This window comes from Myxocyprinus asiaticus, chromosome 14 (genome assembly GCF_019703515.2).
Source record: "Myxocyprinus asiaticus isolate MX2 ecotype Aquarium Trade chromosome 14, UBuf_Myxa_2, whole genome shotgun sequence".
Lineage (NCBI taxonomy): Eukaryota > Metazoa > Chordata > Actinopteri > Cypriniformes > Catostomidae > Myxocyprinus > Myxocyprinus asiaticus.
In genome coordinates this window covers 23,926,794-24,030,922 of record NC_059357.1, presented here as the reverse complement: position 1 = coordinate 24,030,922, position 104,129 = coordinate 23,926,794, and the positions used below count along the sequence as shown (strand labels likewise).

The following is a 104,129-nucleotide window of genomic DNA, read 5'->3' as shown; positions in this document are numbered from 1 at the left end:
GACATTTTCAACCTTTCCCTCTCTTTGTCTGTAGTCCCCACATGCTTTAAAACATCCACCATTGTGCCTGTTCCAAAGCAATCAAAAATAACTTGCTTAAATGACTGGCGTCCTGTTGCTCTGACCCCCATCATCAGCAAATGCTTTGAGAGACTAATCAGAGATTACATTTGCTCTGTGCTGCCTCTCTCTCTAGACCCATTGCAGTTTGCTTACCACAACAACTGCTCCACTGATGATGCCATTGCATCTACAATACACACTGCTCTCTCCCACCTGGAAATAAAGAACACTTATGTGAGAATGTTGTTTGTAGACTACAGCTCAGCATTCAACACCATAGTGCCCTCCAAGCTAGATGAGAAACTCTGGGCTATGGGCTTAAACAGCTCGCTGTGCAGCTGGATCCTGGACTTCCTGTCAAGCAGACGCCAGGTGGTTAGAATAGGCAGCAACATCTCCTCATCACTGACCCTCAACACTGGAGCCCCACAGGGCTGTGTTCTCAGCCCACTCTTGTATTCCTTGTACACACATGACTGTGTGGCAACACATAGCTCCAATGCCGTCATTAAGTTTGCCGATGACACGACGGTGGTAGGTCTGATCACTGACAATGATGAAACAGCCTACAGAGAGGAGGTGCACACTCTGACACACTGGTGTCAGGAGCACAACCTCTCCCTCAACGTCAGTAAGACAAAGGAGCTTGTGGTGGACTTCAGAAGAAAAGACAGAGAACACAGTCCCATCACCATCAATGGAGCACCAGTGGAGAGAGTCAGCAGCTTCAAGTTCCTGGGTGTCCACATCAATGAGGAACTCACATGGTCTATCCACACTGAAGTTGTTGTGAAGAAGGCTCATAAGCGCCTCTTCTTCCTGAGACGGCTGAGGAAGTTTGGAATGAACCGCCACATCCTCACACGGTTCTACACCTGCACTGTAGAGAGCATCCTGACTGGCTGCATCTCCGCCTGGTACGGCAATAGCACAGCCCACAACCGCAAAGCACTGCAAAGGGTGGTGCGAACTGCCAGACACATCATTGGAGGTGAGCTTCCCTCCCTCCAGGAAATATATACCAGGCGGTGTGTGAAAAAAGCTCAGAGGATCATCAGAGACTCCAGCCACCCGAGCCATGGGCTGTTCTCACTGCTACCATCAGGCAGACGGTATCGCAGCATCAGGACCTGCACCAGCCGACTCCATGATAGCTTCTTCCCCCAAGCAATCAGACTTTTGAACTCTTGATCTCCCACGATCAAAATACATCAGCACTGCACTTTATTACTCTTACATCTCACACCGGACTGTGATAAATTATATTATTATTATATTACATTCTCTCTTAACAACTTACTATCAACTGACAGCCTGAATGTCAATACAGTACAATACTGTACATTCTATATATACTTTTTTTTTTAATTGAATAATGTGTATATATATTGTGTGTATTGTATACTGTACAGTGTATGTTATTATTTGTATATTGTTGTGTGTAAATATGTGTATATTAGACTTTAAATTGTGCTGTGTTAATTTGATGTTATTGTAAATTGGTATATGTCTCATCACTGTCACGACTGCTATGTTGATCGGAACTGCACCCAAGAATTTCACACACCATTGCACTTGTGTATATGGCTGTGTGACAATAAAAGTGATTTGATTTGAATCGCGCATGCAAATAACGTCACAAGAACAATGGTCGATAATAGATGATGTCACTACGAGGGCTACTTCTGTGAGTCGGAATGCAAAAGAGGAAAAGTCTCCTCAGGTGTGCCATTCCTCTTTAAGAGTTCTCATCTAGAAAGTACCAGAACTGTAGGTAGTAAAGGGCCTAAAGCTTCACCAATCAGAGAACTGCAGCCAATCAAGCCCGCGAAATAATCCTCGGAGCAACTGACCACTCCAGTGCACTGTGACTGACGCAATCGAATCAGTGTCTCTTCACTCTTAACTACTTATTTGTTCATATCGGATCTAAAATCAATGGTTTAATATATTCACATCTTTTTTTTTATTCAATGACATAATTATCAATGCTTCATGAGATTGTAGTCTGTGCCCTCATGAAAGACAGCAAGTACACAGCCTTGTGCCTTTAACTTTTTGTCAGATTTTCAAATACTTTTTTTACCTCAAAACAAAGTTTGTTGTGTTGTGATTTACCGTGGAGCTGGTTGGTTTGGTTCATGGCTTACAACTCTTTTATGAAGGATTTTATGAGGAAAAATTAATGGTAAAAATACTTCTAGAACCAAGACGGCTGAATGAGTGGGCAGGCACTGTTGCACTCTATACCAGAGAGAAAAATCAGGATACAAATTGCTTTTCTTTCTTACAGGTGAGAAATTGATGTATAAAAATGTAACCTAAAAGAAAAGTAACAAGGGATAATCTGGTAATTAATTAAGACTTAGTAAGGTAATGTTGTGCATCCTCCCAATGAAGGTCAACATCCACTGCAGTGGTTTTATTGGATTTATAGTCAACAGGTTATCAACACTTATTTGAACATCTTTAGCAGTAAAAGTAACAGACCATTACAAATAGTCATTATAAATGGTGCGGACTTCTATTAACATATTATAATAATGATTACTGCTGACATACTGTATCCTTTACTGTTCATCTCCTATCAACATAGCTAATTCTTGCAAGCACATTCTTTTGGTTCATAGGTGGGGCACAGCAAACTCATCAAAATGTCTGGGCCTTTTATCTTGTGTTGCTCATCTCCTTTAATTCAACAGATGTGTCAACCTCTTTCTGTACACAGTCTAATAATGCACTGCTCTCATCCTCCATCACCACTGCTTTCCACGATTCCAGATGCAGCCTTTCATTCTTCTCAGTTACCTGGGGAGGAGGAGGAACTGTAGCCACCAGAGCAGGGGGCAGATGTTTGAACTCCTCCTCATTTATATCATAGTCCTTCATTTTATGATCAATCACCCACCAGCGCCCTGCAAAGCCCACATCCAGCATGCGTTTGGGCAGCTCTGCCCAGGGCACAGAGATCGCTGAACAACACGCCTCATACAGGCTGGAGTCAGGGTGGTAGTCAGTGTAATAAGTCAAAGAGGCAATGCCAAGACTGGCATAGCGCAGCCGGCCCTCATTTCGCAGTTTCACCAGTCTTTGGACGTGGGCATCTGAGGTGCCGCTGCGTATCCATGGTGACAGGAGAGCCAGGCGGTTGGAAGTTTCTAGTAGGCTTGTTTCAAAGGTGCTATCGTCAGGGTTGGTGTAATAACAGGCATACATTCCTCCCAGCAGTCCGAGATAGACTGAGGCCTTGAGGGGTCGCTCCCGTGCCCCCAAAACAGCCTCGCGACAAGCCTCCTTATAATCACCTAGAAGACTACGGCACCATGCACCTGAACATAGTGACCACAATAACATATCTTTATTAATGTTCAGCAGTAACAATTTTCCCATTGACCACTAAGTAAACGAATTAAAAACTATATACTACAGACTACGAATCAGAAGCATTTATGAGTGCCAGTATAACACAACTTGAAAAGCTAAACAAATAACAAGAAATGCAATTTGTGTAGTTACGTATACATGGATACATTATGAGCCAGCATTCAACATCCAAACTCTAAAACAAAATGTACACTATCATTAATTCTCTGCTTATTTTAGACGCACATGGACAAAACATACACCGTGGCTTATTCTTACCTGCACGACTGTTAAGTAATCTTTGCCATCTTGTGCCCTTGGTTATCAACGTAACAGCTGCCGTTGAGCACCATCTCTTCAGCAGCCACGAGGCGGCCATGTTAGCAAATGATCGAAATCAAGAAATGTGATAGTTCACAGTTCACGCTTGACGTATCACAGGAAGAACTTTGAGCGAATGAACAGTTTCCGTGCTTGAATCAACTTAACAACGTCGGATAATGAAACTGATGCTCCACGATGGAGTGAGGTTCGGAACGTGACATGTTATTGTTCCGGTAGGGAAACAGCATATTGCCTTTCCCCGTTCCACTCTACATTATTATTATTATTATTATTATTATTATTATTATTATTATTATTATTATTATTGATTTAGCAAGAAACATACAGACATATAACAACGTACTGAGGGATACGAAACCGATATTCACATTTTGAATACAAATATTAGTGACAAAGAATCTTTTTTCTTCAGCAATTTACACATTTTCTTTGTCATCCAGCGTAAAAAAAATAAATTAAACAAATAACTTTTTTTTTCTGGTCAATGCATTCACTGTCATTTTTTCTTCAAATCTATACAAAATAACTTAAAACAGGGCTTAATAGACCAGCATAAATTGCGTAAGAGCCATTAATTTATTTCAAGAGTTACTGATAATTCCCTATAGAAATATGTAAATTAATATACAATATAATATATGTATATATTTTTTTAATTAATCAGGATTTTTAAAAATTTTTTTTATTAAAGTATATGGTGCCAGCTGATATTCATAGGGCTGGCTTTGTTTAATCAGATTTTTTAACTGTTCTAGAATTCATGTGAGCTATTACAATAGTCTACTTATATATATATATATGTATGTATGTATGTATGCCTGTCTGTGTGTGTGTGTGTGTGTGTGTGTGTGTGTGTAATGTTCTAAACCTGGTTAAAAACCCCAAAACGGCTTGCATTCTTTACCAGAACATGGGAAGAAAACATGGAATTGTTAGAGAATATGTGTCTAGACCTTTGAGAAGCTTCAAATGTCAGCGTATAGGACATGTGGCAGCAGTTTGCAAGGGAAAAATGAGATGTGTAAAAAAAAGGGGAGCATGAGTATAAGTGTCCTGAAACGGATACTTTAAAATGTTGTAATTGTGAGGGGAGTCATGTGATTCCATGCGGGGTTCAGACATGTGAGCGGCGAGCTCTGAGCACTTTGCTGGTTTTAATACTTTTTATGTCATGGACGAGTGGGATTCGATACACCCTGATCCTTGGCTGCTCTGGGAGGACAGTGTGTTGGGGAGTTCGGAGTCCTCGGGCTCTGGAGACATTGGAGGGCACTTGCATGCTCAGGCTGGTGCCCCTGGTGGGGCCGCGGACCAGGGAGCCGGTTTGGATGGAGAGGTGGGGTAGATCTGACGGGGGTTGTTGAGCTTGTCGGTGCGATGTTTGGGTGTGGTTGGTGCTTTGATGTATCTCTTTTGCGGGGTCCTGAGTTCCAACAAATGTTGGGGGCTGGGATTAATGTTCGTGTGGAGACCAGCTGGTTGTGCGGTGTGCCTCATTTGCCAGGGGATCCGGTGTGCGAGAGCTCGTGGAGTTAGAGGGGAATGCTGGGGGTGCCGGGGCAGAGCTGGAGCGCCGGGTGTTGTCTGGTGGCCTCGGGGAATTGACCCGGTTGAAATGCAGATGTAGTGCTGTTTTGTCTTGGAGGGTGGAGTTTTGGCTATTCGGGTGAGTGACAGGTGAGACAGTCATACTTTGAGTCAGGGGACAAAGCAGGAAAACTTCTGGCTAGATATATAAAACAGAGAGAGTCTTTTCTACCATTTCCTCAGTGAAATCTGCTGGTGGTGAAATATATATCTCAGCCATTGATATTAATAATGCTTTTAAAGGATTCTATTTTGATCTCTATAGTTCCACATCTTTGTCTACTGATGAAGATATTAGAAACTTTGTGGAACCATTAGAACTCACTAAACTGACGAATGAGCAAAAAAATTCTCTTGATTCTGAGATAACCTTGGAGGAGCTTGGCGAGGTAATTAAGGCCTTGCCTACAGGCAAGGCTCCGGGTCCAGATGGCTTTGCCGCTCCATTTTTTTAGATCTTATGCTACAGAATTGGCTCCACTTTTGCTAGAAGTTTATACGGAATCATTAAAGAATGGAAAACTTCCACCAACCATGACGCAAGCCCGGATCAGTCTGATTCTTAAAAAGGACAAAGATCCAAGCGTGTGTAAGACTTACCGTCAAATTTCCCTGATCCAGCTAGACGTTAAAATATTGTCAAAAATTTTGGCAAACCGATTAAGTAAAGTTATGACATCTCTTATACATATAGATCAGGTGGGGTTTATTCGGGGCCATAGCTCTTCTGATAACATTAGACGTTTCATCAATATCATGTGGTCAGTGGCGAATGGTCAGACTCCGGTTGCTGCCATCTCACTTGATGCCGAAAAGGCATTTGATATGGTAGAATGGGATTATCTTTTTAAGATTTTGGAAATGTATGGGTTTGGGAATACATTTATTGGATGGATTAAGTTACTTTAAAGACACCTGGTAGCGGTGGTACAAACAAATTGATTAATTTCAGATTATTTTAATGTGGAAAGGGGCACCCGGCAGGGTTGCCCTCTTTCCCCATTATTGTTCTGTCTTGCCCTGGAACCATTAGCAACAGTGATAAGAAAGGAGGATGATTTTCCAGGGGAGATGGCAGGAGGTGTGGCACATAAGCTTTTGCTTTACGCAGATTATATTTTATTATTCGTCTCTGAACCTAATAGATCTATGCCTTGCCTCCACAGAATTGTTAATTCCTTTTCTAAATTCTCAGGATACAGAGTTAATTGGTCTAAATCCGAAGCTTTGGCTCTGACAGTGTATTGCCCGGTAACGGCTTTTCAGCCGGGCGCCTTTTAGTGGCCCAAACTGGGCATTAAGTATTTGGGTATTTTATTCCTAGCAAATTTGTGTGATTTAGTTAGAGTTAATTTTAACCCTTTAATAAAACATTTTTTGAGTAATGTGGGCAGGTGGGCTTCATTACATTTATCTATGGGAAGGGTATTGTTATTAAAATGAATTGTATTCCAAAATTCAACTACCTGCTACAGTCTCTCCCTATAGATGTCCCCCTCTCTTATTTCAAGCAATTTGATAGCATAGGGAAGTCCTTCATATGGAATGGTAAACGTCCCAGATTACATTTCAGTAAGCTGCATGGGCCAATTGACAAAGGTGGGCTAGGCCTAAGCAAGAATTTGTTTTATTATTATACGTTTGGTCTCAGACATTTGGCTCATTGGTCGCTTCCACCTGAGAGAGAGCCCCTCCCCGGTTTTGTATTGAACAGGAAGTTCTTGCCCCTATTTCGCCATTGCAAAGCCTTTCTATCAAACTAACCGGAGAAGTTACACCCCGTTATCTCGCATTTGCTCTCGGAATGGACAAAAGTGTCCAGAGTGTTTAATTCGGACATTTATTTAAATGTTGCCTCAAGCATATGGCTGAACCCAAAATTATGTATTAATAAGTCCCCTTTCTGCTGGTCAGAGTGGACTGTGAGGGGGGTTACTACATTCGGTGACCTATATGAGAGCAGAGTGTTGAGATCCTTTGAAAATTTGGTTCAACATTTTGGGATTCCCAGATCTCAGTTTTTTAGGTATTTACAGCTGCACCACCTGCTCTGTACTATTTTTGGGAGTAGCATACACCCCCCTAAAGCGGCAGACACTCTGGGAGTGGTGATTACTGCTTTTAAAAAAGGTCATGAGGCATCAGTGTATTTACTCCCTGCTAATTCAGAGTCTGGGGGATGGAGCTTTAACATCTATCAAGAGATTATGGGAGAAAGATTTAAACTTGGTATTGGAGGAAGGAGACATAAAATTGGAGACATAAAAAATGTCAAGTCTGCATCTAGAGATGCAAGGGTGTACCTTATGCAATTCAAGATTTTACATCAGTTCTATTGGACCCCCTCTAGACTGTATAGGCTTGGTCTTAAAGACACACCCACCTGCTGGTGATGCCAATCAGAGGATGGAGACACAACCCATGTCTTTTGGTGGTGTGTTAAGATCCAAGAATTTTGGTTGAAGGTTCAGAGTTTTGTGTGTGACGTATTGGGCACTCTGGTTTCATTTTGCCCCAGACTCTGTATTTGGGGTGATGGGGCGGTCATCGATGTAGAGAACAGACACATAAAGAGTTGGGTCCTAACCAGTGTTATGATCGCCAGACAGATAGTTTTAAGGGGATGGAGGTCGGCTGGAGCACCCCCATTTCAGGAGTGGTGCTCGGAGATGGGGAGGGTGGCGGCTTTTGAAGAAGGGTCATCTAGAAGACTGGGGAAACTGGACTCATTTGTGGGGAAATGGGTCAGATATCTGGTGTTTTTGGAGGACTCTCGGGGAGAGGCAGTGGAGAGAGAGGTGTAGGTGTTAATATGTGTGATTATTATATATATATTTTTTTTAAATTATTTTATTTATTTATTTATTTTGTGTGTGTGTATCTATAATCATCTATGACCACTGGGATGTTGTTGAGGGCCAGGTTGGGGAGGGGGAGGGGGAGGGGTAATAGTGGGGGTTAAATATTGATTCTGTGTATATATGTTTTGTTTTTCTGTGTTTAATATATGAATCAATAAAAAACTGTTAATCAGAAAATGTTGTAATTGTGGAGGTTCTCACAGTGTAGCATATGGAGGGTGTGAGGTGCAAATAAAAGCCAGAGAAGTTCAAAGATATTAAGTGACTTATGCGGAAGCAGTAAAGGCTTGTGGGAATAGGGAAAGCAGAGAAAAGGAGATGGTATATAAGAATAAACCATTAGAATCACTGACCATAGAGACAGAAAATCAAATGAAGGAAAATTGTAATCACCAATGTTCACTAAAAGAGAAATCATTGGTAATGACAAAAATAACTTTTTGGCATTTATTGTCAAGGTTATCAATGTTACAGCAATGCTGTCAAGCAAATCAGCAAAGATTAAAACAATTTTGGAAGCTGCATCTGAATTTTTTGGAATTTCAGCCAACATTATATACTTACTCGATCAACTTAGCATGAAACCTATCAGTTTTCTGACTAGCTTGATGGTAATTAGTGTATTGCAATGGAATGCAAAGTCTGATAGCGAATGGTCAAGAGTTCAAGAAATATGTATTAGAGTTAGATCATAAGCCAATTATAGTATGCATACAAGAATCTTAGTTGAAGCCAAACCTGCAATTTATTTTGCCAGGCTATAACTCTGTACGAAAGGATAGATTGGGAACACATGGTGGAGGAGTAGTTACATTTATACGAGAATTCAGAAATTCCTGAATTTAAAGAAGCAGAATGTGTTATGGTAGAAATGTATTATCAAGGGGGATCACTTATTGTATATAATTTTTATAATGCATGTTCAAAAATTACACAATGTTTGCTTGAGAATTTTGGAGGGAATAAGGGAAAAAAGGAGTTATGGTGCGGAGATTTTAATGCACACATGTGGTTATGGGGTAGTACAGAAATAGATTCCGATGGGGAAATAGTTGAACAGTTCATTGAAGATAGGTCTTTAGTTTGCTTAAATACAGGGCAAGGCACTAGATTTAACGTAATGAGGAATACAACATCATGTATAGATTTGACATTAAGCTCAACTGAAATGGCTGAGATATGTGAATGGAATGTGGTTAGTGATACAACCTTTGGAAGTAATCATTTTCCAATAGTATGTGAACTAAATATTAATAGCTGTAAAATGGGGCATTACCTACAAAGAAAATGGATGTATGATAAAGAGGACTGGTCTTCATTTAATAATTACTGTGAGATAAATAGAGATACAGTGATAAAAGACCACGTGGAAACCTTCTGCAGATCTCTTTTCTAATATGATATTAGAAGCAGCAACATTATATATACGAAGAACAGCAGGTCAGAAATTGAGGAAAATGCCATGGTGGACAGAAGAGTGTAACAGAGCTATTAGAGAAAGGAAAACAGCATTTAAACAACTCAGGAAAAATTTAAACATGAATAATTTGTGAATTTCCCTTAAAAGACTTTAATTGTGAGGTCACGTGACGCCACGCAAGAGGCAGACATGTGAGCAACATGCTCTGCGCACTTTGCTAAATTATTTATTATTTTCATGTTATAATCTGGTGAAATTTGTTACACCCAGTTACACATTTGCTCTTTGAGGCAAAACATGGCAAAGAAGTCAAAATCCTCAGGCTCTGGCGACATTAAAAGACATTTACGTGTTCAGGATGAAAGCCCCGACAGACCTACAGACCGGGGACTCGATTTAGATGGCGCGGTGGGAGAGGTGATCCAGCGTCAGTTGTCCAACACGTCGGTGATGTTGATGAAGGTTCTTGCTGACTTGGAGGATCTCGCTGTAATACGTCAATCGATTATGGCGATGGAAATAAAATTCTCTGAGATAGTTACAAGAGTGACTGATGTTGAGAGACGAATCGATTTTCTGGAATCTTCGTAGAGGGAATTAACCGCTAATCCGCCTGCGACCAAAGTTGATTTGGAACATCTCCTTGAAAAGCTTGAAGATCTTGAGAATAGAAGCCGCAGGAATAATGTTCGAATTGTTGGAATTCCTGAGCATGAGGAGGGCAGAGATCTGGTGAAATTCCTAGACAAGCTTTTCCCGAGTCTGCTCGAAATAACAGGCCACAAGTTGGAAATCGAGCGAGCTCACAAAGTCCTGGCTCACAGATTTGCTGAGGGAGACAGGCCCCGATTGATTCTGGCCAGATTTCTGAGATTATCCGATAAAGATCTGGTGTTGAGCCAGGCGAGGAGCAAAGGGAAGCTTTCTTGGAAGAACCATAATATTTTCTTGTTCCCGGACTTTGAGAGTTCGACAAGAGAGAAACGCGATCAGTTCAAGGAATGTAAGAAACTCTTACATCGGGGAAAGATCACTTTTGCTCTGATGTTTCCGGCCAAACTGAGAATAGAAACGAAGGACGGTCGCAAAGTATTTACATGTCCCAATCAGGCAATGTCTTTTATTGAATCAATGGGTGAGTAAACTGCGTTGGCTCCTGGAGCTTGTTTTGTGAATAACACTTTTCCTTAAAGAAACTTTTGCATTGATGAAAGATTATATTGCATTGAAGTTCCCGGCCAGTTTGAGAGTGGACACTACGGATGACCGCAAAATATCTACATGCTCACACAAAGGATGTCTTTTATAAAGTTGACGGATTGTGTAAGTCATGGTATATACATTTATGCGGCCTCCGAGTGAATTGACTTGACCATCCAAGGAACCGGGATGCCGGTTTTGTTTCTTTTTGTATTGGTTCCGCCTAGCGGCTGGAGCTTGTTCTATTGAATAACACTCCTTTGGATCATCTGTGGATTAATCTGTTCGTTCTTCATGCTTATTCCTCCTGCTGGCTGTAGTTTGTTTTGTTGAGTATTTTTACGGGACATTGGAATGATCACGTCATCCGCTGAACTCATAACAGCTGGCTCACTGAACATTCGTTTGTCTGTCCGAGGAATCTGAACGGTTTTATATCAGCTGGAATTTGTTTTGTGGAAAATCACACCTTTGAGACAACTCTGTGAATGAATCAACACGTCCTTTGTGTTCATTCTTCCTATTTGCTGGGGTTTATTTTACAAAGTATTTTCTGTTATGTAATTTTGCCTCACAAATTTGTGAGGCAAAATTGAGCAATCTGATGGCAAAGTTGTCGTGGGGGCTCGAGGGCATTCATGGACCTTTTGAGTTTAGAGGGATTGTCGCTGGGTGGCGCTGTCATGCGCGGGGCTAATGCACACGTTTTTCTTTTTTCTTTTTGTTTTTTTCGGGGGGAATTTCAGGGTTTGATTATTTCACTAATGGGGAATGTGGTCTGAATAATTTTGTTTTTGACGCAATTTATTTTTTCTACTATATCAAAATGTCAGATGTTAATATGAGTGGATTGTCTCTCTCCACGTGGAATGTAAATGGGTTGGGGCACCCCATAAAAAGAAGGAAAGTTATTACTTTTCTTAAACGTAAGAAATATGATATGGTGTTTCTTCAAGAAACACATCTCTCCCCACAGGAAGCTGAAAAAATTGGGAAGATATGGGGTGGACATTTTTTAGTGCTGGCTCAAGAAAGAGCAAGGGAGTCATTATATTGGTAAATAAACATTTACAATTCAAATGTCTCAAACAGACTAAAGATAAATTAGGGAGAGTCATTATTGTTTTAGCTGAAATTCAAGGGCAAAGGTTGATTTACGCACCTAACACTGATGATCAGGGCTTTTTTATAGATCTTGAAGGGATGCTGCAAGCCACTGGCACCACTCATGATATAATATTGGGAGGAGACTTTAATCTTTTGATGGACTCAGTCCTTGATCACAGTGAAGCAAAAGTGTGTAAACCCCCTAGAGCAACATTGATGCTTCACAGGATGTGTAAAAATCTTGGTCTTACGGATATTTGGAGACTTTTGAACCCATCTGGTAGGGACATAAGATTTATTCTAGAATAGATTTTTTTTAATATATCCAAATCCCTCATTTCATCTGTTGTGGATTGCTCAATTGGAAATATCTTAGTCTCAGATCATGCCCTGGTGAGTTTAGAGGTGTTGCCATATACAGAGAAAAAGAAATCATATAGTTGGTGCCTTAATGTGTCCCTTTTGCAAAATCCTGATTTCCAACAAATGTTAAAGACTGAAATCAATGTTTATATGGAGACCAACTGGTCCTCAGTATCCTCTGTGGGTGTGGTTTGGGAGGCAAGGAAGGAAATGTGAGGGGATTGTGAGGGGGGTTAATACACTCGGTGATCTTTATGAGAGTGGTGTGATGAGATCCTTTGAAAATTTGGTTCAGTATTTTGGGATCCCCAGATCTCAGTTTTTTAGGTATCTTCAGCTACGACACTTGCTCTGTACTATTTTTGGGAAAAGCATACACACCCCTAGAATGGCAGATTTAGACCTGGAATTGGAGGAGGGAGAATGGGCTAGGATTTTAAAAAACATAAAAACTGCATCTAGAGGTGCAAGGGTGCGCCTTGTACAATTCAAGATTTTACATCGGTTCTATTGGACCCCCCTCTAAATTGTATTGGCTTGGTCTTAAAGACACACCCACCTGCTGGAGATGCCAATCAGAGTATGGAGATTTAACCCATGTCTTTTGGGGGTGTGTGGAAATTCAAAAGTTTTGGTTAAAGGTGCAGAGTCTGGTATGCGAGATGTTAAGTATTCAGGTATTATTCTGCCCCAGACTCTGTATCTTGGGTGATGGGGCAGTCATTGACATTGTAAGTAGACACATAAAGAACTGGGTCTTAACCAGTGTCATGATTGCCAGGCAGATCATTTTGAGGGGCTGGAGGTTGGCTGGAGCACCCTCCTTTCAGGAGTGGTGCTCGGAGATGGGAAGGGTGGCGGCCTTTGAGGAAGTTACTTTCAGAGGAACGAGGAGGTATAAAGTGTTCGTGGAGAAATGGGGCAGGTATTTGTGGATGTGTGATTATTGTTGTTGTTTTTTTAAATTTTTTTATTTTATTTGTATATTTATTTATTTTTTATGTGTGTGCATATGTGTCTATGTCATTTAAGACCACTGTTGTGTCATTGGGGTTAGGGTGGGATTGAGCATCAAGACTAGGAATAGAAAGAAAAATGTATAATTGGTTACTTCAGTTTTTATTTGATAGAACATTTCTGGTACAGGTAGGTTCATGTTTATCATCTAATTTCTTTGCTGAAAATGGTATTCCACAAGGTAGTGTCATTAGTCCATTGCTTTTCAACATTATGGTTAATGATATATTTGCAAACTTTGGTCCAGGTATAGGGTGTGCTTTATATGCAGATGACAGTGCTATACGGAAGAGAGGCCGAAACATTTTGAAACACGGAGACACAGCAGAAGGGAAGGAGAGCACAGGGAAGCAGGTTTTCCTGGCTCAGGTAAGACTTTCACAAACTCATCAGCTTCATAGGCATGTAGTTACTTAAACACATCAGCTTCACAAACATAATGGATTAAACGCAACAGCTTCAGGAGCACTGTGGCGTGGTGGCGTGGCTGCTTATATGCTGCTCTCCCCACTCTCACTGGAATTAGAAACAGGTGTTAAACATAATCTAGCTCAGGTGCAAGCGCCCTTACTGCTTTCTCTCTCTCTCTCTGGACAGACGCTTGACCACGCCCCCGCTGCCACACATTTCTCATGTGAATTTAAGTTTGCAGACAGCCATTAAAAAGGTGGAACAATGGTCAATAGATTGGAGATTTAAAATGTCAACAAGCAAAGCATGTTGCAAGCACTATACCCGGAAAAAAGAAATCCCCAATAATTTAGAATTATGGAAAATCAATAGAATATGTGAAAGTATTTAAGTATTTAGGTAAGTGGTTTGATAGCTGTCATATACATATAGATGAAATGGATAAGAAATGTCTGAGAATTGTAAATGTGATGCGAACAATAGCGGGGAAAGAATGGGGAGCAGAAAGAACATCATTGTTGATGATATATCAAGCCATGATTAGGTCTGTGCTTGATTATGGATGCATGATTTATGGTGCTGCTTCAATAATGTTGTTAAATCAGTTAGATAAAATACAGTACAGAGCTCTCAGAATATGTCTAGGAGCAGTTAAGTCGACACCGGTTAGTGCTCTGTTAGTTGAGGCAAATGAAAGGCCAATGACTTTATGCAGAATAAAATTGTTGTTGGTATATTGGGCAACCTTGAAGAGTCATACTGGAAGCCATATTGCTTCTGATGTTTAAAATAACTGTTGGGAGTATATAAATAAGAAAGGAAGGGGTTTTGGGTGGATTATAAATGATGTGGCAGAAAAGTAACAAATTGTAGACAGAATATTTAATGTGTCACCTGGATGGAGTAAAGTTCCATCATGGATATTCCCTGACGTAGAAATAGATTTGGAGATACTAGATTAGAGAAGAGAATGGGAAGAAATAGGACAAATTAAATATAATGTAAATAAGCATATCAAGGAAAGATTTTATACAAGAGCTCAAATATATACAGATGGTTCAAGAGACCCAACTAGGGATTACAGGAGTGGGAGTATATATTCCAGGTCTTGATATAACTATATCAAAGAGACTAACATCAGAGTTGTCAGTATATGCTGTAGAAATGGTTGCTATTATTATAGGATTAATGTGGGTAGAGGAGTTAAGACCAGACAGAGTGGTGGTGTGTTCTGATTCTGCATCTGTTTTAAAAACACTTACTACCTGGCAGTCATCAAGGGAAGATCTGATGAGTGAAATATTTACATTGCTGTGGCAAATATATAAGAAAGGTGGAAGCAGGATTCTGTTGGGTACCAGCGCATTTAGGGATATCTGGTAACGAAGTGGCAGATGAGCTAACTAAAAATGCTTTAAAAACAAAAGAAGTGGATGTTAGCGTTCCTTTGGGTAAAGGTGATATTAAATCCGTTATAAGGAAAAATATTGTTAAAGAATGGCAAGAGGTTTGGAATAATGATTGTAAGGGTAGAAATTTATATAAGATCAAAATAATGGTAGATAGTAAAAGGAATATTTGTGGAAGAAATAGGAAAGAAGAGGTTATAATAACTAGGTTAAGACTTGGGCATTCAGGTTTGAATTCATCACTTTATATAACTGGAGTACATGAAAAGGTTTTATGTGAGTATTGTGGAGGAAAAGAAACAGTTGAGCATGTAATATTTGAATGTAGTAGGAATGAAGAGGAGAGAAGAGAGTTAATATTATATTTAAATAAAAAAGGTCGAAAAGATCAGGATTTGGAATTTTCATTGGGTTGGGAGTATAACAGCGATCAAGTAGGGTACAGGATTTTGATGCAGTACTTAAATAGTACTGGTTTGAATAAAATAATTTAATAAACATTAGATTAATGATGCTATTCCACACTTTTAGGATCATGAGGGGTTCTGTGTGGAGTATGGAGGAGCTGAACACGCAGCGCCATCTGATTCATGGGGTCTTGATTGAACTAGAGTGGGGACAAAGCATCTATGTTTTTATATATATAAGGGAGTTGTGTACGAAAGCAGGGAGAGAAGGAAAACGAAAGAATGGAAGGTTAAGGAAAAGATGAACTAAATAAATCATGATTGCATTACAGTTCAGTAGGTGGCGATATGCACATAGACTGTGAATCGCCAAAAAATAAAAGAAGAAGAAGAAAACATGGAATTTTGGTTCCGGTTTTGGTCCGCTCACGTGACCTTGTTTTGACGCGCCGGAACCGTGCAGGTGACGTGGAATATGGAGAAGATAGCGAGAAATCCGTGTGTGATAAGACGGTATCGAATCTGTTCTAATTGTAATCGGATCCGTAGAGGAGTTTAGAAGCCCTGTTCGTCAAAAGGATCCAGTTAAAATATAAAGTTGTTTTTGTACCCGATAGCTTGAAACAAGCCTGATTATTGAAGTTGTCAGAGGAGTCAGCGTTGGTATACTTGTACAGGATTACCGTACTGTAGCAGCCAGGTGAGTCAGTCTGTTTGCAATCTGTTGAAAAGTGTCGTCTTTTTTTTATTTATTTCGAGGTTCAGAGAAATAATACAGCCTTTTGCGAACGATCTAGCCAAAGATTATCTGATTGTCTTGAGACGGATGATATGAGAGTCTTGGTGCTCTCGACACTCATATATCCCCTTATATTTTGTATCATTTTTCCCTCACAGGTGGAATTCTTATGAGAACTTCGTAAGTTCTCCTGCGATTTCCAGTCCAGTCATGGCTAGTCAAGATGATTTAAAATTTCAGGGTAAGTTTAGTTTGTATGCCTCTAATATGTGCTGTCTTGTAATTGTCTGTCAACCACGTGCCTGTCTCATTAATTTAATCTCCATTCTGCACCTCTCCAGAGTTTGAGGAGGCCACAGATCTACTGTCCTCAAATCCTGGAGCCTCGACCCTCAGCGCCTCCAGCCCTAGTGTAACTGCTTCCTCTGGAGACGTCAAACTTGATCTATCAGATGATGAGGACAATCAGCAGGAGAGCTCAGAGGTGAGTTGCAAAAAAAAAAAAAAAAAAAAAATTGGGAATGTAGCTGCATGCCTCTCACTTTCAAAACAGTTCTGTGGTAGACAGTCAGTATTTTGTTCATTATCCCCACAGTTGCTTGGAGGTGAAAAACAAACCAGTGGTTTTTGGACGTTCGAATACTACCAGTCGTTCTTCAACGTAGATACATTGCAGGTATGGAAGATGCCGGTTGAGAAATATTTTACTTGTTTTTCTTATTTTAGGTGTGTAGCTGTGTGGTCATCTTACCCAAAATTGCAGTCGAAAACTTTTTTGTCTCACTTATTCAGTGTGTTTAGAATGATACTTTTTAGTATTTTTATATTAAGAAGCGTTTAATGTTTGTAGTCGACCCCACTATTCGACTAGTCAATGCTAGACGACTAGTCCATTAGTCGGCCACTGTAGCACATCCCTTGAACTAATCCAGAGTCAGAAAATTTCTGTGTGCTTTTAGTTCGATACAAAGCATGTCTGATTTGGCCTTTACACATCAGTAAGTCTTACTACTATTTTGATTCATTTGTGTAGGGACAATACAAAAAACTTTTCAGAAAATACTGAAAAAGATGCATTGCACATAGAGATAATAGCACATGCTAGTTTGCATCTCAGGTCCCTAGTAAGGCTTTTCCTAAAATAAAAACTAAACATAATTATAAACTAAACTTTATGAGAAGAGAAATAAAAAAGAATACAAAATAACTACTAAAGTTAAGGTTGCTCCCAACCCTGGTAACATATAATGAAAAGAATTAGGCATAAGATTTATTTAACATTCTGAATAACTAATATTTTTGAAGGAGATCCTGGTTGCGTGGTCATTTACCTACTTGGATATTAATTATTATTTTAAGTCATTGACATCAACAACTGAAGTGCTGCACTTCATATTTGTGCTGTGTTTTAATTTAGGTGCTTGATAGGATAAAAGGCTCAGTTATGCCTTTGCCTGGACGAAATTTTGTCAAACACCACATTCGAAGTAACCCTGATTTATACGGTACTGTACTTTATTATTCTTAAACAAGAACTTTTCAAAGCATAGTCAAACCACGTCTAAATATTTTAATGCTTTGTTGGATCATGTATAGTAATGCTTCTTGTTCTTACCCTTCTGTCAGGTCCATTTTGGATCTGTGTGACTTTAGTGTTCTCAGTGGCGATCAGTGGAAACCTCTCCACCTTTCTGAGTAAGATGGGAGACCCAGAGTATCACTACAGGCCTCAGTTCCACAGAGGTGCGATGGCAGTTATGCCATGTGAAGATTAATTCACTTACACAGGGTTACCACCATCATGGAAAACTTGGAAATATAAGGGAATATTTAAAATTGTGAGTTCCAGGTCTGGAAAAGTCATGGAATTTAATAAGACTTTTCTAAACAGGATATAATTTTTTCTAGTTATGCTCCGCTCTAAAATATTTTATTGGCTAGAAATTGCTTCGTGTGAGCGCGATACCTATACAATTTTAAAGAGCATATCCCGCAATCAGTATTGACTAGAAAAGTCATGGAAATTCATTGGTCAAAAAGTGGGAACCTTGCTTATAGTGCTTGTGTATAAGTTAAAAAAAAAAGTTTTTTGTAGTGGTACTGTTTCTGTCAATTACTCATGACTATTCTAACTAAATGATTTGTTCTGTTTTAGTCTCAATTGCAGCAGTTGCTGTGTTCCTCTATGCATGGCTGGTACCTCTAGGAGTTTGGGGTTTCCTAACATGGCGTCAGAGTGTTGAGAGACAGACCAGTGGTTATACCTTTTTAGAGACTGTGTGTGTCTACGGTTACTCTCTCTTCATATATATCCCTACTACGGTGAGTCTGTGATAATGTTCAAAAACACATTTTCAGACTTCAGCAGCTTAAGACCAATAAGTCATACTCTGGTTCTGTTTTAAGATATTATGGACCATTCCCTTTGACTGGCTTCAGTGGCTATTGATTGTCATTGCTATGGTTATCTCTGGTTCGGTGTTGGTCATCACTTTCTGGCCGACTGTTCGTGATGACACAAAATTAACGGCTTTTGTTACCATGGCAGTTATAGTGTCGCTTCATGCCCTTCTGGCAGTCGGCTGTAAGGTGAGAGAAACTCTTTAAATCCTTTTTATTGTTTTTAAAAGAATATTCTGGTTTTAAAGGGATAGTTCATGCAAAAATAAAAATTCTCTCATCATTTACTCACCCTCATGCCATTCCAGATGTGTATGACTTTCCTTCTGCAGAAAACAAAGATTTTTAGATGAATATCTCAGCTCTGTAGGTCCATACAATCCAAGTGAATAGTGACCAAAATTTAGAAGCTCCAAAAAAGCATATAAAGTAATCCATAATACTCCAGTGGTTTAATCTGTCTTCAGAAGCAATCCAATCAGTTTTAGGTGAGAACAGACCATAATATAAAATTTAAAAAAAATCACTATTAATCTTGGCATCAACAGTCTCCTTGGTGATCATGATTTATACATTCTAGCGTCAGCGCTCTGCGCATGCGTCAAGCACTAGAAAGTGTAATCAAGCTTGAAATCATGATCCTGTCTAGAGGCTGCAATGGCAAGATGTACAGCGAAAAAGGAGTTACATTTTGGTCTGTTCACACCCACAATCAGATCGCTTCAGAAGACATGGATTAAATCACTGGAGTCTTATGGACTACTTTTATGCTGCCTTTATGTGCTTTTTGGAGTTTGTTTTCTATGTTTTGGTCACCATTTATTTGCATTGTATGGACCTACAGAGCTGAAATATTCTTCTAAAAATCATTTTTGTGTTTGCAGAAGAAAGTCACACATCTGGGATGGCATGAGGGTGAGTAAATGATGAGAATTTTAATTATTAGGTGAATCTATCGGCAACATCTAGCATGCTGTTAATAATCAAAGAAATGAATTTTGACTCATCCCACAGTATGTGAAAAATGATTGGGAAATTCATTTGTAGTAAGTCCCTGTGAAGTTGTTAAAATTGTCATTTTAAAGGTGGGGCTACTTTTCTGGATCGATGGACTTCTGGTTACGCATTACTGATATAATTCTTGTGGGTCGAGATTATTCAGAATTTATAGTGCTTTACGGATGGTTAGTCACGCCCCCTTCCATGTTGGTTCCTTGTATCCTCATATCCTCTCATTCTGACTCTACATGCTGTTTTTCAAGAACATCACACCATCCATTGAGACAGACATCTGTTTGTGAAAGACATTCAGCATCAGTAATTAATAAATTTCCCTCTCTTGTTTTAGCTCTACTTCTTCCAAACGGCAACACAGACAGGATCATCATCACACTCTGTACATCAGACTACTTCAGCATCTAATCACACAGCACTTAACATGGCAAAACCTCACTGACCAACCAAATGGGAGCTTAGTCCTTGGATTCAGTGGACATGGAATGACATAGAAATGTATAGTAATAACTGAGCAATGAAGGAGTTCTTCTGACTAGTGTACTTACAAATAGATCTACAGTGTTTCCATAATAGAAATAACCTCTCTCAGATCACAAGAAGTAATGACTTAAGCTTTGATTTTGACTTGAGTTTGTAAGGTTTTCCTAATACACAGAATGACTCGCCTGATATTGGTTTCCTGAAGTGTTATGGTCACTTGTGTTCAGTTGTTACGTTTAAGCATAAATTTGATAGTGTTTTGCCTACTTTTGTAATTCCTTTTACTTGGTTGCAAGAAATCAAAAACTGAATCGATTGAAAGAGTGATCTGACATTACTTTGAATTGGTATGCGATGCAAAGTTTGCCTTATAACCCCTGACAGCTCTGCTTTCTTTCCTTTTAAAGGGTGCTACTCTCTTATTGTTCTGTAAATTGTGAGAGGAAGTACCTGGATTAAGTAATTATTTATTTTTCCTTTTCTGACAAGTTTTCTGTTTTGATGACACTGTGTATTAAAGTTATTCTTGTCAGGGTAAACCTTGTCATTTTGAATTTGGTTGGTATTGTGATCTCAACATGTATTTAAGAGCGCAAAGAAGAATGCTTTGCCATACTACGCACACTCACTGAACACTTGAAACGCTATTCTAATACTGGGTAGGGCCTCCCCTCTCAAAACAGCCTCAATTCTTTGTGGCATGGATTCCACAAGATCTTGTAAACATTCCTTTGAGAATCTGGTCCATGTCAACATGATTGCATTAAGCAATTTCTACAGATTTATCAGCTGCACATTCATGCTGCGAATCTCCCATTCTACCACATCCCAAATGTGTTCTATTTGATTCAGATCTTGTGACTGGGAAAGCCACTGAAAAACAAGTAAGTCATGTTCATGAAACCAGTTTGAGATTACTTTTGCTTTGTGACATGGTGCATTATCATGCTGGAAGTAGCCATTAGAAGATGGTAAATTGTGGCCAAGAAGGGGTGCACATGGTCAGCAACAACACTCAAATAGGCTGTGGCATTCAAGCAACAATTGATTGGTATTAACGGGCTCAAAGTGTGCCAGGAAAACCTTCCCCATACCATTACACCACTGCCACCAGCCAGGACTGTTGACACAAGGCAGTTTGGGTCCATGGATTCATGCTGTTGGTGCCAAATTCTGACCCTGCCATCTGTGTGCCTCAACAGAAATTGAGATTCATCAGACCAGGATAAATTTTTTCCAGTCTTAAACAGTCCAGTTTTGGTGAGCCTGTGCCCACTGCACCCTCAATTTTCTGTTCTTGGATGACAAAAGTGAAACCCAACGTGGTCTGTTGTTGTAGCTCATCTGCCTCAAGGTTCGACATGTTGTGCATACTGAGATGCTTTTCTGCTCACTACAATTGTACAGAGGGGTTATCTGAGTTACCGTAGCCTTTCTGTCAGCTCAAACCAGTCTGGCCATTTTCCATTGACATCTCTTATCAACAAGGCATTTCCGTCTGCAGAACGGTCACGCACTGGATGTTTTTTGTTTTTGGCACCATTTTAAGTACACTAGAGACTGTTGTGTGTGAAAATTCTAGGAGATCAGCAGTTAGAGAAATACTCAAGCCAGCCTGTCTGGCACAAACAATCATGTAACGGTCAAAATCACTGATATCAAATGTTTTCCCCATTCTAATGGTTGATGTGAACAATATCTGAAGCTCATGACCCATATCTACATGATTTTATGCATTGCACTGCTGCCACATGATTGGCTGATTAGATAATCACATGAATATGTAGGTGTACAGGTGTTCCTAATAAAGTGCTCAGTGAGTGTCTATAAAGGAATGGTTCACCAAAAAACTCTGTCACTCTCACTGCACTGATCCATACCTGTATGACTTTTTCACACAAGGAGACATTTTGAAAAATGGCCTATATGGACAACTTTTGAGAGTAACTTGTCACTGTCTTACTGTAAAGAAACATTTCTCCTTTTGTGTTCCACAGAGGATATAAAGTAATGTGGTTGCCAAACAACATGGGGTGAGTAAATAATGACAAGAGTTTTCATTTCTGGGTATTCCATTAAGATATTTTGCTTCATTTGGAAGCAGACAATAATAAATCTTAAGCCATGTACCCGTTTATGCGTTACCCAAAAATTCAACAACAAATGCTGATTACATATGACAAAACCATAAAGTTCTGTTTTTACCTCTACTTATTTTTGCACCATATTGGGTTTGCAAAGGACTATGCAAGAACACACACACACACACACACACACACACACACACACACACACACACACACACATAATAAAAAAAAAAAAAAATACAAATAAAAATAGAATGCTACTGCAAGTAGCCACACTTTTTAGGACTTCTCCATCAACATTTAATTAGCTGCTTTTTTGTCAAAAAAAAAAAAAAAATAATAATTCTACAAACTACCAGGCATGGCTGTTTTATCTCATGATCTCATGAAAGTTGCTAAATCAAACCCAAATTAACTGAAAATGTGAGACTGGAAGCAATGCTTACAACTTAAAAGTCTTTGCAGTGGGTTTCACGTCCACAGTGTATGAAGTAAAGGAGGGAGAGTGAGAGTAAGGAAACGACGAGGACAGTTATAGCTAGTCAGGAAATTAAATCTCCTCTTAAATCCCCCAACAAGTCTCACAACACACAGAAGTTGACAAGAAAGGGTTTGGGGATGTAAACTAGGATACTGCTTTTCCAAAACAGCATTCCTGCTGCAGTGGCCATGTGTCCACAGACCTCACCGTTTATATCATTCGTCCTTCTGTCATCCTCCCTCCAATGCTGAGTGTCCTTCCCAGCCTTCCGTGGTCCTCCTTGGCAGGTAGCAGTGGGTTTGGGGCTGATCTTATTTTTTACTTTGCATCCTTATAAACTGGCTGACTAAATTCATTTGTCAATTATAAGAGAGTCAGATTTGCGTGATGTTGGGGTAGGTAATTGACAGAAGTGGTCTTGATAAACCATGCTCCGGATTCACCTCAGGGAACACCAAGTCGACACAGTCTGGGACTGCACTACTTTAAAACGCAATCAATGAACACAGTGATATATGGAACGAGAAGTAAGATGATCTCTATCTATGCTATGGTGTCTACAGGCAGGTTCCACCAGAGATCTGCGAGCATCTATAGCATGTGTCCATCTCTTCTGGTGAGCGATGGGAGGTTACAAACATCTAGGTGAGTCAAGGTGGCTGTCTAAAGCCCATGCTGAACGAATAGAGATGCAATGGCTTGTCGATGTCATGGGAAACTTAAAAGCCGACAGCAAAGTGTAGTTTCAATGGAGCAGAACGGATTCAGAGTTTTAGAACAGTGACAAGATCCTGCAATAGATCTTGAATTAATGTCCACAGTCAATGACAGCATTTGTGTGCCTTAAAAAAAGGTGGGAATTTGACAAGGAACGTGTGTACATCTGTAAAGCATTTGTATATAAAAAAGAATATTGTCCCATTGTCAGCGACCAATCTTCCAGCCGAGTCCTGTTCCATTGGGTTTTGAGTCTCTGTTTTGTGCTTTTTCAGCATGCTTACAAACAAGTGCTGCTGCCAAGTGGCTGGTTGTGGAGCAGGTGCTGTGTGTTATTGTGGGGGAAGAGTTAAGAGTGACACACCTCAAACTTGTTGACTGGCTAAATGTCTGTGCATACGCTGACGTTATACGGTCGCAGGACGGATATGTATGAATAAAACACCAGTGAGAGAAAGAGATAGAATGTAGAATATATATTCGTATACATGTATATCTATATACTGTATGTATAGAGAGAGTATAAAGTGATGATCAGAGACTGGTGCGCTTGTTTTGGTATTCTGAATTTGGCTGCGGTCGGTTTGGAGAGGGGGGGTTAGGGGTGAGGGGCTGGACATGCAGAGGCCGTCCATTGGCCTTAGCTCCCATAGTGCATGGTGTTGCTGGGGATGGCCATAGGAGATGCCATGGAGATAGCAGGGCCACCCATGGTGAACTGGTTGGTGACGGGGTAATGTGGATTGCTGCTGCTGGGACCCTGTTGGGCAGTTGTGGCCCCTGAGAAGAGAGCAACAGTAGGGAGCATTAAATCTTTTGAATTTATGAATGTTTGGTGTACAAGAAGTTAAACGATCATTTAGCACACACTTCCAGTATACTGTCAAGGCTTATTCACAAAAGCAAATTTTTAGTGCAAAATGAAACTATGCATCCATATGGACCTCTTCAAAGTTTTTTTTTTTTTTTTTTTTTTTAAAAGGTTTCTGTTGCCATATGAGAGTTTCTTCAACTTCTTGCATCATGTCCTAGGGGTTGATTTTATGAAAACAAACCAATTTAAACTTCTTTTTTGTTATATGAAGGTCACAAAACGTACTATTTTTGGTACTTTTAAAATGTCTTATGCACAATCTTTACTGGTTCAGCCTTTTCAAAGACCCAGACTTTCATAATAAATATTTATACAAAAATAAATATTAAATGAGTGAAATTACTACATGAGAGTAAAATAATACTGTGAAAATTACCACTGACCCATAGTTCGTCAATTCCACAGCAAACAATTTTGCCTCCTAAATTTATTCAAAAGTTAGTATACTTATTAACTAAGTCGACAAAAATGTCAGTGAAGAGCATGCTTGAGATGAAATACAAGACATGTCAGAGTATTTTTATTAGCCGTCATTTCCAAACAGCTGTAGTTTTGCAAAATAATGCAAAAAGTGTGAAAATATTTAATTGTATTTAGGATAAATAAGAATTTAAAAAAGAGTCAGCTGTTTTATTTAAAAACAAAGTCATCTCTGCCACAGAATTCTAATAAACAATACAGAAATGTGGCAGAAATTTCACTGTGGTGGTAATTTTCATAACTTCAGAAAAAATTACATATTACATAATCTCCACAGTGCTGAAAGTGCACAAAGTTAAAGAAACATTTATACACACATATATACACTATACACATATTTTAGAGCTGTCAAAGTTAACATGCAATTAAAAGTTTAATTTTAATTTGCGGTTAATGCATTTACCATTAATAAAGGATAAACCAGGGCGGAACCTTTGATGTGTCCACCTGGAGTCATTACACTGATGCACACACCACAAACACACACACATCAGCTGTGTCAGGGATCAAATGATGGGGAAAGGACCTCTTAACACTTTGCTGTACAAAACAAGCCCAGATGGGACAGAAATTAAGTTTTAATTTTTGGTTAAAATGTAAGTCTTTGCAGCCTCTGCAAGGCACACTTTATTTACCACAGAAGCACATCAAATCTTAACTACCATGAAAATGCATTTTCATGTGGAGTTCAAAGTGGCGCTTGAACTAGCATTGACGTGAATCGTGAATGTGGCTGCACGATGTAGCAAATCATATAGCCACATTCTGCCGGCCAAGTAATATTGTGGAGAATGAAAGTCTATAGTAACTCCGATAACCGCTCTGTACAATTGTAGTGATCAGAATAGCATCTCAGAATGCTATTCTGAGATGCGGATTGGCGCTCTTTTGGTGGCACGAGGGGGACCTACAAAATATTATGCAGGTGGTCTTAATGTGGCTGATGTACCTATATCATGCTATCACGCTATTTTCCTTCAATTGATCCATTCCTGGACAGTAACAACATATCCGTTACATTTTAGAGATGGGTGATTTTTTTTCCATTAAACCAAGTGAATTCCAGGATTATGTTTTGTTCTTGTTCAGGTATGAAAACTACATAAGTGCAGTATGTGCAGAGAGACTCACCCTGGACAATTCCTGTGCTCATAATTGAGCCCATTCTGGAGTGAGTGTGGTTCACAATCCCAGTGTTCACTGAAAAAAAGACAAGAAAAACAAAAATTCAATTATCAACAGCAAACATAATGTGAATCTGATAAAAAGGTGTCAGGCTGTAATGTAAAACTCTAGCAATGTTTAGAAAACCCCTCTGAATTTATAATTAAATATACTTGGTCCAATAGTTTTTTTCGAAGAGATCTTAACCATGGATTTGACCACGACTTCTTAAATGAATCCTACCAGAGCTGATTTCACTCTGCATGTGTATGTGTACGTGTGAGTGTGTGTGTAAATATCCATACGTGCATGCATGTCTGTACCAAGGGGGATGAGATTGTTGTGGGACACTGCTGACCCACTGCCACCAATGACAGTGCTGAGGTCATAGGCTGCAGGCATCCCTGAAGAGAGAGGAAAAATATGAGTGACAGCACAGTAATACACAAAAGCATCTCTGTAGAAATGTAATGTTGTATGGGAGGGTTCCCTTTCGATTCAGTTCACTCGACATTGCCGTAAGCACTATGGGGAGTGTCCTTCTTACACGACCTTGTTGAAACCCTTATACAGTCACGCCAATCCTCTGACTGGCAATGGTGTATGAGCCCCGCCCCTTTAGGCGCATATTAGGCCTATATAAGCGGGCGCTCGGTCACCATTTCTTCAGAATTTTCTGCCTTCAAGACTGCGATCTTTATCTTGGAACCCTTTCTGCTTCGCCGTCGATATACACTTACAGCAGACAGAACTTCTCAGCGAGACGCGGACAGGATGACTCGTTGCCTTCCGCTCCCCTGTATGTTCCGGTGAAGTGTTATCCACATCACCGCCAAACACACTCTCGATGAACAGATTCGTCGCTTCAGACGCTCGTCGTTTATCAATGCTGCGCTTAAGCTGAGATTTCTACCTGCTTCCCACAGCGCTACAGCTGGAGTTACTGTATCTTTACACACACACAATATTGTCTAAAAGAGATGCTTGCGTGATACGTGTCTTTCTAAAGATGTCGTTTTGCAAGTGTTTTCTATGCGAATGGTACATCCCCGCCGCCTGATGAGCACGAGAGCTGTGTTCGCTGTCTGGACCGTGCCCACGCACGAGCAACTCTCATGGAGACAGACTGCCCTCACTGCGAAGGCATGAATCTCTGGACGTTGCGCTCTAGGACTGACCTTGTTCTGAGGGAAGGTCCAGTCTCTCGTGCCCTCCCATCCACCTCTTCTGTGTTAAGTCCCGAAGGACCACATGAGGAGGCATGGCAGGGCAGTGAGGTTGAGCTGGAAGTCTTAGAGGAGGATCTTGTGCCGGCGCAAGCTCTGCGAGCCTCCCAAACATCCGGTCTAACGTCCTCAACTGTGAAATATGTGCATGATGAGCTCCGGCCCTCAAATAGAGTGCATGGCCTCATTACGTTTGGCGGCTCTGACGATGGGGATGATGCTGTGTCACTCGCAGCTTCAGGCGAGTGGTTCATTGGGAATGTTGCTGCCTCTTTCCCCAACGAGGGTGAACAGCGTGCAGACGCTACAGACAAGGAGCTTCTTCGCGTCCTCATGAGGGCAGATGAAGAGCCCGTCTTGAATGGTCCCCTCCAGAAGAGCTAGAAAAGTCTTGCCTGGATGAATGGTTTTTGCAAACCGGACATCATCAACAGACCGCGGTCCAGAGGAGCACAACATTCTTCCCTGAGGTCCATGTGGCGCTCAGAAAGACATGGTGTGCGCCTTACTCTTCGTGCAGTCAGGTCGGAGGTGCTGCTGTCCTCCCTAAAGTGGACCACGCTGATGAAAAAGGCTATTCAAAATTCCCCCTGTAGAACATGCGGTTGCAGCTCACCTCTGTCATAATACTGCAATGGGATGGAAATCCCACCCCGCCCACCCTTCCAAGATGTGTCGACTGACGTCCACACTGGCTGGAAGAGCTTATACATCAGCAGGCCAAGCTGGTTCAGCACTCCACAACGTGTCGGTGCTCCAGGTTTTTCAAGTTAAGATTCTTCAACAAATGAATGAGCAAGGCTCCGATCCAGAGCTGTTCAAAGAGCTACGCTCCTCTACAGATTTGACACTGCGAGCTACTGCTCAGGCCAATGGCAAAGCGATGAGCAACCTGGTGGTTTTGGATTGGTATATTTGGCTAACTCTCACGGAGATGCACAGAGAAAACTGCTCTCCTTGACATCCCGGTGTCACCTGACGGTTTCTTTGCCAACACCGTAGAAAGCTTTTCAGAGTGCTTCATCACGGCGCAAAAGCAATCTCAAGCGTTAAAACACTTTCAACCAAAGAGAAATAGCACTTCCCATTTCCCGGCACGCTCCCGATCTAATTCTGGTCAGTGCCCGGCAAAGAATTCATTTCTTGCTGCCCCAGCGCAGCCGAAAGCTACTTGTGAGCCACCAGTTGAGCCATCAGTGAAGCCACACAAGCCGAGGCCCACGTGTAAGCACCTGCCACCTCAGTGCGAAAACGGCAACGAATAAATGCCGGCCGGGCAACAGAAACATTACTGACACGCCCAGCCCTGTGAAGAGGAGCCCAGAGCTCGCTGTTATTCATGGCTCAGAGCCGAAGAAGGCTCTATTAGATTTCTCCCCTCTTCCCTATTACTGTTCATCGGGAACAGGACATTGTTCAAAATGTTGCTTCTGTGTGTAATACTCAAACAGAGATTGTTCTCGCAAGAGAGACAAAAACGCCTGTTGTAAAAACACGGGACATTCAGGGGGCCTGGGTAGCTCAGCAAGTAAAGACACTGACTAACACACTTGGAGTCGCAAGTTCGAATCCAGGGCGTGTTGAGTGATTCCAGTCAGGCTTCCTAAGCAACCAATTTGCCCGGTTGCTAGGGTGGGTAGGATCACGTTGGGCTAACCTCCTCTTAGTCACTATAATGTGGTTCTCACTCTCGGTGGGGCACGTGGTGTGTTGTGCGTGGATGCTGTGGAGAACAGCGTGAAGCCTCCACACGCACTAGCGGTAATGCGCTCGACAAGCCACGTGATAAGATGTGAGGATTGACAGTCTCCGACGCGGAGGCAACTGAGATTCGTCCTTCGCCACCCGGATTGAGGCAAGTCACTACGCCACAATGAGGACTTAGAGCGCATTTGGAATTGGGCATTCCAAATTGGGGAGAAAAGGGGAGAAAATCAAAAAACATGGGACATTCACACATTCTCAAGAAAAAGGGCCATTTTCACTTCATGTATCATGCACCCCACATTATGCTCAACCGCTTGCCTATGGTGAGCGGCACTTTATCACCTATAGCAAGCGAATCAATAAGCCTGCTGTCCCGCTGTGTGGACGCGTGGTGAGCCCTAACGGGTGTGTCAGACTGTTGCTAAAACAATAGAGCACGGTTATACGATTCAGTTTGTAGGCAGCCACTTCCCTTCACCAGCGTTTTGCAATCTGTGGTCCGACCACAGGATGTGTTGAGTGCAGATTCAGTCTCCTTGCAAAAAAACATGACAGAGACTGTCCCAGACTGTGACACACACCGCGGATTTTACAGCTGTTATTTTCTCATTCCGAAGAAAGCCAGAAGGCTTCGGCCCATTCTAGATCTGAGACAACTGAATCGCGTGCTCGCAAAGTGCCCATTCATAATGTTAACTCGGAAACAGACCTTATCGCACAACTGTCCTCAGGACTGGTTTGAGTCAATAGATCTGAAGGACGTGTATTTTCATGTACCAATTGCACCGCGTCAAGCGTTTTTTGAGATTCATGTTTGAGAGAACTGCGTATCAAGGTATGCAGGTATGCGTTTCCCCAGTGCGCCTCCATTCTGTCATCAGCAAAGTCCGAGGAGACATGGAATCAATTCTGTTAATTGCGCCTAAATTGCCCAATCAGTCCTGGTTTCCGGAGATGATAGAAATACTAGATGGCCCTACATGGGAAATACCGCTGAGGAGAGACCTTCTCTCTCAAGCACAAGGCACGATTTGGCATCCCCAGCCAGAGCTGTGGAACCTATACGTGTGGCCTCTGAATGGAGCACGTCAGACGAGCTAGAATTGCCTCAGCCTGTCATGAACACTGGAGGCTGGCTTGTAATTAAAACGACAATAAACCTATAAAAGGCTATTTTTTAAATATTTTTCTTTGTAGCTAAAAGGTTTTTATCAATGCCCTTCAGGGCTCAGGTGGTTCGTTTGCAAGCCTTTTTTCCACCATTTAATTCAGAAGAGCAATCTATGCATGTTACGCCCGTTGAGGGCATTGCTTGCATGTTTTGAGCACACCCGTCAGCTTAGGCTGTCGGATCAGCTCTTTATTTGTTATGGAGGATGCACAAAAGGAATGTCCATCTCCAAACAAAGGAACTATCACTGGATCGTTGATGTGATCACCTTCGCTTACGAATCACAGAGTGCGAATTGCCCTTTTGGTATCAAAGCGCATTCAACCAGAGGCATGGCCTCTTCATGGGCATGCACAAACGATGTGTCCTTACAGGACATGTTTGGCAGCAGGACGGAGATTTTATAACCTGGATTTGGTGTTCATCTCCTCAAGTCCTCGCTGTATAGAGTGCTTACATTCAAGCGGGTGAGCCCAAGCCCTTATTATGTGTGGGCTACAGACTATAAATCAACACAGCCTCCTGATTACATGCTGTTGAACTGCCTGTTGCCCATACAAACTTGTGCCCCTTTTTAAGTATGGGCTTCCCTGTCATTTTACACAACCGCCTGCATACAGACAGTTGTAAATTTCCCATAAAGTCACAAGTACTTTCATTGTAATAAAACTTCCTTCCCGACTGGGCTCATGAAGGTGTTAATTCATACTATATGACTATATAGTTCATATATCCATTCTAAGTGCTCCCCTCCTGGCTCACCATGAGGGTTATTCACTTGCTGTATACTCATGTCGGTCGCCGTCATGCTATTTCAATAAGTACTCCCATAAGAAATAAAAACCTACTTTTCCAATCATATTGTGAGAGGGTTAATAAACCATACTGTGTATGTCTATATGGTTCATATAGATTCCAGACTGCGTTCATTTCCATCTGGCATCCGCCATATGGGACTATTCATATACACTTTAAAGAGCACCTATTATGGTTTTTAAACGTGTCTAATTTTGTTTTAAAGGTCTCATACAATTGATTTACATGCATCCAAGGTCAAAAAACACTTTAATTTGCTCAATTTAAATTGCAGCATTACCTTTTTTCCCCAGTGTCAAAAACAACTTGTTCAATGATCCATTCTAAAGGATTCATTCTAAACTCCTCCTTTCAGAGAGCCTACTCTGCTCTGATTGGTCAGATGTCCAGTCTGTTGTGATTGGTCTACCGCTTTGTGTAGTTTGAGGGTGGGTCAAAGCTGTTCGCGAGCAGCCAATGAAGACCAGAGGCGGGTTTTTTGTTACCAAATTACGTAGGTTAGTACAGGAAGTAAGTCTGGAATTACAAACGACTAGTTTCAGATGTTCAGAATCGGTTCTTTCTTTTGGGAGTCAATAACTCCATTTGTCATGCACTTTGATTTTTGATACTTTGCAGACTTATTTACATTCACAAACAGCTATATAACACACTACATGAAAGGTAATATTTGAAAAACCATAATAGGTGCTCTTCAATATGACTTAAGTCGTTGGCCTGTGACTCCTTTATAATATCTCTATTTAGTGTTTTAACTCTGGGAGTGTAATGTCATGTAGTGTGGCGTGATGGGATTCCATTCCCCACAGTGTTATTATAGTTTTGGATTTTTTCTTTAGCTTTTATTTCTATTTTATATTCAATCTGTCATTACAATTTAGTTTAGTATTCGATAGTTCTCACAGTTTGTTTGTTAGTTTTAGTTTTTTCAGTATTTTGTAGTTTAAGTTTAGTTAGTTTTTATTTTAGTTTTAGTATTTTTTTATGGCTGCCAAAGCTGAATGTTTACTGGTGTAATTTAAAATGTCTAACATCATTTCATTTCTCACGGCAGTCTTGTGTTACATCTATCTAGTGGTATTTTCATGTTTAATGTGGATTGTAAATGTTGCAAAATTTATAATATAGGGCAAATATGGGCAAAGTGACAAAAGACATTTAAGCTTGATCCACATTGTACCCATATGTATTTCAATAATTATTATAAATCATTACTAAACTAATCTTTGTGGCGTGAACAATTTATGGTATCGTTCACCCAAAAATTTTAATTCTCATTTACTCACCCTCATTTCTATCCCAGATATTTCTCTCTTCTGCAAAGCACAAAGGCAGCATAAGTCATTCATAAGACTCCAGTGGTTAAATCAATGTTTTTAGAAGCAATGTGATAGGTGTGGGTGAGAAAGATCAAAATTTAACTCCCCTTTTACTGTAATTCTTGACATCAGCAATCTCCTTGGCAATCATGATTTCAAGCTTGAAATCATGATCGTTCCTGTAGACTGCAATTGCTAGATGTACAGTGAAAAATGAGTTATATTTTGGTCTGTTCTCACCCAAAACAGATTAGATCACTTCAGAAGACATGGATTAAACCACTAGAGTCTAAAGGGTTACTTTTATACTGCCTTTGCGCTTTTTAGAGCTTCAAGGTTTCAGACCCCATTCACTTGCATTGTATGTACCTACAGAGCTGAAATATTCTTCTAAAAATCTTAATTTGTGTTCTGCAGAAGAAAGAAAGTCAAACACATCTGGGATGGCATGAGGGCAAGTAAATGATGAGAGAATTTAAATTTTTGGGTCAACTATCCCTTTTTTGAGGTTTAAAATTGATGATTGGTGTGGCAGAACTCATTTCATGACCACTGGTGGGAAAAGCAATGGTAAAGAAAATGACAGAAATTTGAGGTAAATCTAGTTAAGCTTATAAACAAGTAAAAGTTAACTTAATGTTATGATGTGAAAGTGTAGAAGAAAATATAAAAATTAATTTCAGATATATATATTTTCTAGAGAATAATTTTTCCTCTGTCCCACTTTACCAGTAGGCCCTGCTACTTAAACACGTCTTGGAAAAGAGGATCTTCAAAGGTTTCAATTTCCAGTACTGAATATTTCTTAATTTTTGCTTTTAACTAAGGTAGAAGACATCCTAAGCTTTCTTCAAAAGGTATAATGTTAGGTTGTGTTGTTTTGATCATAATTCAAGTGTCAAGAATAAATTCGAGATCAATTTTATTTTAGTTAGTTTTGGAGTTATGAAAAATTATTTTAGTTGGTTTTAGTTAACTATAATAACACTGGTTCCCCATAGTGCTTACAGCAATGTCGAGTGAACTGAATCGATAGGGAACGTCTCCGGTTACACATGTAACCTTGGTTCCCTGAGATGCAGGGAACGAGACATTGCCAAAGCTGGCCGAACTACTACTTCAGAGTTTCATAATCAAGTGACTCACTCTTGTCCCTCAGTCAGAAAATTCTGAAGAAATGGTGACTGAGTGCCCGCTAATACAGGCCTAATACATGCCTAAAGGGGAGGGGCTCAGACACCATTGCCAATCAGAGGACTGGCGTGGTTGTATAAGGGTTTCAACAAGGTCGTGTAAGAAGGACACTCCCAATAGTGCTTATGGCAATGTCTCGTTCCCTTCATCTCAGGGAACCGAGGTTACATGTGTAACCGGAGATGTTTTCAGCTGATGTTGTATTGGAGGGTTTTCAGCTAACTGACCCATCATAAAATATTGTATACACTGGTAATGAATCATTCTAATCAAGATGAGACATTTATGTCAGACCCTTACGGACACAGTTGTTTTACATGTATGTTCATGCTGTATTTGAAGGTCTTTGTGATGTACATGTGTGACAGACATGCCTTGGCTCATGCTGTAAGTACCCCCAGTATTCCACATGTTCTCGGAGGGGGAGGAATAGTGTGAACCTGGAGGAGGGGCCGGTGTTGTGCCTGTGTACCTGCATAGCATCAGCAACACATCCCGCATGATTCACATTGCTTAAAAATGGAATCTAATTCTTTGTGTGCAAAGCAATTCGTTCACTTACCGGAAGAAGGGGTTCTTGAGATCAAGTAGATTACTGGACTTGGAGCCTGTCTGGTCTACTTGAGCAACAACACTAATGTCATAGCTTTGTCTGTGAGAGGAAGTGAAAAATGAAAAACTTTTAACTAAGAAGTAAAAAAAGGAAACCAGTAACTTGAGGGTAGGCAGAAAGTGTTCTCACCTCTTGTTGGCGATTAGAAGTGCGGTGCCTGACATGGTATCACCTGCCTTGGCAAAGAGAGGTGACTGCAGTAGACAGCGCACCTGGTACCAGTGAGTGAGGGGTTCTGTGGGAGCAGTAGAGAGCCACACAGTCACCCTGTGGTGAGAGAGACAGGAGAAAAGCATTATTAATTACAATATTCAAGCCATTACAAAACATTATATTTAATGTTGGGGAACAAAAGTAATGTTACCACACATCAAAATAGATTCAAGTTTTGCTACAGACAAAATGATACAAAATGGTACAGAGGCAGTGAAATGTTTTGTCTAACCCCCCTTATATTTATATTAGGGCTGGGAAGTTTAATTCATGAGTTAATAGTTGACTCTTTAAAGCGTTAAAAAATAATTTACCAATAATACAGTATCCATTTATTTTTTTCACTTTCTGAAACTTCACTAATGATTTTGCCCACTTCCTGTGGCTAAAACTGGTATATATAAATTTCCAGGAGGTACACGCTCGACTTAACTGCACATTCAAGCACAGAAACTGATTGTGATCAGATCATCACCGATCCTCCACCTGGTCGTCTAATGGTTAGATGGAGACCTGGAGAGGCCTTCAAGCCACAGTGTCTTGCACCCATTGTGAAATTTGTTGGAGGATCGTTGATGATCTGGGGGTGCTTTAGCAAGGCTGGAATCGGACAGATTCGTCTTTGTGAAGGATGCACGAATCAAGCCACGTACAAGGTTATCCTGGAAGAAAACTTGCTTCCTTCTGCTCTGACAATGTTCCCCAACTCTGAGGATTGGTTTTTCCAGCAGCACAATGCTCCATGCCACACAGCCAGGTCAATCAAGGTGTGGATGGAGGACCACCGGATCAAAACCCTGTTATGGCCAGCCCAATCTCCAGCCCTGAACCCCATTGAAAACCTCTGGAATGTGATCAAGAGGAAGATGGATGGCTACAAGCCATCAAAGAAAGCTGAGCTGGTTGATTTTTTTGCGCCAGGAGTGGCATAAAGTCACCCAACAGCAAACTGAAAGACTGGTAGAGAGCATGCCAAGACGCATTAAAGCTGTGATTAAAAATCAGGGTTATTCCACCACTTACTGATTTCTGAACTCTTCCTAAGTTAAAACATTAGTATTGGGTTGTTTAAAAATGAATATGAACTTGTTTTCTTTGCATTATTCGAGGTCTGAAAACACTGCATCTTTTCTGTTATTTTGACCAGTTGCCATTTTCTGCAAATAAATGCTCTAAATGACAATATTTTTATTTGGAATTTGGAAGAAATGTTGACAGTACTTTATAGAATAAAACAAGTGTTCATTTTACTCAAACACATTCCTATAAATAGTAAATCTATTGTGTATACAGTTGTGCTCAAAAGTTTGCATACCCTGGCAGAAATTGTGAAATTTTGGCATTGATTTTGAAAATATGACTGATCATGCAAAACAAAAACTGTCTTATTTAATGATAGTGATCATATGAATCCATTTATAATCACATAGTTGTTTGTCACCTTTTTAAATCATAATGATAACAAAAATCACCCAAATGGCCCTGATCAAAAGTTTACATACCCTTGAATGTTTGGCCTTGTTACAGACACACAAGGTGACACACACAGGTTTAAATGGCAATTCAAGGTTAATTTCCCACACCTGTGTCACCTGTGTGTGTTTAAATTGCAATTAGTGTGTGTATAAATAGTCAATGAGTTTGTTAGCTCTCATGTGGATGCACTGAGCAGGCTAGATACAGAGCCATGGGGAGCAGAAAAGAACTGTCAAAAGACCTGCATAACAAGGTAATGGAACTTTATAAAGATGGAAAAGGATATAAAAATATATACAACGCATTGAAAATACCAGTCAGTACTGTTCAACCAATTATTAAGAAGTGAAAAATTTGGGGATCTCTTGACCAAGAAAGATTTCAGCCACAACTGCCAGAAGAATTGTTCGGGATACAAAGAAAAACCCACAGGTAACCTCAGGAGAAATACAGGCTGCTCTGGAAAAAGACAGTGTGGTTGTTTCAAGGAGCACAATACGACGATACTTGAACAAAAATGAGCTGCATGGTCGAGTTGCCAGAAAGAAGCCTTTACCGCACCAATGCCACAAAAAAGCCCAGTTACAATATGCCCGACAACACCTTGACACGCCTCACAGCTTCTGGCACACTGTAATTTGGAATGACGAGACCAAAATAGAGCTTTACGGTCACAACCATAAGCGCTATGTTTGGAGAGGTGTCAACAAGGCCTATAGTGAAAAGAATACCATCCCCACTGTGAAGCATGGTGGTGGCTCACTGATGTTTTGGCGGTGTGTGAGCTTTAAATGCATGGGGAATTTTGTGAAAATTGATGGCAAGATGAATGCAGCATGTTATCAGAAAATACTGGTAGACAATTTGCATTCTTCTGCACGAAAGCTGCATATGGGACGCTCTTGGACATTCCAGCACGACAATAACCCTGAGCACAAGGCCAAGTTATCCCTCCAGTGGTTACAGCAGAAAAAGGTGAAGGTTCTGGAGCAGCCATCACAGTCTCTTTTGCCTGCTCACTCATGTTTTCTTTAAGAATGGTACATATATTACCAATTCTCCAAGGGTATGCAAACTTTTGAGCACAACTGTATATGAGAAAATATACAGTGTTAAGTAATAAAGGTTAGTGCATACGACACAGGTCAGAATCAAACCTGTAGCTTCCACATGAGCACCATGGTTCAATCTGTCTTTAGTATGAGTTCTTATTGCTATGTCAAGGCTCTGACACTCACATAAAAATATTTTCCCTCATATCAAAGAATACTGACTCCCCACATTTGGCATAAGAATTGCAAAGACATTTTGCACATCTCATTAACACATACATGAATAAAGAGGATGTGTTAGAACTTACGCTGATCCTATGAATGCCACGTCAAACCAGAAAGCCAGCCCGTGCACAAGCCCTGAATGCATCATGTGAAATTTGAAGGGGATTTCTATCCTGAGAACAAAGAAAAGGGGAAACAAAAAAGTGTGACTTTAATTACTTTTTCCCAATATAATATTATTAATATCCATGACTTCTCTGAGTCTAGTAATCACAGTTTCAAATTTTTCCATGACTGTGCAAACCCTGGTACACATAAACAGTCTGAAAAATGTTTTGTTATACTGTACTTGTAAAGATCCTCTTCTTTAGCTTCTAAAAAGTTGACTGTATATTTCACTGATTTTGCCATCAGGATCCTGATGTCAAAAGTGTCCTGTAAAAAATAAGAGGAAGATGAGAAATGCCAGACCAAAGTATGCTGTCATGATATAACCCCGAGTCTTGCATGTTAAGGAGGATGAAGCAGGTCAAATAAACAGGGTGATGGGCTGTAAGGCCTCCCGTCAAGGGCTAAGCCACAATAAAGCAGACTCAGTCCTAGCTCAGAGGGCTCTCTGCCTTGGCCTGAACTCTGAAGGCTGCTAGAACAGCACCCCTTAGAGTCAAACCAGAGCAATGGCAGGTCACTGTCCCAGCAGTGTAACACCATAACAGGCACCACAAATGCCTGCACAGCTGACTACTGCTGGACACACACACACACACACACACACACACACACACACACACACACACAGTGTGTAAAGTAGATTCTGATGACTGAAAATCAGTGAACTGAAAAATCAAGCACACAATTGATAGCTGAATGAGAACAGTTAACATTTACTCACCCTCATGTCATTCCAAACCTGTATTACTCTTTCTTCTGTTGAACACAAAAAGAGAGTTTTTACAGAACATCCTGTCTACTTTTTTTTTTCTCTCCATATAATGAGTCAATTAGGACTTGGGCTGTCAAGCTCCAAAATAAAAAAGCACCAAAAATGTAGTCCATTGAACTCATTCTGTATATTCCAAGTCTTCTGAAGCCATTCGACAGCTTTGTTTGAAAAACAGACCAAAATGACATCATAATGGAAAACATGACGGACAGTCCTTATTCACTTTCTTTATATGGAAAAAATTGACCAGGACATTCTTTAAAAATTCTCCTTTTGTGTTCAACAGAAGAAAGTCAGGCATAGAGGAACAACATCTCAATTTCCTTTCTGGGTAAACTATTCCTTTAATTAGAGAGAAAAAAAAAAAAAAAATGAAGCAAATTGATAAATTCCAGAAAACCAGTGAGATTCAGTGAGGATCTGCAATGAAAATAAACAACCAAGATTACATTTAGCACTGCCACACTATTGACTCTTTAGGCTTAACCTCTATAGAGTTCTTGTACATACTGTGTTAAGATGTGCTACATGAACCTTCCCTTATGGATGAACATTCATAGCATGACCCTTTACTAGAGCCCGACCAATATGGGATTTATGAGACCGACACCGATTTTAGAGGGGGAAAATTCACCGATTACCGATATGGTGGTCGATATAACTAATTTTTGAGCTGGAATGAAAACAGACCTTTTCTATGTGGATTGTGCACCGATTTTGCACCGATATGACTATGCAAAGGTACTCGGAAGGCTGCTTCCTTAAATATTTTTTAACAAAGAACATTTGACATTATTATTATACATTGTCAAATTCTAGAAATGAACACTGAGAAAAACAATAAAAGTACAATAAATGGCTTAATAAACATCAGTACTGTATGTTTAGTGTAAGTCAATTGCTGACCATTTAAATAAAGAATAAATAAAATAAAAATCAGTACTGTATGTTTAGTATCAGTCAATTACTGACCAATAAGATAAATAAATTCAAATAAAATAAATAGCTAAATAAACATCAGTACTGTATATTTAATATCAGTCAAATGCTGACCATTTAAATAAAGAATAAATAAAAATAAAATAAATAGCTAAATAAACATCAGTACTGTATTTTCAGTATCAGTCAGTTGCTGACCATTTAAATAAAGAATCAATTAAAATTATAACTAAATAAACATCAGTACTGTATGTTTAGTATCAGTCCATGGCTGACCATTAAAATAAAGAATAAATAAAAATAAAATAAACAGCTAAATAAACATCAGGGGCCGGTTGCACCAGCTATACGTACATTACGACTTAGCCTAGTTGTGGCGTAAATGGGCACCAAGTCAAAATGTATGCACTACTAAATATTTGAGCGTTGCACAATTATATTTAGGTAGGACGTAACCCTATGTATAAACTATATATATACGGCAGCCTCTGACCAGGAATAATGGATGGAATAAAAAAGCAGACACAATGACATCAATGAGCTCATGTTTTGGTTGACAGGCTTCAATCCTTTCAACATATACGATGGTGTTGGCATTTACACTCATTTACATTTACGAGAAAGAGAAAGAAAACATACTTAAAGCAGCTCTTCAGCATGAAACCGATCTAACGGTGCAGTTTTTAGGCTGCGTCGCCCGGTGTCAAGTTTCAACACATTCAAAATATACATAGGATATTAAAATGAATGTCTATTTTTCCAGCCTATTGTATTAGTATTTATTTATCACCCCTTATTTATTTTAGATACAGTTCCTATATATTATTATTTACACAGGGCAAATATACTATTTATTAAATTTACTTTTATTACGTATCCTATTTTAATGTCTGGAAAAACAGACTTTTAAATATTACATTTTGTAAATGCAACGATTGGAATTGTTCGGTTGAAGGGGGTACCAAACTGTGAATCCTGAACAAAACAGTTTGGTGAATACATGTTTACATATTAGCTTCCACTCAGCTGACAAGGTATGAAAGCAGCTACGTTAGCTATAAGCTTGTTGCCACGGAGAGCAAAAGATGGACTTTATTTACTTTCCAGCATTGCGTCTCACAAACTAGGTAACAACATAGCGTGAAATCAACACTCAACAGACACAATCCACCACCGCACTGTTGTCTGCTGAGCAGCAAAAAGATGCTCTGATGTTTACCTTTCAATCTGCTACATTACTGACTGCACTGAGAAACTATGGCTGGCTAACATAACAAAGAGATGTGATCAACATGAGTGACATGGTTGTCAGGGACAGGGTTAACATTATATTAGTTATATAAAATGATGGGTTCATTGTTTATTAACTTTCCAGAATGTATTTCACAAACTAGTTAGCAATTTACCGAGAAGACACCGCTGAACGCCGCACCACTTAACTCCGCACTGTCTGCAGAGCCACCGTCAGTTCAGTTCTGTAAACAATGCTGGACAAACTACGTAATGACACCAATTCTAAAGTATTGTTTTCTGCATTATATGTTCTGAAAAATAGTTTTCATATCTGGGCATATTGGTAAACATATACGGCGATACCGATATATCGGTGAAAGGCTAATATCGGCCGATAATAACAGTGGGCGCAGACACCCCAACCCAGGGGCGGATCTAGAATTTGTTTTATGTGGTGGAATACAGACTTTGAGGGGTGGCAACACCAAAGCAAGTGCCCATGCTTGGTTTTAATGGATTAAGTTACCAAGCTTCACTGCAACAAGTACAAAACTCAGCAAAAAAAGATTCAGAACATAAAATGATTCAACATCTAAGACATAAACTGAACAAGTTTCACAGACATGTGACTAACAGAAATGAAATAATTTGTCCCTGATCAAAGGGGTGGTCAAAATCAAAAGTAACAGTCAGTATCTGGTGTGGCCACCAGCTGCATTAAGTACTGCAGTGCATCTCCTCCTCATGGACTGCACCAGATTTGCCAGTTCTTGCTGTGAGATGTTACCCCACTCTTCCACCAAGGCACTTGCAAGTTCCCAGACATTTCTGGGGGGAATGGCCCTAGCCCTCACCCTCCGATCCAACAGGTCCCAGACGTGCTCAATGGGATTGAGATCCGGGCTCTTCGCTGGCCATGGCAGAACACTGACATTCCTGTATTGCAGGAAATCACACACGGAACGAGCAGTATGGCTGGTGGCATCGTCATGCTGGAGGGTCATGTCAGGATGAACCTGCAGGAAGGGTACCACATGAGGGAGGAGGATGTCTTCTCTGTAACGAACAGTGTTGAGATTGCCTGCAATAACAAGCTCAGTCCGATGATGCTGTGACACACCGCCCCAGACCATGACGGACCCTCCACCTCCAAATCGATCCCACTCCAGAGTACAGGCCTCGGTGTAACACTCATTCATTCGACGACAAAAGCAAGTCTGACCATCACCCCTGGTGAGACAAAACCATGACTCGTCAGTGAAGAGCACTTATTGCCAGTCCTGTCTGGTCCAGTGAAGGTAGGTTTTTGCCCATAGGCGACGTTGTTGCTGGTGATGTCTGGTAAGGACCTGCCTTACAACAGCCCTACAAGCCCTCAGTCCGGCCTCTCCCAGCCTACTGCGGACAGTCTGAGCACTGATGGAGGGATTGTGCGTTCCTGGTGTAACTAAGGCAGTTGTTGTTGCCATCCTGTACCTGTCCCGCAGGTGTGATATTCAAATGTACCGATCCTGTGCAAGTGTTCTTACATGTGGTCTGCCACTGCGAGGACAATCAGCTGTCCTTCCTGTCTCCCTGTAGTGCTGTCTTAGGCGTCTCATGATACGGACATTGCAATTTATTGCCCTGGCCACATCTGCACTCCTCATGCCTCCATGCAGCATGCCTAAGGCATGTTCACACAGATGAGCAGGGACCCTGGGCATCTTTCTTTTGGTGTTTTTTTTTTTTTTGGAGTCAGTAGAAAGGTCTCTTTAGTGTCGTAAGTTTTTATAACTGTGACCTTAATTGCCTACCGTAAGTTGTTAGTGTCTTAATGACTGTTCCACAGGCGCATGTTCATTTTATGGTTCATTGAACAAGCATGGTGAACATTGTTTAAACCCTTTACAATAAAGATCTGTAAAAGTTATTTGGATTTAAAATTCTCTTTAAAATACAGTGTCCTGAAAAAGGGACATTTCTTTTTTTGCTGAGTTTAATTCATTAATTTGCATAACAATAAAAAATAAGTAACAAAATGTCCATCTATAATTATAATTAATTATAATAATAATTATAATTAATTATAATTTTCTTTATTTATCACACATTATACATTTGCACATATACAGTGAAATTCTTCTTTTTCACATATCCCAGCTAGGCTGGGGTCAGAGTGCAGGGTCAGCCATGATACGGCGCCCCTGGAGCAGATAGGGTCAAGGGCCCAACAGTGGCATCTTGGCGGTGCTGGGGCTTGAACCCCCGACCTTCTGATCAGTAACCCAGAGCCTTAACCGCTGAGCTACCACTGCCCACTAGTTTTCGCATATCCCAGCCAAGCTGGGGTCAGAGCGCAGGGTCAGCCATGATACGGCGCCCCTGGAGCAGATGGGGTCAAGGGCCTGGGTCAAGGGCCCAACGGTGGCATCTCCAGAGCACCAAGGCATTGCCTATTAAACACATCAACAAATTCTAAATGTTCCTTAGCTTGACAAACAGAACTGGCAATCTGGACTAAACATCACTACCTTATGCAGGCCAATTTTTTTTTATTGTGTTAAATGTACCCATGGATGGAGAGTGCATGCATATCCCATGTTATTCTGCTTATAAAGTCCTGTAGGTCTATCACCTTTGTAACAGCTGGAATAAGCCATTTGAAAGAGAACATTAACACAAAGTTAGGTCTAAATAAAAATAAATTGTATGGAAAATTTTACTGTTGGGGGCAGTTCTGCGAAACTCATGAATATTAATTATGTTATGCACAGTAAAAGATTATTTTAAATTATGTTTTGTTTTGATAAACAGTCAGTCATTCTTAATGACCGACTAAAGCACTCAAATAAATATTTCACATAATATGGTAACTTCATCTCTACATCTGCCACTATCAGTCTTGGGATTTGTTAGTCACTAGATTAATTCATAGATCAGCACTTTGATTAAGAACATGACTGATTGATATAGTGGTAACTTTTTGCTTCTAGTTTTTAGAGGTTCAGTGTTCAAATTTGCCCATATATAACTTTTTGTTTTAATAAACCAAATTTGCATCTGTACGTCTGTGGATCGGTGTTACACTTTAAAAATAAAATGCAATAAAACATGCGGGGAGACAAGAGTAGCGGAAATACAGACACATTTATTGACAGTCCTGTTCTGTATATGAAAATACAGCAAACTCCAAAGTTCAGACAGCAACAACCACAAACTCTCCGCACCAGCAGCGGTAACCTGGAAAAAAGTCAATGTGCACCTGTGCACCTGTGAACGAGATGACACAGCTCACGAACATCCGTCTGCCATCGCACAACCCAGCCATGGAACTCTCAGTTTATATACAGTGCATTCAGAAAGTATTCAGACCCCTTCATATTTTTCACATTTTGTTATGTTACAACCTTATGCTAAAATGCTTCAAATTATTATTTTCTCAACAATCTACACCTCATACCCCATAATGACAAAGCAAAAACCAGATTTTTTATAACTTTTAAATTTATTAAAAAGAAAAAACTGAACTAATCACATTGACATAAGTATTCAGATCCTTTGCTATGACACTTGAAAATTAGCTCAGGTACATCCCATGTCTCTTGATCATCTTTGAGATGTTTCTACACTTTGATTGGTGTCCACCTGTGGCAAATTCAATTTATTGGGCATGATTTGGAAAGGCACACACCTGTCTATACAAGGTCTCACAGCTGAAAATGCATAGAGCAAAAATCAAGCCATGAGGTCAAAGGAATTGCCTGCAGAGCTCAGAGACAGGACTGTGTCGATGCACAGATCTGGGGAAGGTTACAAAAAAAGTTTGGCTGCATTGAAGGTTCCCAAGAGCACAGTGGCCTCCATAATTCTAAATGGAAGAAGTTTGGAACAACCAGGACTCTTCCTAGAGCTGGCCACCAGGCCAAACTGAGCAACTGGGTGAGAAGGGCCTTGGTAAGAGAGGTGACCAAGAACCTGATGGTTACTCTGGTTGAGCTCCAGAGATCATGTGTGGAGATGGGAAGAAACTTGCAGAAGGACAACCATCACTGCAACACTCCACCAATCTAGGCTTTATGGCAGAGTGGCCACACAGAAGCCTCTCATCAGTGCAAGACACATGAAAAAGCACCTAAAGGACTCTCAGACTGTGAGAAACAAGATTCTCTGGTCTGATGAAACAAAGATTGAGCTGTTTGGCCCAATCAAGCATCATGTCTGGAGGAAACCAGGTACCGCTCATCACCTGAGCAATACCATCCCAACGGTGAAGCATGGTGGTGGTGGTGGTAGCATCATGCTGTGGGAGTGTTTTTCAGCAGCAGGGACTGGTCAGGGTTGAAGGAAAGCTGAATGCAGCAAAATACAGAGATATCCTTAATGAAAACCTGGTCCAGAGCACTCAGGACCTCAGACTGGGCTCAAGGTTCACCTTCCAACAGGACAATGACCCTAAGCACACAGCCAAGACAACGCAAGAGTGGCTTAGGGACAACTCTGTGAATGTCATTGAGTGGCCCAGCCAGAGCCTGGACTTGAACCCAATTGAAAAATGGACTTGAAAAATGGGTCTGTGTAGTCATTTGTGCATTTGGTGAGAGTTGAGGCAGTTTGACATGAATAAAACCCTACACAATCTCAACATCAACTATAATATACTTACATTAATATTTAATACATTTGGATACTTATGCTGTGGTGGCAGATGGGGTGGCAATGCTTTTTCTTAGGGTGGCAAATGCCACCCCGGTAGATCTGCCCCTGCCCCAACCACAAAATACAGCCTTTCATAACGGGCACAGAGGCAAGCATACATACTTCACATACAGTCTTCTGTATTAAACTTTCACTAGATCTATTTTCCTAATTCAAGAAGCATGCTACCTTTCATTGTTTCCCCTAAATATTTTATTTTTCTCATTTGGACTCCACATGGCACTGATATGCAACTTAAGCATGTAACTCAATCACGACGGCATTTACTCTCACCCATTGCCTCTCTTACATAACCAGTAAGTAGCTGAATCACAAGTTTCCTTAACATATCACACACATTTTTCCCAGTACCCCTTCATATTTTTCAGTGTTAAAATTCTTTCTCCTATCCCAGCTTAAGATGCAGAGACAACTATAAGCCATCCATAGGTTAATTTTTCTCAAAAACTGTAAACCCTGTGGTGCTATAAAAATTCCTCTGTATGTTTTGAGCAGCCTGTCCAGCCCTACACAGCAACATTGACTGGATCAATGGTGTAAGTTGTGGGCGGGGCTATCTGTTTGTTCGATCAACAGAACGGGGCATATTCGTAAAGCTGTTTTGAAAACAATGTTTAATTTTGCAATCCCATTCGGTTGCACAGAAATTACACACTTCAGCTTTAAAGGGGTCATAACATGAGGAATACAATTTTCCTTGATCTTTTGACATATGAGGTCATTGTACTATAAAAATATACTGTAAGTTTCAGAACTCAAAACATTCTCCTTACTGCAAAAAGAGCATTTGTTGAAATCAAGCTGCCAAAATGACTCGTTCTCACCTTCCTCCACATTGTGATGACACACAGTTGTAGACTTTTGTATCAGACCGCCTCCACAACACAACCACGCCTACTTTACCTTTAATCACTTCCATAGCCCCGCACAGTAGGATGAGCAGTGAGATGGCAATGAGAGAGCAGGTCAGTCAAGAGCCAATCATAACAGTGGCCATTTACTGTCAAGTCTTAAAGGAGAAGCAGCACTAAAACTAAGTGTTTCTGACAGACTTTCCTAATGAGGAAGGAAAATTATCATGTTTTACAAAAAGCTAAAAACTTCACTAGTATTATAAGTGAACCTCAAGATATACATGAAAATAATAAAAATGCATGTCATGACCCCTTTAAAGGCACAAACCTAAGCCCTGCCTTCTAATGAACTTTCCAAACCGTGACTCTGACAAGCTAGCAACATACTTAGAAATAATCAAGCTAATGCTGCACGTTTATGACAAAAATCATATTTGTCGATCATTTCCCTTGATACTGTAATCGTGAATATTAATTTCGATTAAACAATTTTTTTAGGGCAACTGCACGCCATTTTCTTTATTTAGGCTACACGTGCACAACAAGCCGAGACCGGTGTTCATGTGAGACATACAACATGCAACAGTCTGCGCTAAACAACTCTTTAGGATGGTTACGGATAGACATGTGGAATCTGTGTGCACAAAATTCAGTAGAAAAATTTGGACATGCATTATTTACAAATTCACACACATTTCTGCTCCTCATGTGTTTGTTGATTTGTTGTAGAACTCTCAGCTCACATTTTACCAAATTTTGTAGATTTTATCAAAATCAGCACAGAAAATGCCAAATAAATTCTGATTCTGTCTGTCTAATCTAAACACTGATTCATCATTGCTTTGCTCATGTTGCAAAAAAATACACTGTATATCGAAAAATGTACACACGACGGGAGCACACCTAAAAAGAATTCTGTAACTGACACTTTCATGATTCAGTAATTTTGGCTGCCGTAACTGTAATCTTGATTATTTTTTCGATTAATTATGCAGCCCTACATCAAGCAAACACAAACACTCTCACACACCCAATCAACAGGTTATGTAATTCATACCACAATAGGCTGTCTGAAGTATTCATCTACCGCAGCTCCTCTCAGTGCAGACAAATCCACCCCATGGAAAGATGGCTGGTACCTGAAAGACAGGAAAATTCAGTTTCAGACAAACAAAATCAACAGGACAAATTTGTAATTCTTTTTCAATGTTAAAATACTTTCTCCTATTCCAGCTTAACATGCAGAGACAGCAATCAGAAAACCATTCGCAGGTTGATTTCCCCCAAAAGGTGATATCAAAACATTGCTGTTTGTCTGAGCATTTTGAACAGCCTGCACAGCAAAACTGACTCAACCAATGGTGCGAGTGTGAAGTGAGACTATCTTTTTGTTCAACCAATGGCAGAAGAAGAGTGTATTCGGAAAAGCTTTTTAAAAGCAATGTTTGTTTTTTCAATTCCGTTTGGTGATGCTAATGGTGCTTCAAAAATAAAACTGGTGCAATCCCCCAGTCATCTACTATTTTGTAAATGACTGCCTCCCTCCCTGCTATCTTCTACCCATTGTACTTGCTAAGGATGCTTACCAGAAATTGGCCTTCGTAAACTGCTCCATGTAAAGCTGCTCATCTGTGAAAGGTGCGAGGTGAACGTCTCCAATGGTGGGAAACATTTTGCCTGTAAACAAAGTAAATGGTGCAATGGATTGCGATGAACTGGTATATAGAGTAGTCCACTGTGTCATGTTGATAAACTGTGCTTTGTGTGAAAAACTTGCTTTCGTTTAGTTTATCCTTTATTTCTCGTTATTTGCCGCACTCACTCACCACTGGGCTTGAGGAATTTCTTGGCATGTAGATAGCTCTCCAGCATCCTTTCATTGAACAGCATGTAGCCCATGGGTTCAGAGATGATAATGTCCACCTGCTCAGGTAGGGTCACCTCCTCCACTTTCCCAGGAATCACTATAACACGTTCTGTCAGCCTGTTACTGTTCACAAGCACCTGTGGACACACAAATCATCATGTTAGATTTTATTATCCTTAACCAGGAGTCATCATATTACCCACACATTTGTAATAAGGCCTAAATGTGACTTTATGTGGATAATTATAAAATGTATGCCTGTGGTATTAACATCAATCTCAGGTGATTTGATTCGATCACAATTGATCTCATCACTCAAACAACATACAGAGGCAGTTAGAAAAGCATGTGAATTTGTAGTGTAAATTATGTGCTTTGGAACCAAGATGGCACCAGTGTGTTTGTGGGCGAGCCATTGGATCCTGGTAGTTGTTCAGATGTGTGATGTGTTTTTTGTTGTTGTTTTATCCTATGCGTTTATTTGTTTGTTTATTCTTAGTTATATCATATGGAGAGTACTTTGGTCAACTGCTGTTGTTTTTAAATGTGCTACAGAAATTAAGTTATATTGTATTGTAAACCCTATTCTGCTGTGGGCAACTGTGAAGGACCGCTTACCTTTCAATCAACCATTGCTGTAAAACAAGAATTTTAAACTTTGCCGGTTATGCGTGTCTTTACAAAGAAAATAACTGTCTACTCTGTTTAAAAAAAAAAAAAAAAAAAAAAAAAAAGGCCCCAAGCATATCCATAGTTGACCCTTCGCAAAGCTCCGCCCCCCTTGGTTACAGTTGCTCGTTCTGAAGAATTCCTCATAAGAATGAATGGGAGATTGCCGTGAATGGTGCGGTTTTAGGCAAAATATTCTCATAAACAATGGATAATATTCTTAAGTGATCTGGAATGAAGAGTGACATTGTAAGGCATATTTATCTCAAGTTGTTTGTAAAATAAATCATTAAATTAAGCAGTAATTTGATTGAAAACGGCGGAAACTGTGAATCAGAAAAAAGAAAAACCATTATCAGTCACTTGAAAAAAGAAGTGTCATTTGATAGTGATTACACACCTGATAACATTAATGCAAGTGAACAGAACTGCTTATGTCTCAAAACACACTCAATGTGATGCAGCAAACTCTATTTACTATCACCTTTACGAAGACCTGAAACAATATATAAATTAATTAACGTTCAGTTATTAGCTTTAACTGACCTTGGAGCAAATGTACGTGTCCTCGCTGATGTTACTCACTTGGGAATGATTGGTTCAGAAACGCTTTTAAGGCGGGGCTTAGCGAAGGGTCAATTGGGATGCTCATCCGATTCTGATACCTAAAATCTCGGTATCGGCAATACCGATCCGATACCAGTGTTGTTTTTTCTTAATCAGTTTAAACCTCACTGTGTGGAACTGACTGGGGCATTCTTTTACATATAGAAACAACTGTGTGTGTAGTGTAATATATAAAAGTTTAATATGTTTCTTATTCAAATTCTGGTGAATTGACCATCCGGTTCTGATCTCAATGCATGCTATATGAGAACTGAACTATCGAGCATTTATATCTGAGATGTAGTTTGTGTGGAGCTGAAAACTGTGCCCTGCGCATACTATGCGTTTGTGAAAACAGAGCAGTGCTTATTCAGTGAAGAGCAGTGAGCATCAGACTATAGATTGATTTATTAAACGCAGCCTTTTGCTATTCACAAAGCTATCAAATGTCTTCAAGAGACTTTACGTAAAATGCACAAATCATAAGAACTACTTTAATGGTTCTTTTATGTCATTTTTGGAACTTGAGCTGATATCGATTTCGGTATCGGATTGATGCATCCTTAACACATAATCAGAAAACCTCCCCCAAAATCCAATCACAAGTGATCACAGGAGACACATATTACTTCCAGGTGTAAACGGCGATCTGTCTCTGCTGTCCACTTAAAGTATATCCGGATCACCCAAGACAGATATTAATGTTTAAATGGATCTGTCCTACCTCTGCATGTTGAGCCATGGTGCTGGCCTCCACAGCATAGACTTTACGGGCTCCGGCCTGAGCTGCAAAAAATGACAGAATCCCAGAGCCACAACCTACATCCAACACCACCTGAGACAAAAAAGACAGACAGAGAGAAAGAATGAGAACAAGAATCACCTTATTTAAAATAATAACATCTAAAACAACAAGATTAATTTAATAAAAATGCTCTCAGTGAAAAACTGGTTTGTGTTCACAAACTGGAAAGTCTCCAAAAATTAAAAATAACCTTTTTAAATGATGTGGACTCTCAAAGGTCCCTTTTAATTTAGTTGTAATTAGTGAACTGTTCCTGTGTCAGATATTTTGGTGTGGACGACATAAGTTGAAGTCATCATGGTCACAACGGCAAAACTGCCTGACAAATGCGTTTTTGTTGTTGTTTTTTTTTAAGAACTAGAAATGCTGAAAAGCACTGCAACAGAGTAATTCTCTAATCAACAGTAAATTTGGAAACTGGGGGGGGGGGGGGGGAGTAATCAGTAAAACTCAAGCAGATGTGTCAAAGAGAGAAATGACAGTACTTTATCCTTGAAGTCAGTGTGGTTCTGGAGGATGGCCCGTTGATATGTTCCAGTTCGGACGTAATCCTGCATCATGTTTTGTTGCTGAGAGAGGTAGCCATAAAACTGGAGCAAGAGGAGAAAAAGGTCACAAAAGAAGAGAAGTAAAAGAAGTACTTTGAACACTTATAATTAGTGGTCGACTGATATTGTTTTTTTTTAATGGTCGATGCCAATGCTGCTATCCAGAGAGCAGGGTGGCCGATAGGCCGATATCACAATTTAATATAGTAAATAACAAACATAAATTGCAAAAAAAAATAAATTATAAACTCTTATTTAGCAATATATTTACTCAATTACACACAAAACTTTAACTTTGTAAAAAAGGACCTAAAAAAATATTATTGTATTTTAAACGGTAGATAGCAGTTTCTTCTGATTTCTGTTTAGTCATCAAATTTTAGTAATTTATTTGCACATGAAGAAATTGTTAATATATTAGGAAGAAGGAAATAACAGTACACACAGTAGTCCAGCAACTATAAGTAAGACATTTACTTATAGTGCAAATGAAGCGCTTTTACTTTGAAGTTGCACTCACGTGCTCATGCGGATTCAGCGTGAGCACCAGTCTCCTGACAGTTTAAATGGCCTGGATCGCCTGCTTGGATTTTCACGGACTGACCGTCATGATTTGTGAATCAGAGGAACTTTTGATTCTGGCTGATAGACTGCGCGCTTCAGAAGAATATATTAGATGAACGCTACACAGGAAGAAAACGCTGGATTTTCATGAGGTTTATGAATTACATCTGTTTAAATGAGATATCTGCATATTTGCAAACGGTATATAATAGAAGTTTTGATATTTGCATTTATCATTAGAAAAGTTACAGGGAACTGCTGAAGAGAGACTGATAGAATACGTGCTTTAAATTAGCGCTCCACAGGATGCTAGATCGGCTCAAAGTTTGTTTATTACATCTGTTTAAATGAGATATGTGCATATTTGCAGACGATATATGGCAGGGCTCTTCAACTACTTTCTTGCGGGGGCCAGATTATCCAGATGAAAACTTTGCGGGGACCAACATTTTTTCAGTATTCATCTTAGCTAGCACTTTCATTGCAAGTAACATGTTACTTAAAAAACACCTTTAATACTGTGCATTTATTCATATTAAAATAGTCACAGGGTATCCTGTATGTTGAATTAGAATTTAAGGTCTGGCCATAAATTCCTTCATAAGATCTGGCTGAAAAATAAACATGACTTATACTCTTAACTAACAAATAATTTTTGATCAACCGAACATTGAAAAAAAAAAAAATAATAATAATAATGATAATTTTAGTGCTATTGTTTACAAATTATGAAAAACGAGGAGAAACATTTAGATCTGCTAAAGCCCTCTCACAATATCAACCCACATATGAAAACAATCATCATATAGAAATGTCATGTTTACTTAAGTATGCATTTAAATTCAATTTTCTTTTTGAAAAAATAAATAAAATAGAGATAAAATATCTATTCTTCCATTTTCTCTATAAAGAATCATCCTATTCTGATTCTGATATTCAGTGAAGAGTGCTTGCTTCGGCAGCACATATACTAAAATTGGAATGATATTCAGTGAAGAAAATTAGTCCTGCAAATATTGTGAATTTGCCAGTGCAGGAGCCAGAAATTTGTTCAGATAATCATTGGCAAAAGAAGAAAAAACTGATTTGGTGGTGTTCGTGATTGAGAGGGCTGACTCACAGCTGTATAGAACCAAATATAATCAGGACATTTGCAGGTTCAGTTTCACGTATCACTGATGAGACACGCCCATTTGACACTTCAAGAATAGTGAATAAAAGCTAACCTTTCAGCACCTTTTCATTGGATGTTCGGTTTTCATAATCGATTTCTCTTTTGTTGCCTAAGATGTGCAAACAGTATGTGCTGACAACATTTCTGTAACAACTGCTGTGATCTTTTTTTCATCTGTAGATTTGACCGCACTCCACACAACTAAGCAATTTATACAAATACATTTGATTGAAAAAGACGCTATCAAATGCTCACCTAAACGGTGCGATCCATGTTTATCAAAGCAGTGTAACTAAACTATCGCAAGAAAAGTTTAAACACGCACTCCAGTCTGGACAACTTATGATGGCTGAATGCTGTTGCACATGCCAATGAGGCCTGTTAAACCAAAGTCTTTCTAGTAAGTCAGTCCACTGGCGGCCATCTTTGGAATGCTCCCGAGAGGCTATTTCCAGTCATGCCAGTGCAGCTCCTATTTACTTGAATGGAGAAAGACCAAAATCTCAAAAACAGTTGGTCCAGATTACAATCAAAGAACATTTCAAATCAGCAGTAAAATCTAAATTGTGCTTCTTTACCTTAGATTACCCTAACAATGCCATTTTCCTGGCTTGTATAGCTAATACGCATCCACGTTCTCGAGATGATTGACAGGTGATGTCTGTATCTAAAAGGTGATTGGCTTTTGTACCTGTAAGATGGGACTTCCTTTCAACATCTGTTGACCGTTGGGTGCTAGAGCTTCTTGGTTGGGGATTCCAATTTCTCCTATTCATTTTAATAGAAATGGCCCGTCTCTGCTAAAAGTCTCTGGTTAAACTCACAGTTGACTGCTGAGGCTCACGCCTGCGAACGCTAAGTTTTGCACAGAGTGTGCTCTGATATTTCAGATGGTGAGGCATTTTTATCAAAAATCAGTCGGATGGCCAGACAAAGATGATTTTTCGCTGAGGCTCGCGGGCCGCCAATTGACTAGCCCTGCTATATGATATTAGTTTTATTTATATTTGCCTTTTTATCTTTAGACAAGACAATTAAAAGTTACAGGGAACTGTTGAGGAGAGAGAGGGAGAAACTGGCGAGCACTTTAACATTAACATTATGAGCTCAAACGCGTCTGCTGCGGCTCTGATATGCAGACCGTTTAAAAGAGACTGTTTTGAACACCGGTCTATTATTGTAGTAAAACGATGACATGTAACAACAAAACGAACTGTGAATGGTCGTTTACGTGTCTCAGTTGGTTCACATGCAAGCAGGCAATTTTTGGTGCCCTCAAGAAACAAATCGGCCAAATGGGAAAATTTACCGTTTGATGCGATAATTACAATAACTCAGAATATCGTCCGATTTATCAGCGATATATCAGTTGACCACTACTTATAATATCCACTGCTATGATAAGTAGTCAAATGTCCCCATTAGAATTAATTGGCCTATGATTGCTTTTAGCAGGCCACTTGCATGGCCATAATTATTCATCTTATTGTAACTTTAAAAATAAAATCCTGATAAGGTAGTAGGTGAAAAATAGAACTGATTCATCAAGTGATTTCTTCGCATATGTGTGTCAAACACACCTGGAAATACTGTACAGCTGAGGACTCCTCCGTCCTTTCACTGAAGACTGAACGTTCGCCCCTGTGTCCACGGCAGTTTTTTAGGAGGTTATAAAATGACGAGAAATCTAACAAACACAACAGAATTGAGAACATTAGGACAGTGGACTACATGCTTGATAGCACCATGTTTTTATTAATTGAAATGATTTCAGGAGCATTTGTAAACTATGAGTGATACAGAGTCCTTGTCTGAATTATTAACAATTGTTTGAGCAAACTGATAAGTCACAGCAGGAAGAATTTTGTGAGTTTTACCTGCTGGAGATGCAAACTGCAGGAGGACACTGTTACAGCCCAGAGTAATGATGAAGGACTGCTTCCCAACACGACTGCACTCTGTCTCCCGCGACACCGAACACTTAAACACACATGTTTCCTCATCTGGATGTGTATATGAACAGAATACATAGGATATTGATATTTTATACAGCAATTACAATTAAATAGCAAAGCAGTAATGAATGAATAAAGTACTTTAAATCAAACGTCAACCTCAGTGCACTATTAGGGAATTGTTGCTGATTCTAATTCCTTAACAGTTCCATTAACTATTCTTACCTTTAAGGAAGAAATATTTGGAAATAAATGCAACTTTATGTTGCATCTACCGCCCTTAACAGTCTGCTGCCAAATTATGAGATAATTTCAGATTTCAGAGCAGATAATACAATTCAGAGATTAATTTAATACAATTCTTACAAAAAAAGACTTTTTAAATGACTTTTCAAAGATTTTTAGAGGCATAAATGCAATCCAATAATTGGTCCTACTGTAACTATAGATTACAAGAAAATTCAAAAACAAACAAAGTGCTAAACATTTAATTAAATATGTATGTGTGCATGTATATATATATGACTACACATTGTAACCTCACTGCCTAGGCTAATTTTAGTTTTAGGAATGGTAAGTTTAACATTACATAACAGCCAGCACGCCCCCATTCACTGCTCATCTGATGCATATTGCACACAAAACTGGAACGCCCTTTCTTGATCTGACATGCTCTAATTTAATTGGCAGGCATTAAGCAACTTCATCTGTTCTGTCAGTCTGCTTGGAAACCAAGTCATGTTTACAAGGTACCGGATTTGCAACAATGATAGCTTATAAGGAAAAAATAAATCACTGGATTTTCCAAAAGTTTGTCACGTTAGTGGCATAAACTCTTTGTTTTGTTTGAGGCACTAGCTTGCAAGTTAACAAGATATCCACAAACCGAACTGTTTATTCCATTCCTTTTGAAATACAGAAAACAAAATGATATGCAATGTTTGTGTTGGTTAGCTTGTTTCAGCAGTTTGTGTGGATGAAACTTGTGAGGGAATACACATACAAATTGGCTATCCTATATCAAGACGTGGATAAGGATAGAAGAGCTCTCTTCTCACTCGCATAAAAAACAGATTATTTCATTTTCAAATGGCGTAAAATTGACAGAAAATGCAAACACTGAACTCAATGCAGATCTATATTAATTAAAAATATAAACTTTTCCCACATTTTATGGAGAATCATGTGTAAAATATTTTTTGCACTAAACTGATGCACTCAGATGGAACTCACTGAATGAATTTATAGCCTAATGTCACACTGAATACATGCTAAAGTAAACATCAATCGAGTGTATATATTTCTACATTAAATCGTGCATGTTTGGCTTAATCCGCAACCTCTTCCTTGTCAGGCATCTTGTTCAAAGGTAAACAACACACAAAGATGCAAGTTTGTTGGTGGTGTTTGTTGGATCAGTGTGAACACGACAGATGTTTCTCAACATTGTAAATACAGCAGTCAAAGAATGTTTGAAGTGTTGGTGTCTGTTGGCATTTGTTGGAGCAGCGTGAACTATCCTTAACATGGCAGTCAATGGTCTCTTGCTTTTTAAGTGGGCAGTTCTTGGCCAGAATAAGCTGCAATGTGGACCAAAATTTATGCAGACAGTCAATAATCTGGTTGATTACTTACTCCTAAAAATATCATGCAAATCAAACCAAACTATCCTGGTGTCATTCTAACTATTTGAATTCAGATGGTGCCACCTCCCCTTCAAACCGCTGCATCAGCAGGATTGGCATCGTCATTTATTTTCCCAGCTGTTGCAGGATTAGGTCAATCTTGCCATGGATAGATTATGCTGGCATTCATTTATATAACTGAGCAAGTGCAGTCTCTAAAGCAGCTCAGGAAAGAGCAAGGTACTGAATGCAAGATATTCTTTGCTCTAGAAAAGGAGAGATACTTGGCATCTAGAGTTCAAAATGGAAAGCTTTGTCCTTTGGACTCTTTAAACTCTAGGACTAAAGACTAAACAACTTTTTCCACCAAGCTAAAGAGACAACAGGTTCTCCCTAATTCATGACAGCGCAAGACACAATGAAAGTGAAAAAAAAAGTGTTATGAAAGTAATGTGTGAACTAACAAGTCTGAAACACTTGCTGATATCTCTTCATATTATGTTTACACGATAACAAATAATAGGGGCCTACACATTTATGAGATCTTACTCATAAAAAAAAAAAAAAATCATTAAAACAACGATTCACTAAATATCCCATCTCAGTAATGTATAATGTATTTTTAAAGCAATAAGACATGAGAGGATATGCATTACAGCGATTTTACTACAGGTAAGGCCAGAAACATACTTTAAGCAAGTATGCGTACACAAATGAGAGCGCTTTGACTATATGCATTGCCATAGCGTGGTAGGGTAGAACATACTGTACATAACGTGTTTTCTTGCATTACTGTGGCAGTAACAAACCTCAGTATTCAACATGGCGATAGAGTTACCTTCAAAGGTCTGCCATTAAACTGGATTTGTAAGTTGCTATAACATATTGGCTTTACTTGCTCAGCAATATTCTCTTCAAACTGTTGCTCTGCCATTACAGTAGTTGACTTGAATGAGAAAACTCGGAAGAGGACAGTTTACACTAATGTCAGAGACTATTTAGCAGAGACAGGCCACTTCTATTAAAATTAATGGGAGAAATTGGAACGCCAAACGGCAGCTAACGGTCAAAGGATTTAGAAAGGAAGTTCCGCCTTCCAGGAAAAGAGCAAATCACCTTTTAGATACAGACAATGCCTGTCAATCAACTCGAGAACGCGCATGCGCATTAGATATACGAGCCGGAAAAAAATCAATTTTTTTAGTATAATCTGAGGTAAAGAAGCACAATTATTGATTTCTAGTGTTGTCAGATTTTACTGCTGATGTGAAATGTTCTTTGATCATAATCATAAACTGTTTTGGAGATTTCAGTCTTTCCTCATTCAAGTAGATAGGAGCTGCACTGTCATGACTGGAAATAGCCTCCTGAGAGTGTTCCAAAGATGGCCGAAAGTGGAACGAATTGCTAAAAAGACTTAGCTAATGTCCGTTATAGCACCCCTTGTGGCAACATTGAGAATGCAACATATACTTGCAATGCAGACTAACACATTTTGGAATGCAACTATACACAAAATCAAGCTTGCATAGCTGGAAGTGTCTGCGTTCACGTACTCGCATAGAGTTTGTTTCTGTCTTAAGGGCCGTTATTTGTTATTAGGTACGATGCAAAGCTTTTATAAAATGGCGGCAACAGTAATATGAAGACAGACACTCAACTTTTAATAAGCAGTTTAAATTATTATTAACAATGATATTAACTAAAACAATTCGTCCACCATATGATATGGTTTATTTTCCTAACTGTAAGCAGTTGCTAAGCAACATAGGATTGTGAATGTGCTATGCGAGGTGTGCGTTTATAGTCATTTTACAACAGCTTTGAACGTGGCTTAAAAAGAATACCTATTCTGGGATCAACACAAGCTCAATCGACAGCATTTGTTGCATAATGTTTATTACCACAAATCGTCCCTGATAGCACACCTACATAACCCAAATGTCTATTTGATGTGTGTTTACATCTGGAAGACATATTTTTACGTTGTTTGCTCATCTGCAATATGTCTATGAGACGTAAAAAAAAAATTTTTATCACACTAAAATCGTGTTAACGCATATTGTTTACGTTTTGTGGCTGTATTTTGAAACAGTGAGTATTTTCAAGATTACGGATTGGCCCCATTCACTTCCATTGTAAATGCCTCACTGTAACCCAGATTAAAAAATAATAAAAAATAAAAAATAAAAAAAAACAGAAAAGGAGGGACAAGTCGAAATTAATTTTTGTGGTAATCAACATTATGTAACAAATGTTGTCGATTGAGCTCAACTTGTATTGAACTCAAAATTCTCCTTTAAGAAGAAAACATTTAAAGAAGCTTGTTTTGGCTTTGAAAATAAAAATAAACTTCAGTCTAAGTTGAATGTTGTTCACACATCTGTTTCAAGACATTCATCTCATTCACGGGGCATCAGCAGCAGCATGAGCACTAAACAAAAGCCCTGAGCGCTGAATGAACAGGCGGGACACTTGAGACAAGGGAGGCGGGGGACTCGCTATTGTTCCCCGCAGAACAAAGATACATGCCCAAACGGTACTGGCATAAGAAAGCACCGCGTAATTTCATATTACTTTCACAATGTTTTCTGTGCTTGGCCCCGGAGACAATTAGTTGTTTTTGATAGTATAGCACAGTATAGAATAGCATAGTATGTTACAGTAAAAGTTGATGTGGTTGGGATGTGCGCAATCAAGTCAACTCACAGCATCCATTCAACCCAACAACAAATACACGTTAGAAAGCTTTAACTCTATGCATAATTCTAATGTTTAAAAAGAAGAAGAAGAAAGAGCAGAACAGAGAAGAGGTCACTTTGAAAGTTTTAGAGCACTTTCTGAAAGCACGATAGTTAAAACAGACTCGGACTGCGGCTAACTTTATAGGCGCCAATCCACATTCTCCAAAGCCCTTTCATTCTGCCCTGCTAAAAGTCTGTCCATGAAGTTGGATGACCTTACGCACAGGACATATTCCGATCTTTGTGTACAGATCAGACTATAGAAATACACTGTTATTATTCAGTGTTAAAATGAGTGTTAGACGAGTAGCGGCTAACTATAAGCAGCTTAACCATACAAAGTGTTTAAAGGTGCTAACATGCTACGGTCAACGTGGTTTGTGCCATGCATGATCAAACCAAACCCTTGGCTCTAACAACTGTACGTCCTTCTGAGAGCAGGGACAGGCCTATATGAAAGACGCATTGGAGTTAATAACCATAAGCTGCTGGTCCAGCACGCATGTACGATCAGGCAGCGCAACACATGCACATGCCGCACACACATCACTCTCATTAGGCTAAGCTAGGGTAAACACTCAGCTAAGGCCGGGAACAAAGTCTGTAAAAGGCAGCATCTACTCACTGTTCGAGAGGCTTATAAGAGCCGCGTCTTGGTTGGTTTTTATCTCAAGTCGCAAAGGCTGCTGCTCTGAATGTCGCTGTATGTCTCCATTGGCGTCTCCGATGGAGAGGAGGCGCACGCCTGAGAACACGGACATCGCCATCTTTGATCTGGGGAGAGACAGACAAGCAGCTCGCTGCGGCTCAGATCTCGCCTCGAGTCAGTGGTCAAGATAGGCCCGACTTGCTACCGCCTCCACATGGCCACATGTCTCTCCCCCAACTGTAGTTTAATTAAGAAAAATCGTGGCCCTATCTTTAGTAAAGTCACTAATAAATATGATGCATGAAATGTGTGAGTTTGAAAACCAACTTTATATTTTATACACAATAGTCAACCAAGAGGAGATAGCTCTCTTAATGTTTACATTAACTGCTAAACACATTACAAAAATAACACAATTGCTCTTATGGTTTCATCTGTAACACCATGGTAAATTGGTATAAAATCTCATTCAGACAAAGAAGATTTGAGAAGCTGTAATTTTTTTTACTATGGTAAAATGTTGTAAGGTAGGGTGGAGTATGCTATCCTTATCTCTTTGTAACCTACTGCAAACAAATTAGATGTTGCTACTGCAAGCACAAAGCATTAAGAACACTTCAAATTTAAGACATGAATAAGGTGAAAAGACATAAAACTGGCAACACTTTACAAAAAGGTTCCATTCTTTAATGTATGTTAAAGCATTAGGTATCAAGAACAATTAACAATATATAGCTTTTACAGCATTTATAAATCTTTGTTAATGTTAGTTAACAAAAATACAATTGTTTATTGTTAGTTCATGTTAGTTCATAGAGCATTAACTAATGTTAACAAACAGAACTTTTGATTTTAAAAATATATTACTAAATGATCAACATTAACCAAGATTAATAAATGCTGTAAAAGCATTGTTCATTGTTAGTTCATGTTAACTAATGTTAACAAATGGATCCTTATTATAACTGAAAAAGTGAACTATGCAATACTGCTTTTGTTACACAGCAATAACAAATATCACATAGAAATTACACTGGAATGCCTGACCAGTGGTTGACAGTTAAAGATACAGATATAAAATGAGATAAACATCCATCCACGTTTAGAGAGAATATGCAAAGCAGGATGGCTGATAGGTTTATAGACATTTGGTGTTCAAATGTAAACAGTAAAGACAGGAAGGCAGCGCCCTTTTACCAACAAATATGTATACTTGTGTCTCGTGTTAACACTATATGCCACGTCCACACTACGTTTTATGTTTGAAAATCTCTCAACCACAAATAGAATGGCATTTTCCTCCACCAAAAACGGACTGCATACTTTGGAAAACGATGATATTAGGAAACTGAAAATGGAAGTTTCAAACTTAAATGGATTAGTGTCGACGTAGTCTACGTGTATTAATAGATCAAACATTTACTCACTAGATCTCTCTCTTTTTCTTTTTTAAATACACAGGAATAAAAAGTAGTACCTTATTCAGTATTTAGAATAAGTAGGTATTTATCAGAAAGACAGCATTGAACTTTATAAAACAGACCCTGAGAGTCAAGAAATATTTATCCTTCAATATGGATATCTGGCTATTACAATTAAATATCTTAAGTATAGAGTTTAATGACAACAACAGTCCATGTATAAGCCTAATTTTATCAATAAACAAACAATGAGATTCAGTGTTTCATCAAAACAGACCACATTGCACAAAAATATACCTTTCTCTTTTTTTTTTTCGGTATAAGGCCAATATTGAAATTGACTTGGCAGCACAGTAACAACCCTGTCAAATAATTTGCATATTTATTGTCACTTCACAATGGTCCTTTTTACATGTTTATGTAAAAAAAGACCTCAAGCTCTTGTTGGGAACAACTGAGCTCCCTAATTTACTGAAACTGTCCACTGGTGTTGCACAAATTAGCAGTATCAGCACACTCTATAAATTAATTTTTAGATTTTTTTTTTTTTTTTCATAAATCACATTATTAAATGTGCTAGACTTCAAATCACAACACAGCTCAGATATAAAAATGTCAAATGTACTGTATAAGAGTAGTGTTAATTTAGCTCCGTGTAGAGAGCAGCAGGTAAAGGGGATTTAGGCCAAAATGCAACTGTATATTGAAAAAGTTGGTGTAAAACAGGAATGTTCAGTAGTTCTCCAGATTCTTCATCACAACTCCTTAGGGGGAAAGAGAGAGAGAGAGGTTTACATTTCAGTTAAGGATAAACAGGGAAATTACAAACCATTTAACACCAAGTTGATTGCTGGTACCTCAGAACAGTGCACATGATTTGGGGGGGCGGAAGGGGTTGTCGCTGGATGGTACCCCCATAAGGAGAGGGTCCTTATGGGCATTTTGCAAGCAGAATGTCTTTAGATCGGCTGCAGCTTGAGAAACCTAGGTTGAAGAAGATACACAATATGCATATTAGGGATGGGCATTTTGGTAATTTTGTCTACTCAAGTACTCGGACTAATTACTCGATTACTCGTTGAGTACTCGAGGGGCACTGACATGTACATAACTGTATATATAATAACATGTCTGGATTGCATCTTGTTGTTCCAGTGTATCGTCTATTCATTTTTATAGGCTGTTTTCAAATAGTTACAAAATGTACAAAACATTGCATAATCAAAATGCATCATATTTTGTCATTATGTGAAGATTCGCTGCCCAACTCAATGAAAGAATGGGCACAACTTGTGTCTGTCTGTTTTTCCATAAGGTTGCCGTAGTAATCTTAGTAAGTGCGCACCAGTTTTTTTAGTGACTGTCTGAACCATCTATTTTCAAATCGCAGTTGGTTTAACAGGAGACGCCATACACCATCGCGTTTTTAATATGTGTGTTAAGCTAAAGTTCCGTTTTGAAGATACTGCATTCTGTTCCATTTAGTTGCGCTCTGTCTAGCTGTTTGAAACACTCGCAGTGTGTTGAATCCACTGCCACATGCGCCTTGTGTGTGTGTGTCCCCAAGTGTTCGCTGCTGTGGGGAAAGCCGCGATGCTCCATATTGTTGTTGCTGTTATGATTCATGAAGTGTTTCATTAAACTCGGAGAGTCGGAATTTCCACCTTTCAACTGGGGAAAGTGCAACGGAATGACACATTATGTCAGACTTCTAACTTGGAAGCTCGTGCGGAAATCTTCAACTCCCATTTCGTTGAGATGCAGGTGTGTGTTACATCACGCAAACTTGTCAGCATTCAGGGCAGGGAGGTTTACAGTCAGTGACAAACATTCACTTTTATTCAATAATATCCATTAACGAGTCAAAGTTCTTACATTAAATGATAATAAAACGTGTTTAGCAAACGTTTTGCAGAGACACGTTTTCAAAACATGGTTAATTACACTCTCTTTTGATGATCGTAACGATAGCATTGCAGCGTTGTATCAGTTTGGTTGCTATGAGATGTCTCTGACAAGCAATGTACCTCTCAAAATCACAACGTAACCAATCTCAAAATTAAAAAATAAGCTCCCTCTTTGACACGTGAGTGTTTAGTTGTCAGATAATTGTCACTGAATTTGGAATTAAGTGAAAAGTCACATCATGCGTGATCACCATTGATCATCGTTTTAATGATCAATCATTGCTGTAACAGCAATGTACCTGAGTACTCGTGCCCATCCCTAATGTATATATATATTCGCTTATGTTTTCCTCTTTTGTAAGTCGCTTTGGATAAAAGCATCTGCCAAATGATTAAATGTATATATATATATATATATATATATATATATATATATATATATATATATATATATATATATATATATACAGTACTGTGCAAACATTTTAATGCCATAAATAGTTTTCATTTATCAATTAACATCATACAAAGTCCAGTTAACGTAAAAAAGCTAAATCAATATTTAGTGTGACCACCTTTGCCTTCCAACTAGCACCAAGGTACACCTGGACACAGTTTTTCTTAGTTGTTGGCAGATAGGATGTTCCAAGCTTCTTGGAGAATTCACCACAGTTCTTCTATCTATTTAGGCTGTCTCAATTGCTTCTGTCTCTTCATGTAAACCCAGACTGACTCAATGTTCAGTGGGGAGCTCTGTGGGGGTCATGCCATCAGTTGCAGGGCTCCCTGTTCTTCTTTCTATTCTATTTGCAATGGGAATGTTTGAGTCTAAAATTTATATTTCCCATTGACACACTAAAGCTGAAGATATAAAATGTTTTTTGGTGAAGCATCTTACAAGTGCCTAAGACTTTTGCACAGTACTTTTTTTTAAACATAGGCTTTTGGAAGAAAGAATTAAACATTTCTAAGAGTCACGCGGTCGTCAGAAGTTACAGAGTTTATCTGATTCGTGGTACATTTTATAATAACACATAAAGCCCTATGTTGTTTAAAAAAATAATGCGTCTGGGGCCCAGTGGTAACGTGGCAACTAATAAGGATTTGGATTTTTGCGGCCAACAATTGTGGCACTGTCACAATCACAATCAACAAAGAGCTCCACTGTGCGCAGCTCGCGTCGCGTCAACACGCTGCACTGTCGCGCGATACAGACTGGATGGAGTTTGTCAAATGTAATTAAGACTATGCGCGAGGAACAGTTTGGAGCTTTGTATGTTACCTTTTAAAACATCAACGTATTGAAATAGTACTGCTAGGTGACAACGTGATATCAGTGCGATATCAGTTTATGAGGATTTTATCATCCGCTGGTTAAGGCGAGAACAGTTTGGTAAAAACGAAGGTAATTTTGAAGAGCCATAACGTCAGACAGGCCACGGTAGAAGCTGTCAATGACAGCAAACAACTGTAAACAACAACATTTATTATTCTTCGTTTATTTGAAGCGTGCTTTATAGCTCTTACGAGAGTCAGTATACTGATTGATGTATAAAAAATAACAATAATAATAATAATATTAGTACAGTGTAGCAGGGTTTGCAGAGACCGTCAGCAGTTGGCCAGAAACAAGTCTGTCAAGTCACACCCTATTCGAGAAGATTTCCAATCTTTTAGTTTTTTTTTCTGTCTTTTACTCACCTTAATTCTGCGGATACCTGCTTCGTTTCGCAGTTGTTTTACAGTTTTCTGGAGAACCACCAAGCTGCTGTTTGCGCTGTTGTTGGACATGTCTTCTAACAGAAAGGGAAAAGTTTGCTACAATGTCAAGACGAGAATGACTTTGGCAGTAACTGTCTCAATTGCGCCCCTATCTTTAAAACCCGTGTGAAGCTCCATAAAGCGACAGAGCAGTCATCTATTAATGTTTCCTGGTGCTTCCCCATCTGTGTATCTAAACAAGTATGATGAATGAATTAATGCATGCCATAATGAAATTAAAACTCAAACCAAAACCGCTGTGTCACCTTTTAAATTTGTTTCTATATTAACAGGTTTTGACTATATTTGTGAGAACAATTAACCCTTAAAGGAATAGTTCACCCAAAAATGAAAATTCTCTCATCATTTACTCACCCTCATGCCATCCCAGATGTGTATGACAGATGTGAAGATTTTTTGAAGAATATTTCAGTTCTGTAGGTCCATACAATGCAAGTGAATGGTGATCAGGCCTTTGTAGCTCCAAAAATTACATAAAGGCAGCATAAAAGTAATCTAGACAACTCCAGTGGTTAAATCCATGGCTTCAGAAGAGAACAGATAAAAATGTAAGTCCTTTTTTTTACTCTACATTTCGACTTTCACTTTCAGATTATTCTTTTTTTTTGTGGCGATTCACATTCTTTATGAATATTGCCAACTACTGAATTAGTTTCAGATGTGACAGTGAAACTAAAAAAGCACAATGTGTGACTTTCAGATGTAAAATTGAAATTGAAGATTTAAAGTAAAAAAAAAAAAGGACTTACATTTTTATTTGTTTCTCACTCACACCTATCATATCTCTTCTGAAGATATGGATTAAACCACTGGAGTCTTGTGGATTACTTTTATACTTCATTTATGTGATTTTGCTACAAAGGTCTGGTCAAAATTCACTTGCATTGCATGGAACTACAGAGCTGAAATATTCTTCTAAAAGTTTTCATTTGTGTTCTGTTGAAGAAAGAAAGTCATACACATCTGGGATATCATGAAGGTGATCTATCCCTTAAAGTAGCGAAACTAACACCCACCCACACACACACACACACACACACAGAGAGAGAGAGAGAGATGAATATGCTTAATGGTAGGATCCGAGGGGACTCTTTAGGTCAATTCACATACTGCTCAGCTTTTGGGACTAGTGTAGTCGACTATGCCATTACAGACATGGACCCTCCTAAATATGTGCATTCACTGTCAGTCCACAGTTTTCCTTATCAGACCTGTCAAATTAATGTGTTCCTAAAGAAAATTCAACACCATAGAACAGACCAAGAGCCCAGCAATCTGTTCAAACTAAACCCAACGAGTCTGAATTCCTTAGTGCAGTTAGTTCCAAAGAAATGTCCAACCTAATCAACAGATTTCAAATAACACAGTTTATGGCTAACAAGATTAATGTAAATTCCACAGTACATCAAATAAATGATATTTTTCAAAGGTGCTCAAAGCAAACCAACTCCATACAAACAAGAAAACTAAACTAAAAACTGGGGATGAAATTTGGTTTGATAAAGAATGTAAAATTAAAAGAAAACTACTCAGACAGCTCTCTAACCAAAAACACAGAGAGCCACAAAAAGCTGAAACCAGACAAAATTATTGTGAAGCACTCAGGAATTATAAAAATACAATACGCCACAAAAAGCAGCAACATCTAAACCACACTCTTAATGAAACTGAAGACTCAGTTAATGATAATCAGTTCTGGGAAAAATGGAATAGTCTAAATAAACAGACATAGCCATACAAAACAAAGAATTATGGAAAGCTAATTCTAAAAACTTATTCAAAGAAATTTCTCCAGAAAATCTCACTCCTGACCAGAAAAAGATGCAAAATAAGTCAGTTGGAATACAAAACCCAAAACCCTTTAGACTATCAGATTAGCAGAGAAGAATTGACAGATGCACTTAAAAAACTAAAACCCAGAAAGACATGTGGTTTAGACAACATTAAAACAGAAATGCTGAAGCACAGCCCTGCAGTAGTGCAGGAGGCCTTGTTAAAACTGTTCAATCTGGTGCAAAATGGCTACATTCCTGATACCTGGAGTATGGGCTTAATACACCCATCCCACCCATCAAATCTATGTATTCGGACAACAGATGCTGAGTTAAAATTGGCGATAAAAGAACAGAATTCTTCACTCAAGGGAGTGGAGTGAGACATGGCTGCAGTTTGAGTCCAATTCTGTTCAACTTTTACATTAATGAGTTAGCAGTGCTACTGGAATAATCTGCAACACCCGGTCTTACTCTAAATAATTCCGAAGTTAAATTTCTTCTCTATGCAAATGATCTGGTGCTGCTATCAGCTACTGCACAAGGGCTACAGCAGCACCTGGATCTGCTGGAGAACTACTGTCAGAACTGGGCCCTGACAGTCAATTTGAAAAAACTAAAAATTAAAATTGTGATCTTCCAGAAAAAAAAAAAAAAAGATTACAGGAAACCAGATACACATTCACTCTGGGAAACACTGCAATAGAACACACCCTACACTACAAGTACCTCGGTCTAAAAATCAGTGCTTCAGGGGGTTTTGGTCTGGCAGTGAATACACTAAAAGAGAAAGCTAGAAGAGCATTCTAAGTGTCATGTGTATTTTGTTGGTTCATATTTTTCATGTCTTTTATTTTGAAATTTCTAGTTCCTGTTTCATGTCATGTGGTTCCCTTGTCATGTGATTTCATGTTTCCCTCCATGTTCATGTGTCTTGTTTTCATTGGTTGATTGTCTTGTTATCTTGTTTAGAGTTCTTTGTGTTTATTGGTTATCATTGTCATGTGTTCTCTCATGTCATGTGTTTAACCCTCATGTTTCCCATGGTCCATTGTCAGGTATTGTTGAATGTAACTTTGGTTGTGTTTTCAAGCCTATGTCAAGTCAAGTTAAAGTCAAGTTCATGTTTTTTGTTTACGTTTGTAGTTAGGGTTTTTGGATTTCACTTTTGTTAATAAATTTGCACTTGGGTTCTTTACTTCATCGTCTTCATCATTGACTTCACCAGGGGAATCGTCCCCTGGAGGATTATGTGGAGGAATTCTGTGCTCTGGCCTGCAGGGTGGATTTTAATGAGGTGGCCCACAAGGACTGTTTCCGATTTGGACTGAATGAGCCCATCTCTTCTCTGATGCCAGGCGATCAGAGTACCCATAGCCTGGCTCAATATATCGACCTCGCCCTGCAGATTATTGGTTCAATGTTCACTGTGGGGGAGGCGGATGCCGAGCCAGAGTTCCACGACATGGCCGCCGAGCCAGAGTTCCACAACATGGCCGCCGAGCCAGAGTTCCACGTCATGGCCGCTGAGCCAGAGTTCCACGTCATGGCCACTGAGCTAGTGCCATCTTTTGCCCCGGATCCTCAGCCTGCTCCATGCCATGTCACAGCAACACCTCAGCCTGCTCCATGTCACAGCAATGCCTCAGCCTGCTCCATGCCATGTCACAGCCATGCCTGAGCAGGTCCCATGCCATGTCACAGCCACGCCTGAGCCTGCTCCATGTCATGTCACAGCCACGCCTGAGCCTGCTCCATGTCATGTCACAGCCACGCCTGAGCCTGCTCCATGTCATGTCACAGCCACACCTGAGTCTGTTCCACGCCATGTCATAGTCACATCTGAGCTATTGGACCTGGAGATGGTTCCCGCCCTTGTACCCACCCTATGGATGTTTCCTCAAGATCAGAAAAGGGGAACTTCCGACCCTCTGAATTTGCCTAGACCCTCTGAGCCCTGGACTCCGCCTTGGTTCTCCAAGCCCTCAGTCTCACCTTGGCTCTATGTCCCTTCGGCTCCACCGTGGTCCTTCGGCCAATCGGCTTCACCGGGGACCCTTGTCCCTCCAGCTCTGCCTTGGTCAGTCGGTCACCAGACTCTGCATGAGCTCTCCAATCCCACAGCTACGCTTCAACAATCCGAGCCTGCGGCTCCACCGGGGGCCACCTTCCCTGCGGCTCCACCATGGTCCTCAGTCCCACCGGCTCCGCCTCTGTCCTCCGACCCCCCAGCTCCTCCTCGGTTCTCCGAACCTTCGGCTCCACCATGGTCCTTTGAACCGTCGGCTACTCTCCAGGCACCAAGTTCCATGGTGTCGCCCTTCAAGTCTCTCACGGCTCCGCCTTCCATGGCTCCACCCCTCAAGTCTCAAGGCTTTGCGCCTCGAGTCTCTCATGGCTCCACCTTCCACAGACGTTGCCCTGATCCCATGCTCTACACCTTGTCTTGCCAAGTCACGAGATTTACCCAAATAGACATTCCTGTAACAATTTGGAGTTAAATCTTTGATAGTATTATTATGCCTATTGCTCTGTATGGATGTGAGGTTTGGGGTCCACTCTATATGGCAGATTACTCTAGATGGGACAAACACCCCATAGAATCCCTGCATGCAGAATTCTGTAGAAAGATTCTAAGAGTTCAGAGAAGAACACCTACTAATGCATGCTGGGCCGAACTAGGCAGATACCCTCTAATTATACATATTGAAAAATGATCCCTCACATTCTGGACACACCTAAATTCAAGTTCCCCTAACACACTGCAACATGAAGCCCTTAAAACCCAAGAGCTGAAGCCTAAAACCAGTCCCCTTTGTCAGCTGGCTCTGAAACTCACAAACCCACTAACAACTAACAAACACCAGTTTCAGACCAGCACTGCTGAACAAAACCAAATCAGAATAAACCAAATCATAAAAGAAAGCAAAAATTCATAATTGTATCATTGGGAAAATGAAAGTAAAAACCAAAGCAAATCGGAATGTTATCGGGCCCTAAACAGAACGTATAATCTAGCAGAATATATCTACACTGTAAGAGATCCAAAACAGAGATGGATCCTCACCAAATACAGGCTCAGTGATCACAGTCTGGCCATAGAAAAAGGCAGACACAGACAAACATGGTTTCCAAAGGAAGAATGAGTCTGTGCTCACTGTGACACTGGTGAGGTCGAGACAGAGACACATTTTCTCCTTCACTGTGAGAAATTTACAAGGTGAGAGAGAAATACTTTGAAAATCTCTCAAACCTCATGCCACAGTTTTCCAGTTCAGCAGAAACAGACCAAATGTAGGTGTTACTGGGGGAGGACAATCATGCATCAGTTGCAGCAAAATACATTTTTGAGCTGCACACCCTCAGAAACCAGTCACTGCCTTAATGTACTTCAGTCAAAGTATTTTTATTTATTTTTTATGTTCATAATGTCTTGTTAAATGCTTATTTTATTTGATATAGTATTGTGTATATTGTTATTAGGTTTTTATATTATTTTATTCATGACTTGGCACCTTATTTTAATTCTGTTTAATTCTATTTTTATTGTTATTTGTTACTGTTTTATTATTATTTTTGTCTTGTCATTATCTGTTTTGTGTATTAACGCTCTGGCAATATTGTATGTAAACACAATCATGCTAATAAGTACTTCAAAAATGAAAAAATTAGAGAGAGCGAGAGAGAGAGAGAGAGAGAGAGAGAGAGAGAGAGAGATACATTAGAATTGCTAATAACTTAATAGTAATGATAATAAGACACATGTACTTCAGGTAGCTTGTCTGCATTTTGTTAATTATAAATTAATTAATTATATTGATCAGAAATGGTATAATTTTTTATAAAATATTAGAAGATGGTCACTTTCAGTTTTTATTAAATATTATTTTAATTTTGTAAGCATATTATATTTATTGGTCTACATGTAAGTGCTTTAAAAAAACCATGTGTATCTATATTTCATAGATACTAATCATGGAGTTATTGTACATTTACATTTAGTCAATTAGTAGACGCTTTGATCTAAAGCGACTTCCAAATGAGGAACATAGCAAGCAATTTGTCATACAAAAGTCATCAATCTCTGTAGTAATTATAAAGATTTAAATTGCGCCATCTTGCGTTCATGTATGGTGTGACATTAGGACTCGTCATGTGACAGTGGATTGTGAAACCAGAACCTCTCTCCCAAATACAGCCTACAAGGTAAGCACAACAAAGGAATAACGTAGAGGCCAGTAGGTGGCGGGAATGCACCCATCGTTTGTTTGCCAACCGCCATAAAACGCCAGAAGAAGAAGAAGAAGAAGAAGAAGAAGAATAGCGTAGAGGTACACCGGCGAAGAGACCAGAGGCTGTTTTTCTATGAATAGCTATGGAGGAGATTCTTGAGTACGTGAATAAACAGCTTTTGTGAGGAAACAGCTCATTACTTAATATATGTACCGCCTGTCCGCTAATCTTCAACAGGTTTTACACTAAACTATTCTTTGGAATTAACTATGTGTGGAGTTTACTACGATAAAATGGCTGTTTTATAAGTGGAGTCACGGACAATTTTGCGACAGGTAGGTGTCAATTTACGGCTCTCCGTATTCATTTGTATGGTATCCGCAAACGGTGACTTACTGTCGTAAAACACTACTTGACCGTTACGCTCTCCTCTATGGTAATGTTGTTAGAAGATCTCTACCCACGACTAAGTTGCCGAATAGCACATCCGGGTGAACAGGGGTCGTGTAAAGGGTTGTTCAACAGAAACATGTTTTTGCGAGTGAGTATTTTTTTTGGCTTATGTATAAAAATAAATAAATAAAAAAAGAATGCATTTACAAAATTGTGTCCCTCTATGTCAGATATGTTGGTCAAACAACTCCAAAGATAGCATAATAGCAATGTAATTTATTTATGAAAAACCACGTTATTGTGTAATCATTCTTTTACCAGTAAGATTGCTAGATTTTATATCTAAAGTTCAGGTTGCGTGTCTGAAATGTTAAAGACGTTTTCACAATAGTTGCGGCTTTTTTCTATTCACACTTAACCGTAATGTCATTGTTATATTGAGTAAGTATCATCAGGTAACTTCGACACAGCATTTCCAACGACCTTGTACAAAATGTTCTAGCAGAGAGCGTGTCTGTCATTTTTACACGCTGATCATTAATCATCATCCCCATAACTGTTTTTATAGAGGGTCTTACAATGTGGTGTTTCTGCGTTCAAAGGAAGTCGGTCCATTCAGCAGAGTGCGCCATGGAGAAGTCCACTCATACCTATCGTTGTGGAGCAGACGGTGAGGGCAGATTAGAAGAACGTTAACATTTCTTCATGCTTGCTTGCTCTCTTTCTGGACTCTGATTACTAGTATCAAGAAATTAGTTCTAGAGCTCTAGATCTCCATAAATGTAATAGCTAATTACTTTAATGATTGTTTTAAGATGATACAGATGGAACTTGACCGCTTTCTTTTCAACACTTTTTCTGTTTTCAGGGTCGAGGAGAGCGTGCCTATGACATTTACTCAAGGCTACTGAGAGAGAGAATCATCTGTGTGATGGGCCCAGTAAGTACAAATGCAAGGAGACTCATGCAAGGTTCAGAAATGTTTTTCAAATTTTTTTTTTTTTTTTTTTTGCCAGTTGATTCCTACCTGTCTTTCTCTTTATCTAGATTGATGACTCTGTGGCCTCTCTGGTTATCGCCCAGCTGCTCTTTCTCCAGTCAGAGAGCAATAACAAGCCTATTCACATGTACATCAACAGTCCTGGTGAGAGAAACAAAAGAACATTGACAGATATAAGATTGTCACGTTTTTGTGTTCTGATCAGTCACTGTATACAGGGTTAGATGCATGCATCTTGCTATATTACTTGCTTTATTTAATCTATTTACACAACAAGCATGGCAGAAAGCATCACGGAAGGGCGAATTCATGGGTTAGCCTGGCAAGAAAGCAGGTGTACTCAGTAAACTTTGAAAACTTGTATTTGGAGAAGAGAATGCAGAAAGTAATACTGCACTTGCTTACGTTAAGGTCTTAGGATGTTCTTGGTGAATTTTAATTAGTTAAAGAACTAATTTCTCTGAATGCTCTTAACCAATAAGGTAAATATTTATGAATAAAAAGAAATTATGGAACATTCAAGGTCTCTTCATAAAGTTTGACAGTTTTAAAATACACTTCTTGAGCACTTTATTAGGAACACTATGGTCCTAATAAAGTTCCCAACGTGGTCTTTAGCTATTGTAGCCCATCAAGGTTCGATGTGTTGTGCATTCTGAGATGCTATTCTGCTCACTACAATTGTACTACAATTGTAGGTTATCTGAGTTACCGTAGCTTTTCTGTCAGCTCAAACCAGTCTGGCCATTCTCCGTTGACCTCTCTCATCAATAACGTGTTTTCGTCCACAGAACTGCTGCTCTCTGGATGTCTTTTGTTTTTGGCACCATTCTGAGTAAACTCTAGAGACTGTTGTGTGTTAAAATCTCAGGAGATCAGCAGTTACACAAATACTCAAACCAGCCCATCTGGCACCAACAATCATGCCACGGTCGAAATCACTGAGATCAAATTTTTTTCCCCATTCTGATGGTTGATATGAACATTAACTGAAGCTCATGACCCATATCGGCATGATTTTATGCATTACACTGCTGCCACACGATCGGCTGATTAGATAATTGCATATATAGGTAGGTGTACAGGTCTTCCTAATAAAGTGCTCAGCGAGTGTATTTATTGTTGCTTTGTACACTAAAATACATCATTAGTGAGGAACAAATGTGTGTGAAAATCAGTTTGGATCTGTCTTTCGAAGACAGACTTTGTATATATGTAAATTGCCCTGTAATCATTGGCTGATGCTTTTAAAGGTCAGTGGCAATGGGGTCAAAGTTGAAATTATTTCAGCGCTGGAGGTAAACTCCATAGACTTCAATGTATTTATGACATGAATGATGTGGAAGCCTCCTTGCACATTTCTACTCTCATTTTTTTTTAGTGTCACTCTTCATGTTTTTGTTTTCTTTTTCTGTTTCTCTTTTCTTCCATCTTCCAGGTGGTGTAGTTACAGCTGGACTTGCGATCTATGACACTATGCAGTACATCTTAAATCCCATTTCTACCTGGTGTGTGGGCCAGGCTGCCAGTATGGGCAGTCTGCTTCTGGCTGCAGGAACTGCAGGAATGAGGCATTCTTTGCCTAATGCCCGGATTATGGTGCACCAGCCCTCCGGAGGTGCAAGGGTAAGAATGGGGGATAAAAAACCAGATCAGTCTAAAACACTGGAGAGAGTTGCTTTCATTATTTAGCAAAAAAATCAAAATCGCAATTTATTAATAATTACAGGGGCAAGCAACAGATATTGCCATCCAGGCAGAGGAAATTCTTAAGCTGAAAAGACAGATCAACAACATCTATTCCAAACACACAGGACAGCCTTTGGAGACTATAGGTAATATTGCTTGGGTGGTTTTACAAAGCTGATTTGGAATATTGCATGGCTTCCTGACATCATAAAATTACTGTTTTAATTTTTCCTCACTTAGAGAGTGTGATGGAGAGAGATCGGTACATGAGTCCGATGGAAGCACAGGATTTCGGGATAATTGACAAGGTCTTGGTTCATCCTCCACAGGCTGGGCAAGATGAGCCAGAACTTGTTCAAAAAGAACCCACCAGCCTTGTAAGCACCTCCACTTCCCCTCAACCTCAGGCCTCTGAGACAGGCCAGCCTGGCAGCAACCCTCCCTCCTCCTACAAACCTGAACCCTGAAATAGACTCCAGGCAGGAGTGAGTAAACAACTGTTTAACTGGTTCAGTGTCTGTTCGGAGATATTTGTGGGGACAGTCACCACCTCACACACCACGTTTGAATCCTGTGACCTTCCTTTCTGTATTTTACATTTTATTGAAAAGTCTCACTAATTCTAGTCTGGAGACACAGTACTGGAATCTGGACATTACAGATGCAAGTGTAGAGAAGTGTAGAACTCTGTCTAGCTCTCACATTTGTATGTTGCACAGAAACAAAACATTAGGTTAATTGCAAACGAACTGGATGGCAACACAAGATTACAGTACAGGATTTTATGTCTGTATATTCTATGAACTGTGTTACCATGTCATATAATATACTGTGCCTGTTGGTTTAATATAATCCCTGGCAAGCTATTTATTTAGATAATGATACAAATGAATCGTCAGATAAAATTATGTTGGTTTTCCTTTCCGGAAACCTCTTTCATTTAACTATGTAATATTACTGAACTTCATTACAATTAAAATTAGGCCCCAATAAAGTCACAAGCTTCAAGGTCATATAATCTGAGTGGTTTACACAAGGTATGTTGAGGGAGTCCAAGAAACACACTATTTACGGTATATGTAATGTCATTCTCTGTATTGACTTCTTAGTTGGAAAGTGAACAGAATTAAATGTTTTTGATCATGTTTCTTGACAAAGAACATGAGCAGTAAGTCAATTAAACAAATATCAATAATCATTCCCATCATGTACTGATTCCTGACGATAGAAGTATGTTTGTACTCCAACTCAAAGATAAAAGCAACATGTCAGGTAAACATATACACTTAAAATGCTCCTTGATATTTTCACCTATAGACAATACTGATGTATTATGAGCTGTATTGCAAAATAAATGACAATATAAAATACTACAAAACCTTATTTTGTATCCAAACGTAACTATAAATCTATAATCTATAAATGCTCACTTTTTACTGTAGTGTTTGATATCAAACATGGATGATACATTTTCTGACCCTGTATCATTCTGTACGTTTCTCTAAACTGGATAGGCTTTTCTCAATCAACAGATGTGGGTAAACATTTAAAAAAGGAAGTGTAAGAAGGTGGAGTTTTGAATTACACACAGTTTCAATCTCAATCTGACACTATTGGAAATCCAAAGAAAAGGTCTGTGTGGCTGACCAAACTCCGATCCATGGCTTGTTTTTTTTTGTATGCTGGTTACAGTCTGCTTCATTAGTCAAATCATTAGGGAATAGCCAGCTCAAGTCTCAGCATCAGTCATCATACACAGCCCTCACATAATGGAGCATCCTGCCCACCCCTTCTTCTTGGCAGTGGTGGCCCAACGCAGCCAGCCAAGATTGCTTTCTTTGTAGGGGGGGTAGCGCAGAACATTGATGCGCTCCAGCCCCCAACCCCTCAGCATGCAGCCACGCTTGTGACTGAACGTCTCAAAACCCCACTGACCATGGTAGCTACCCATTCCACTGGCACCTGGACAAATACAAATTAGAAGTTCTTCACAGATTTCATTGCATTTCAGAAAATAAAGATAAGTGAATTTTTCATACACTGATGTTGTTACATTAAGTACATACATTCATGTAAGCACTGGTACTTGGATAACACACTTACCCACTCCCCCAAAGGGTAAACCAGGAAGGGTCATGTGAACTATTCCATCATTTGAACAGAAGCCTCCGCTACTGGTCCTCTCAAGAACTGTAGTCACAACCTTAGAAAAAAAAGATATGCATCCTTTTATCTGTCACATCACATCATTTTTTTCAGTTATCTTAAAGCCCAAAACTGAAAATTCTGTTATTGTTTACCTTATGTTGTTCCAAACCTGTATGACTGACTTTCTTCTGTTTAACCTCCTGAAACCTTTGGACTCAAGATGGCGCCGAGAATGGCTGCCGTGTTGCGAGTTCCGATACAACATGGTAGTGTTTTGTTTGTTTTGTTCACAATTCTTATGTTTTTTGTCTTTGATGTTGTCTGCCTTATTGTCTACGACAGACAAACGCTTTTGGACATTGGTTCAGCAATTTCGCACCGTAAACCGGACTTCAAATTCCTCAATGCCGACCCGCTGTTTACAAACATGCAAGCGGAGCCCTTTGTCTGGGCAGTCCGGATGCGGAAATGCAGGAGGAAAAGGGGAAACAGAGCCGGCGTTCTCATCAGAGTAAGATGCCGCGCAAATCGACCCCCGCTACCCAGTATTCTACTGGCAAATGTTCAGTCTCTGGACAACAAGCTCTGCGAGCTGAAAGCGCGGATCTCTTTCCAACGAGAGACAAGGGACTGCTGCATTATCTGCCTTACGGAAACTTGGATGTCTGCGGAGATTCCAGACTCAGCCATTGAACCCGCGGGGTTCTCCATGCACCGAGCGGACAAAGCGAAAGACCTCTCAGGTAAAAGCAGAGGTGGTGGTGTATGTTTTATGATCAACAAATCCTGGTGTGATCAGAGGAATGTACATTCTATCAAGTCTTTCTGCTCTCCTGATCTGGAATTTCTCATGCTTCTGTGTCGACCATTCTGGCTACCGAGGGAATTCACAGTGGTCATTATCACTGCTGTGTACATCCCGCCACAAGCCGACACAGACCGGGCACTCAAGGAACTGTATGGGAGTATAAGTGAGCAGGAAACCGCGCACCCTGAGGCCACGTTCATTGTGACCGGGGACTTTAATAAAGCCAGTTTCAAATCAGTCGCACCAAAATACCACCAGCACATTAGTTTCAACACACGAGGGGACCGGGTTTTGGACCATTGCTACTCTCCCTTCCGGGATGGCTACAAATCCCTCCCCCGCCCACCATTTGGCAAATTGGACCACTCTTCCATTCTGCTTCTGCCCGCTTACAGGCAGAAACTGAAACAGGAAGCACCCACCCTCAGAACAATCCAGTGCTGGTCGGACCAATCAGACTCTACGCTACAGGACTGTTTTGATCACACGGACTGGGAGATGTTCCGGTCCGCCTCTGATGACGACATCGAGCTTTATGCTGATAGCGTAATGTGTTTCATCAAAAAGTTCGTGGAGGACGTCGTTCCGACCAGAACAACACGGATCTATCCGAACCAGAAGCCATGGATGAATAGCGATGTTCGCGCGGCACTTAATGTGCGGACCTCCGCTTTCAATTCCGGGAACACTGAGGAGCATAAACAAGCCAGTTATGCCCTCCGAAAAACCGTAAGTTTCAAATTATGAAAAATCAGAACAGCAAAACGCCAGTACAGGAACAAGATTGAAGGACAGTTTAACACCACCAACTCTAGAAGCATGTGGCAGGGAATTAACATCATCACGGACTTTAAAGGGAATAAAAACTCCGCCATGAACACCATTGCCTCTCTCCCGGATGAGCTAAATACTTTTTATGCTCGTTTTGAGGGAAATAACACCGCCCTCGTGGAGAGAGCTCTCGCGGCCGAAGCTACAGAGGTTAGTTCACTCTCCGTCTCTGTAGCGGATGTAACCCGATCCTTCCGACGGGTGAATATCCACAAAGCCGCGGGCCCAGACGGCATTCCGGGCTGCGTCATCAGAACGTGCGCGAACCAGCTGGCTGGTATTTTTACAGACATTTTCAACCTTTCCCTCTCTTTGTCTGTAGTCCCCACATGCTTTAAAACATCCACCATTGTGCCTGTTCCAAAGCAATCAAAAATAACTTGCTTAAATGACTGGCGTCCTGTTGCTCTGACCCCCATCATCAGCAAATGCTTTGAGAGACTAATCAGAGATTACATCTGCTCTGTGCTGCCTCTCTCTCTAGACCCATTGCAGTTTGCTTACCACAACAACTGCTCCACTGATGATGCCATTGCATCTACAATACACACTCTCCCACCTGGAAAAAAAGAACACTTATGTGAGAATGCTGTTTGTAGACTACAGCTCAGCATTCAACACCATAGTGCCCTCCAAGCTAGATGAGAAACTCCGGGCTCTGGGCTTAAACAGCTCGCTGTGCAGCTGGATCCTGGACTTCCTGTCAAGCAGACGCCAGGTGGTTAGAATAGGATGCAACATCTCATCACTGTCCCTCAACACTGGAGCCCCACAGGGCTGTGTTCTCAGCCCTCTCTTGTATTACTTGTACACACATGACTGTGTGGCAACACATAGCTCCAATGCCTTCATTAAGTTTGCCGATGACACGACGGTGGTAGGTCTGATCACTGACAATGATGAAACAGCCTACAAAGAGGAGGTGCACACTCTGACACACTGATGTCAGGAGCACAACATCTCCCTCAACGTCAGTAAGACAAAGGAGCTTGTGGTGGACTTCAGAAGAAAAGACAGAGAACACAGTCCCATCACCATCAATGGAGCACCAGTGGAGAGAGTCAGCAGCTTCAAGTTCCTGGGTGTCCACATCACTGAGGAACTCACATGGTCCATCCACACTGAAGTCGTTGTGAAGAAGGCTCATCAGCGCCTCTTCTTCCTGAGATGGCTGAGGAAGTTTGGAATGAACCGCCACATCCTCACACGGTTCTACACCTGCACTGTAGAGAGCATCCTGACTGGCTACATCTCCGCCTGGTACGGCAATAACACAGCCCACAACCGCAAAGCACTGCAAAGGGTGGTGCGAACTGCCAGACACATCATCGGAGGTGAGCTTCCCTCCCTCCAGGACATATATACCAGACGGTGTGTGAAAAAAGCTCGGAGGATCATGAGAGACTCCAGCCACCTGAGCCATGGGCTGTTCTCACTGCTACCATCAGGCAGGCGGTATCGCAGCATCAGGACCCGCACCAGCCGACTCCATGATAGCTTCTTCCCCCAAGCAATCAGACTTTTGAACTCTTGATCTCCCACGATCAAAATACATCAGCACTGCACTTTATTACTCTTACTCTTATATCTCACACCAGACTGTCATAAATTATATTATTATTATATTATATTCTCTCTTAACAACTTACTATCAACTGACAGCCTGAATGTCAGTACAGTACAATACAACCTACTGTACGTTCTATATATACTACTATATATACTTTTTTTTTTTTTTTAATTTTTATTGAATAATGTGTATCTATATTGTGTGTATTGTATACTGTACAGTATGTTATTATTTGTATGTTGTGTGTAATTATGTGTATATTAGACTTTAAATTGTGTTGTGTTAATTTGATGTTATTGTAAATTGGTATATGTCTCATCACTGTCACGACTGATATGTTGATCGGAACTGCACCCAAGAATTTCACACACCATTGCACTTGTGTATATGGTTGTGTGACAATAAAAGTGATTTGATTTGATTTGATTTGAGACTCTGCATCCACATGCGTGAACATAACGTGTTGGCTTTGCTATAGGCTATGAATAATTTAAACCGACTGATCTCAGTTCAGGAGACTCTAGGCCAGGGGTGTCAAAGTCGGTTCTTGGAGGGCCACAGTCCAGCAGAGTTTAGCTCCAACCCTAATTAAACACACCTGAAGCAGCTAATCAAGGTCTTCAGGAGTGCTTGAAGATTACAAGGAGGCATTTTGGAGCAGGGCTGTGGCCCTCCAGGATCTGAGTTTGACACCCCTGCTCTAGGCTGTCATGAAAGGGTTAAACTTTCGACACACTATAGGCTAATTTTCCTAAAATATCCTATATTCACTGTGCATTATCACTGATATGAGAATGCAGTGGATGCATCAAAAGGCTGGAAAATGTTGCTTTCAGAGGCTTTACATGGAGTTAGGATAATAAAAATAAGGTGCATTTCAAACTGTTCCGAGACCAGTGCAGACAGACATCACACTGGAGATTAAGTCATTCCCTAATTAGGGAGCATCCTATAGCTTTCCTATGCAGCCAAATGCATTCACTCCTAACATCTGTTCAAATGTTCAGTTTCAGGCTGCAGATGATGTTTGGACCACTCAACATGTTTGGCAGATATGGGACAATGGTAATCAGTACATAGATTCAGAATGTATGTATATGTAATGTATAATTTTATTTTAACAAGGTTGGCAGTGATTGTATGATGCTGGCCATTACTTTGAATCAGAATTATTTATGCTAATTTCTGGTGTAATGTCTGTAACATCTCAAAAACATGAATAACCAACACTCCTGGAAACATAAACGATTTGATAAAAAAAAATAAAAAAAATCTGACTTTCTATAGCTTGGTACTATTTAAAATTTCACAACTTAGTCCCACTGTCCACATATGTGGACATACATTTTTAGGAAAACTATTTGGTAAAGTTTATTTTTTGCTTGTTTCTTAGGGGCTACTAGTTACATATCAAAAAGGAATGGAAAATGCACACCGGGATTACAATGACCATGACTGCACGCTAGGGTCTCAGGAGGATAAAAAGAGATTTTAGGCAGAATGTTAGCCTAAATCACCATCCTTTTCTATAGAATTAAAGTTAATGGTTACTGAGGCTAACACACTGCGAAGCATTTCCTTTTGTGTTTCACAGAGGAAAGAAAGTCATAATGGTTTGATGACAGAATTGATATTTTTTTGGGCGAACTATCCCTTTATTGGCATTTGTTTCTTCCCTACATACCTGAGACTCATCAGAGAAGGTGTAGAGTGCCAGGGGCTTTTCTCTCTCATTGATGAAGTTGATTCCCTCATCAAGAGACTTGATGGTCAGAATGGGAAGGATGGGGCCAAAGATCTCATCCTGCATTAAAGGATCTGACTCCTTTACATCCACAACCACAGTTGGGGCTATAACCAAAGACAATCAATGAAAAGGAAAAGAAACTGAGAAAATTTAAGCTTGGCCTGGATCTTTACCAGAGTGCTGGTATTTTGCACTGAAATTTTCCAATCCATCTATATTTCTAATGAAAATATTTATGACCTAGGGCAGCACAGTTAATCAAATAACCAAGATTACAGTTACAGCGGCCACAATTAACTAATGAATCATGAAAATGATCAATTACAGCATTCCATTTAGGTCTACTCCCATTGCGTAAATGCAACATTTCTTTTTTTTTATCTTTTTTGGAAGATGTGGAGCATTTATAATCACAGACATGTCGGTTGCTGACTTTCAGTGTTTAATCTATTTAAAATTTGAATAAAAGTTGTTGAGGCAAGGGCAAATTTTAAGTTGACCATTTAGGCCATGTCTTGATGTACTGATGTATAAATGAGCAGTAACTAAAGAACACACTTCTCAAAACACTTCTCAGCTCGTTTTGGATGTGTAGCTGACATAAAAAAATATGGAATGCAGATGCCCCACACAAAATATATATTTTAAGGCAAATTCTATTGATCAAAAATTAATCGCAATTACAATATCAAGGAAAATGATTGACAATTATGATTATTTTCATAATTGTGCAGATCTATAGAACAGATTAGTTACACCCTGTTTCCTCACCGATGTACTTCTCTTCTTTGACACTTTCTCCTCCTATCACTACCTTTCCCTCAGTCTTCTTTAGCAGCTCAACCAGTCGGTCCCAATGTCTGTCTGTCACAATACGACCCATATCTGGACTTTGCTGAGCCTCAGGTCCATAGAAGGTCTCAAGAGCCTCTTTGATTAAAGGCAGCAATTTATCTCTTGTCTCAGCAGTGCATAAAACATAGTCTGGAGCCACACAACTCTGACCTATGTTGAAAAACTTGGCCCACACCAGCCTCTTAGCAGCAGCTTTCATGTCTAGCCGGCCATATAATAAACAGGGGCACTTTCCTCCCAGCTCCAGAGTTACTGGAGTGAGGTGCACTGCTGCTGCCTGGAGGATGCAACGAGCCACTGATTGAGAGCCTGGGGAAATAAAGGGTGGGCTGGTTACGGAGGGCTGAAGCAAATGGAACGGAGCCAAACCATTGAATCATTATCTATGACAATTGTTACCTGTATAGAAGATATGATCAAATCTATTCTCTAGCAATGCCTTGGTCTCTTCTGGTCCACCACAAAAGACTGCATAACACTCCTACAAAGGAAAAGACAAAACACACAGAGGTGGAAACAGCACCCCTAAATGATAAAGAGGCAAGGATTTTTTTTTTTTTTTTTAAGGATTACCTTAGACAGATACTTAGGAATAAGCTCAGCAAGAAGTTTTTCAGTTGCTTGACTTATTTCTGATGGTTTCAGAATGGCACAGTTACCTGTTAAAAAATACATTATTAAGTTAAACATACTAAATATGTGATGATAGGGATATAAATAAATAAATACAGATAGTACCTGCAGCAATGGCACCAATCAAAGGTAACAAAATTAGCTGGAGAGGATAGTTCCATGCTCCGATAATTAAAACAACACCTAACGGCTCTCTTCGAACAAAACAGTCATCCAGCTTTGTTGCCTGAAATACAAATACAAATGAAATGGTTTTCTGGCTCACTCATCTGTATATTGAGGGATTCTGAATAGCACAATGCCCTGAGCAGTGCAGTTTGGGAAAATGGTGACATTTTATTAATGTTATAGCTCATAAATGGGTACCTAAATGGGTGCATGTGTAAATGGTGCAACAAATGGCTGGATATCGTAATTGATGGCTCTTAATGTGAATCTCACCAAGTTTGTGCCCACATAACTGGGCTGCATCCAAGTGTGCAGGTTACTGATGGTGTAGCAAAGGTCATTTACCACCATATCAATCTCTGACAGCACTGATTCAAACTTGGGCTGCAGAGGGACAGACATGATGAAAGCATTAAAATGGCATCATAAACTCATCTGTCACAAGTAGGAGTAGATACTGGTGTGTCCACATGTTTGTGTGTTACCACCTTAGCAAGGTCTTCATGCAGTGCCTCTAAAATCTGTGCTTCATTGTCTTCAAGCAGAGCGAGCATGGCCTCCAGCTGAGTCAAACGGAAGTGGACTGGAATGGTCACACCTGAGCGGAACACACCCCGCAGCCTCTCCACCATCTGTTTCTGGCTCTCCATCACAAGAACACCTATTTTCGCCATGGAGGTGCAGACAAGGTCAAGTTAATTTCCTAATTCTTTCAAAGTGATCTTTGGGACTTTAAAAAGACATTGTGATTGGACAACACTGGGATGATCATCCTGCATATATTACCAGGCAGGCCTGTAAGTGCCTTAAAAGATTTGAAAGAGGAATGACTCTGCAAACAAATGTGTGAAAGTCATCAGAACCACCTGTCCTATCATAACTCGAACTGTATCATATGACACAACAGTGTTTGTCCTCCAGAGGGCGCACGGTTCTCCATTGAGATAATTTCAAATGCCTTCCTGCAGATTTGTACACTACAAAGTATAATTGTTAAAATCTGTTAATTGCCAGAATTTGTACTTGAGATACAAGTGAAAAGCCACCACAGATATTCCTTTTGAAATTATTTAAACAAATCTGTATCTAGCCATCACAAACGACTGTGATTAGTCCATCCTGACCAGCGTTGAGAAAAGTAACTGGTTGCACATGACAATGCCGTCTCAGTCAGCAGTCTTGAAAAAATGTATAGGCTACTTTAATAAATAAATTCAGAAACCAAATTGGAAATACATATTATTAAGACCCACAGTTCCATGAAGCATTACAATCAACTTCCGGTACGCTAAACCTCTCCCATTTTCGTTATAATTGCCATTCTACCGACTTTTCTGTTTCTACTCGCACTTTACTATCTCTTACAATTCTTTAACTTCAAGCCACATCCAAACACATGATATATTTAACACACGTCATGGATGCCTTTATTAAAATCCCCAGTTTTCCTCAAGCAAAACATTTTAAAGCCTGTTTCACGTGAGCAAAACACACGAAGTCGTTTTTGGTACGACACACACAAGTCCTAGTCGCGTGACCAATATTTGCATAATATAGTCTACACAACGGTGTTATATTAATAGTTGATTTAATGCGATTCCTTTAACAGTGCAATATTCTGGACATAGAGAATAACATGCAAAAAAGTGAAAAGACTGTTTTTAAAACAGTTATGTTTGCAATGGAAAAAAAAAGTATTTTAAATGTTCATTAATGTGAGACGGATTTTACAGAGCCGAGATTAAAAATTATACTCACCCTCCTCAGAAATGACCACTTTTAGCTAGAAACCCAGTGTATTTTTCCGTATCACGCGAAGAAGAAAACTAGTTCCGGGGTTTTGTGTTTTCATTCAGCAAATTCAAGTTTGTCGGGTTTGTAGGGACTGTTGCAGCTTGAAAAACCTGCTATTTATCCTGAACTTTATAATCAATTAAAATAAGAACGCTCTAAAACACAAACCAGCGGCGATTTTACAACGTTCTTTTAAGTTAAAGGGGCTGTAAGTTGTTTTGTCATGGAATGGTGTGCACAAAATGTTCCTACTCCCTGAAAGATATTAATGAAATAAGTGCCATAAAATATTTCAACGGTCTCTGTGACAGCACTAGAAACAAACTGGACTGGTTGTGACGTCATCACAACACCATTCCGCAGTCAATATTGCCATATATATACACACACACACACACACACACACATATATATATATATATATATATATTCTGTTTTATTGGTGGATTGCAATTTAACAGTACATTACCGCCACCTGCTGTTATAAACGGTTGCTGATAAAGTGGATATAATTTAATATACTATGTTTCGTTGAAATGAAAATAAAATATGAAAAAGACACTCAATGTACATATTATTTAATTTCCCCTCTAAAACGAGTCTTTCCATCCATTTTTAGTTTAATAAAGACACATATTAAACATTTTTCACAAATATGATAATCACATATCCCTTACAGAGATTGCACTGTCAGAATGTTAGGAATATTCACATATAATTTATACACATAAAACATGATTTTAGAGATAAAAAAAATTAAACATTTTAGAAGAGAACAAAAATATCATGGTTGTTTAAGCCTATGAGCATTAAGCTGTGCGTTAGCAACTCGTTTCCCATCGTGCCTTTAGGGGGCGCATTCTAGGCTAGATCGAGATGAGCAAAATCGTCTCGGTTAGGTACGTAACCTCGGTTCCCTGAGACGAAGGGAACGAGACATTGCGTAGTTACGCATATGGGGAGTGCCTTCATACACAACCTAGTTGAAACCTCTCTACAATAACGCCAATATTCTAATATTGGCTATGGTGTTTGAGCCCTGCCTGTTTTGGCGCGAAACTGTCCGCTATAAAAACAGGTGCACAAACACCATTTCCTCAGAATTTCTGCATCGCTCATGCCTCAATAACTCTGAGTCTTGTAGTGCGGCTAGCATTCGCAATGTCTCGTTCCCTTCGTCTCAGGAAACCAAGGATACGTATGTAACCGAGACGTTCTACGACTCAGTACACTTGACATTGCGTAGTTACGCATATGGGGAACAGAATCCCATCACGCCGCACTACAGGACATAACTTCCCCAAAGAGGAAATATGGCGGCGCAGTCTTGTGGGACGGCAACCGACATGAGCATGCCGCAGTGAGTGATCCTTGTGATGGCCAGGAGGAGAGCACTCATAACGAATATATGAACTATAGTCATATAGTATGAATTAACTCCTTATGAACCCAGTCGGGAAGGGAGTATACTTATAATGAAAGTGCTTGTAACTTTATGGTAAATTATAACGGCCTGACTGCAGGCAGTTGTGCAAATGATGGGGAGCCCGTATTTAAAGGGAAGGGCATAAGTATATATATATTTGGCTAATGAATAGCAAGTGCTCTATACAAAGAGGACCATCCTGCTGCAAAACATGTCTTGTAAGGACACATAATTCGTCCATGCCCATGAGGAGGCCATGCCTCTAGTTGAGTGTGCTTTAGCACCAGTTGGGCAAGTCTTACGCTGCGACTCATAAGCCAGGGTATTTGCATCGACAATCCAGTGAGAGAGCCTTTGCTTGGAGTTGGACATTCCTTTTGTGCGTCCTCCATAGCATATAAAGGGCTGATCAGACAGTCTGAACTGGCAAGTATGCTCAACATATGCATGTAGTGCCCGTACAGGGCATAAAAATGCAATGATTGTTCCTCATCCGAATTAAATGGAGGAGGGAAGAAGGCCTGAAGGTGAACCACCTGCGCTTTGACGGGTGTGGTTAGGACCTTGGGTACATAGCTTTCCTGGGTATGATAGTGGCTCTTGAAAGACCGGGGGCAAACTCCAGACATGAATTGTCGACTGATAGTGAATGCAGGTCACAGACCCGTTTTACTGAGGCCAGAGCCCACAGTAGTGCGGTCTTAACAGAGAGCATGCGCAGTTCAACAGAGTCCAAAGGCTCGAAGGGGGGCCCTGCAAGCGCTTTTAGGACTAAAGTTAAGTCCCAAATCGGGACTGTATCCGGCCAAGGTGGGTTTAATTGTCTTGCTCCTTTAAGGAACTTTATGATTAAATCATGCTTGCCTATGGAAGTGCCAGATTTATGTGCGTGATACGCAGATATAGTTGCCACATACACTTTGAGTGTTGACGGGGTGAGTCCTGCGTCTAATCACTCTTGAAGAAATATTAGAATTTCATGTATGGGGCAGTTTACTGTGTCCTTGCCATGTAAGAGACACCAATCAGTGAACACCTTCCATTTTAGTGCATAGAGACATCTTGTGGACGGAGCTCTGGCTTGTAAAATGGTGTCCATGACTGAACGTGTCAGTTCTGGCAGGTGTAGTGCGCCTCGTTCAGGGGCCACACATGCAGGTTCCACAGCTGGGTCTGGGGATGCCAGATTGTGCCTCACGCCTGAGGGGAGATCCCTCCTCGTGGTATTTCCCATGGTGAGCAAACTGTACAGCATCTCCATCATTTCCGGAAGCCATGACTGGTTGGGCCATTTCGGTGCAACAAATAGAACCGTTTCCTTGTCCTCTCGGACTTTGCATATGACAGAGTGAATAAGGCATACCGAGGGAAATGTATATTTGCATTTTGCCGGCCATTTGAATGCCATTGCATTCGCTCCCAGCGGGGCTTGGGATTTTGAATAACAGAGGGGACAGTGGGCATTCTCCACTGAGGCAAATAGATCGATTTCTGCTTTGCCGAATATTTCCCAAATCCTCAGTACAGTTTGAGGATGAAGTCTCCATTCGCCCGGTTCTCAACAGTGGCGGTGAATGAATTCCGCCTTGGCTGTTTATATATGACACAACTGTCATGCTGTCTGAGCAAACCAGGACATGACAGCTCGCTATTTCTGACTGAAAGCCTTTAAGGCTAGAATTACAGCTGATAGCTCTAAGCGGTTGATGTGCCACGCCCTCCTCACACCTGTCCAGGTGCCGAAAGTCGCACACCGCCCCCCAACCTGTGTTGGAAGCATCCGTGGTCACCACTTTCCGCCTGACATCTTGGGACTTCGAGTACCAGAGGGGAGAGTGGGTATTCTCCACTGAAGCAAATAGATCGATTTCTGCTTTGCCAGATATTTCCCAAATCCTCAATACAGTTTGAGGGTGAAGTCTCCTGAATTCCGCCTTGGCGGTTTATATATGCCACAACTGTCATGTTGTCTGAGCGAACCAGGACATGACAGTTTGATATTTCTGACTGAAAATCCTTTAAGGCTAGAAATACAGCCGATAGCTTTTGGCGCTGCGTGACAACTTGCCCCAGCGTGACACCTCTCTGGTAAAACGCAGGAGCTGTCCGTGGTGCTAAAGAAGCTATACAGCGGCGGGATATAGTGATGCGCATGCGCCCTTGGCACCAAGCACATCGTGGCACACAGCACTTCAGCCAGCACTGAAGAGGTCTCATGCGTAAGAGACCTAATGAATGCCGCTGCCACAAATCCCAATGCTTTCTGAAACAGTTTCAGTTTGAACTGAGACGGACACTGTTGAATGGCTGAAGCAGTAAGTCTCTGTGCTGGCATAACAAAGCCTCTGATTGCGCCAGTAACAGCCAATCATCAAGGTAGTTCAAGATGCGTACGCCACTCCATCTCAGAGGGGCGAGAACCGCATCGATGCACTCTGTGAATGTGCGAGGAGCCAGAGACAGTCTGAAGGGCAGGACTTTGAATTGATACGCTGTTCCCTCGAACGCAAATCTCAAAATCATCCTGTGATGTTCAGTTTGGATATGAAAGTACGCATCCTGCAGATCTATTAATGCAAACCAATTGTGGGCGTACATGCAATAAGATTAGTTTCTGAGTAATCATTTTGAATGGCTGATTTATAAGTGCGCTATTTAAATGTCTCAGATCCAGGATTGGCAGAAGCCCGCTGTCTTTCTTTGGAACAAGAAAATAATGGCTGTAAAACCCTTTTTGTGCTTGACAATTTGGTACAATCTCTATCACGTTTTTCATTGTGTATTTCAGCTCGTAAACTGGCAGGTCTTCGGGTGAAACCGTGGAAGACAGAACGCTGTTGAAACCGGGTGGCCGGTGTGCAAAATTGGATCGTATAACCATGTTCGATCGTTTTTGCACCCATTCTGAAATACCCGTTAGGGCTTGCCATGCATCCGCGTAATGGGACAGAGGGCAATTTGGTTTGCTCACTGTATGATATGATGCGACGCTCACTACAGGGAAGCGGTTGCGCATAATGAGGTTGGATGTGTTGGATAAATATAAGAAAGACTAAACTGTGTATTGCACATAGTTATTGCTCAATGGGGCAATTTAACTGTTCATGAGATGGATAGCCTGAGGGAAAAAACTGTTCCTGTGCCTGACAGTTCTGGTGCTCAGAGCTCTGAAGCGTCGGCCAGAAGGCAACAGTTCAAAAAGGTAGTGGGCAGGATGAGTGGGGTCCAGAGTGATTTTTCCAGCCTTTTTCCTCACTCTAGAAGTGGGGCAACCAATAATCCTCTCAGCAGTCCGAACTGTCCTTTGTAGTCTTCTGATGTCTGATTTTGTAGCTGAACCAAACCAGACAGTTATTGAAGTGCAGAGGACAGACTCAGTGACCGCTGAGTAGAACTGTATCAGCAGCGCCTGTGGCAGGTTGAATTTCCTCAGCTGGCGAAGGAAGTACAACCTCTGCTGGGCCTTTTTCACAATGGAGTCAATGTGGGTCTCCCACTTCAGGTCCTGTGAGATGGTAGTGCCCAGGAACCTGAATGACTCCACTGCTGCCACAGTGCTGTTTAGAATGGTGAGGGGGGTCAGTGTTGGGGTGTTCCTCTTAAAGTCCACAATCATCTCCACCGTTTTGAGCGTGTTCAGCTCAAGGTTGTTTTGACTGCACCAGAAAGCCAGCTGTTTAACTTCCCTTCTGTATGCAGACTCATCATCATCTCGGATGAGGCCGATGACAGTGGTGTCATCTGCAAACTTCAGGAGCTTGACAGAGGGGTCCTTGGCGATGCAGTGATTGGTGTAGAGGGAGAAGAGTAGTGGGGAGAGCACACATCCCTGGGGGGCACCAGTGCTGATTGTACAGGTGCTGGAAGTGAGTTTCCCCTGTCTCACAAGCTGCTGCCTGTCCGTGAGAAAGCTGGTAATCCACTGACAGATAGACATGGGAACAGAGAGTTGGTGTAATTTATTATGGAGTATAGCTGGGATGATGGTGTTGAAAGCCGAACTGAAGTCCACAAAAAGGATCTGGTCTGTCCAGATGTTGCAGGATATGATGCAATCCAAATTTCTGTGAGGGTCAGCCATATACGTCGAACCAGAACTGCCAGGTTGACCATGGACTTGCCGATGGCCTTGAAACACCTGGAGCACCGGCATTGTGTGGAGTGCTGAACCAGCTTGTTCTGGTGCTGAGTAAGCTTTTCCCGGCAGTGCGGACGTTTGTCGACACAGTTCGGAAGGATGTATGCGCCGTGATTTCCATGCCCTGTTACCCGCTGAGCAGAGGTGTGCCGCTTTAATACCCGTTTTCTTTTCCGTGATCCACATTAAAGAGGATGGCGTCACTGCGTGAGCGCAACGTATAAGGTCGCTATTATCCCCAGTGTCAGAACCGCTGCACGAGACGAGACCGCCCGCTCTTTCAGAAGGCCGGAGCTCGTCTAGCGTCTACATAGCGTATCGGAAAACATGCGCTTCGGAGAGATTGAGGGGCTCGCGGGGCGTGTGCCTCCACGAGGACCACCTCAAAGTCATCCTGCTTGACCTCGCGGACTTTGAGGTGGTCCTCGAGGTTTCAACTAGGTTGTGTATGAAGACACTCCCCATATGCGTAACTACGCAATGTCAAGTGTACTGAGTCGTAAGGGAACTGCGCAGCACCAATTACCGGTGATCACTGTGAGGTGCATGCCGGTTAGAAATCTATCTGATTATGCGTCTGAATATCCATACTTCCCAACTATATAGTATGCCAAAAACAGTATGCCAGTATGGCCAGTATGTCCGAATCCATAGGATTCATAAGACAGTAAGCGAGAAATGCCCAGATGATTGATTGAACACTTTCCTATCCCACAATGCATTGGGAGCTGAGGAGACGTCACGTTCAAATGCTGGATTTAAAACAAATGGCAGAGAGCTGTGGGGCGGAAGGCTATTTTCAACAGTAAGTGCTGCAAACGCACTTCTCGACTGGTAAAACAGTACACTCTTTGAGTTTGCGAGAGGCAGTATGAATAGAATTCAGACATGCTAACATCCGGAAACGTATGCATGGTCCCGTGACCAGAATATATGACGTGACAACAACAACCGTGAAAATAATCCACTCAAGTTCGGTTAAACAGACACCATTTAAGCACAATAAGCAATGTTGTTTATTTTTTGTACTGTGACAGTATGCAGTTTTGGACGCAGAGTGTGGGCCGACTTGCTCTGATGTCATCCTGATGTATGCCAAAAACGCCATGCCAGGCCGTGTCGACTGCGCTGACATGGGCGCCATGGGAAAAGACTTGCTGATGACACAGCTTAATACTCATTGGCTTAAACAGCTGTGATGTTTTATTCTCTTTTAAAATGTTAGATTTTTTTCCTCTAATATCATGTGTATAAATTATATGTGAATATTCCCAGCATTCTGACATTGCAATCTCTGTATGGGATATGTGACTGTTATCATATTTCTGAAATATCTCAAATATGTGTCTTTATTAAACTAAAAAAATAAATATTGGCTGGATAGGGGAAATTAAATAACGTACATTGAGTGTCTTTTTCATCATATTTATTTTCATTTCAATGAAACATATTAAATTATATCCACTTTATCAGCAACAGCTTATAACAGCAAGTGGCGGTAATGCACTGTTAATTTGCAATCCGCCAATAAAGCAGAAGAAGTAACCGCGCATGAATGTGAATCCCGCGATATCTGCTTTTGATCTCGAAGGTGTCTGATCCACTACAAGAAGTGAGAACTGTCCGACTTGACAGCTCTTATTTCACTTCTCCCCTGACTGCAACCGCCTACTCTCCTCTGCTTTCAAGGCAAGGTGTTTGGCATCCCAAACAAGCCTATTGTTTTTTTTTTTTTTTTTTAATGCTTTATTGATTCAATGCCACAAGAACAAGAGGTATTACATATCCACATAATCAAATTAACATTAGCTGCCAGAGAGAGAGAAAAAAAAAAAATAAATAAAGGAAGAAAATTACATAAATTTCAATGCTTTCAGAGCATTACATGTTTTCAGTGCTTTTTTGTTTTTTGTTTGTTCCAATAGATTTACATATAATTTAAAGTCATTTATAAAATGTGCAAAATTTGGTTTACATTGAGCCCATTTCTTTTTATATATATGGAATTTTCCTAACAAAATAAACAAATGTATAATATGTTGTTCTTTACAATTCAAATTTTCTTTTTCTGTATAAAAAAGTACATCAAATATACAAATTTCTATCATACACTCCATTTTTCTGTTAATATAAAATTCCAAATCCTTCCAAAATAATCTTGAGTAAAGACAATGAAAAAAAAGATGCAAAATAGTTTCTTTTTCTTGACCACAGAAATCACAGGAATACGAAATATTAAGCTTAAATCTTTCCAAAACATGCTTAGCAGGATAAATTCTATGAAGTATTTTGTAAGACACTTCCTTAACTTTGTTATTGATACAAAACTTATTTGGCAGTTTCCATACTTTAACCCAAGAGATATTACCGAATAAAGAAGACCAAAAAAATCTTGCTGCCGGTAAGGACACAGAACAAAGAGCATTCCTTATAATCTTATTGCTACACTGTTGTTTTAAAACATCAATATTTTCAATGAAAATCAAACAAGCCTATTGTAGCCGAATGACCAGCCCCTGCCACTCGTCATCGTCGCCCCGCCTCTTAGGGCCGTCCTTCATCCAGGCTCATGACGGGACACGGGAGTTGGGCAGGAGAAGAGTAGAGCCCCCCTGGCCCCCCTGTTCCGGCCCCGGCACCCCTGCTTTTGCCTATCAATAATTTTGTGTGTTCTCATTGTGTTGTAGTTAAAGTGAATAATTGAGGCTAAATTCCATTTTCAGACATCAAAGATAGCGTTAAATCCGACTCTCAGCAAGAGACGTTTTCCACGGTTGTCAAACACAACTGCAGCAAAATAGCGCCCTCAGCTGACAAATATTATGAAAATGCTTTCATTCTGGAGACCTGGCTTCAAGATTAAAATTTTTAACATTTTCCACCAGATGGTAACATTTTTCATGTTTAGCCTATGGAGCAAATACATGTTTTTTTCCTATTTTCTGTTTGCTGTATTATAGAGCACTGCAGGCCAGTTGAATAAATTATGTAGCTAAAATTGTGTGGGTGTGTTGGTATGGATGTCAGAGTGTGTTTTGTATGTGTGTATTGAGAAATCTGTGTGTGTGAGTGTGTGTGTGTGTAAAAAAACAACAGTGGCATTATGTAGACAAACTGGCATTTAAAGGGATAAAATCCTGAAAATGAATGAATATTTGGTAGTTATGATCAGGACTGATGTTGGTTAAAAAATCTTAGTCAGTGAAAGCGGAAAATAATATTCATATATAATATTTTTATGGCAGTTTTTTGACATGGACATTTTTGTCCTCTAAGGTACTGAGTGAGAGTTTTTATTTTATTTTACCTGACGCCACACAAAAATAATAATGCAAAATCAATGTTGTTGCTAATCATTGACATATCCCAGACTATGATAATGCAAATAAATAAATAAATAAAAAAAATCCCCTTAGCATTTTGTATATGGAAAATAATAAATTTTTGGTGTTTTTTTTTCTTCATAAAAACATTATATAAACAAACTGGCATTTAAAGGGTTAAAATCCTGAAAATGAATTAATATTTTGTAGTTATGATCAAGACTGATGTTGGTTAAAATAATTAACTCATTGGAAGTGGAAAATAATATTTTAATATAATATTATTATGGCAGTTGTTTTTCCTCTGAGTAACTTTTTTAAATTGACGCACGAGGGTAGTACACTACTTTTTGCTGCATTTTCAGTGTTAACATACTACCCGCACTACTTACACTACAAAATAGCATAGAATAGTGCAGAAGTGTGCAGTTTGGGATGCACTTCCAGATTTTTGCATCATGATCTGAGAGTTGATTTATTTGTTGTCATTACCAATTCGGGTAATTTTAAATAAATGATTAATTAAAAAATTGGTAACACTTTTACAATAAGGGTTAACTCGTTTACTTGAATGGATAGGTGTCATGAACGCTAATGAACAATTTATTTTAACAGCATTTATTAATCTTTGTTAATGTTAGTTAATAAAATGCAATTGGTCATTGTTAGTTCATGTTAGTTCATAGTGCATTAACTAATATTACCATATGGATCCTTACTGTAAAGTGTTACCAAAAAACTAATGGCTTATCCACCTTTTTGTGAAAAATACAAACAATACAAGTTTAATATCCAGCACTTTTCCCAAAAAGACACACAATAATAAATGTTCACACTACCAAACATTAAACCGAAAACTGCTTTACTTATAGTTGATCAAGGCCATGATCAGATCTTTATTTCAGGACATGCAAAATGTTTTAACATTGATGACACAAAAATGGTTTGAAAAAGTTTAAAGGAACTGAAGAATCACCACATGAATTTGAACATTTTTTATTAGTTTAGTAGTTACTTATAGTGTGATATCACTGAAATATTTTCTGGAAGTGTATTAAATTTACTAATGCACAGGTGCATGTAACAGCAGTTGATGTTTTGACTGGCAAAACGAGGTGGTTTAATGCTTGAAAGGTTCACTAGTATGCACATGGGTGTTTCAGTGAGCTGTAATAGACTTTGGTTATTTATACACTTGGGTAAAAACAGTTTCAGGGGTTGCCCTAGGGAATTGTCATTCCAGCCCACGCAGTCTCCTTCTTCGAGTGGTGAACATTTATTTGTTTATTTTTGCATATTAAAATGGATGGTCTCAGTTTTATTTTTTATGAAATCATAAGCTTTCTCCTTTAATGCAATTAAAATCTGATCTGTACATTGTTATCTATTGTAGCTAGATATAATGCTATGATTTTTGTTTATACATTAATAATTCAAAAGTCATAAAATGTAAAGAATTTACATGATTAAATACACTCAAAAATAATTTTAAGATTTACACATTTCAATTTCATTACAAAGTTCCATCAAATTTAACTGATTAATGTTTGATAAGTTTAATTCAGTTCAATTTGATGTAATTTTGTTATAAATTGAAATGCCTAAATCTTAAAAATACACTATAATGTTTTTTTTTCTTTTTTTTTGTGTATTTAAAAAAAATCTTAGGTAACACTATTGAGCTATTTTTTTAGGCTGAAACAGTCATATTTTATTTATTGTGACAGTGCATTTTTACATATTTGATACAAAGAGAAAGACATCTGGTTACTGTTAAATGACGGCACAGATACAGGATGCACCTGCTCTCTCACTAAAGGCTGTGTCCCTGTTATGTTTCCATTAAATTATCAGCACAAAATTACAAATTGACAATCCCTAAATGACTGCTGTTGTGTTAATCTGGTTTGCGTATGCAACATCATCTTAAAAAGTGTAAAGTGGACAGACATTTCTCATCAGGCTTGCTTAAGTCATATTTTTATTAATTGAATTAGTTATTAAAAATCATGCCATGTGAAGTCATGCTATTATTCTCCATGTATTTATATTTAGAATGCAAAAACAATTATATTGGAAATGTATGTCAATAGCAGCTTTCACAGGCAGCTTAATTTCAGCTATAGATACTCCACATATTGATGGATACAGTTTAACAAATGTTCTGCTTGTCTGAATATTTTAAAAAAGCCCTTTATTTTTTTGTATCTGCAAAACGTCACCGCCCTCCGATTGACATGAACATATATGACCCATCCTTCTCTATTAATGTAGTGCATGTCACCTTGATCTTGCTCACCTCATTTTCCCAAAGATGTTGAACAAACTACTTTACCTTCTGCTTTTGCTGGCCATTACAAATGTGTGCCATAACATTATGAACCTTTTACCATCTCAGATTGTAACAATAGTAATTATCATGATGTTGAGTTCTTCTTATTTCTTTTTTCCCAATATGAGTGAAAGGTCAAAACTCAGTGTCCATTTCCTCTGAATCAGTGGTAAAGTCTGGAAAAGCTCTGAGACTTTCCTGTAGAGGATCAGGATTTATTCTTGGAAGCTACGAAATGCACTGGGTCAGACAGCAACCTGGGAAAGGACTGATGTGGATGGGCCATGTCTGGACTGGTGGAAATGGACATGACTATGCCAAAAGTTTTGAGGGATGAATATAAACCACTAGAGACAATTCAAATAGCATGATCTATCTGAAACAACCTCGTCTGACAGAGGAGAACTCAGCTGTGTATTTCTGTGCAAGGTAATGACAGTGCCACTAGCATGGGTTGCAATGATTCAAAAATTTGATACAAAAGACATTACACACTCACAGTCTAAAACTTCAGTTCTCAGCTGTGTGAGGTTGCAGTAGAATGCAACAAATAAAGTCACATACTGTTACCCACACAATCACAGAATAATTTCTTCTCAACACTTAATCAGACACTCTTATTAAGAGTCTAGACTTAGCCCTACCATAAAGATTCTTTGCTATGGTCCTTCCAAAAGTTTTTCTAGATAATTTTTATTTCGCAAATATTCTAATTAATAATATATTTGGTTTTAGTGAGACTGAATATATAGATGTAGAAATGTAATACTAATAAAAAATTAAATATTAGAATCCTAATCTATTTAGAAATCCCATTTATAGGCTTTGGTTATCAAATTTGTAATTGTGTGGTTTGACTAATGGTCACCACAGTGGTCTATCGTCATTACCTCATCATGTAAATTCAAAAGGACCCAGCATGGGACAAGTATTTATGAGCTACTAAGAAGGGAGATGCTGCAGAGTCCCATCAACACTCACAAGATGAAGAGTATATCCTTATTCATAATTTTGCTCAGCCTAAATTGTGAGCTATTATAGGAGTCGATTTTTTTCTAAGTGCAATTCTAAATTTAATTTGTAAATTTAATTTATTCTAATCCAAAGAATTCTCCTTATTTCCCTTACAGGTTTAAAATGTCAAAAAAATGGAGTCCATTGAAAGCACAGTTCAGAAAAGGCCTGGAGATACTCTGACTCTCTCTTGTAGAGGTTCTGGATTCAGCTTTGATTGCTGTGTCGTGCACTGGATCAGACAACAAGCTGGGAAACCTCTTCTGTGGATGGGTCTTGGTTACAGTAGTGGAAGTGGACACAAGGCAGAATCCTTTAAAGGGAGATTTGAAATGACCAGAGATGATTCACAAAGCATGATGTATCTGAAACTATCAGGACTGACAGTAGAGGACACAGCTGTGTATTACTGTGCAAGACAAGCACAGTTTCACAAACCTTTTATAAGGCTGAACAAAAACCAAGATATAATAAATATTCTGATCCTCATTTAAACAGGTGTCAGCAGCCAGATTATCATAAAATGTATAATCTGAGATTCACATTTTATGTGCCACAGAATGTAGTCAAATACAAATTGTACTTGTACATCACAGATAATCCAGCAGTTTCCTCAGATATTAACCTATGGTTCAATGTACAAGGTTTAGACTAACTTTATTTGTCTTCAGTGTCCTACATTACTTTTGTAATAATAATTGACTCTGTACACATAACCTCTGCAACCATGAGCCATGAATGCGCTGCTGATATTCAACATCAAACTAAACCGGGAACATTGTCCCAGGCTCTGGTATGAGGGGGGACACTAAGATACTCAATGGTATAGCCTACTTAATGGGCCAAGCAGAAAGTGTGTCCCACATTGTTACAAGGTTTCCTGCTATGTTTAATGAATGAGTTTAAAATATTTACGCACGATTGGATAATTAATTATTATTTAATATTTGGACCTGGAAAAATAAATTATATCAAGAATAACAGTGATGATGGTCAATATGATTACTGCAATATTTGCAAACAAAGTGCAGCAGCTGAATTTCCTGGCACCTTTAACATCTCTCTTGAACTTCCTCCATCTCTCCATACTCCATCTCCATCTCCACTTCAAAACCTTCCGCTTCAGGAATTTCAATATCTGAAATTTCAATTTTAAAATTTTCCATTATCAGAATTAAAAAATCAGTAGAATTATTCTCTATGTTTAGTGGCAGGTAAATGGTGTCACATATAGGCAGGTAGTAAATGTGTCTCATAAAAGGCTTCCTGCTTGTTTTTATACTTGACCTATAAAGGTTAATGTGCTGGAAACCTACATTAGGCCCAGTGGGCAGGACACCTACATATCATTGTGATCTATGATAAAACCTGTGATATGTTCAATAACAAATCAGACACAATTCATATTTAGAATAATTAATATTTAGGGGGTTATAGTAATGTAGTGCAGATTTGGGAACAATAGTTGAAAGGCAACGTTTTTCAACTTATGCAAATACAGTACTTTTTAGACAGCAAGTAACAAATTAAGACACTGCTTACTCAACCACTTCAGAAAAGCGTACTGTTTCTGTTAACTTTAATCACATTTATAATTTCATAATATCTCAAGTATTCTATAAACAAATGAATTGGTCCCTGCAACAAGGGGACATTTTTTTAACCCCAAATAATGTTCTTTTACTTATTGGACAGTGTGATGAGGAGGAGGGCGTAACCGGGCCGTGAGGACACATGCCCAGTGCTGAATTGTCCTAATCAGCCAGGAGGGGGATGAAGATGAGCTGGAGGCACCAGTTCGAGAGAGAGAGAGGGAGAGAGAGAGAGAGAGAGAGAGAGAGAGAGAGAGAGAGAGAGAGAGAGAGAGAGAGAGAGAGAGAGAGAGAGAGAGACATGCGGCCACTCTGTGTGTGTATCTGTGTGTTTATGTTTGTTTAAGTTCAGTTATGTCATTAAAGTTATGTTGACTGTTCTGCCAGTTCCCGCCTCCTCCTTGCCCATCGTGAACCCTGTTGCACTAGTGCCGAAACCCGGGAAGGAGGTGGGATGAGCTGTCATGGAGTCCTCGCCGCTGCCGTCCACCGGGGTAGGAGCGGCTGTCGTCCGCCAGAGGGCGGAGGAGTGGCTGAAGACCAGGCGATGGTGTGTCTGGGGACCGGTGAGCGAGTTTTTCTCTCTCTCTCCTCTCTCCCCCTCAATCTTTCCCTCTCCCCCCTCCCTCCCCTCATCTCTCCCAGGGCTCCAGAGAGGCAGGGAAGACCTGCCGGTAGCAGGACGGCCAGAAGGGCAACACCTCCCCTTCAGGAAGGGAGTGGAGTACATCATGCCGGAGGTTTCCCTGACCTGAATCGGACAGTGGAGGAGTGTGACGAGGAGGAGGGCGTGGTTGGGCCGTGAGGACGCACGCCCGGCTCTGAATTATCCTAATCAGCCGGGAGGGGGATAAAGACGAGCCAGAGGCGCCAGTTCGAGAGAGAGAGACACACACACATGGCTGCTGTGTGTGTCTGTGTGTTTATGTTTATTGTGTTTAGTTCAGTTATGTCATTAAAGTTATGTTGACTGTTCTGCCGGTTCCCGCCTCCTCCTTGCCCATCGTGAACCCCGTTACAGACAGTTATTTATTTTGTATCTATTATTTAATGACCTTGAACAAAACTGAAAATGAAAAATATGAATTTGTCCTCAAAATAAATGCCATAATGTCAAAGATTTTCATCAGCTACATACATTTGCAACATTTTAAATGTTATAAAATATAAAATCAAATTACCTCAAAATCAAATTTTCGGATATTGCACACAATGATCTCATGAATCAGGAATATTTTGCAGTGTATAGTAACAAACAGGTATTTAGGAAAGTGCTGTGTAGGTTTTTGCTGCTATTTAATGTTTTGGGAGAAAAAAAAAATCAAAGTGCCTTTTACCCCAGTGGCCCTTTAGTCCTGTTGTCCCCTGTTATTTATTTAGCAGTTAGATAGTCACTGTACTTAGGTATGATATAGTGCTGTATGCAAATATTCCACTCCTTCTCCTGAGTTTGAGAGATGAATGAATATAAAACAGATCGCTCAAGCTCAGCTCATCTCAAGCCATGTTTTCCTCATATCTGTTTTTGCTGCTTTAGGCAGCTATGTCTTGTAAGTCTTAATAGCTACAGGGCTATTACAATTGGAAATGTTCTCTTAAATGTTTAATCATGTCATATTTTAACAAGGTGTCCACTGTGTTGAACTGATTCAGCCTTCTTCGACTGTTTTAAGGCCTGGTCAGGCATTGACACTGACCTGCAAGGTTTCTGGATATAATCTGACTGCAACTACTGCAGTCACTGGATACGATAGGCTGCAGGAAAAGCTCTGGAATGGATTAGAGTGATATGTGGTGGTGGTGACACATACTACAGTGTGATAAACTAAAAAGTAGATTTCAAGTTACCAGAGACTCTTCCAGCAGCACAGTGACTCTACAAGGACAGAATATGCAGACTGAGGGGAAAGCTGTGTATTACTGTGCACAAGAATATCAGATCACAGTGATACAAAATACAAGCACTTCTGTTCAAATACAACTTGAATGAAAAGCACAACAGAAAAGTTATTTTGAGCTTTCATGTCAATAGCATAAAAAGTCATGTCACGCATACAATCTCATAAAACATGTCCTGTTTGTTTTTAGACTTGTCCCACATTAGGCCCAGTAGTCAGGAAACCCAGATTGCTGTGGTCTATGATAGAACCACTGATGTTTTCTTTAACAAATCTTCTTTTTCAAAAGGTTTATACAATGTGGTTATCAGGCATATTTTCATAGTGTTCAGAGACAACTGTGCTTTAGCTGCACTTATAAATTTTTTTAGACTAAAGAGCACATACATTGATGTGTCATTCTGTGTTATAGAATTACAGGAAGACAGCCCATCAGTTATAGTTATGTGTTAATCCACTTAAGAACCACCAGATGTCTACGGCATTACAACAGTGTATTCTATAACACACAATTAACAACCTACAATAACCTTGAAAGGCAGGAAACCGCTCGATGGGCAGGAAACCCACATTTATGTGTTTTGCAAGTTTTGAGATCATAATGGTGGTAACAATAGCATATTGTATACAATATACTGTATATATATATATATATATATATATATATATATATATATATATATATATATATATATATATATATATATCTAGTGATGTCAAGTTGCGAAGGCTTTTAAGATAGGTTAGCACAACAATGAAATCTTTTCTTTCAAATAATTAAGGAGACATATTTGATGTTTAAGTAAAGATTTTTTAACTGCTGATAGGGGGCACTCTCTGCCCACAAACACACACACACACACACACACACACACACACACACACACACACCACTAAATATGCCTATAGGTTTATGTAAATTTCTTCCCTTTAAAGAGTGGACATGAGTCAGTTTATTCCTTTGATCACTAGTGGGAGAGAACAGCTGCTTCTATCCATTAAGACTGAGAAATGCCTGAGAAATACATTATGTTCCCTGCAGTTTTAGTGTTGCTTCTGGCAAGCTTAGACAGTAAGTAATTTTTCTGAACATCATTTAGTAAAATAAGAGGCTAAGTGTTATTAAATCGAACACCCTTTGTTATTATTTCATTTTAAACAGGCATTAATTCATATGAACTCACTCAGCCTGAGTTCATGACTGTTCGACCTGGTGACACTCTGACTATCAACTGTAAAGTCTCCTATTCAATTACTAGTTCGAGTAATTATGGTACAGGCTGGATTCGTCAGCCTGCAGGAGAAACTCTGGAGTGGATTGGAGTGATCGACTATGATGGGGACTTAGCCTACAAGGATTCACTGAAAAACAAGTTCAGTATCACCAGAGACACCTCCAGTAACACAATCACATTGAAGGGGAATAATATACAAGCTCAAACACAGCTGTGTATTATTGTGCCAGAGAATCACAGTGACACACATTAACAGTCTTCCAGTACAAAAACATCATCATATCATAAATTAGGACATTCATGGAAAATGTCAGCAACAACAACTACTACTGCCATTACTATTACTACTACTAATATATAGGCAATATATAATATTGATAATAAAATCAGCAGATGTCATTTTTGGCATTACTGATGGAAACTGGATTAAACGTTTTCACTGATCTTGTGAAAATTACAGAAAGAAAAGAGTGTTTTAGAACATTTAAACACCATTATTTACTTTAATTACATAATTTACCAGTATAATATGGGTTTTTAAATAGTATTAAAGACTATTTAAAAAGCCTAAACACATAATGTTTATGTGTATTCATTGGTTCATAGTGTTTTAATTGGTTGAAAAGAGTTTAAGCACTACCCCAAAGCAATTTGGATTTTCATATAGATCCTTTTATTATGAGATAAAAAGTTTTTACTTTCAATCAGTAATAAATAATCGATATAGTGGAATCTAAAGCAGAACTGAAATGTAATCTACAATACAGGAAGTTATTGTATATCTTAATTGCAGTTAGTTTATCTGATCAAAACAGTAAATATTAATAATGCAGATTACATTTATTGTAATGGAAAATTCAAATATATTTCTGTTGAAGTAATGACACAGGATGCACCTGTTCCAGCATGAGACCACATATTTTTGTCTGTTTCTCTCTTCTTTTCTACTGGTCTGTTTTATTTAATACAACTACATGTATAAAGCAGCAAGACAAATATAATATTCTTTATTTTCTATTTGATAGGAAACCCCATGAGTATTTGTGTGGATGGGACACACGTGTAACAAACAAATAAAATAAAGTGCAAAAAGATTTTCTAGCTAAATCTGGATCCTATTTAAGCTTTTAGGAGAATTCCATATGCTATTACACAAATAACAGTGAACACACACACCCACACCCAACACACACACACACACACACACACACACACACCTGCCCACACATGTTGGTGCAGCAACACTATATGGCCAAAACTTTGTGGACACCATATGTGCTTGATGAACATTTGATTTCAAAACCTTAGGCATCAATTTCCCCCTTTGCTGTAATAACAGCTTCCACTCTTTTGGGAAGGCTTTCCACTATACTGTAGGTAGTAACATGGCTGCAGGGATTTGCTCTCATTCAGACACAAGGCTATCAGTGAGGTCAGGAACTGATGTTGGTCGATGGGGCCTGACTGACAGTTGCTGTTCCAGTTCACCCCAAAAGTGATCAGTGGGGTTCAGGTCTGGGCTTTGTGCAGGCCAGTCAGTTTCTTCCATGCCAGACACAGTAAACCATTTCTTTATGGATCTCACTTTGTTCACAGGGGAACAGAAATCCCCAAACAGCTGCCACAAATTTAGAAGCACACAAAGCCCAAGCCATTACATAAAGAAACATTAAGATTTTTCTTTACTGGATTTAATGGAGTAACCAAATTAGTTAATTAGAAGGGGGTGTCCACATACTTTTGGCCATATAGTGTATCATGATGAGGACTCTCCATAGATTCTGTCCCCTAACCCTAACCCTCACAACAAACTTTCTGCATTTTTACATTTTCAAAAACAAAACAAAACACCATTTAGTATGTTTTTAAAGCAATTTCAATTATGGGGACACTAGAAATGTCCTCATAAACCACATTTATAGCATAATACCTTTGTAATTACCAGTTTGTAACCTAAAAAAAAAAATGTCCTCATACCACTTAAACCTGCCCCCCCCCCCCCCCCCCCCCACACACACACACACACCCACACCCACACAGTATTCATTATTTTATGTGATGCACTGTTATGTAATTCATGACTCTTCATGTTGTTTTTTTATTAGTTTGGCCTTGCAGTCAGTACTGCAACTTGGGTGTCCATTGTCAGAGCCAGTACTTAAAAAGATTATAGAAACGTTAAAAATCTGGTATGTGGTATGAAAAAAAGCAACTCTGCTGTATAATAGTTTGCTCGACTAGCACAGTGTTACAGCACTTCAAAAAGACTGAGGCAGTGCCTGTTTGAGTGCACCATCTGAGCATGCACCTTCCATTCCAGCATTTATTGATAATTTAAAGCAGTGGTTCTCAATCAGGGGGTTGGGACCCACTAGGGGGCCTCAGCACACTTCCAAGGGAGCCTCAAGATCTCTTAAAATTATTTAAAATATGATAGATTATTATACTTTTTATATAATTATTATAATTCAACATACTGAAAATGCTAAAAATGTAATAACTCCCTTCAACAGCTTGCTTTTTATGAAGAATATACAGTTCTAGAACATTTCTGGAATCACAAATTTTAAGGAAATATTTTATAAAATATATATCTTATAATATAAATATCTAATGGCCTACATGAGGGGTCTTTGAATATTTTCTCCAACAATGGGGGTTCTTGGAGTCAAAAAGGTTGAGAACCACTGAGTTAAAGTATTATCTCTTAATATCTATTAGCACCATCAGTGTAGTACACAATAAAATCTCAAATATTCCACAGCATATATGTATCTCACTCTTTTAACAGCATTTATATTTTACTACTAATTCCAAATTACTCTCTTTCTAAAAAGAGATGAGTTAATAAGATACAATACAGTCCTGTATGCAAATATTCTACACCCTTTCCTCAGTTTGAGAGATGAATGAATATAAACAGATTGCTGAAGCTCAGCTCAGCTCAGCTCAGCTCAAGCCATGTATTGCTCAAATCTGTTTTTGCTGCTGCTAGCAGCTATATCTTGTAAGTGTTAGTAACCACAGCACTATTCCAAATTAATGTTTGCAATTACAATGCTTAATCATGTCATAATTTCACCAAGTGTCCACTGTGTTGAACTGAATCAGCCTGCTTCCAGTGTTTTAAGGCCTGGTCAGGCATTGACACTGACCTGTCAGGTTTCTGGATATTCACTGACTGACAGCAGCTACTGCACTCACTGGATACGACAGGCTGCAGCAAAACCTCTGGAATGGGTTGGAGCGATATGTGGTGGTGGTGACACATATTACAGTGAAAAACTGAAGAGCAGATATCAAGTTACCAGAGACTCTTCCAGCAGCACAGTGACTCTACAAGGACAGAATATTCAGACTGAGGACACAGCTGTATATTACTGTGCACGAGAATACACAGTGATACAAACCACAAGCACTTCTGTTCAAAAACATGTTAAATGAAAAGCACAAAAGAAAGGTATCCTTTCATTATGCAGAAATACAAAAAAGTATATAAATATTTTATTAAATTATTTATTTCTGAATGGCATTACAATGCAC

The 104,129-nt window shown here is 39.6% G+C and overlaps 5 protein-coding genes and 1 non-coding gene across 11 annotated transcripts; 2 read left to right on the top strand and 4 right to left on the bottom strand.

Annotated features, from left to right (window-relative positions):
* Positions 1-2,441: 2,441 nt before the first annotated feature.
* Positions 2,442-3,948, bottom strand: LOC127451500 (mitochondrial import inner membrane translocase subunit Tim29-like). The gene is made up of 2 exons (XM_051716247.1): positions 3,706-3,948; positions 2,442-3,392 (listed from the first exon to the last, which is right to left on the bottom strand). Exons 1-2 carry the CDS (start codon positions 3,803-3,805, stop codon positions 2,731-2,733), a joined length of 762 nt encoding a protein of 253 aa, XP_051572207.1. The 5' UTR covers positions 3,806-3,948; the 3' UTR covers positions 2,442-2,730.
* A 12,029-nt stretch (positions 3,949-15,977) lies between these two features.
* On the top strand, positions 15,978-22,616 carry LOC127451782 (protein YIPF1-like). The gene is made up of 9 exons (XM_051716725.1): positions 15,978-16,253; positions 16,451-16,533; positions 16,634-16,776; positions 16,888-16,968; positions 17,710-17,797; positions 17,919-18,035; positions 18,448-18,614; positions 18,699-18,881; positions 20,041-22,616. The coding sequence occupies exons 2-9, from the start codon at positions 16,503-16,505 to the stop codon at positions 20,146-20,148; spliced, it is 918 nt and encodes a 305-aa protein (XP_051572685.1). The 5' UTR covers positions 15,978-16,253; positions 16,451-16,502; the 3' UTR covers positions 20,149-22,616.
* A 137-nt stretch (positions 22,617-22,753) lies between these two features.
* LOC127451778 (histone-arginine methyltransferase CARM1-like) lies at positions 22,754-59,061 on the bottom strand. 2 transcript variants are annotated; one of them, XM_051716716.1, is made up of 16 exons: positions 58,854-59,061; positions 53,782-53,907; positions 53,485-53,591; positions 50,104-50,208; positions 49,538-49,648; positions 47,498-47,675; positions 47,258-47,348; positions 46,729-46,810; positions 37,354-37,439; positions 37,088-37,177; positions 34,168-34,305; positions 33,988-34,077; positions 33,800-33,897; positions 26,316-26,396; positions 25,960-26,028; positions 22,754-24,254 (listed from the first exon to the last, which is right to left on the bottom strand). In XM_051716716.1, the coding sequence occupies exons 1-16, from the start codon at positions 58,993-58,995 to the stop codon at positions 24,115-24,117; spliced, it is 1,734 nt and encodes a 577-aa protein (XP_051572676.1). In that variant the 5' UTR covers positions 58,996-59,061; the 3' UTR covers positions 22,754-24,114. The 2 variants fall into 2 exon arrangements, with proteins under 2 accessions (XP_051572676.1, XP_051572675.1); XM_051716715.1 differs by having other exon boundaries at positions 26,298-26,396; positions 58,854-59,060.
* LOC127452389 (small nucleolar RNA SNORA74) lies at positions 37,554-37,756 on the bottom strand. Its single transcript, XR_007899257.1, has one exon. It is a non-coding gene; the product is annotated as a small nucleolar RNA SNORA74 (small nucleolar RNA).
* Positions 59,062-70,441: 11,380 nt separating the features above from the next.
* clpp (caseinolytic mitochondrial matrix peptidase proteolytic subunit) lies at positions 70,442-82,518 on the top strand. Of its 3 annotated transcripts, none has more exons than XM_051716728.1 (8): positions 70,445-70,533; positions 70,954-71,055; positions 71,254-71,325; positions 71,433-71,529; positions 72,824-73,011; positions 73,115-73,220; positions 73,315-73,559; positions 82,380-82,518. In XM_051716728.1, the coding sequence occupies exons 1-7, from the start codon at positions 70,522-70,524 to the stop codon at positions 73,539-73,541; spliced, it is 804 nt and encodes a 267-aa protein (XP_051572688.1). In that variant the 5' UTR covers positions 70,445-70,521; the 3' UTR covers positions 73,542-73,559; positions 82,380-82,518. The 3 variants fall into 3 exon arrangements, with proteins under 3 accessions (XP_051572687.1, XP_051572688.1, XP_051572689.1); XM_051716729.1 differs by lacking the exon at positions 82,380-82,518 and adding an exon at positions 79,439-79,487; XM_051716727.1 differs by lacking the exon at positions 82,380-82,518 and having other exon boundaries at positions 70,442-70,533; positions 73,315-74,272.
* aldh3b1 (aldehyde dehydrogenase 3 family, member B1) lies at positions 74,412-83,892 on the bottom strand. 3 transcript variants are annotated; one of them, XM_051716723.1, is made up of 10 exons: positions 83,593-83,892; positions 82,323-82,495; positions 82,108-82,218; positions 81,772-81,892; positions 81,607-81,692; positions 81,433-81,514; positions 80,950-81,342; positions 80,116-80,282; positions 75,178-75,277; positions 74,412-75,036 (listed from the first exon to the last, which is right to left on the bottom strand). In XM_051716723.1, the coding sequence occupies exons 2-10, from the start codon at positions 82,482-82,484 to the stop codon at positions 74,837-74,839; spliced, it is 1,422 nt and encodes a 473-aa protein (XP_051572683.1). In that variant the 5' UTR covers positions 82,485-82,495; positions 83,593-83,892; the 3' UTR covers positions 74,412-74,836. The 3 variants fall into 3 exon arrangements, with proteins under 3 accessions (XP_051572683.1, XP_051572684.1, XP_051572682.1); XM_051716724.1 differs by lacking the exon at positions 83,593-83,892 and adding an exon at positions 82,621-83,584; XM_051716722.1 differs by lacking the exon at positions 83,593-83,892 and having other exon boundaries at positions 82,323-82,508.
* Positions 83,893-104,129: the final 20,237 nt, after the last annotated feature.

Excerpts from the sequence above, each read along its gene's own strand:
- LOC127451500 (XM_051716247.1), bottom strand. The coding sequence starts at position 3,805 with ATGGCCGCCTCGTGGCTGCTGAAGAGATGGTGCTCAACGGCAGCTGTT. Across the intron at positions 3,393-3,705 it reads ATTACTTAACAGTCGTGCAG|GTGCATGGTGCCGTAGTCTT; the intron begins GTAAGAATAAGC and ends CACTATGTTCAG.
- LOC127451782 (XM_051716725.1), top strand. The coding sequence starts at position 16,503 with ATGGCTAGTCAAGATGATTTAAAATTTCAGG. Across the intron at positions 16,777-16,887 it reads ATCAGCAGGAGAGCTCAGAG|TTGCTTGGAGGTGAAAAACA; the intron begins GTGAGTTGCAAA and ends TTATCCCCACAG. Across the intron at positions 17,798-17,918 it reads AAGTAACCCTGATTTATACG|GTCCATTTTGGATCTGTGTG; the intron begins GTACTGTACTTT and ends CCCTTCTGTCAG.
- LOC127451778 (XM_051716715.1), bottom strand. The coding sequence starts at position 58,995 with ATGGCGATGTCCGTGTTCTCAGGCGTGCGCCTCCTCTCCATCGGAGAC. Across the intron at positions 47,676-49,537 it reads CCATGGCTCAACATGCAGAG|GTGCTTGTGAACAGTAACAG; the intron begins GTAGGACAGATC and ends GTGTGTCCACAG. Across the intron at positions 46,811-47,257 it reads TTTACGAAGGCCAATTTCTG|GTACCAGCCATCTTTCCATG; the intron begins GTAAGCATCCTT and ends CCTGTCTTTCAG.
- clpp (XM_051716728.1), top strand. Across the intron at positions 71,326-71,432 it reads TCATCTGTGTGATGGGCCCA|ATTGATGACTCTGTGGCCTC; the intron begins GTAAGTACAAAT and ends CTCTTTATCTAG. Across the intron at positions 73,221-73,314 it reads ACAGCCTTTGGAGACTATAG|AGAGTGTGATGGAGAGAGAT; the intron begins GTAATATTGCTT and ends TTCCTCACTTAG.
- aldh3b1 (XM_051716722.1), bottom strand. The coding sequence starts at position 82,508 with ATGGCGAAAATAGGTGTTCTTGTGATGGAGAGCCAGAAACAGATGGTG. Across the intron at positions 81,515-81,606 it reads TTCCTAAGTATCTGTCTAAG|GAGTGTTATGCAGTCTTTTG; the intron begins GTAATCCTTAAA and ends TTTCCTTTGTAG. Across the intron at positions 75,037-75,177 it reads TTTACCCTTTGGGGGAGTGG|GTGCCAGTGGAATGGGTAGC; the intron begins GTAAGTGTGTTA and ends GTATTTGTCCAG.